At 39.1% G+C, this 144179-nt stretch overlaps 2 protein-coding genes across 4 annotated transcripts; both read right to left on the bottom strand.

Moving 5' to 3' along the window:
- Positions 1-59302: 59302 nt before the first annotated feature.
- Positions 59303-105969, bottom strand: LOC126076828 (rho GTPase-activating protein 20-like). The gene is made up of 15 exons (XM_049885453.1): positions 105916-105969; positions 98871-99038; positions 94698-94829; positions 91521-91562; positions 90806-90890; positions 86123-86199; positions 83496-83563; positions 80994-81182; positions 78136-78314; positions 75977-76090; positions 65629-65910; positions 65046-65155; positions 62809-62998; positions 61381-61504; positions 59303-60202 (listed from the first exon to the last, which is right to left on the bottom strand). Exons 3-11 carry the CDS (start codon positions 94781-94783, stop codon positions 65797-65799), a joined length of 954 nt encoding a protein of 317 aa, XP_049741410.1. The 5' UTR covers positions 94784-94829; positions 98871-99038; positions 105916-105969; the 3' UTR covers positions 59303-60202; positions 61381-61504; positions 62809-62998; positions 65046-65155; positions 65629-65796.
- Positions 105970-110277: 4308 nt separating this feature from the next.
- LOC126076820 (mitotic spindle assembly checkpoint protein MAD2A-like) lies at positions 110278-132710 on the bottom strand. 3 transcript variants are annotated; one of them, XM_049885442.1, is made up of 7 exons: positions 132524-132710; positions 128268-128414; positions 124816-124936; positions 123713-123816; positions 122893-123023; positions 112131-112248; positions 110278-111519 (listed from the first exon to the last, which is right to left on the bottom strand). In XM_049885442.1, the coding sequence occupies exons 1-6, from the start codon at positions 132594-132596 to the stop codon at positions 112135-112137; spliced, it is 690 nt and encodes a 229-aa protein (XP_049741399.1). In that variant the 5' UTR covers positions 132597-132710; the 3' UTR covers positions 110278-111519; positions 112131-112134. The 3 variants fall into 3 exon arrangements, with proteins under 3 accessions (XP_049741399.1, XP_049741402.1, XP_049741401.1); XM_049885445.1 differs by lacking the exons at positions 110278-111519; positions 112131-112248 and adding an exon at positions 119255-119613; XM_049885444.1 differs by lacking the exons at positions 110278-111519; positions 112131-112248 and having other exon boundaries at positions 121517-123023.
- Positions 132711-144179: the final 11469 nt, after the last annotated feature.

The following is a 144179-nucleotide window of genomic DNA, read 5'->3' as shown; positions in this document are numbered from 1 at the left end:
AGTTATTCCATTTTCTTGAGAGGAGAAAAGAATGAAGAAGAGAGCGAACATTTATTGAGAATCTCTCGTGACCAAAATGCTGGGTGCGTTAACTGAGTTATCTCATTTAATTCTCAAAGCAGACCAAGATTTAGATGGAATTATCCTGTTTTACAGTAGAAGAACCTTTGCTCATAGTCACAAAGCCTGAGACTCAGATATAGGACAGACGCCATGTGATTGTGGAGGCAGGTGAATCTATAAGCAGCAAAGAGACACCATGCGTTGTTGTCAGTCACCAGAAACTAGGAGAGAGGCCCACAGAAGGAATAGGGATGGATGAAACCCTAATTTAAACTTTTTAGCCTCCAGAGCTATGAGAAAATAAATTTCTATTCTTCAAAGCCACCCATTTTATGTTATATTGTTATGGTAGCCTTAGGAAACTAAGACATTTGGAAATTAGGATAAAATTTGTGTAACAGAAAATTGATAGCTTCCCATTTAAAAAAGAAAAGGTTTTGTAACAGAAAGTAAAACATAAAAAACATAAATGTTCCTTGAAAATTTGGAAAACTACATCAGTAACCATCAAGTCCTGAATTTTTTTTTGTTAACTATTTTCTGTATTTTTCTATTATTATTGTAGGTCTCTTTTTCCTTCTTTATTTTTTAAGTTAAATTTTAATTTCTTTTTTGAAATTAAAAAAATTAACTTTTCAGACTCAAAAGGCTGCAAAAATAGTATGAAGGATTGGATTCCTATATACCTTTTACCCACCTTTCCCAAATATTAGCATTTTATATAATTATAGTACAATGATCAAAACCAGGAAATTAACAATAATACAATAATTTTAATTAATCTACAGCATTTATTCAAATTTTGTCAATTGTCCCACCAATATATATCTTTTTTATGAGCCAGGATCTAGTCCCGTATCACACATTGTATTTATCTCCTCCAATATAAGAAACTATCGATAACATTACAAATAATGGGAATTCCAGAACACTTAATTGTATTCATGTGGAACTTGTACATAGACCAAAAGGCAGTCATTTGAACAGAACAAGGGGATACTGTGAGGTCTAAAATCAGAAAAGTTGTGCATCAAGCTTGTATCCTTTCACCATACTTATTTTATGTGTATGCGGAGAAAATAATCTGAGAAGCTGGACTATATGAAGAAGGATAGAGCTTCAGGATTTGAGGAAGACTCATTAACAACTTGAGATATGCAGATGACACAACCTTGCTTGCTGAAAGTGAAAAGGACTTGAAGTACTTACTGATGAAGACCACAGACTACAGCCTTCAATATGGATTACACCCGAACATAAGAAAGTAAAAATCCTCACAACTGGATCAATAAGCAACATCATGGTAACTGGAGAGAATATTGAAGTTGCAAGGATTTATTTTTATTTGGATCCACAATCAGCACCCATGGAAGCAACAGTCAAAAAATCAAAGGACGTATTGCATTGGGCAATCTGCTGCAAAAGACCTCTTTAAAGTGTTAAAAAGCAATGATGTCACTTTGAGGACTAAGGTGTACCTGACCCAAGTCATGGTATTTTCAATCACCTAATATGCATGTGAAAGCCAGACAATGAATAAGGAAGATGGAAGAAAAATTGATGCCTTTGAATTATGATGTTGGCAAAGAATCTTTACTATACCATGGACTTCCAGAAGAATGACAAATCTGCCTTGGAAAAAGTATAGTCACAATGCTCCCTAGAAGTGAGAATGGCAAGACTTCATCTCACTTACTTTGGACATGTCATCAGGAGGAACCAGTTCCTGGCGAAGGACATCAGGCTTAGTAGAGAAGAGAGTCAGCGAAAAAAAAAAAAGACCGTCAAAGAGATGGACTGACGCAGTGGCTGCAGCAATGGTCTTAAACACAGCAGTGCTTGTGAGGGCGGCACATGACTAGACAGCATTTTGTTCTGTTGTACGTAGGGTCACTATGAGTTGGAACTAACTCAAAGGCACCTAAGAACAATAACAATCTAACACAGTGTGTCTTTCACAGCTTTAACACTTTTGAAAAGTACTAACCAGTTACTTTACACAATGTCTCTTGGTTTGTGCTTAACTGATTATTATGGATTGAATAGTATCCACCCAAAATATATTTTGAAGTCCTTACCCCTGTATTGGTGAATATGATCTTGTCTGGATAGAGATTCTTTTTTTGAAGATGTTATCAGTTAAGTTAATGAGGTCATACCTGAGTAGGGTGGGTTCTAATCCCTTCTGAATGGTGTTTTGTAAAAAGGGAGAGCAGACATGGAGACAGTCACGTAGGAGGAGATGTTATGCAAAGAAATGTTTAAAAGCCAAAGAATTCCAAGAAATGTGTGTGGTTACCAGAAGCTGGGAGATACAAGGAAATCTTCAGCTAGAACAGAGAGAGAGAAAATGGTCTTGCAGATGCCTGAACTTCTAACTCCTAGCCTCCAAAACTGTGAGACAGTAAATTCATATTCTTTAAAACCACCTGCTTTGTGGTATTTTGCTAAGGCAGCCTAGGAAACTAAGACAGAGTTTGATACCAAAAAGTAGGGTGCTGCTCTAACAAATACATAAATGCAGAAGTGGCTTTGGTATTGGGTATTACAGTCACTTGATAGTAATCAAGCTAAGATTGCTTTGAAGATACCGTTAGTAGAATTATGGGCTTAACAGGCAATTCTGCTAAGAGCTCGGAAAGCTTATATGATCATAAACAGAATGTTGCTAAAGATGTGGACCTCAAATGTGCTTCTGGTAAGACCTTAAATGGAAATAATGAGTATGTTATTGAACTCTGGAGGAGAGACTAGCCTTGTTTTAAGGTGGCATAGAATTTAGCTGAGTTATGTTCAAGTGTTTTGTGTAGAGCTTGCAAGAGACGCACTTGGATTTTGGCTGAGGATATTTCTAAGCAAAATCTTGAAGATGCAGCCTAGTTCCTCCTTGCTACTTATAGTAAAATGCAGGAGGAAAGAGCTAGATTAAGAAAAGAACTGTGCAAAAAGGAGGCATAACTTGAAGATTTAGAGAATTACCACCCTATTCATATTGTAAAAATTAAGAAGGCATGCTCTGGAAAGAACACCATGTATTTGGCTAGATACCTGTTTGCTAAAGAGATCAGGCACGTGACTTAAGAATCCATGCAACTATCTCAGCAGAAACCCTACCAGCTTATACTGAAGGGGTTAGAGATGGGACCAAATGAAGGAAAGAGGTGTAATGCCTGAAATTTCACAGGCAGGAAACAAGCTGATGTAGCTACTGGGGGGCAAACATCTATTGTCCTTCAAGAAAAGAAAAGGATCATCAAGCAATTCAGAGGCCACAAGGGCTTTTGTCATGGTTCTGGTGGGGCAGGGCTGCCACTTCTTCCATTCCATAGGGCTGGGCCACTGCCTCAGTCCAAGGGGCTGGGCTCCCTTCCTAGTGGTCCAGGACAGGCTCCACAGGGTTTGGAGGTTAGGGCCACTGCCCAGGTGTTTTTAGAGAGAGAATTATTTTCAAGTCTTGAAGTTTGGCTTGCTGAATTTCAAATTTTGGGGCAACTGTGACCCCTTTTTTCCCTCCAATTTCTCGTTTTGTAATGGGAGTGTTGACACTTTGCCTGTTCCACCACTGTGCTTTGGAAGCAAGGTTCACAGATAGGAATTTTGCCCCAGGATGGAACATACCCAGAGTCTTCCATGCCTAAACCTATAGCCATCAAGTCAATTTTGACTCCTAGTGACCCTATACAACAGAGTAGAAGTGCCCTATACAGTTTCTAAGGCTGTTAATGTTTACAGAAGCAGATTGCCACATCATTCTCTTGCAGAGTGGCTGGTGGGTTCAGACTGCCTACCTTTTGGTTTGCAGCTGAGTGCTTAACCACTGCACCACCAGGGCTTCTTGCCAGAGTCTTACTCATGTCTAATATTGTGTTTAGTCCTTCTGTTCTACCTCCTAGCTCATTGCATAGTGTCTGCGGTCTTAAAAGCTTACAAGCAGCCATCCAAGATACAACAATTGGTCTCTATTGTCCTGGAGCAACAGAGGAAGAAGGACAGTCAGGAAGGGGAGGTGGAAATGGAATGTGTGGCTAATTGCCTCCATGAACAACTGCCATCTCTGCCATGGGACCAGAACTGGATAGTGCCTGGCTACCATTACTGAACATTTTCATCAAAGATTTTATAAGAGAATCCTGATCAAAAGAAGGAAAATGCAGACCAGAATTTCAAATTCTCATGGAATACAGATCTTGTGGAGTCATGGATACTGGATAAACCCCTGAAACTATCGCCCTGAGATAATCTTTAAACCTTAAAACATAAACCAAAAATATCCCCTGAAGTCCTCTTAAAACCAAACAATAGTTTAGCCCAACTAGTAAAGAATGTCTGTCTTGAGCATTGTGCTCTTTTATTGCAGGATCATTTTGTGCTTTCTGTGCCCCGGCTGTGGAATCTGTTATTTCTCGAGATGCTCTGGCTCCTTTTTTTGGAGAACGGCATTTAGAAGCTAAGACACGGACACGGGGTGCACTCACAGCTGCTGAACTGTAATTACTCTCAGGTTATGCTGATTTCCTAGCACGAAGCTAGGAAATGCGTGTGTGTAAATGCACAGGTACATACCCATCCGTATCTTTTTCTATATTGATAATATATACACACATATGCATATATACACTTGTGCGTACACATACATAAACATATGTATATAACACATACTAAAAAGTCATGAATTTGTACTTATACCTCCAATTCTAACTACACTGTAGAGTTTATTTTAGCCTTCCCCTTTTTTTTTTTTTACCTTATCTCTTAACTCTGGAAAGTGAGAAACCTGGCTATTACTGTCCACACTGCATTTACTTTTTGCTTAATCCTAGAATATATGTAAAGTACTTACAGAATTCCTAACCTATGAAAAACAGATTGGCTAACCACAGGCAATATGTAAGTTCTTTCCTTCCCTATCCCTTTCAGTGTACGGCATTTTTATGCAAATAATACAGTGTTATATGTATTTTTGCCAACTGCACAACACCTCCCACCCTTATTTTTATGAGTGAGCTATGCCATGTGTTATATGTGTGGGTGCATTATTTTTAAAAATATGGTAATTACTCATTTATAATAGCATTGGGGTGATTTTTACTATTTGTGTTCCAGTCTGGATTTCCCCCATACCCTGGTTAATTCTAATTAATTATTTGATTTTTCAAGTGTTGCAAGCATCAACCTGATTCTAAAAATCAGAACAAAAAAAAAGCTATAAAAAAGATCTGCAAGAAGTGACACAGCTACCTTATTTCTTCTTTGTTTTCAATCCCCCATTCTTTTCATAATCACTCCCTGAGGGTAATCAATCCAATTAGTCTCTGATTTACTCTTTCTTTGTTTCTTTTTTCAAAACTGTGCAGATCGCAGATATATGTTTTTCCCATTCCCTCTCACATGTAAGGTAGCATATTATCTAGTCTCTTACTTTTTTTTTCTCTTAAAAATATACAAAAATAAAAAATTGGAGATAATGCCATGGTCCATAGAGATCTTCCTCCTCCATTTTGACAGCTTCATAGTAGTCCATCATGTGGATGTACCATGGTTTATTCAACCGTGCTCCTATAGGCATTTAGGCTGTGTCCAGTATTTTGCAAATATAACCCAAGCTCTAGTGAATAAACTTGTACATGTATGTATTTTTTCTCATTGTTGGTTGGAGGTATATCTTCAGGATAAATTCCTGGAAGTGAGATTACTGACTCAAAAGGTAAGTACATATGTGGTTTTGTTAGACATTGCCAAATTCCCCTCCAAAAGACTTGTACCAATTTACATTCACATCAGCAGTGTATGAAAGTTCCTCTCCCCACCGCCCCCCAGCCATTGCTATAGAATATGCTGTAACACTTTTTTATTTAATCTCCTAATCTGAGGCTAGGGATTCAAGCCCAAGAATCTCATTTTCTCCAGATTTTGCTGAAGTGTCTATATATATGACTGAATTTCTTTCTTTCTGAGTTTCCCAATATCTGCCGAAGTTCTTGGCCTGCCAGGAAGTGACCTTCCTTACTACCTGTAAGGCAGGACTGTATAAACTGTAGAGCAGATATCAGCTCAGTATTCCTAGGAGGACTTTGTATACCTCAGTTCACATATGAAATATAAATACTTGCTTTTTAATAGTGGGCTTATTGTCAAACATTATACCCAGGCATGGTTTTAGTTACACAATTGATTTGTTTAATTACATCCTGATAACAAGTAGGACAGGTTCTTGTTGAACCTCTGCATATAATTACATTATCAAAAAGAGTAAAGGCATTTATTAAAAATATTTTTCCCTGGATCCTAAGGTGTAGTGATACCAACAGTATTTCTAACTAATATGCTTAATTCAGCCCCATGTAATCAGTTCTTGTTTTTCTGGGTGCTGGCTCAGCAGTCTGCTCTCATGAAGTTATCTGCTCCTGGACTAAAAGGAATCCTGGAAATTCTGACTCATTCCTCTAATACAGACTGACAGTTCTAAGCGATCCTTCCTTAAGCTCCAAAGTTATGAACCTATTTCTTGAAGCATCAGTAGATAGGAGGAAAAAAAAAAAGATAGGAGGACATGGTATAATTCTTTTCACAAGACTCTGAAACTTTTCTATTTTGTAGAAGACTCAGTGTTTGGTGTCTACCTCATAGCAGAACTTTCAGGCAGGCAAGAGAGGAAAGCAGAATTTTCTGTTGATGATAAGGCTGAATTTTGTCAGTAACCAACAACATCAGAATGGTGGAGAGTTAAATCCTCTGCTGGCATATAATTCATAACTGGTCTATTAGGATTAGATCAATATTTCCCTTTCAGGTGGGAACATAGTATCAACAGTGAGAGCCTTCTTGTATATAGTTTCTGAAATATATATATAGATTAATAACATTTTTAAGGATTCCTAGTGGTGCAAACGGTTAAGCGCTTGGCTGCTAACTGAAAGGCCGATGGTTTGAAACCACCCCGTGTCTCTGTGGGAGAAAGACATTGAGATCTCCTTCTGTAAATATTAAAGCCAAGAAAACCCTGTGGGGCAGTTCTTATCTGTCACTCGTGGTCACCATGAGTTGAAATCCACTCAATGGCAGCTAACCATAACAACAATCACATGTTTATCTGTAGGAAATTCACTCAGCAAAAGGGAGCTTCTCTGATTTCACAACTCTTTCCTTGCAGCTTTTACAATGTTGTTGTTAGTGGCTGTTGAGATGGCTCCGACTTGTGGCAACCTCATGTATAACAGAGCAAAACCTTGGTAGGTCCTATGCCATCTTCATGATCCTTCCTATGTTGTAGCCCATTGTTGTGACTATCGTGTCAATCATCTCATTGAAAGTTTCCCTGGTTTTTGCCAGTCCTCCCTTTTACCAAATGTTTAGTTCTTTTCTAGTGAATGGTCTTTCCTGATGATGTGTGCAACGTAAGCAAGCCACCAAGTCTCACCATCCTTGCTTCTAAAAGGCATTCTCGTTGTATTTCTTCTAAACCTGATTTGTTCACTTTTTTGGCAATCCACTGTATATTCAATATTTAGTATTGAGCTTATTAAGAAATATGAAGCATACAAAAAATTCTCTAATTATTTCTAGTATTCTAACTTTTATAAGGTAGGAAAATAAATCATTTCATTTAAAAGGATATCTCTCATTCATTCATTCATTCCTTTATTCATCTGAATTTTGTGTCTGACCTTGAGAAAACAAACTCTAAAGCATTAACAGAAGTGAAAGGTCATTTGATTAAGATGGAGCATAGGTGCCTGAGAACAATGAACGGTTGTAGCTTGATCTCCTACTAGTCAAAATTACAACATAGTAATTTAAAACAAACATAAGCAGAAAGTAATACAACTCCAAAGAAACTTAGCTCTTTCAGAAGTGAGGAACTTTTGTTTTTCGTTTGTTTTAAGTAATCAAGAACATAAAGTAACATAAATACAGAAAATAAATCTGGTGAGAGAGAATCTGAGCTATCTGGGTAGATTACAAAGAAGTAACAAATAATTTTTACTGCCTCTTGTTAAGAGCAGACTGAATACTCCCACACCAATTAGTCATTTTAACAGAAAGCAAAACAAAACTTAGCCTTCTGTTAAGTAATGTTTGGCATTAAAGAATTCATAGAGGTATTTTTTTTCTTTTTATATTATAAATAAACGCATAAAAACTGAGTTAACTTTGCCAAATTTTAATAGCTTTCATTGCTTCTCTTCAGACTCATTATTTGCAATTATTATAAACTAAGACAGATAAAGTTTATTTGCTGCAAACCGTCTCCAATTTTCTCTATCTATACGGGCTTTTTGTTTCACTATCCTCTAGCCTTTTGACAACCAGATTCTGCTTTAAGACAAAACTACTCCCTTTCCCCTTTGATAAGTAAAACTACACACCATTGCTTTACATAGACATTTAGTATTTTCTGAGGCCATTGTTTCTAAGATAACTTCACTCAACTTTACCCAAAATATCTAACTTCTCTTTCGCAGAGAAAATTGGGAGGTAAGTAATTGAGAACTGTTTATCATACACGAGCATGTTAGCATATCAGCAGAGGTCATGAGCACATAAAGTGATACCTATAGCAACACAGATCATTTTTATACTTCCTTAAAGTGGCAATAATAAACATGTTCAACAACACAATGCAAAGGGGTTGCATTTTATAACATATAAAAATAGCAAGCAAACATTGGAGATCAATATTTCAGTATTCTATCTTGCAAGGAAATTATTCAAGTACTCAAATTTTATCCATCAATAATCCAATTTAATATTAGTCTAAGGTCCTAAGGTTAACGTAAAAACTTGAAAAAATTAAGCAGACACACCAATGAACATAAAAACTGTTGATATAAAAAGTTTATGAAAATTATATTTTGATTTAGTTGAATACAATTTTATGTCTTTTTTTTTTATAACCTCGAATGTTATGTGGAAGGATTAGTAAACTAGGGTGAAAAGTTGGGGAGTTCAGATTAACCAGTATCTTCATAAGAAAATAAACTTACATTTTGAAATTATATCTTTGTATTATATTCTACACTGATAAAATCAGGGGAAAGACATGTAGAAATTCTTAAACCAAAATTACCAATACCATTTAATTTATTTAAGAACTCACTTTGATTACATGAATTTATTTTTTATAGAAAATTTTTGGTAAGCAAAGATTTTTTTCTTAACCAGTCGGTACATTTTAAGTATCAGAAATTAGTTTCTTTAATTGTAGGAATTCTAGGAATAATATATTTATGCAAACACAATTTTCAATGAATCAATCTGAATTGATCTTTATTTTACAAGACATTATATTTAATTTATTAATGCTTATGGAAGTAGGAAACTATTTCTTGCTTACAATGAGAATTAAGGACCATTCTCAATTACAGATACACAAGAGAGCTTGTATGTTCAGTTGTTCACTTTGAGCATCAGCTCAAAGATAAACACAGAAACACAATACTTTCCAATGGAATTGAGGCATATCTCTGCACAAAAAAAAAAGATTAACAAACTAGGCTTCTCATCAACAGAGATCAACAAATCCTCAGACCATAAAACCGGATTTTCAAACTTTGCTGCCATTTGTGGGGAATAACTTAATGTCTGTGTATAAATTAGAAACATAACAAACATTTGCCAATAATCAGAAACAAAAATAAAAACCTTGAGTCTAGCAATACCAGCAGCTCTGTTTCTTAAGAAGAGAACATTTCTATTCTTAACATCACCTCTGCTCAGAGATTCCTGTTGACTTATCATGCTTACTAAGTAGGACACCCAGAATAAGACTAACATTCAGGATGAGACTTCAACTAATTTACATACCTATGGATATTCTAATTTATAATAATGACCACCTTTATTTACAGTAATGGCCATTTAGAAAGAGAATGTTCAATTTCAAAGCAAAAAGGGAAAATTAAAATAAAACTTGCTCAATCCAATAGAATGTGGTGGTGGGTTTGGAACAAATGACCAAAATGTGTCAGGTATAGAAATTATAAAGTAACACATAGAAATAAATCCAAATATGTCAATGTTTCGATAAATGTAAATGGGATAAATTACCCAGTTAAAAGACAAAGATTGGGGGCCAAGGTGGCTGACTAGGTAGAAGCTACCTCAGATCCCTCTTGCAACAAAGACTCGGAAAAACAAGTGAATCGATCACATAACTGACAATCTACAAACCCTGATCATCAAACACAGATCTAAAGAGTTGACCTGGGTGACAGAGACTGAGAACGAACAACCACGGGGAAGCAAGGACTGTTTTCAGAGCCTGGAGCCAGTGTCCCAGTCAGAACACCTTGGCACCGGGCTTTGAACTGGGTGTAGGGGAGCTGAGCACGGCATCCTGAGATGGCACAAACACTGGATGCAGCCCTAGCCCCAAGAAGTGACCTCGGAAGAAGCCCAGCCAGTGCAAGCAGGCAGTGCAGCGACACGGCTGACAGGAGGAGAAGTCACCAGGAGGCAGAGACTGGTTTTGGAACCTGGCGTGTGGCATCCCAGCTAGGGGACCTTGGCGCTGGGCTTTGGACTGGGAGCGGAGGAACTGACCATGGCTTCTGAGACAGCACAAGCACAGGACACAGGCCTGACCCTCGGGGGCAATCTCGACCCAGCCAGCACACACAGGCTACACACCCCTCGGGAATCTCAGATAAAACAGTTATCACCAAGCAAGATAAGTAACTTTGTCTATATTCTGGGGTACTACTCTCTCCTATCTATCTGATCCCTCCCCTCCCCTTCCCAGGCTGCTTCATTAACATTGAATTTCCTGTGCCAGAGAGTGAAGTGATCTGTGGTTTTTTTTTTTTGGTCTTTTCCTAACCCATTCTCCTGGCCTGAGAGAAGCAGCTACAAAAAACCCAGGTACTAAAAATCCTTCCCTGACTTCCCGAAATTGGACTAAAAATGCAGAACCAGCTCCAGCCAAGCATATGAGATCCACAGTCTTGGGCTTTCATCCCTACAGGGAACAAGGTGGCTATTATAATGCAAAGGCAATTCTGATAGAGATCTGACTGTAATTGTTTCAGCGAATTACTGGAAAGACAAGTTTCCCAGGTCGGATATCTCTGCATATTCAACAGAGCCCTTACTGACCCACAATGGGGAACTGAGGGCTGAAGCTCCCCCCAGACCACCTAGCCTCCTGCCTTAGGGGTCTAAGGATGGTGACACCTACCAATCTGTAGAGGTATATGCATTGGGTGCCTAAGGTACAGCTGCAGAGCCCACCCACCAAAGTGCTCCAGGAATAGAGACACACCTACCTCACTGGCACGTGGGGGAAGCCTGTCAGCATCCTGCCCCCCCAGAGTGTGACCCCCTGCTGCTACTAGAAGCTGGTGCACACAACTCACACCACTACTCCTCTAGGTGGATAGGTGACAGTCTGCACCACACACTTGATGACCCACAATCAGATTCTACTCAAGAATAGTGAATGGACCCTTAGGCTAATATATATCTGGTAACAGCCCAAACCAGCTGGTAATAGGACATAAGTGATTCAAGGGCTACAACAATCAAGACAGCGCAATCTAGTAGCCCATCTACGTAAACTGAAAGAAAACAGAACAAGATAAGACTCAGTGAGCAAATGTATAATAAATCATTGCAATATCTTATAGATGGCCCATAGACAGCAGTCGATATCAAACCACATAAAGAAGCAGACCATGATTGCTTCTATAACTCCCCAAATTAAAGAATCAAAATCTTTCCCAAATGAAGATACAATCCTGGAATTGCCAGATGCAGAATATAAAAAACTAACTTACAGAATGCTTCAAGACATCAGGGATGACCTCAGAAATGAAATAAGGCAATCTACAGAAAAAGCCAAGGAACACACTGATAAAGCAGTTGAAGAACTCAAAAAGAATATTCAAGAACGTAGTGGAAAAATTAATAAGTTCCAAGAATCCATAGAGAGACAGCATTCAGAAATCCAAAAGATTAACAGTAAAATTACAGAATTAGACAACTCAGTAGGAAGTCACAGGAGCAGATTTGAGCAATTGGAATGCAGAGTGGGGAATCTGGAGGACAAGGGAATTGACACCAATATAGCTGAAAAAAATCAGATAAAAGAATTAAAAAAAAATGAAGAAACCCTAAGAATCATGTGGGACTCTATCAAGAAGAATAACTTGCGTGTGATTGGAGTTCCAGAACAGGGAGGGATAACAGAAAATACAGAGAGAATAGTTGAAGATCTGTTGGCAGAAAACTTCCCTGACATCATGAAAGATGAAAGGATATCTATCCAAGATGCTCATCGAACCCCATATAAGATTGATCCAAAAAGAAAATCACCAAGACATATTATCATCAAACTTGCCAAAATGAAAGATAAAGAGAAAATTTTAAAAGCAGCCAGGGATAAAAGAAAGCTCTCCTACAAAGGAGAATCAATAAGAATAAATTCAGACTACTCAGCAGAAACCATGCAGTCAAGAAGGCAATGGGATGACATATACAGAGCACTGAAGGAGAAAAACTGCCAGCCAAGGATCATATATCCAGCAAAACTGTCTTGCAAATATGAAGGCAAAATTAAAACATTTACAGATAAACACAAGCTTAGAGAATTTACAAAAACCAAAGCTACAAGAAATATTAAAGGAAATTGTTTGGTCAGAAAATCAATAATATCAGATAGTAGCAAAACACAAGGTCACAGAACAGAACATCCTGATATCAACTCAAATAGGGAAATCACAAAAACAAATTAAGATTAATTGAAAAAGAAAAAATGCTCAAAACAGGGAATCATTGAAGTCATTATATAAAAGATCACAATAATCAAAAAGAGGGACTAAATACAGGAGGCATAGAACTGCCATACGGAGAGGAACACAAGGCGATATAGGACAATACAAGTTAGGTTTTTACTTAGAAAAATAGGGGTAAATATTAAGGTAACCACAAATAGGTGTAACAATTCCATAACTCAAAATAAAAGCCAAGAAAAACATAACAACTCAGCAAACATAAAGTCAAATACTATGAAAATGAGGAACATACAATTTACAAAGAAAAACTACTCAGCACAAAAAAGTAAGTGGAAAAATGAAATTGTCAACAACACACACAAAAGGGCATCAAAATGACAGCACTAAACACATACTTATCTATAATTACGCTGAATGTAACTGGACTAAATGCACCAATAAAGAGACAGAGAGCCTCAGACTGGATGAGGAAACACGATCCGTCTATATGCTGCCTACAAGAGAAACACCTTAGACTTAGAGACACAAACAAAAACTCAAAGGATGGAAAAAAATATATCAAGCAAAAAAGAGCGGGAGTGGCAATATTAATTTCTGACAAAATAGACTTTAAAGTTCAATCTACCACCAAGGATAAAGAAGGACACTACATAATGATTAAAGGGACAATTGACCAGGAAGACATAACCATATCAAATATTTACGCACCCAAAGACAGGGCTGCAAGATACATAAAACAAACTTTAACAGAACTGAAAAGTGAGATAGACACCTCCACAATTATAGTAGGAGACTTCAACACACCACTTTCGGAGAAGGACAGGACATCCAGTAAGAAGCTCAGTAGAGACACGGAAGACCTAATTGCTACAATCAACCAACTTGACCTCATAGACTTATACAGAACACTCCACCCAACAGCTGCAAAGTATACTTTTTTTTCTAGCGCACATGGAACATTCTTTAGAATAGACCACATATTAGATCATAAAACAAACCTTTGCAGAATCCCAAACATCGAAATATTACAAAGCATCTTCTCAGACCACAAGGCCATAAAAGTGGAAATCAATAACAGAAAAATTAGGGAAAAGAAATCAAATACTTGGAAAAAAGACTGGGTTATAGAAGACATTAAGGAAGGAATAAAGAAATTCATAGAATGCAACAAGAATGAAAACACTTCCTGTCAAAACCTCTGGGACACAACAAGAGCAGCACTCAGAGTTCAATTTATACCGATGAATGCACACGTACATGAAGAAGAAAGAATCAAAATCAGAGAACTGTCCCTACAACTTGAACAAATAGAAAGCGAGCAACAAAAGAATCCATCAGGCACCAGAAGAAAACAAATAATAAAAATTAGAGCTGAACTGAATGAATTAGAGAAGAGAAAAACAATCGAAAGAATTAACAAAGCCAAAAGTTGGTTCTTTGAAACAATTAACAAAATTGATAAACCATTGGCCAGACTGACTAAAGAAATACAGGAAAGGAAACAAATAACCCGAATAAGAAACAAGATGGGCCATATCACAAGAGACCCAACTGAAATTAAAAGAATCATATCAGATTATTACGAAAAATTGTACTCTAACAAATTTGCAAACCTAGAAGAAATGGATAAATTCCTAGAAAAACACTACCTGCCTAAACTAACACAATCAGAAGTAGAACAACTAAATAGACCCATAACAGAAAAACGAGATTGAAAAGGTAATCAAAAAACTCCCAAGAAAAAAAGCCCTGGCCCAGACGGCTTCACTGCAGAGTTCTACCAAACTTTCAGAGAAGAGTTAACACCGCTACTACTAAAGGTATTTCAAAGCATAGAAATTGATAGAATACTACCTAACTCATTCTAGGAAGCCACCATATCCCTGATACCAAAACCAGGTAAACACATCACAAAAAAAGAAAATTGCAGACCTATATCCCTCATGAACATAGATGCAAAAATCCTCAACAAAATTCTAGCCAATAGAATTCAACAAAAAACATATCAAAAAAATAATCCACCACGACCAAGTGGGATTTATACCAGGTATGTTTTTTTATGCAAGGCTGGTTTAATATTAGAAAAACCATTAATGCAATCCACCATGTAAATAAAACAAAAGACAAAAACCACATGATCTTATCAATTGATGCAGAAAAGGCATTTGACAAAGTCCAACACCCACTCATCTAAGCTGGATGTAGAATGTTTTCTAAATATATTTTGTTATGCCAATTGACCTAGATGTACCCTGAAACCATGGAACCCAGACCCCCACCCCTGCTACTCTGGCCTTTGAAGTGTTCGGTTTATTCAGGAAGCTTCTTTGCTTTTGGTTTAGTCCAGTTGTGCTGACTTCTCCTGTATTGTGTGCTGCTTTTTCCCTTCACCTAAAATAGTTCTTGTATACTATCTAATTAGTGAATACTCCTCTCCCTCCCTCCCTCCCCACCCTCGTAACCATTACAGAATATTTCCTTCTCTGTTTAAACTATTTCTTGAGTTCTTATAATAGTGGTCTCATACAATATTTGTCCTTTTGCAACTGACTAATTTCACTCAGCATAATGCCTTCCAGATTCCTCCATGTTATGAAATATTTCATAGATTCATCATTGTTCTTTACCCATATATAGTATTCCATTGAGTGAACATACCATAATGTATTTATTCATTAATCCGTTGATGGGCACCTTGGTTGCTTTCACCTTTTTGCTATTGTAAACAGTGCTGCAATGAATGTGGGTGTGCATATATCTGCCCTTGTAAAGGCTGTTATTGCTCTAGGATATATTCCAATGAGTAAGATTGTTGGATGGTACCTTAGTTCTATTTCTAGCTTTTTAAGGAAGCACCAAATTGATTTCCAAAGTAGTTGTACCATTTTACATTCCCACCAGCAGTGTATAAGTGTTCCAGTCTCTTCACAACCTCTCAAACACTTATTATTTTTTGTGCTTTGTATTAATGCCAGCCTTGTTGGAGTGAGATGGAATCTCATTGTACATTTGATTTGCATTTGACTAATGGCTAATGATCCTGAGCATTTCCTCATGCATCTGTTAGCTACCTGAATGTCTTCTTTAGTGAAGCTCCTGTTCATCTCCTTTGCCCATTTCTTAATTGGGTTATTTGTCTTTTTCTTGTTGAGTTTTTGTAATATAAATTGTAGAGATCAGACCCTGATCAGAAATGTCACAGCTAAAACTTTTTCCCAATCTGTAGGTAATCTTTTTACTCTTTTGGTGAAGTCTTTGGACGAGCATAGGTTTTTGATTTTTAGGAGCTCCCAGTTATCTAGTTTCTCTTCTGGTGTTTGTGCATTGTTAGTACTGTTTTGTGTTCTGTTTATGCCATGTATTAGGGCTCCTAGCATTGACTATATTTTTCCTTCCATGACCTTTATCATTTTAGATTTTATATTTAGGTCTTTGATCCATTTTTAGTTAACTTTTGTGCATGGTGTGAGGTATGGGTCTTGTTTAATTTTTTTTCAGATGGAGATCCAGTCATGCCAGCACCATTTGTTAAACAGACTGTCTTTTCCCCATTTCAGACTTCAGGCCTTTGTCAAATATCAGCTGCTCATATGTGGATGGATTTATGTCTGAATTTTCAATCCTATTCCATTGGTCTATGTATCTGTTGCTGAACCAGTACCAGGCTGTTTTGACCACTCTGGCAGTATAATAGGTTCTAAAGTCAGGTAGTGTGAAGCCTCCCACTTTGTTCTTCTTTTTCACTAATTCTTTACTTATCTGGGGCCTCTTACCCTTCCATATGAAGTTGGCGATTTGTTCCTCCATCTCACCAAAAAATGTCATTGGAATTTAGATTGGTATTACATTGTATCTATAGATCACTTTCCATAGAATAGAAATTGTTACAAAGTTGAGTCTTCCTATCCATAAACAAGGTAGTTTTTCCACTTATGTAGGGCTCTTTTGGTTTCCTGCAGTAGTGTCTTATACTTTTCCTTGTATGGGTCTTTTACGTCTCTGGTTAGATTTATTCCTAAGTAAGAACTGAAGAAAAATTCAAGCCTCGAGTTGCAAGTGTGAAGGATTCTATAGGGAAAATACTAAATGAAGCAGGAAGTATCAAAAGAAGATGGAAGAAATACACAGAGTCATTATACCAAAAAGAATTAGTTGATGTTCAACCATTTCAAGAGGTAGCATATGATCAGGAACTGATGGTATTAAAGGAAGAAGTCCAAGCTGCTCTGAAGGTATTGGCAAAAAACAAGGCTCCAGGAATTGAGGGAATATCAGTTGAGGTGTTTCAGCAAATGAATGCAGTGCTGGGGTGCTCACTCGTCTAGGCCAAGAAATATAGAAGACAGCTTCCTGGCCAATTGACTGGAAGAGATCCATATTTATGCCTATTCCCAAGAAAGGTGATCCAACTGAATGTGGAAATTATAGAACAATATCATTAATATCACACTCAAGCAAAATTTTGCTGAAGATCATTCAAAAACTTCTGCAGCAGTATATCGATAAGGAACTGACAGAAATTCAGGCAGGTTTCAGAAGAGGACATGGAACCAGGAACATCGTTACTGATGTCAGATGGATCCTAGCTGAAAGCAGAGAATACAAGAAGGATGTTTACCTGTGTTTTATGGAATATGCAAAAACATTCGACTTCGTGGACCATAGCAAATTATGGATAGTATTGAAAAAATGGGAATTCCGTTGAAGGAAAATTCCTCAACATAATAAAGGGCACCTATACAAAGCCAACAGCCAACATCACCCTAAATGGAGAGAGCCTAAAAGCATTTCCATTGAGAACAGGGACCAGACAAGGATGCCTTTTATCACCGCTCTTATTCAACATTGTGCTAGAGGTCCTAGCCAGAGCAATTAGGCTAGACAAAGAAATAAAGGGTATCCGGATTGGCAAGGAGGAAGTAAAATTATCTCTATTTGCAGATGGCATGATCTTTATACACAGAAAACCCTAAGAAATCCTCCAGAAAACTACTGAAACTAATAGAAGAGTTCAGCAGAGTCTCAGGTTATAAGATAAACACACAAAAATCACTTGGATTCGTCTACATCAACGAAAAAAGCATCGAAGAGGAAATCACCAAATCAATACCATTCACAGTAGCCCCCAAGAAGATAAAATACTTAGGAATAAATCTTACCAAAGATGTAAAAGACCTATACAAAGAAAACTACAAAGTACTACTGCAAGAAACTAAAAAGGACCTACTTAAGTGGAAAAACATACCTTACTCATGAATAGGAAGACTTAACATAGTAAAAATGTCTATTCTACCAAAAGCCATCTATACATACATTGCACTTCCAATCCAAATTCCAATGACATTTTTTAATGTGATGGAGAAACAAATCACCAACTTCATATGGAAGGGAAAGAAGCCCCAGATAAGTAAAGCATTACTGAAAAAGAAGAAGAAAGTGGGAGGCCTCACTCTACCTGATTTTAGAACATATTATACAGCCACAGTAGTCAAAACAGCCTGGTACTGGTAGAACAACAGACGCATAGACCAATGGAACAGAATTGAGAACCCAGATATAAATCCATCCACATATGAGCAGCTGATATTTGACAAAGGCTCAGTGTCAGTTAATCGGGGAAAAGATAGTCTTTTTAACAAATGGTGCTGGCATAACTGGATATCCATTTGCAAAAAAATGAAACAGGACCCATACCTCACACCATGCACAAAAACTAACTCCAAGTGGATCAAAGACCTAAACATAAAGACTAAAACGATAAAGATCATGGAAGAAAAAATAGGGACAACCCTAGGAGCCCTAATACAAGGCATAAACAGAATACAAAACATTACCAAAAATGATGAAGAGAAACCAGATAACTGGGAGCTCCTAAAAATCAAACACCTATGCTCATCTAAAGACTTCACCAAAAGAGTAAAAAGACCACCTACAGATTGAGAAAGAATTTTCAGCTATGACATCTCCGACCAGCACCTGATCTCTAAAATCTATATGATTCTGATAAAACTCAACCACAAAAAGACAAACAACCCAATCAAGAAGTGGGCAAAGGATATGAACACACACTTCACTAAAGAAGATATTCAGGCAGCTAACAGATACATGAGAAAATGCTCTCGATCATTAGCCATTAGAGAAATGCAAATTAAAACTACGGTGAGATTCCATCTCACTCCAACAAGGCTGGCATTAATCCAAAAAACACAAAATAATAAATGTTGGAGAGGCTGCAGAGAGATTGGAACTCTTATACACTGCTGGTGGGAATGTAAAATGGTACAACCACTTTGGAAATCTATCTGGCGTTTTCTTAAAAAGTTAGAAATAAAACTACCATACAACCCAAAAATCCCACTCCTTGCAATATACCCTAGAGAAATAAGAGCCTTCACACAAACAGATATATGCACACCCATGTTCATTGCAGCTCTGTTTACAATAGCAAAAAGCTGGAAGCAACCAAGGTGTCCATCAACGGATGAATGGTTAAATAAATTGTGGTATATTCACACAATGGAATACTATGCATCGATAAAGAACAGTGACGAATCTATGAAACATTTCATAACATGGAGGAACCTGGAAGGCATTATGCTGAGTGAAATTAGTCAGAGGCAAAAGGACAAATATTGTATAAGACCACTATTATAAGATCTTGAGAAATAATATAAACTGAGAAGAACACATACTTTTGTGGTTACGAGGTGAGGAGGGAGGTAGGGTGGGAGAGGGTTATTTACTGATTAGTTGGTAGATAAGAACTACTTTAGGTGAAGGGAAGGACAATACTCAATACACAGAAGGTCAGCTCAACTGGAGTGGACCAAAAGGAAAGAAGTTTCCGGGATAAACTGAGTGCTTCGAAGGTCAGCGGAGCAAGGGCCGGGGTTTGGGGACTATGGCTTAAGGGGACTTCTAAGTCAATTAGCAAAATAATTCTATTATGAAAACATTCTGCATCCCACTTTGAAGTGTGGCATCTGGGGTCTTAAATGCTAACAAGCAGCCATCTAAGATGCATCAATTAGTCTCAACCCACCTGGATCAAAGGAGAATGAAGAACACCAAGGTCACATGATAACTATGAGCCCAAGAGACAGAAAGGGCCACATGAACCAGAGACTTACATCATCCTGAGACCAGAAGAACTAGATGGTGCCCGGCCACAACCGATGACTGCCCTGACAGGGAGTACAACAGAGAACCCCTGAGGGAGCAGGAGAACAGTGGGATGCAGACCCCAAATTCTCATAAACAGACCAGACTTAATGGTCTGACTGAGACTAGAGGAATCCCTGTGGTCATGGTCCCCAAACCTTCTGTTGGCCCAGGACAGGAACCATTCCCGAAGACAACTCATCAGACATGGAAGGGACTGGACAATGGGTTGGAGAGAGATGCTGATGAAGAGTGAGCTACTTGTATCAGGTGGACACTTAAGACTGTGTTGACGTCTCCTGTCTGGAGGGAAGATGGGAGGGTAGAGAGGGTTAGAAACTGGCAAAACCGTCACGAAAGGAGAGACTGGAAGGAGGGAGCGGGCTGACTCATTAGGGGGAGAGTAACTGGGAGTACGGAGTAAGGTGTATATAAGCTTATATGTGACAGACTGACTTGACTTGTAAACTTTCACTTAAAGCACAATAAAAATTATTTAAAAAAAAAAAGGGAATTCCAGAACACTTAATTGTGCTCATGAGGAACCTTTACATAGATCAAGAGGCAGTTATTCAGACAAAACAAGGTGACACTGATTGGTATAAAGTCATGAAAGGTGTGCGTCAGGGATGTATCCATTCACCATACCTATTCAATCTGTATGCTGAGCAAATAATCTGAGAAGTGGGCTATATGAAGAAGAATGGGGCACCATGATTGGAGGAAGACTCATTAAAAATCTGAGTTATGCAAATGACACGACCTTCCTTGCTGAAAGTGAAAAGTTGTTGAAGTACTTACTAATGAAGATTAAAGACCACAGCCCTCAATATGGATTTGCACCTCAACATAAGGAAAACAAAAACCCTCACAACTGGACCAATGAGCAACATCATGATAAACAGAGAAAAGATTGAATTTCTCAAGGATTTCATTTTACTTGCATCCACAATCAACAGCTATGGAAGCGGCAGTCAAGAAATCAAACGACCCATTACAGTGGGTAAATCTGATGCAAAGGACCTCTTTAAAGTGTTGAAAAGCAAAGATGTCACCTTGAAGTCTAAGGTGCACCTGACCCAAGCCATGGTATTTTCAATTGCATCATATGCATGTGAAAGCTGGACAATGAATAAGGAAGACCGAAGAAGAATTCACGCCTTTGAATTTTGGCGTTGGTGAAGAATATAGAATATACCATGGACTGCCAAAAGAATGAACAAATCTGTCTTGGAAGAAGTACAACCAGAATGCTCCTTAGAAGCAAGGATGGCGAGATTGTGTCTTACATACTTTGGACATGTTTTCAGGACAGATCAGTCTCTGGAGAAGGACACCATGCTTGGCAGAGTACAGGGTCAGTGGAAAAGAAGAAGATCCTCAAAGAGGTGGATTGACACAGTGGCTGCAACAATGAGCTCAAGTATAATAATGATTTTAAAGATGGCGCAGGACCGGGCAGTGTTTCGTTCTGTTCTGCATAGGATTGCTATGGGTCGGAGCCAACTCGACGGCACCTAACAACAACAACAACAACATTTTATCTTCTTGGGGGCTACTGCAAATGGTATTGATTTGATGATTTCCTCTTCGACATTCTCTTTGTTGGTGTAGAGGAATCCAACTGATTTTTGTATGCTTTTATTGTATTCTGATATGCTGATGAACTCTTCCATTAGTTTCAGTAGTTTCCTTGAGGATTCTTTAGGGTTTTCTGTGTATGAGATCAGGTCATCTGCAAACAGAGATACTTTTATTTCTTCCTTACCAATTTGGATGCTCTTTATTTCCTTGTCTAGTCTAATTGTTCTGCTTAGGACCTCCAGCACAATGTTCAATAAAGTGGTGAGAAAGTGCATCTTTGTCTGGTTCCCAGTCTCAAGGGGAATGCTTACAGTCTCTCTCCATTTAGGATGATGTTGGCTGTTGGCTTTGTATAAATGCCCTTTATTATGTTGAGGAATTTTCCTTCTATTCCTGTTTTGCTGAGAGTTTTTATCATGAATGGGTGTTGGACTTTGTCAAATGCCTTTTCTGCATCAATTGGTAAGATCATGTGGTTCTTGTCTTTTATTTTATTCATATGATGGATTACATGGATTGTTTTTCTAATGTTGAACCATCCCTGAATACCTGGTATGAATCCCACTTGGTTATGGTGAATTATGGTTTTGATATGTTGTTGAATTCTATTGGCCGGAATTTTGTCGAGGATTTTTGCATCTACGTTCATGAGGTATATAGGTCCATACTTTTATATTTTTTGTGATGTGTTTACCTGGTTTTGGTATCAGGGATATGCTGGCTTCATAGAATGAGTTTGGAAGTGTTCCATCCTTTTCTATGCTCTGAAATACCTTTAGTAGTATTGGTGTTAACTCTTCTCTGAAAGTTTGGGAGAACTCTCCAGTGAAGCTGTCTGGGCCAGGGCCTTTTTTTGTTGGAAGTTTCCAAATTACCTTTTCAATCTCTTCTTTTGTTATGGGTTTATTTAGTTGCTCTACCTCTGTGTGAGTTTTGGTAGGTAGTGTGTTTCTAGAAATTCATCCATTTCTTCTAGGTTTTCAAATTTGTTGGAGTACAATTTTTCATAGTAGTCTGATATGATTTTTTTAACTTCAGTTGGGTCCGTTGTGATATCGCCCATCTCATTTCTTATTTGGGTTATTTACATTCTCTCCTGATTTTCTTTTGTCAGTTTGGCCAGTGGTTTATCTATTTTGTCAATTTTTTTCAAAGAGCCAGATTTTGGTCTTGTTAACTCTTTCAATTGTTTTTTTCTGTTCTCTATTTCATTTACTTCTCCTCTAATTTTTATTGTTTGCTTTCTTCTTGTGCCTGAGGGTTTCTTTTATTGCTCTCTTTCTATTTGGTCAATTTGTAGAAATAATTCTTTGATTTTGAACCTTTCTTCTTTATGGATGTGTGCATTTATTGCTATAAATTGACCTCTGAGCTCTGTTTTAGCTGTGTCCCCAAGGTTCTGATAGGAAGTGTTTTCATTCCCATTGGAATCTATGAATTTCTTTATTCCATCCTTAATGTCTTCTACAATCCAGTTATTTTTGAGCAAGATGTTGTTCTGTTTCCAAGTGTTTGATTTCTTTTCCCTGCTTTTTCTATTACTGATTTCTACTTTTATGGCTTTATGGTCAGAGAACATGATTTGTAATATTCCAATGTTTTGGATTCTGTTAAGGCTTGCTTTATGACCTAATATGTGGTCTATTCTAGAGAATATTCCAGGTACGTTGGAAAAGAAAGTATACTTGGTTGCTGCTGGGTGGAGTGTTCTGTATATGTCTATGAGGTCGGGTGGGTTGATTGTGGCCTTTAGATTTTCTGAGTCTGTATTGAGTTCCTTTCTGGACATTCTGTCCTTCAACGAAAGTGGTGTGTAGAAGTCTCCTACTATTTTTGTGGAGCTGTCTATCTCACTTTTCAATGCTGTTAGAGTTTGTTTTATGTATCTTGAAGCTCTGTCATTGGGTGCATAAATATTTAATATGGTATATCCTCCTGGTATAGTGTCCTTTTAATCTGTATATAGTGTCCTTCCTTATCCTTTGTTGCTGATTTAACTTTAAATTCTATCTTATCAGAAATTAATATTGTCACTCCTGCTCTTTTTTGATTGTTGTTTGCTTGATATATTTTTTTCCATCCTTTGAGTTTTAGTTTGTGTCTTTAAGTCTAAGGTGTGTCTCTTATAGGCAGCATATAGACAGATTGTGTGTTTTTATCCATTCTCTCATCTCTGTCTCTTTTTTGGTACATTTAGTCCATGTACATTCAGCATAATTATGGATAGATTTGAGTTTTGTGCTGTCATTTTGATGTCTTCTTTTTATATTGTTGACAGTTTCTTTTTTCCACTTAATTCTTTGTGCTGAGTAATTTATCTTTATATATTGTCTTTTCCTCTTATTCTCTGTTGTTGATTTTGTTTTTGCTGAGTCTTTATGTTTTTCTTGTATTTTATTTTTATGTGTAGGATTGTTAGTCTCCTTTTGTGGTTATCTTAATATGTACCTCTATTTTTCTAAGTTTAAACCTCACCTTTATTTCTTTGTATCACCTTGACTTCTTCTCCAGATGAAAGATCAATGACTACATTTCTTAGTCCCTCTTTATTGTTTTAATGTCATCTTTTATATAATGACCTCGTCATTTCCCTGTTTTTAGTGTTTTTATATCTTGAATTATTTTTGAGATTTCCCTATTTGGGTTGATATCTGGTTGCTCTGTCTGTGTTCTAGTCTTGGACTGATACCTGATGTTATTGATTTTCTAACCCCAAAACTCCCTTTAGTATTTCTTATAAGTTTGGTTTGGATTTTACAAATTCCCTAAACTTCTGTTTATCTGGAAATGTCCTAATTTCACCTTCATAATTGAGAGACAGCTTTGCTGGATATATGATTCTTGGCTGGCAATTTTTTTCCTTCAGTGCTTTGTATAAGTCATCCCATTGCCCTCTGGCCTGCATGGTTTCTGCCAAGCAGTCGGAGCTTATTCTTATGGACTCTCCTTTGGAGATGACTTTTCGTTTATCCCTAGCCACTCTCAAAATTCTCTCTTTATCTTTGGTTTTGGAAAATTTGATTATAATACGACTTGGTGACTTTCTTTTGAGATAAACCTTATGTGGAGTTCGATGAGCATCTTTCGCTATATCAGGGAAGTTTTCTGCTAACAAACCTTCAACAATTCTCCCTGTATTTTCTGTTATCCTTCCCTGTTCTGATACTCCAATCACTTTTAGATTATTTCTATTGATAGAGCCCCACATGATTCTTAGGGTTTCTTCAATTATTTTTTTAATTATTTTGTCTGATTTTTCTGTGAATATATTGTTGTCAAGTGTTTTATCTTCGATATTACTAATTCAGCCTTCCAGTTCCTTAATTCTGCTCTTTCTATTGAGTTGTCTAATTCTGTAATTTTATTGTGTATCTTCTGAATTTCTGACTGCTCTCTATGGATTCTTGCAGCCTATTAAATTTTTCTGTATGTTCTTGAATAACCTTTTTCTTTCTTCAGCTGTTTTATCTGTGTGTTCTTTGGCTTGTGTGTTTTGCCTGATCACCTCCCTGATCTCTTGAAGAGTTCTGTATGTTAATCTTCTGTATTCTACATTTGGTGATTCCAGGAATCCATCTTTATCTGGGAGATTCCTTGATTCTTTGTTTTGAGAGTTTGTTGAAGCGATCATTGTCTGCTTCTTTATGTGATTTGGCATTGACTGTTGTCTCTGAGCCATCTATGATTTCTTTTATTAACTTATTTTATGTTTGCTTACCGTATCCTAGCTACTTGCTTTCTTTCATTTTGATATGCTCAAATAGGCTGCTTGAGTGAGCTAGCTTGATTATTTGCCCCTTTGAAGCTCTAACATCCTGTTACCAGATGGCTAGAGCTGTTACCAGGTATATGAGCCTAGGAGCCCATTTGCTTTTCTTCTATGGATTCAGCTCAGGTGGTAAGGTAGTTGGTCATCAAGTGTGTGGTACAGGCTTTGTCCTACAGTCTTAGAGGGGTGGGGTGATTGGTGTAGGCACAGGTATCTGGTTGCAGCAGGTGGTTATGCTCTGAACAAGACAGGAAGATGACAACCATCCCCCAAGTGTCTGTAAACAAAGTACTTCCCTGTTCCCTAGAGTGCACAGGTAGGTGGGCTCTGCAGCTGGAACATGGGCACCCAATGCTTTTGGTTATAAGGACTGGGAGGTACCACTTATCTTTGGACCCCTGTTGTGGGTGGCTAGGTGATATGTATGGAGCCACCAGTCCCCAGGCCCTTGATATGAGAAGGTGAGGACCTGTTTAATAGGCAAAGCAGTGTCAAAGGTCAAAAACCCAACTCCACCACACAGCTGAAACAGTTGAAGTCAGCTATCAAGCACCTACACCATTGCAGTCTGACAACCAAGACGTAATCTCCTGAAATGGGCCCACACAGGTGTGAAAGGTATTTGAAGTTCACGGACCATTTGTTCCTGCACAGGAGCCACTTCTGTCCTGAGCTCCCCAGGTTAATGGAGCTGGCAGATTATCTTTTCCCCTAATTGTTAATTTATTCCTTCTCCAAGGCTGGGCGAATGACTCAGGGTGCACAGCAGAACCTATCTCAGACCTGGGGAAATCGACAGCCAGTGAAGCCAGCTTGGGGGCTAGGGGCAGGGTAAAATAAATACAAGTGCTTAGCTTTTGCTGAGAGCACTGTTATTCTCTGGTTTCGGAGGTCTGAGTAGGCTGTGTGGCTCACTATCTCTCCCTGAGGAAACCTCATTACAAACACTACAGTCAGCCGCACCTAGGTCGCTCTAGGGGATTGTGCCTGAGGGGTGCTAGTTCCTGCCGAGTCAGGTCCAGTAACCCTTGATGCTTCTGAACTGTCTCTCCCTCCTTCTGCCACTCAGTCCAATTTTCTAACTTTGCCTTTGATGTTCAGGGCTCCTAGCTTGTCATATGTATAATCATTTCACTTGTTTTGGGGTCTTTGTTGTAAGAGGGATTGCCAGAAGCATCTGACTACTCTGCCATCTTGGCTCTCCCCCCGGCATGCTATATTTTTTAATGCATCATTGCATTTGGGAAATTCACTGAAATAGATTGCATTTCTTTACTGACTTTTTTTTTGTGCTTTAAGTGAAAGTTTACCACTCAGATCAGTTTCTCATACAAAAATTATACACACCTTTTTGCTATATGCTCCCAGATGCTCTCCCCCAATGGACAGCACACTCCTTCTCTCCACCCTGTATTCCTGTGTCCATTCAGCCAGCTTCTGTTGCCCTCTGCCTTCTCATCTCTCTGCCAGACAGGAGCTGCCCAAATAGTCTCATGTATCTACTTGAAGCTCACTCCTCACCAGTATCATTTTCTACCTTATAGTCCAGTCCAATCCTGGTCTTTATTGGCATTTTTTTTAATAATTTTTATTGAGCTTTAAGTGAACGTTTACAAATCAAGTCAGTCTGTCACATATAAGCTTATATACACCTTACTCCATACTCCCACTTACTCTCCCCCTAATGAGTCAGCCCTTCCAGTCTCTCCTTTTGTGAAAATTTTGCCAGTTTCTAACCCTCTCTACCCTCCTATCTCCCCGCCAGACAGGAAATGCCAACACAGTCTCAAGTGTCCACCTGATACAAGTAGCTCACTCTTCATCAGCTTCTCTCTCCTACCCATTGTCCAGTCCCTTTCATGTCTGATGAGTTGTCTTCGGGAATGGTTCCTGTCCTGGGCCAACAGAAGGTTTGGGGACCATTACCACAGGGATTCCTCTAGTCTCAGTCAGACCATTAAGTCTGGTCTTTTTATGAGAATTTGGGGTCTGCATCCCACTGTTCTCCTGCTCCCTCAGGGGTTCTCTGTTGTACTCCCTGTCAGGGCAGTCATCGGTTGTGGCCGGGCACCATCTAGTTCTTCTGGTCTCAGGGTGATGTAAGTCTCTGGTTCATGTGGCCCTTTCTGTCTCTTGGGCTCATAGTTATCATGTGACCTTGGTGTTCTTCATTCTCCTTTGATCCAGGTGTTTACTGGCATTTTTAAAGAGGTTGTTAACCCTACTTGTTGGCTGTGGCAAGTAGCATGGATTTCATAATGAAAAGAAAGTTTACTATCTTTCTAATCCTGTGTTAAATATGCTTAGAGATATACAGAAGCCTAATATAATGCTGACAAGATTTATATATTTAGAAGTTTAAAAAAAATTTGAAACATATATTAGCGTTCTTTGGGTTACACACAACAGATATCAATTTGTGCTTGCTTAAATGTAAAGAAAGAATTTATAATAAGGATACAGACATTGAAAATCCAAGAAAGGTTTGAGTGAAACCTCAGGATGAGTGACCTCAAAAATCAGGGTTCTGTGGTCTTTCAGTTCCAGTGGGCTCTCAACAGTCCAATTGGCTGCTGGATCAACCAGCTACAACCAGCCTGGCAGTGCCACAGAACACAGCAGTCAGAGTGGTAGGACCTACCCAACACTTGATCAATACACAAAAATAAAAGTATAAACCAGGCAGGTCCAAATGCTGTCAAGTTGATTCTGGGTCACGGGACTGCCACATATGTCAGAGTGGAACTGTTCTCCCCGGGGTTTTCATGGCTGTGACTTTTCAAAAGCAGATCACAAAGTTTTTCTTCCGAGGTCCCTCTGAGTGGGTTCAAACTGTTAACATTTTCATTAGTAGCCCAGTGCTTAACCATTTGGATCACTCAAGGAATCCAAAAAAATATATAAAACTTAGTGGTAATTCTTCTTCCAAATAGATATTCCAAACAATTAAAATGTTCCTATCAATAGCATTTTGTTTTATAACATGGCAATGTGTCTAAGGGTCTTATACTCATTATAGCTCACTGACCTTATAAATCTTCCTTATCCTAATACTTGGCTATAAAGATTTTTAAGAGGTATGTAAAATAATACAGACTGAATTCAAACATTTCCTTTATTATGTGTTGACACAGTGTTTGTCAGAGGCAAAATGTAAACGTTGCCAGGGAGTTACAGTTAGTGGCTATAAAAAGATTAGGATGAGCAGTGTGTTAATGTTACCTTTAGCCTGCAGATCTGGCTAAAACAAAGAATGGCAAACGAGAGCAATAAGTTCCATACTTACCTCTACAAAGATATGGTTAAAAGCCACTATTCGCAGTTTTGAGAATCCAAACATTTCTTTTGAGTTTTAATGCAGTCTTTCTCTTTGGTTATACTCTAAGAGGGAGGTGGATTTTGAGTCTCAAAGGGAGGTATATGCTTTGAGCTTCATTCCCTGATCAGGAATGCTAAAAAAGGAGATCAAAGGATATCCTTGTAAGTAACTCTGAAAACATAGGCTGGCTAAGAGACCGTGTATTAGCTTCGTAGGGCTACTGTAATAAAAAAAAAGTACCATAAACTGGGTGGCTTAACACAACAAAGATTTAGTGTCTCAGAGTTTTGGAGGCTAGAAGTCCGAAATGAAGGTGTTAGCAGGGCCACCCTCTCTGAATGCTCCAGGAAAAGATTTGTCCTTATCTCTTCCTAGCTTCTGGTGGTCCCTGACAGTCCTTGGTGATCCTTAGCTTGTAGATGCATCACTCCAATCTCCGCCTCTGTCTTCACATGGCCGTCTTCCCTCTTAACCTGTGTGTCTTCTCTTTGTATAAGGACACAAGTCACATTGGAGTACGGCTCACCGTACTAGTTTGACCTCATGCTATTGCATCTGCAGAGACCCTATTTCCAAATAAGTTCATATTCACAGGTACTGCAGGTTAGGACGTCAATATCATATCTTTTGGAGGCAGAATTACATAACAGAGGGAGAGAGAGAGAATTCTTTTTTGAAACTGAGGAAACATCTCCGGCATGTGTATGGTGCTGGCCTGCAGCATTAGAGTAGGCACCAGCCCAAGAGGCTAAGATTAAAAAGGCATGTTACCTGAGGTCTCTGGAAAAGACCAGCTGAGGGAATGTTGTGCTTCAGAACACAGGCTAATAGCAGCTAATCCGAACTGAGGGCTGCCTATGTGCCAGATGCCTCACTAAGCATTTCTCTTACTTTCTTTCACTTAATCCTCAAAATAACCTAATCAGGTCAGTGCTATTCTTTCCCTCAGTTCACTGTTGAAGAAATTTGAGACTTAGAGAAATTAAGCAACTTACTTAAGTCAGTAAGAGAGTCAGAATTTGAACGCAAGGGCTGTGCTCAGAGAGTAGACGCTCTTGTGACACTGAACAGCCTCTGCTTAATGAGAAAGCAGCAAATGTCTTTTCAAATTTATGTCTTTAAAAGCTGCCGACAAGTGACCCCCACATAAAGCCCAAGCTTTTGAACCCTGTGAATTTACTACTCCATAGAAACAGATGTCAGCATAAAGAATTTAAGAGGAAAACCAGCCCCTTCCTTGTTCCAAGTTTGCCCTGAAGCATATTAAGTGTTGACAGTTTTTCAGGCAGCACCGTGCCTTCGTGAGGCCCCGACTTTGTACCACATTAAAGACATGTAAGCTTTACTGGGGATGTGAATTAGTTTTTTTTTTTTTTTTTTTTTTAACTCCTGGCAATTTACCAGGTCATGTTTGCCAAACCTCTTGAGACTCTTCTTGCAGCTATAAAAAAGGGTATCCCTTATACTTTTGCAAGTATAACTATTTCTCTATTTGCATACATATCCCAAACAGGGTTACAGCTATATGTTTTCATTTCTATATCTAGACATTAGAACTAAGGTCCCTGGGTGGCCCAAATGGTTTGTGCTAGATTACTTACCTAAGGTTCGTGGTTTGAACCCACCCAGCATCACTATGGAAGAAAGTCCTCATGATCTGCTTACATAAAGATTTTTTTAAAAAAAACCCACTGCTGTCGAGTCAATTCCTACTCATAGCCACCCTATAGGACAGAGTAGAACTGTCCCATAGAGTTTCCAAGGAGCACCTGGTGGATTCGAACTGCCGGCCTTTTGGTTAGCAGCTGTAGCTCTTAACCACTACACCGCCGGGGTTTCCTCATACAGATTACAGCTGAAAAAATCCTGTGGAGCAGTTCCACTCTCTAATGAGTCAAAATCCACTTGATGGTAACGGGTATATTAGAATTAGCAAGGTAATTTATTATTGTGCTGAGTGTGCGTGATAACGTTATTAATTATAATGAACTAAGTTAATGATGTTGTTGGGTGTCATCAAGTTGATTCCAACTCATAGTGACCCCATATGACAGAGTAGAACTGCTTCATAGGCTTTTCTTGGCTATAGTAACTGTGGAAGCAGATCACCGGGTCTCTCTCCTGCAGACTGCTGGGTGGTTTAAACTGTTAACCTTTGGGTTAGCAGCTGAGTGCTCAACCGTTGCACCACCAGGAATCCTTAAAGCCAATGATAACAAAAGGTAATTAATACTTTGTAGAGTTATTAATTCCCATATCATGTGTGTGTGTTTTTCCTCCTTTAGGACATCTTTTTGTTTCCTAATTTCTATTCTAATGATTTATATACCACCCTCAGTATGTTTTAAGCACCAATGGGCAGAGATTTAACTCAAACATGTTGTATTCCCACCATTTGTACATCAAGGTAGTATTTTCCCCAGTTATGCCAATTGTTAATAACCTTCCATTTCTGTACCTCAAATACAGCACTTATAATGTTGTTTTAGAATTATTATTTTACGTATCTGAGCTTCTCTATCATAGCCAATGCCTGCTTTTATTTCTTTCCATTTCAGAACCTTGTAAATTGCTTAGAGCAGGATTTCTGAACTTAAACATTGCGTAACACCTCCACAATTTCTGCCAAACATGCCATCTTCATAATTTTTTGCTGTAATGCATACCACCTGCAATTAATATATTTTTTTTAATAAACTCAGGATTTATATATACAAGTTTACCTATAAGTGGAGTATATACTATTGCAAATGGAAAACCAGAATTTCCTGCTTTATTAGGTTGTGAAAAGTACTGATACACTGGCTCTGTGTTCTTATCTGCCCTTAAGCATCAGCTACATACTGGCACTAATCTAAGACTTTATTCTTGATGTAGTAAGATTAATTAAGAAGGATTTTTAAAAGGAATAACTTTCTTATTATTTAATGCTGTATTCCTTAATGTCACTTTGTTACTACTTACAATCATCTGGCTTACAACCCATGACATACTGTGGGAGACACAAGCATGGCCCACAAACAGAACACATGTCAACCTGGGTTCAAATCCTCTTTTTCTTACTGTTTACGCTTTGGCAAGCTAGTTAACTCCTTTAAGCCTTAATTCCTCATTGTAAAAGAAGGACAATAATATTTACATTTCAAGAGCACTTTGAAGATTATATGAGGTCGTGATCAGAATTAGCTCTGCGCTGGAGTTCATTTAGCAATCTGAATACCTGCTATGTGCCACACGCACTCCTTGGTCCTGAGAATACAGAAAATCTCCCAGTAGGGAAGATCTCTGCTCTCGTGGAACTTTTATTTTAGTGAGGGAAAATCAACCACAACCAACCAACCAGAGGAGTATGTTCATTTCAGACTGTGCTAAGAGCTCTGCAGACAACACAGGGATATGAAAGAAAGTGACTAGTATTCAAGGAATGCTAATTTCCTTCCTGACTCTCACCCCATATGGTTGGTATTTAAGGACAAAAATGAAGACTGTCTTGAGAATATGCTTGTCAACTGAGGTAAGCAAGGTGCAAAAAACTGAATACAAGTAATAATTGTAGTTTAAGACATAAGTAAATACATGGCCCAAATTTTAAATTTCTGTTCTCCTCTAAGATCTGCCTTCTTAAGTTACTTTCTACAGAACATGTTATAACTGAACGAGGGTTCTTTTCCTGTCTTACGAGCTGATCAAAGTAAGATGGACCCCACACCACCAGTTGCAAGGGAAAGTGGAAATTTACTGTTTGAGCAAACTAGGAGCAACCTGGGGCCTATTGGCTGAAAGACCACACCCTTCTAGGTCTAGGGGAGCTCCGAGCTTTTATGCCCTCCAGTCCCTAGGGGGCAGGATTGGTGCCCAAAATCTGACAGCCAGGTCCCTCCCACGTCCATATTTCCAGATCCAGGTGCTGAGTCATTTGTAAAGAAAGGAAATTTTTACTTTCTAAATGGCCATTGGTGCAGCTGTGCGCTGGAGAACATCTTCCTCTCCAGCTAAGTTCAGGTCCCGGGTCAAGTTCTGGGCCAGTCCTCTTCAGGTTTTGCGCATGCGCAAAGATGTCAGTTTGCGCATGTGCGGAATTTGGGTGCCAAATTCAAACAGCAGTTAGGGCCCAGGGCATGGTGGGGCCTAGCTGCAGTTAGAAACCCCGGCTTGGCGGGTTGCCAGGGGGGAAACTGCAGTGGAGCAGGGGAAACCTCCGTGGGGGCTTCAATGTGAACTTCTCTTCCACACAGAGAACATTTCATTGTTCATATTAGATTAAACAGTGTAGAAACTTTATCACCTAACTTTCATCATGATTATGCTTTTCTTTTTTACTCTCTAGAAGATATTTTCGTAAGCTCGATGGGTTTAATTCGGAAGAGTTGAGAACTTTTTGTGTTAGTGAAAATTTTTTAATAATTTTGTTGAAATTACTCGGATTATATTTCTACACAGATCAAATTCACTAGGTAATTTTTCAGAACAAATTTTTTTTGACAAAATATAAACAAACTTGCAACAAAAAATAGTAAGCTACTCATCTTAAACTGACCTAAATTATGAACATTTTGCAGACTGTCTAAAAACAGGAACTTATTGCTAAATTCAACCATCATCAGAGATTCTGAGTGGAGACGGCCTTGGAGGTAAGTGTGTTGCTCATGACTCAATGGGAAACCAATATGCAATCGTTTGATTTTGTACCTGAAACAAAGGATGGATTAATATAAAGAAAAACAAGGTCTGAGATTTCTAAGACATTATTTGGCCTGTGAAAGATAAATTAAATTGTCTGAGGCATTCCAGATTAATGTTTGAGGGGGAAAAAAAATCAGGAAAAAAATGATTCTTCTTTTCAAATTCCTTTGTCATTTAGGCACTCCACTCCTTTGCAGTCATTTGCATTCTGTCGCTCTTGCTGGACTGTTAACATCCTTCCCATGTCTAAATGGCATAATTATCGGGATCAAGATCTCCAACAATTAATTAAAAGAGTACAGAGTTGGAGATTGGACATGCAATTAAGAAGTACTGAAAAGGCAACTACTCTGCTCCCCCTGTCTTTCATCTCAGGCTTAATTGAATCCTACTTTTCTTTCTCAAATAACAATGAGCCTTTTGATCTTTGTGAAACAAGGGAAGATCAAGCTGATTCTCTGAATCTACACATGAATGTCTTTCCTCCTCCCACTTCTTCAAAGATCCAATTAAATTTGGGTTACAGTAATGTTTCCAATGTAATTATCAGGCACAAAAGAAAATTACTTCCTTTTGTTATCATAACTGCAAAATATTTTTTCCTTCTCTGTCTTTTTATGTTACATTTCAAAATTTTGTAAGTATATTTTAAATCCATGAGATTCATTTAAATTTTACTTTTTCTCTGGCAACTCATAATAAGAGGTTTTCATAACAATGCCACAATAGGTTTTTCTTCTCGGTCAGAATACCTACCTGTAAAACAAGTAGTTCAGTGCCATTGGCCCATAATTTGCTTTAGAACCATAATGATTTTTATTCCTCAAAGCAGCAACTAGGAATGTTTAACACACTAGATGATGTAGTGGAAATAGCTGTGATCTACTTCTGACCCCAGTATTTATTATTTTATACTTTACCAACTGAGTCACTGAATTCGGAATTCGCACTGTTGTATCTATAAAACAACAGTACTTTGTCCATAGTGTTATTGGGAGAATCAAATGAGCAAATGCATATATGCTGCTTTTTAATAAGCAATAATGAACTCTGCAATGGAAGCTTTTGTATGTGTTTGTTTATGTGTATAAAAACACACAGCCATACACATTTCAACAATTTCTACTAGTATAGCTCAGTGACACTACAGTCTTCAAGTATGGAAGAATTCTCACCATCCTTCTCCAAATTTTTCCATCACCATTGAATTAATCTCACTGCCCCCCAAGCTTCTCATCTGTCCATTGGAGTTGCTGTTGTCAACTTGATCTCACATAGGTAATTCTTCAACAGAGCGCAGTGCTGAAAGCAGACATACTTATTAAGATAAACTATTTTTTATTTCAAAGAAGACTTCAGGAGATAATTTTAGTTGAAGATTTAAAGTTCAGTGATTTTCTCATGGAAACAGTTTGGGGGTTTCATCCAGCCTCAATGGTGCCAGAAAGTCTGGATTTGCAAAGGAAGATTTTGCTATTACCATGGCACTAGAAGAAAACCTCAAGCAACAAGCAAAGGCTCATAAAGCATTCCTAGGTTTAGCCTGATTTTTTCGTGCTCACTCTATGCAACCAGTTGCATTCATCTGAGCTTATGTTGCTTTAAAAGCTTGACATATGGGATCCAATGTCTCAATTCTTGTCTGAACACACCAGTGGAGGTGACCACTCAGATTCCAGTTGTAGGATGAAAGACCATTCCAGCTATTCTCTTATCCATACACTATCATGCTTTTCATATGTCAATGAATTTTCAGGTCAATGAATTGCCTCTGAGTTTTCATGAAAATTTACTTATAGCAATAATGATACAGTGACACTTCATCCATAAAAATACTACCTCAATGACAATCTGTATTAATATTCTGGGTTCAACTTGCCTCACATAATCTGCTTCTCTCGCTAATTGCCACTCTCCCAAACCTACCCAGCAGGAAAGCCTGTGACACAGAAAGCTACCCTAGGTCAGGTCAAAGGTCTGGATGGATCTGTCATATCTAGAAAGTTCTCTGAAGTCCAGATCAGTGCAGGGATTTCAGGTTTGTAACAAATTGGAGATCCATAATAGGCGAGATCATGCTGCATTTAATTTTTGGACTAAGGTGAAAACGAGAGCTGCCTGAGGAAAAGATATCAGAAAGTGGAGCCTGACAGGTAATATGGTGCATTACGATCATCGGAAAAAGAGGCGCTTTTCTTCCCCTATCTTGGCCATACAACGGAATAAAGAGGGGAACGAGGACAAAAGTTGAGGTAAAGTGTAAATTCACTCAGTGAATAAGCTATTTAAATCTTACCTACTTGTAGGTTTTTAAAATTTTACTTCTTGCGTTCTAACTAAATGACTAACTTGAAATTCTGCAGCAGCAAAATTCTATCTTCAACAAGCCCAGTTTCTAAATAAAAGTTGTTTTTTTTTTTTTTTTTTTTCCTGGAAAATACTAATCTTATCTCAAGGATAATACCTTGTGATCTTAAATTATAGCCATTTACAAATCTCCTTAAAATCCATCTGTGTGTGTTGGAAAGAAACTTAAAGCTTGCTCTCTGTAAAGACATAATGGAGCTGTAATTCATATTCACTCTGGGAGGCCCCTGACATCATTTTTTGAGAAAATGAGAACCCAGAAAGGAACTGACATTTAGGAGGCTGGCAGAGTTGTCTGAAAAGATTGAGAGAAATGATTGCTGGGGGTGTTGTCTGCAAGTTTGCACATAAACCAATTAGGAGCAAGGTGACAAAATTATCTAGCCTGAACTGTGCCAGTTCCAGTGGGTGAAGAACCTGTGATCAAATGAGAGAGACAAAGATGGAACATATTAAGTATTACTATTTTCAAAGATTCACAAAACCTTTTGTTGAGGTCTACACATAAAATAATACAACAAAAATTACCAAAACATGTTGGTCTGCTTGTTCAAGTTTGTAGGTGTGACCAGGGCAAGGACTTACTGGTTTACCTCCTTTTTCCACTGCTCCAAGGAGCCCTGGTGGTGTAGTGGTTAAGTGCTTGGCTGCTAACCGAAAGGTTGGTAGTTTGAACCAGCCAGCCTCTCTGTGGGAGAAAGCTGTGGCAGTCTGCTTCCTTAAAGGTTACAACCTTGGAAACCCCATGGGGCAGCTCTATTCTGTCCTGTAGGGTTGCTATGAGTTGATACCGGCTCGATGTCAACAGGTTTCCTACTACTCCAACCTGGCTCCCTGTGGCTCCCAGAGATGCCATGGAGGACCATCTGAAAACCATTGAAATGTCAAGGTTCCTTATTTCTTGAATTCCTAGAGCCCATGGACTTTAGGTGTGTTGTCCATTTAAAAACAATGCGGCGGGGGGGAATCACTGAAAGAAAATAAATATATGTACATACATGTATGTATACGTATGAGGAATCCTGGTTTTGCAACAGTTAATGGTTAAGCACTTGCTGCTAATTGAAAGGTTCGTGGTTCGAACCCACCCAGAGACTCCATGGGAGAAAGACCTGGTGATTTGCTTCCATAAAGATTTAAAAAAAAAAAATTTTTTTTTTTTAACAGCTTAGAAAATCCTGTGAGATAGTTCTACTCTGCCACATAGGGTCACTATGAGTCGAAAATCGACTCGATTGCACCTAGTAACAACACTTATACGCATATGTGTGTGTGTGTGTATATAAATATGTAGTCCAATTTCAGAAATGTTAAAATGTGAAAAAAAAAAAAGTGCCTTAGAGTGCAGACTACATTTGACAAAAATTGTGTGAAAAAGATTACAAGGCTACAGAAATTAAAAAAAAAAAAAGGAGTAGCCACTGTGGCTGAACCAATCAAGACAGACTTCACTGGGGAGATGACACTTGTTGGGTCAGATCTGGACAGCGGAAAAGAAAAAGAAGGGAAACGTTCAGGAGCGGCAAACACATGGGCAAAAGTTCTCCGAGCACGAATGACTGGAATGTTTTGTGGGCGACTGACCAGTGTGGAATGAAGAGCCTGGGTTATGAATGGTCGAAGTAAATTTGGTTGGATTGAAAAGGATTATTGTGGGCAGACTATCAGAAAGGTTGATCACCTCTGTACCTACCAGTTTCAGCATTTACAACTGTCCCTGACACCTACTGGGTGTTTAAAGTGAAATATAAATTGAGGAAGTTTTTCTTAATACAGGAGGTATTGCAAGAGCACTTTTGAGCTTCTTTTTTTAATCAGAAAATGTCTTGTGCCATTTTCTTGCATGGGGCTCATATTTAAAATATACATTATTAAGTTAATTACATTTATTAGGTAATAATCCAATACTGATCCCCAGGCCAGGTGGTGCAGTGGTTAAAAATTCAGCCGCGAACTAAAAGATTGGCAGTTGGAACCCATTAGCTGCTACTTGGAAACCATATGGGGTAGTTCCACTCTGTCCTATAGGGTCCCTAGGGGATGGAATACACTCAACGGCAACCTTTTCTTTTGTTGTTGTTAATCCAGTACTGGTTTATACTATTGAGTTCACAATACTATAAAGTCACACACCCTCAAAAACTCCAACATTTTATAACAATTATTATGTTAAATGGACTAGAGTTAAACAAGCACAGAGACACCTGTTTTTCACCACTACAAGTCACTTTATTTTGCTGTTATTCAAGTTGTACATCATGTAATACCTCAAATATGCAATTTAGGAGCTGAGACTACCTGGCAGATAGCTCTGGTCTATTAACTATAGCCCAGAAAATCCTAAGATGTTAGAAACAAGCAATAGTCATGAATTTCAAACCAATATAAAGAAGAACAGAAACATGTTTTACACAAATTCGTGTAATCCTAGCTCAATGCAAAGAAAGTTTATGTTTTAGTTTTAGTTCTTAAACCCAAAAACCCACTGCAGTGGAGTCCATTCCGACAACTAACAGGACAGAGTAGAACTGTCCCATAGAGTTTTCAAGGCCTTAAGTCATTATGGAAGCAGACTGCCGCATGTTTCTAGTGCTAGTGAGTTCGAACTGCTGTGGACTTCCTCTCGGTTAGCAGCCAGTGCTTAACCACTGTGCCACCAGGGCTCCTACAATGGGCAAAAGTATGTTTGTCTTTAAATTTTTTTTTAATGAAAATAGTGTGATGGTGGTCTGATGTGGATCCCCATTATTTGTTTGGAGAGGGATGCTTCTTCCCCATTCTTGGCATATCCGTGCACACGGAGGGATCTCCATTAAAGCAATGTTCTGTTCTCTATTCTGCCCAAAGTAAGAAACAAACAAACAAACAAAAAAAAAACTCTTGCTTTGGAGTCTATTCCAGCTCACGGTGATTCTACAGGACAGAGTAGAACTGTCTGATACTAGCGGCTAATGGATTTGAACTGCACACCTTTTGGTCAGCAGCCCTAATGAGACAGCCTGCTCTCTCCCTCCAATCTCTCTTTTCGTGTCCATTTTGCCAGTTTCAAACCCCCTCTACCTTCTCATCTCCCCTCCAGGCAGGAGATGCCAACATAGTCTCAAGTGTCCACCTGATCCAAGAAGCTCACTCCTCACCAGCATCCCTCTCCAAACCATTGTCTAGTCCAATCCATGTCTGATGAGTTGGCTTCGGGAATGGTTCCTGTACTGGGCCAACAGAAGGCCTGGGGGCCATGACAACCAGGGTCCTTCTAGTCTCACTCAGACCATTAAGTCTGGTCTTTTTATGAGAATTTGGGGTCTGCATCCACTGTTCTCCTGCTCCCTCAGGGGTTCTCTATTGAGTTCCCTGTCAGGGCAATAATTGGTTGTGGCCAGGCACCATCCAGTTCTTCTGGTCTCAGGATGATGTAGACTCTGGATCATGTGGCCCTTTCTGTCTCTTGGGCTTGTAATTACCTTGTGTCCTTGGTGTTCTTCATTCTGCTTTGATCCAGGTGGGCTGAGACTCATTGATGGATCTTCGATGGTCTCTTGCTAGCATTTAGGACCCCAGATACCACTCTTCAAAGTGGGATGCAGAATGTTTTTTTAATAGATTTTATTATGCCCATTGACTTAGAAGTCTCCTGAAACCATGGTCCCCAAACCCCTGTCGCTGCTATGCTGGGCTTCAAAGCATTCAGTTTATTCAGGAAACGTCTTTGCTTTTGGTTTAGTCCAGTTGTGCTGACCTTCCCTGTATTGAATGTTGTCTTTCCCTTCACCTAAAGTAGTTCTTATCTACTGTCTAATTAGTAAATGCCCCTCTCCCACCTTTTCACCCTCCCCCCTCTCATAACCACAAAAGAATGTGTTATCAGTTTAAGCTGTTTCTCAAGTTTTTATAATAGTGGTCTTATACAATATTTGTCCTTTTACAACTGACTAATTTCATTAGTTAATTTCACTCAGCATAATGCCTTCCAGATTCCTCCATGTTATGAAATGTTTCACAGATTCCTCAGTGTTCTTTTTCAATGTGTAGTATTCCATTGTGTGAATATACCATATTTTATTTATCCATTCATCCATTGATGGGCACCTTGGTTCCCTCCATCTTTTTGCTACTGTAAACAGTGCTGCAATGAATATGGGTGTGAATATATCTGTTAGTGTAATGGCTCTTATCTCTCTAGGATATATTCCAAGGAGTGGGATTGCTAGATTATATGGTAGTTCTATTTCTAGCTTTTTAAGGAAGTGCCAAATCGATTTCCAAAGTGGTTTTACTATTTGACATTCTCACCAGCAGTGTATAAGTGTTCCAGTCTCTCCACAGCCTCTCCAACATTTATTATTTTGTGTTTTTTGGATTAATGCCAGCCTCGTTGGAGTGAGATGGAATCTCATTGTAGTTTTGATTTGCATTTCTCTAATGATTAATGATCGAGAGCATTTCCTCATGCATCTGTTAGCCACCTGAATATCTTCTTTAGTGAAGCACCTGTTCATATCCTTTGTCCATTTTTTTTTTCTTTCCACATGCTCTTTTTTTTTTTAATAACTTTTATTAAGCTTCAAGTGAACGTTTACAAATCCAATCAGTCTGTCACATATAAGTTTACATACATCTCACTCCCTACTCCCACTTGCTCTCCCCCTCTTGAGTCAGCCCTTTCAGTCTCTCCTTTCTTGACACTTTTGCCGGCTTCCCTCTCTCTCTATCCTCACATCCCCCCTTCAGACAAGAGTTGCAAACACAATCTCAAGTGTCCACCTGATGTAATTAGCTCACTCTTCATCAGCGTCTCTCTCCCACCCGCTGACCAGTCCCTTTCATTTCTGATGAGTTGTCTTCGGGGATGGTTCCTGTCCTGTGTCAACTGAAGGTCTGGGGAGCATGGCCGCCGGGGTTCCTCCAGTCTCAGTCAGACCATTAAGTTTGGTCTTTTTATGAGAATTTGGGGTCTGCATCCCACTGATCTCCTGCTCCCTCAGGGGTCCTCTGCTGTGCTCCCTGTCAGGGCAGTCATCGATTGTGGCCGGGCACCAACTAGTTCTTCTGGTCTCAGGATGATGTAGATCTCTGGTTCATGTGGCCCTTTCTGTCTCTTGGGCTCTTAGTTGTCGTGTGGCCTTGGTGTTCTTCATTTTCCTTTGCTCCAGGTGGGTTGAGACCAATTGCTGCATCTTAGATGGCCGCTTGTTAGCATTTAAGACCCCAGACGCCACATTTCAAAGTGGGATGCAGAATGATTTCATAATAGAATTATTTTGCCAATTGACTTAGAAGTCCCCGCAAACCATGTTCCCCAGACCCCCGCCCTTGCTCCGCTGACCTTTGAAGCATTCATTTTATCCCGGAAACTTCCTTGCTTTTGGTCCAGTCCAATTGAGCTGACCTTCCATGTATTGAGTGTTGTCTTTCCCTTCACCTAAAGCAGTTCTTATCTACTGATTAATCAATAAGAAACCCTCTCCCACCCTCCCTCCCTCCCCCCCTCGTAACCACAAAAGTATGTGTTCTTCTCAGGTTTACTATTTCTCAAGATCTTATAATAGTGGTCTTATACAATATTTGTCCTTTTGCCTCTGACTCATTTCGCTCAGAATAATGCCTTCCAGGTTCCTCCATGTTATGAAATGTTTCACAGATTCGTCACTGTTCTTTATCGATGCATAGTATTCCATTGTGTGAATATACCACAATTTATTTACCCACTCATCCGTTGATGGACACCTTGGTTGCTTCCAACTTTTTGCTATTGTAAACAGAGCTGCAATAAACATGGGTGTGCATGTATCTGTTTGTATGAAGGCTCTTGTATCTCTAGGGTATATTCCTAGGAGTGGGATTTCTGGGTTGTATGGTAGTTCTATTTCTAACTGTTTAAGATAACGCCAGATAGATTTCCAAAGTGGTTGTACCATTTTACATTCCCACCAGCAGTGTATAAGAGTTCCAATCTCTCCACAGCCTCTCCAACATTTATTATTTTGTGTTTTTTGGATTAATGCCAGCCTTGCTGGTGTGAGATGGAATCTAATCGCATTTTTAATTTGCATTTCTCTAATGGCTAATGATCGAGAGCATTTTCTCATGTATCTGTTGGCTGCCTGAATATCTTCTTTAGTGAAATGTGTGTTCATATCCTTTGCCCACTTCTTGATTGGGTTGTTTGTCTTTTTGTGGTTGAGTTTTGACAGAATCATATAGATTTTAGAGATCAGGCGCTGGTCGGAGATGTCATAGCTGAAAATTCTTTCCCAGTCTGTAGGTGGTCTTTTTACTCTTTTGGTGAAGTCTTTAGATGAGCATAGGTGTTTGATTTTTAGGAGCTCCCAGTTATCGGGTTTCTCTTCATCATTTTTGGTAATGTTTTGTATTCTGTTTATACCTTGTATTAGGGCTCCTAGGGTTGTCCCAATTTTTTCTTCCATGATCTTTATCGTTTTAGTCTTTATGTTTAGGTCTTTGATCCACTTGGAGTTAGTTTTTGTGCATGGTGTGAGGTATGGGTCCTGTTTCATTTTTTTGCAAATGGATATCCAGTTATGCCAGCACCATTTGTTAAAAAGGCTATCTTTTCCCCAGTTAATTGACACTGGTCCTTTGTCAAATATCAGCTGCTCATACACGGATGGATCTATGTCTGGGTTCTCAATTCTGTTCCATTGGTCTATGTGTCTGTTGTTGTACCAATACCAGGCTGTTTTGACTACTGTGGCTGTATAATAGGTTCTGAAGTCAGGCAGAGTGAGGCCTCCCACTTTCTTCTTCTTTTTCAGTAGTGCTTTGCTTATCCGGGGCTTCTTTCCCTTCCATATGAAATTGGTGATTTGTTTCTCTATCCCCTTAAAATATGACATTGGAATTTGGATCGGAAGTGCGTTGAATGTATAGATGGCTTTTGGTAGAATAGACATTTTTACTATGTTAAGTCTTCCTATCCATGAGCAGGGTATGTTTTTCCACTTAAGTATGTCCTTTTGAATTTCTTGTAGTAGAGCTTTGTAGTTTTCTTTGTATAGGTCTTTTACATCCTTGGTAAGATTCATTCCTAAGTATCTTATCTTCTTGGGGGCTACTGTGAATGGTATTGATTTGGTTATTTGCTCTTCGGTGTTCTTTTTGTTGATGTAGAGGAATCCAAGTGATTTTTGTATGTTTATTTTATAACCTGAGACTCTGCCAAACTCTTCTATTAGTTTCAGTACTTTTCTGGAGGATTCCTTAGGGTTTTCTGTGTATATAATCATGTCATCTGCAAATAGAGATAATTTTACTTCTTCCTTGCCAATCCGGATACCTTTTATTTCTTTGTCTAGCCTAATAGCCCTGGCTAAGACTTCCAACACAATGTTGAATAAGAGCCATGATAAAGGGCATCCTTGTCTGGTTCCCGTTCTCAAGGGAAATGCTTTCAGGTTCTCTCCATTTAGAGTGATATTGGCTGTTGGCTTTGCATAGATGCCCTTTATTATGTTGAGGAGTTTTCCTTCAATTCCTGGTTTGGTAAGAGTTTTTATCATAAATGGGTGTTGGACTTTGTCAAATGCCTTTTCTGCATCAATTGATAAGATCATGTGGTTTTTGTCTTTTGTTTTATTTATGTGATGGATTACATTAATGGTTTTTCTGATATTAAACCAGCCTTGCATACCTGGTATAAATCCCACTTGATCAGGGTGAATTATTTTTTTGATGTGTTGTTGGATTCTATTGGCTAGAATTTTGTTGAGGATTTTTGCATCTATGTTCATGAGGGATATAGGTCTATAATTTTCTTTTTTTGTAATGTCTTTAGCTGGTTTTGGTATCAGGGAGATGGTGGCTTCATAGAATGAGTTGGGTAGTATTCCGTCATTTTCTATGCTTTGGAATACCTTTAGTAGTAGTGGTGTTAACTCTTCTCTGAAAGTTTGGTAGAACTCTGCAGTGAAGCCGTCCGGGCCAGGGCTTTTTTTTGTTGGGAGTTTTTTGATTACCTTTTCAATCTCTTTTTTTGTTATGGGTCTATTTAGTTGTTCTACTTCTGAATGTGTTAGTTTAGGTAGGTAGTGTTTTTCCAGGAATTCATCCATTTCTTCTAGGTTTTCAAATTTGTTAGAGTACAATTTTTCATAATAATCTGAAATGATTCTTTTAATTTCATTTGGTTCTGTTGTGATGTGGTCCTTCTCGTTTCTTATTCAGGTTATTTGTTTCCTTTCCTGTATTTCTTTAGTCAGTCTAGCCAATGGTTTATCAATTTTGTTAATTTTTTCAAAGAACCAGCTTTTGGCTTGGTTAATTCTTTCAATTGTTTTTCTGTTCTCTAATTCATTTAGTTCAGCTCTAATTTTTATTATTTGTTTTCTTCTGGTGCCTGATGGATTCTTTTGTTGCTCAGTTTCTATTTGTTCAAGTTGTAGGGACAGTTCTCTGATTTTGGCTCTTTCTTCTTTTTGTATGTGTGCATTTATCGATATAAATTGGCCTCTGAGCACTGCTTTTGCTGTGTCCCAGAGGTTTTGATATGAAGTATTTTCATTCTTGTTGCTTTCTATGAATTTCCTTATTCCCTCCTTGATGTCTTCTATAACCCAGTCTTTTTTCAGAAGGGTGTTGTTCATTTTCCAAGTATTTGATTTCTTTTCCCTAGTTTTTCTGTTATTGATCTCTAGTTTTATTGCCTTGTGATCTGAGAAGATGCTTTGTAATATTTCGATGTTTTGGACTCTGCAAAGGTTTGTTTTATGACCTAATATGTGGTCTATTCTAGAGAATGTTCCATGTGCGCTAGAAAAAAAAGTATACTTTGCAGCAGTTGGGTGGAGAGTTCTGTATAAGTCAATGAGGTCAAGTTGGTTGATTGTTGTAATTAGATCTTCCGTGTCTCTGTTGAGCTTCTTACTGGATGTCCTGTCCTTCTCCGAAAGTGGTGTGTTGAAGTCTCCTACTATAATTGTGGAGGTATCTATCTCGCTTTTCAATTCTGTTAAAATTTGATTTATGTATCTTGCCGCCCTGTCATTGGGTGCATAAATATTTAATATGGTTATGTCTTCCTGATCAATTGTCCCTTTTATCATTATATAGTGTCCTTCTTTATCCTTTGTGGTGGATTTAAGTCTAAAGTCTATTTTGTCAGAAATTAATATTGCTACTCCTCTTCTTTTTTGCTTATTGTTTGCTTGATATATTTTTTTCCATCCTTTGAGTTTTAGTTTGTTTGTGTCTCTAAGTCTAAGGTGTGTCTCTTGTAGGCAGCATATAGATGGATCGTGTTTCTTTATCCAGTCTGTGACTCTCTGTCTCTTTATTGGTGCATTTAGTCCATTTACATTCAGCGTAATTATAGATAAATAAGTTTTTAGTGCTGTCATTTTGATGCCTTTTTATGTGTGTTGTTGACAATTTCATTTTTCCACATACTTTTTTGTGCTGAGGCGTTTTTCTTAGTAAATTGTGAGATCCTCATTTTCATAGTGCTTGACTTTATGTTAGTTGAGTTGTTACATTTTTCTTGGTTTTTATCTTGAGTTATAGAGTTGTTATACCTTTTTGTGGTTACCTTATTATTTACCCCTATTTTTCTAAGTAAAAACCTAACTTGTATTGTTCTATATCGCCTTGTGTCACTCTCCATATGGCAGTTCAATGCCTCCTGTATTTAGTCCCTCTTTTTGATTATTGTGATCTTTTACCTATTGACTTCCATGATTCCCTGTTATGTGTATTTTTTTTTTAATTAATCTTAATTTGTTTTTGTGATTTCCCTATTTGAGTTGATATCAGGACGTTCTGTTTTGTGACCTTGTGTTGTGCTGATATCTGATATTATTGTCATCTGACCAAACAATATCCTTTAGTATTTCTTGTAGCTTTGGTTTGGTTTTTGCAAATTCTCTAAACTTGTGTTTGTCTGTAAATATCTTAATTTCGCCTTCATATTTCAGAGAGAGTTTTGCTGGATATATGATCCTTGGCTGGCAGTTTTTCTCCTTCAGTGTTCTGTATATGTGGTCCCATTCCCTTCTTGCCTGCATGGTTTCTGCTGAGTAATCAGAACATATTCTTACTGATTCTCCCTTGAAGGAAACCTTTCTTTTCTCCCTGGCTGCTTTTAAAATTTTCTCTTTATCTTTGCTTTTGGCGAGTTTGATGATAATATGTCTTGGTGTTTTTCTTTTTGGATCAATCTTAAATGGGGTTCAATGAGCATCTTGGATAGATATCCTTTCGTCTTTCATGATGTCAGGGAAGTTTTCTGTCAGGAGTTCTTCAACTATTTTCTCTGTGTTTTCTGTCCCCCATCCCTGTTCTGGGACTCCAATCACCCACAGGTTATCCTTCTTGATAGAGTCCCACATAATTCTTAGGGTTTCTTCATTTTTTTTAATTCTTTTATCTGATTTTTTTTCAGCTATGTTGGTGTCGATTCCCTGGTCCTCCAGATGTCCCAGTCTGCATTCCAATTGCTCGAGTCTGCTCCTCTGAGTTCCTAGTGCGTTGTCTAATTCTGTTATTTTATTGTTAATCTTTTGGATTTCTACATGTTGTCTCTCTATGGATTCTTGCAACTTATTAATTTTTCCAGTATGTTCTTGAATAATCTTTTTGAGTTCTTCTACTGTTTTATCAGTGTGTTCCTTGGCTTTTTCTGCAGTTATCCTAATTTCATTTGTGATATCATTAAGCATTCTGTAAATTAGTTTTTTATATTCTGTATCTGATAATTCCAAGATTGTATCTTCATTTGGGAAAGATTTTGATTCTTTTGTTTGGGGGGTTGGAGAAGCTGTCATGGTCTGCTTCTTTAAGTGGTTTGATATGGATTGTTGTCTCCGAGCCATCGCTGGGAAACTAGTTTTTCCAGAAAATCCGCTAAAAAAAAATGCAGTCAGATCCCTATCAGAGTTCTCCCTCTGGCTCAGGCTATTCAGATGTTAATGAAGCCGCCTGGGGAGGGTGGGGGAGGGAACAGAGAGATAGGAGAGTAGCACCTCAGAATATAGCCAGAGTTGCTTGTCTTGCTTGGAATGACTATTATATTTGAGACTCCCGCGGGGCGTGTCGCCTATGTGTGCTGGCTGTGTGGAGATTGCCCGGGGGGGGGGGTCTGGCCCGCTGGAGTCACGGTCAGATCCTCCGCTTCCAGCCCCACGCCCAGCATCAAGGCTCCCCTACTGGGATGGTGCACTCTCGACTCCAAAATCAGTCGCTGCCTCCCGGGGACTTCTCGTCCCTCCAGCCACGTGGTCGTGCCGCCCCCGAGAACCAGTTGGGCCTCCTCCCAGGGTTAGTTCAGATGGGTGGAGCAGGTCCCCGTGCTTGTGCCGTGACCGAGTGTTCCGGCTGGGACACTGTTCTCCCCGCTCCAATACCAGTCGCTGCCTCCCAGGGACTTCTCCTACCGGCTGCGTTCCACGCCGCCCGCGCGACCCGGCTGGTCCCCTTCCCGGGGTTAGTTCAGGGGGGTGGAGCAACTCTCCGTGTTTATGCCGTACCTGCGTCCAGTCCAAATCCCTGCGGGACGGTTCCCCGGCTCGGACGCTGCTCTTTCTGCTCCAAGACCAGTCACTGCCTCCCGGGGACTTCTCCTACCGGCTGCGTCCCACGCCGCCCGTGGAACCGGCTGGTCCCCCTCCCGGGGTAAGTTCAGGGGGGTGGAGCCGCTCTCTGTGCTTGTGCCGTACCTGACTGGTACGCTGGCTCCAGGCTCTGGAAACAATCGCTGCTTCCCCGTATTAGTTCGTTCTCCGTCTCTAAATCTGTGTTTGTTGTTCAGGGTTCGTAGATTGTTATGTATGTGATCGATTCACTTCTTTTTCCGTGTCTTTGTTGTAAGAGGGATCCGAGGTAGCGTCTGCCTAGTCCGCCATCTTGGCTCCGCCTCCTTTGTCCATTTTTTAATTGGGTTGTTTGTCTTTTTGTGGTTGAGTTTTAGCAGAATCATGTAGAGATCAGGCACTGGTCGGAGATGTGATAGCTGAAAACTTTTTCCCAGTCTGTAGGTACGCTTTTGGTGAAGTCTTTAGATGAGCATAGGTGTTTGATTTTTAGGAGCTCCCAGTTATCTGGTTTTTCTTCTGCATTTTTAGTAATGTTTTGTATACAGTTTATGCTATGTATTAGGGCTCCTAACGTCCCTATTTTTTCTTCCATGATCTTTATCGTTTTAGACTTTATTTTTAGGTCTTTGATCCATTTTGAGTTAGTTTTTGTGCATGGTGTGAGGTATGGCTCTTGTTTCATTTTTTTTGCAGATGGTTATCCTGTTATGCCAGTACCATTTGTTAAAAAGACCATCTTTTCCCCAATTAACTGACACTGGGCCTTTGTCAAATACCAGCTGCTCATACGTGGATGGATTTATATATGGATTCTTGATTCTGTTCCATTGGTCTATGTGTCTGTTGTTCTACCAGTACCACGCTGTTTTGACTACTGTGGTGGTATAATAGGTCCACTAAATAGATTTACTAAAATCAGGTAGAGTGAGGCCTCCCACTTTCTTCTTGTTTTTCAGTAAGGCTTTACTTATCTGGGCTTCTTTCCCTTCCATAGGAAGTTGGTGATTTGTTTCTCCATTTCATTAAAAAATGTCATTGGAATTTGTATCAGAATTGCATTGTATATATAGATGGCTTTTGGTACAACAGACATTTTTACAATGTTAAGTCTTCCTATCCATGAGCAAGGTATGTTTTTCCACTTATGTAGGTCCCTTTTGGTTTCTTGCAGTAGTGCCTTGTAGTTTTCTTTGTATAGGTTTTTATGTCTGGTTAGATTTATTCCTAAGTATTTTATCTTCTTGGGGGCTACTGTAAATGGCATTGATTTGGTGATTTCTTCTTCGATGTTCATTTTGTTTGTGTAGAGGAATCCAACTGATTTTTGTGTGTTTATCTTGTAACCTGATACTCTGCTGAACTCTTCTACTACTTTCAGTAGTTTTTTTGAGGATTCTTTAGGGTTTTCTGTGTAAAAGATCATGTCATCTGCAAACAGAGATACTTTTACTTCTTTCATACCATCTGGATGCCCTTTATTTATCTAGCCTAATTGCTCTGGCTAGGACCGCCAGCGCAATGTTGAATAAGAGTGGTGATAAGGGGTATCCTTGTCTGGTTCCTGTTCTCAAGGGGAATGCTTTCAGCATCTCTCCATTTAGGATGATGTTGGCTGTTGGATTTGTATAAATGCCCTTTATTATGTTGAGGAATTTTCCTTCTATTCCTATTTTGCTGAGTTTTTATCATGAATGGGTGTTGAATTTTGTCAAATGTGTTTTCTGCATCAATTGATAAAATCATGAGATTCTTGTCTTTTGTTTTATTTATGTAATGGATTACATTAATTGTTTTTCTAATATTGAACCATCCTTGCATACCTGGTATAAATCTCACCTGGTCATGGTGGAGTATTTTTTTGATATGTTGTTGAATTCTAGAATTTTGTTGAGGATTTTTGCATCTATGTTGATGAGAGATATAGATCTGTAATTTTCTTTTTTTTCTCGTGTCTTTAGCTGGATTAGCGGTTTTAGTATCAGGGATATGCTGGCATCATAGATGAGTCGGGGAGCATTCCATCCTTTTCTATTCTTTGAAATACCTTTAGTAGTAGTGGTGTTAACTCTTGTCTGAAAGTTTGGTAGAACTCTGCAGTGTGAAGCCGTCCGGACCAGGGTTTTTTTTTTTGTTGGGAGTTTTTTCATTACCTTTTCAACCTCTTTATTTGTTTTGGGTCTAGTCAGTTGTTTTACTTCTGTTTGTGTCAGTTTAGGTAGGTAGTGTGTTTCTAGGAATTCATCCATTTCTTCTAGGTTTTCAAATTTGTTAGAGTACAATATTTCGTAGTAATCTGATATAATTCTTCTAATTTCATTTGGGTCTGTTGAAATGTGGCCCATCTTGTTTCTTATTTGGGTTTTTTTTTTTTTCCTTTCCTGTATTTCTTTAGTCAGTCAGGCCAATGATTTATCAATTTTGTTAATTTTTTCAAAGAACCAGCTTTTGGCCTTGTTAATTCTTCCAATTGTTTTTCTGTTCTCTAATTCATTTAATTCTGCTCTAATTTTTATTATTTGTTTTCTTCTGGTGCCTGATGGATTCTTTTGTTGCTCTCTTTCTATTTGTTCAAGTTGTAGGGACAGTTCTTTGATTTTGCCTCTTTCTTCTTTTTTATGTGTACATTTATTGATATAAATTGGCCTCTGAGCACTACTTTCGCTGTGTCCCAAAGGTTCTCATAGGAAGTGTTTTCAGTCTCATTGCATTCTATGAATTTCTTTATTCCCTCCTTAATGTCTTCTATAACCCAGTCTTTTTTGAGCAGGGTATTGTTCAGTTTCCGAGTATTTGATTTCTTTTCCCTGGTTTTTCTGTTTTGATTTCTACTTTTATGGCCTTATGGTCTGAGAAGATGCTTTGTAATATTTCGATGTTTTGGATTCTGCAAAGGTTTGCTTTATGACCTAATGTGTGATCTATTCTAGAGAATGTTCCCTGTGCACTGTTGGGTAGAGTGTTCTGTATAAGTCTATGAGGACAAGTTGGTTGATTGTAGCATTTAGATCTTCTGTGTCTCTATTGAGCTTCTTACTGGATGTCCTGTCCTTCACCGAAAGTGGTGTGTTGAAGTCTCCTACTATAATTGTGGAGGTGTCTATCTCACTTTTTAATGCTTTTAGAGTTTGTTTTATGTATCTTGCAGCCCTGTCATTGGGTGCATAAATATTTAACATGGTTATATCTTCCTGGTAAATTGTCCCTTTAATCATTACATAGTGTCCTTCTTTATCCCTTGTGGTAGATTTAACTTTAAAGCCACTCCTGCTCTTTTTTGATTGTTGTTTGCTTGATATATTTTCTTCCATCCTTTGAGTTTTAGTTTGTTTGTGTCTCTACGTCTAAGGTGTGTCTCTTGCAGGCAGGATATGGACGGATCATGTTTTTTTATCCAATCTTCAACTCTCTGTCTCATTATTGGTGCATTTTGTCCATTTACATTCAGTGTAATTATAGATAAGTATGAATTTAGTGCTGTCATTTTGATGCCTTATTTTGTGTGTTGTTGACAATTTCATTTTTCCACTTACTTTTTTGTGTTGAGTAGTTTTTCTTTGTAAATTGTGTGTTCCTCATTTTCATAGTAGTTGAATTTATTTTTGCTGAGGCATTATGGTCATCTTGGTTTTTATTTTGAAGTATGGAATTGTTAGACCTCTTTGTGGCTGCCTTAATATTTACCCCTATTTTTCTAAGTAAAAACCTAACTTGTATCACCCTATATCACCTCGGTTTCCCTTCCATATGGAAGATCTATGCCTCCTGTATTTAGTCCCTCTTTTTTGATTATTGTAACCTTTTACATAATGACATCAATGATTCAGTGTTCTGAGCATTTTTTTTTTAATTAATCTTATTTTGTTTTTGTGATTTCCCTATTTGAGTTGATATCATGATGTTCTGTTCTGTGACCCTGTGTTGTGCTGGTATCTGATATTATTGGTTTTCTGACCAAAGAATTTCCTTTAGTAATTCTTATAGCTTTGGTTTGTTTTTTGCAAATTCTCTAAGTTTGTGTTTATCGTAAATATCTTAATTTCACCTTCATATTTGAGAGAGAGTTTTGCTGGATATATGATCCTTGGCTGGCAGTTTTTCTCCTTCAGTGCTCTATATATGTCATCCCATTGCCTTCTTGCCTGCATGGTTTCTGCTGAGTAGTCTGAACTTATTGATTTTCGTTCGTATGTGACTTTTCATTTATCCCTGGCTGCTTTAAAAATTTTCTCTTTATCTTTGGTTTTGGCAAGTTTGATGATAATATGTCTTGGTGATTTTCTTTTGGGATCTATCTTGTATGGGGTTCGATGAGCATCTTGGATAGATATCCTTTCATCTCTCACAATGCCAGGGAAGTTTTCTGCCAACAGGTCTTCAACTATCCTCTCTGTATTTCCTGTTATCCCTCCCTGTTCTGGAACTCCAATCACACTCAAGTTATTCTTCTTCATAGAGTCCCACATGATTCTTAGGGTTTCTTCATTTTTTTTAATTCTTTTATCTGATTTTTTTTCCAGCTAAATATTGGTGCCAATTGCCTTGTCCTCCATCTCCCCAACTCTGCATTCCAATTCCTCAATTCTGCTCCTCAGACTTCGGATTGAGTTAATTCTGTAATTTTATTGTTAATCTTTTGAATTTCTGAATGCTGTCTCTCTATGGGTTCTTGCAGTTTATTAAATTTTTCACTATGTTCTTGAGTAATCTTTTTAATTTCTTCAACTGCTTTATCAGTGTGTTCCTCGGCTTTTTCTGTAGATTGTCTTATTTCTTTTCTGAGGTTATCCCTGATGTCTTGAAACATTCCATATATTAGTTTTTTATATTCTACATCTGGCAATTCCAGAAATGTTTCTTTCTCTGGGAAAGATTTTGATTCTTTGCTTTGGAGGCTTGTAGAAGCAATCATGGCCTGCTTCTTTATGTGATATGATATCGACTGCTGCGTCTGAACCATCTATAAGATATCATAATGATTTACTTTTATGTGCTCACTCAGTCTTAATCTTCTTGTTTTGTTTCAATACACCCAGATGGGCTAGTAGAGTGTGCTGACTTGATTGTTGTAGCCTTTGAATCACTTATGTGCTGTTAGAAGCTGGTTTGATCTGTTACCAGGTATATAAGCCTAAGAGTCCATTCACTATTTTTTAATAGAATCAGCTCAGGTGTCCTGATAGTGGGTCACCTAGTGTGTAGTGTAGGCTTTTATCTATTATCTCAGAGGAGTAGTGGTGATGGTTGTACACACCGGATTCTAGTAGTGGCAGGGGGTCACACTCTGAGGAGAACAGGATGCTGACAGCCTTCCCCCAAGTGTCAGTGAGGTAGGAGTGTCTCTATTCTCCAGAGCTCCCTGGTGGGTGGGCTCTGCAGCTGTACCTTAGGCACCCAGTGCTTGTACCTGTAAAGATTGGTAGGCATCACTATCCTCAGTCCCCTTTAGCTGGTGGCTAGGTGATGTGGATGTAGCCTCAGCCCTCAGTTCCCTGCTGTAGATCAGTGAGGGCTCTGTTTAATAGGTAGAGAGATATCAGACCTCTAAAATTTGCCTTTCCACTGCTCAGCTAAAAGTATTACAGTCACATCTCTATCAGAATTGCCTTTGCGTTATAATAGCCACCTGGTTCCCTGTAGGGGTGAAAGGCAAAGACTGTGGATCTCTTATGCTTGGATGGAACTGGTTCTGTATTGTTATTCCTGTTTAGGAAAGTCAGGAAATGATTTTTCCCAATTGTTAATTGCTGGTTTTCTCAGGCCAGGAGAATGGGTTAGGGAAAAAAAAAAAAAAAAACAGCAGAGCACTTCACTCCCTGGCCCAGGGAATTCCAATGTTAATGAAGCTGGCTGGGGCAGGGAGAGGAGGGGTCAGATAGATAGGAGAGAATAACATGGCAAAATAGACAGAGTTACTTGTCTTGTTTGGTGAGAACTATTTTATCTGAGATTCCAGAAGGGTATGTAGCCTGTCTGCCCTGGCTGGGTCCCCATCGAGATTGCCCCAGAGGGTTAGGGCTGTGTCCCATGCTTGCCTTGTCTCAGGAAGCCACTGTCATTCTCATGGCACTCCAAGGCCCAGCACCAAGGGATCAGGGCTTGGTGTCTGCTTGTGTGCGGACTCTTGGTCCCCTGTCACTCAGGTTGGTTTGTAGCCTGTGTGTGCTGACTGTGTCCCCGTGGTGTTTACCCCTGGGGGTTAGGGCTGCGTCCCAAAATTTCCCAGTCTTGGAAGGCCACTATCAGCCCCACCACACTTAGTCCCAAGCCCAGCACCGAAGTGTCCTGGATGAGACGCTGCACTCCAGGCTCCGAAACCAGTCACTGCTTCCCCGTGGTTTCTCGTTCCCCTGTCAGCTGTGTCAGTGTGCAGCCTGTGTGTGCTGGCTGGGTCCCCATCACGATTGCTCCAGGGGGTTAGGGCTGCACCCTGAGCTTGCCTTGTCTCAGGAAGCCGCGATCAGCCCCACCACCCTGGCACCAAGGAACTGCAAGGGCTCAGGGCCGAGGCGTGACACACTGGCTCTGGAAGTGGTCACTGCTTCAGCGCCAGCTTTTCACTACCCTGTCACTCAGGTCAACTCTGTAGTTCTGAGTTTGATGGTCATGGTTCATTGGTTGTCATGTATGTAATCGATTCACTTATTTTTTTGAGTCTTTGTTGCAAGAGGGATCAGTGGAAGCTTCTGCCTAGTTGGCCATCTTGGTCTCGCCCCTCTATCTGAAACTCTTGAATCACCATCACGGTAACTGTCTGTAGAGTTGCTAGATTTAGCAAATAAAATTTAACTGGACAGGAAGTCAAGTTAACTTTGAACTTCAGGTAAACAACAAATAATTTTTTAGGATGAGCTTGTCTCATGCAATATCTAGGACATAAATATACTAAATATTTATTCATTAGTTATCTGAAATTTAAATTTAACTGGGCATCCTCTATTTAATCTGTCAACCCTAGGGACAGGTGACATCATGGCATCAGCCCATGTACCAGGGCATAGCAACAGAATTAGGATAGACTACCAAGGAAGTCTAGAGAGAGGAGCACAAGAAGGGTCAATGTGAGCTAAAGTCTTTCAGGGAAGTAAATTTAGTGGTAGAATTCCCGCCTTCAATGCCGGAGACCTGGGTTCAGTTCCTGGCCAATGCATCTCAGCCACCACGTCTTTGTCAGTGGAGGCTTCTGTGTTGCTATGATGCTGAACAGATTTCAGCAGAGCTTCCAGACTAAAACAGATTAGGAAGAAAGGCCTGGTGATCTACTTCCAAAAATCAGCCAGTGAAAACCCTGTGGATCATAGCAGTCTGATCTGCATCTGGTCCTGGGGGATGACACAGGACCAGGTAGCATTTTATTATGTTTTAAATGGGGTCACCGTGAATCACGGGATGACTTGGTAGAAGTGAAACAACAATAGTGTTGTCAAAATGTGAGAGATATATTTGTAACTCTTTATTTTTATATTTTATTTATCATCACTACAAATATTTAGTCAAGAAAGCAAGGACAGACTTTCAAGTGGGAGACCCCATGAACTGAACATCAGTGGAATATATAACTGGAAGAGTGGCAGATTGAGAATAAGGGAAGAGAGCTTTGAATGATTGCTAGGAAATGCATGGAGTATCCTCATTTGTTGATTTGTTGCCTTTGGTGACCAACAAGTGGAGCAAAGAAGATACAGCTGTATACAAGACAGATGAGCACCTCCTTGGATTGGAAACAGCAGAAACACGAAGTGGCGAGAAGAGCTGAGACCATGGGTCTGACTGCCCTGAATTTAGGAACAGGCAGAGACAGCCTGGAACCAATGCCTGTGGATAACAGGGGCCCAGCAGAGTCAAGGGAAAGAGCCAGCTCAATGCTGAAAACCAAGGCTAGTGTAAGTCCCCATCCTACTCCATGAATGGAAGCCAAAAAGAACAAAACACTGCCCAGGGAGCCTTTTAGAAGGCAGGAAGCAGACTTAAACTCAAAGTACTGTGAATCAATCTGTGATATGGCCAGTATTCATGCTGAATAAAAGCTTGGCGAGCGCTGCTATGCTATGCTGTGGACAAGAAAAACATTTAATAAAAATGGAAAATACGGTCCCCATCTATAACAGCTCTTCAGAGTACTGCCTTGTTTGGTTGGTGGGAAAGCTTTGTAGAAAAGCATGAAAGTCATTGTCAAATGCTTTTTCAATGGTGTTTTTTTGTACTCATATATGCTCCTTTCCCTGTATACTTATGGGTTGCTTTTGTCAAATAAAACTTAAGTGTGTGCACCTATATTTCATTCAATATATCGTAGTAATTAATCCCCACCATCAAGGAGAACTAATTTTCTGATCTAGATAGACTATGAGTAGCTTTCTTTTTAGAGTAAAATAAGATGTTCATCCTAAGAACCTATACTTTGCTTTTTGAAATGTTTAATCTTAATTACAACACTAACTGCAGACTGATTAATGGTTACATGAGTCTGACTCACAGCTATGCTCGCTAAAGGCCAACATCAGAAAGTCTAATTGCCTTTTATTCATTCTAGAGTAGACAATTGGGATCTTTTAGGAGTTTATCAGTCCCTAGATCTTTCCTCAAAATTAATAAATTGCCTTTCTCAAGAAGATATTGTTCTTGAGTATCCAAAGGGAAAAACTGACATTTACTATTTCCCCACGGCCAGAATCTGCTCTGTGAGTTGCAATTGATAAATCAGTTAAGTCTTAGTTTTTCTTTCCCTCCTGTTATTTCTGTCTCCTCTTATATTGAAATTAGAGGAACTTTTGTGTATTTTCTTTCCTGGCTCAAAAATTCACAGGTGCATTGCCCAGCCACATTTGTTTTGACCACTTTTATTTGCAATTGTTGATAAGATACTTTAGAAGAAATTTCACACAATCATTCCCAAATATAGTACACGAATATCTTATTTTTTGCATAATGAATAAAAATAGTATCGCCCAGGATCTATGATAAGAAAGGCTGTGAAGTCATATATAAAAAATTCATTGAGCTCACCAAACTGATTTCATATGTGCTGTTTTCTGTCAGTTTTAAAACTTACAGACATTACCAATCCATGCAAAATCACTAAATTTTTAGAAAAATGCACACATTCACTCATTCCTCTGTGTGTGTGTATGTCTTTGTGTATGTGTGTGTGTGTGTTTTGAGTAGACATTTAGCAAAGCATTGAAAGTAATATAAAAGCAACACAGGATATAGTCTTTTACCACAGAAATTTTAATTGGTCAGACAACTTATAAACATAGCAGCATAATTCCCTGGTGGTGCAAGTGCTTATGTGTCATAAAGGAATGACCATTTTGAGCTGGGATGGTCAGGGGAGGCTTTGAGGAATTGCTGCGAGAGGAGAACCCACACAGCTACATAGTGTTTGGATACACAGAGGCGAAGGGGAGCTGAAGGTCATAGTTAGAAAACTGTGTGTCTCGTTCAGGGAAGAGTGAGATGTCTGACCTAGCTAAAGTAAAATATCTACAATGGGAAACACTGAAGATAAAATTACACTACCAGAGCAAAATACATTGTACAAGATCTTTAAAAGGGCACTTTCCTGGAAACAAAAATCTGGAGATCCATTGAAGTCCATTGGTTTTGAGCAGTGAATAAGTGTAAAATCTGTGGTTTAAAAAGATGTATTTAAAGGAATATTTATTAGTATGTTTCCAGGAATATTAATTTATGGGGCTACTCCAAGAGTCTCCTTGATCAAATAAGTGTGGGAAGCACTGAGTTTTCTTTTCTTTCCTTTTTTTTTTTTTTTTTTACTGCAGGTCTACTTTAATACTTTAATAGACACCCTGACTCTCCAAGAAGGAAATACAGCATTTGACAAAACTATCCGGCCAGAGAACCCTTTACAAAAAAAGAGTGCATAGATCAAGTATTCCATGATATTGGTATCAAGTCTACAATCTGAGATAAAAAGAAATGTACTTAATAACTCAATTTAATTTCTATTTTGATCCCCTATTCCCTGACGGGAATTCTGGATTTCTCTATTTTCCCCATGAATATGTTTATGTTCTGTGGTCTTAAAGTGCCAAGAATTTAGGGTTGTGGAGGATAAGTGTTATGGATTGAAATGTGTCCCTCAAAAATGTGTCGTAAATCCTAACCCCTGTGCGTGTGGTTATAATCCCATTTGGGAATGGATTTTCTTTGTTATGTCAATGAGGAGATATTCGTATCGGGTATGTATTTTAAATAAATTTCTTTTGAAATACAAAAGAGCAGAGTAAGCAAGGAAGCAGAGATGGGGGTAGATGCTACACCACATGAAGGTCACCAAGGAACCAAGGAACAGGAACTGAGAAGAGACAAGCATCTTTCCTCAGAGCCAACAAAGAAAGTCTTCCCCTAAAGCCAGTGCCCTGAATTTGAACTTCTAGACTCCTAAAATTGTGAGAAAATAAATTTGTTTGTTAAAGCCACCCACTTGCGGTTTTTCTGTTACAGCAGCAAAAGATAACTAGGACAGTCAGGTAACGTGATCATCCGTGATATCTATTTATAGTGGCATCTGCTGAGATGTTTTAATTGCCATTTGGTCCTGGGGAATTGATCTGTACAACTGGTGCTGAGACATGTCTCATTTAAATCCAGTGGCTCCCTTTGCTACTTCCATACTATTCATGGGTTGATGGGAATAATTTTCCTGATTGCTCCCATGGCAAAGTACAAGAATGTTCAGGGCTTCATTTTCTTAAACACATCATTTAGCTATTCATTGAGGGCTTCCTACTTCCTTTGGTTTCTACCCAGAAAATGGAGCATATGTACTATATAAACTTAATGACCTTGGGCTTTTCCCATGGAATAGGCTAAATGGCCCCTCTCTCTAAGGGCATCAGAAATACGGAAGCTTATACCGCTTCTCCTTTGACTTTCTGCCTAGGAAATGCTAGTTGGGGAATAATGAGGAAGAAGCCTTGCTCTTAATCATGAGGTCTCCCCCCAAATCTTAATTCTATACCACGAACCCTTTTTTTTCCCTAGGGGACTGAATTTTTAAAACTCATAAGCTACAAAGAACTTCCTTTTCCTCATATTTCTGTCTCTTCCCTGAGGCAATGCCCTAGCTGTCTGGAAAGAAGGATGGAGGAAAGGACTATCTGAGAAAAAAGTTAGTTACTGTTTCAAAAGTATTTCCCACCACAATTGAAATACCCTCTGGGAAATTGATTTAAAGAACGAAGGGTTAAAAGCTGATGAACAAGATGAGTGTTGTAGTGGGGCTGTCTTGAGTTTTGATTATCATCTGTGGTGGATTATAGTAACAAACCAAAAAATCCGTTGCTGTTGAGTCATTTCTGACTTATAGTGACCCCAAAGGACAGAGTAGAACTGCCCTGTAGGGTTTCCAAGCCTGTAATCTTTATGCAAGCAGACTGCCACATCTTCTCCCTGTGGAGTGGCTGGTGGGTTTGAACCACAGACCTTTCAATTAGCCACCGAGTTCTCAACTGTACCACTAGGGCTCCTCAGGTTACAGCAATAGTCCTCAATAAATGAGTGGCCCCTTGTTCATAACTCATTGTGTTTGTAGATGCTTCTGCAGTCCCCTCCTATGCTGATTCTAGGACTTGCTTTGACCAAGGCAACATTAACAAACATGAAACAGGCAGAGGTTTGAAAAGTGTTTACCTCCCTTGCTAGTGGGAACAATTCTTTTACCATATTAAGAAGCCTAGGTAGGGTAGCTCATTGGAGACATGTGGACAAACTGTGGACCAGCATCAATCAATGGACACAAAAACTAGCCCTAGTCAAGCTTTCAGCTCACTGTAGGTGCTTGAGAGTTGCCAGGTGAGAACAGAACTGCTGAGCTGAGCTTAGACCAAAGTGCTTATAACAGGAACATGACACAAGTAAAATGGTGGTCTGAGCCACTAAATTTTGGAGTTGCTTTTATTGCAAGGATACATAAATTATGATGAATCTATAATAATATCTAAATAACAATAATATCTAAATAATATAAATACCAATATAGTAGGAATGGAAAGATGGAATAGAGATTTTGTAGAAAGATTTTTCTCGAATATGAGTATGTGGGATCAAGGAAAAGAAAGCTCAAAGATACCTATGAAGAGATACAGAGCTCATTTTTCATTCAGTGTTCCAATTAAAAACAAATGATGTAAAGATACCATAGTTTAGGATGATTTCTGTTCACTTTTCTAGGGCTTCAAACTGGTTTGAAACAGTTCAGTTATAGTGATGGAGACAAGGCAGGGCTTTGAAACGATTTGATAGGCGTCAGTCATGGACAACAGAAACAAGGAAAGCTTATGGTTGCACAGCAATCAGATCTTGCTGTGGGATTTTGTCCTGAGTAGGAAACAGGTGACAATGCCCCCCTCAAAGATGGCTGTTGATGGCACTGCTTTGAATGTGTGTTGTTCTCCACAGTCCTGCCAATAATCCAATCTCCTGCATCAGGAAACTCTCACATCAGGAAACCAGGAGCCTGGATTCCTGGCAGGACTGTGGAGAGTGACACACATTCAAAGCAGCGCCACAGGCTGCCATTTTTGAGCGGGGCACCGCTGCCTGTTTCCTACTAGGGTCAAAACCTCATGGGCAAGAGATTTGGTTGTGGTGCAACACAGAGGGCTTTCCTTGTTTCCGTGTCCCTGACTGAAGCATTTCAAATCAGTTCGAATTCCTGGTTCATTCCTGTGCCAAGAAATTTGCTTATTTCTGGACAGCATCTCAGGATTTAATCCAAATTCAGCAAAGCCCTGTAAACATTTTGGAAAACACAACAGCTCTCAGTGGTGTCTTATAGATAGGAGTGATACGGAAGAGTCCAATATGATTATGGATGTTCTAATCTTCAGGGACTCAGAAAATGGTGACAGGTAGTTGGTCCACGTCAGAAAGGGCCTGGGCAGAATCCCGCAGTTGTCTATTTCTGTAAATCAGTATGTTATTGGCTTGGATTCAAGAGGCTGCTCCATTGTTATTTCTGAATGAAAAACAAAAAGCCATCTTGGCATAAACACATTCTCAGATACTGGACTCATCTCAGTTCCTGATAAAATGGATTTTCTTAAAGATTTCCTCAAAGCACTGAGATAAATATCATACAGCCAAGAAATAGCAAAAACATGAACGGACACATGATACATGATACAGGTTCTGAATCTAAATTCCGCCTTGTAAAATGGGCTGTTGGCAGTTAGCTATGATGTCCAGGTGTTATTGAGACAATTCTGACTCACGGTGACCCCATGTGTTGCAGAACAGAACTGTGCTCCATAGGATTTTCATGACGGTGACCTTTTGGAAGGAGATCACCAGGCCTTTCTTCCAAGGCAACTCTGAGCAGGTTTGAACTGCCAACTTTTCAGTTGGTAGCAGGGCGCTTAATTGTTTGCACCACCCAGGGACTTCTTAGTATGATTAGCTAGGCTAAAATAATACTAACTACTGACTCTGGCCTCAGAGAAATCTCTACTAGCCCACTGTTGTCTTTTTTACAAATTTACTTGACATCATTATCTTATTTAATCCTCACAAATATCCTAAGATTTAGATACCATTTTTATCTGAATTTTAGAGGTTAAGAATTTGAGGCTGAGATGGAAAAACTGGCCACGGATGACAGAACTGCTAACAGTGGGGCAGGGGTTCACACTCTGGAAAGGCTGTTTGACATCAAGTCCTTTTTTCTCAATGATGCTGGTTCTTTTCAAACTGTTTCAAAGAGCACTGGATCCCTGAGGTACCTCAGGGACACGGAGCAAGAAAAGGGGGAGAAATAAAATAGGCAGTGCTCTTGGCCCCTCACTTTGGTTTCAACCAGAGCGCATCTGTTAGATATATCAGGGTTCCATTTAAAGTTTTGTTTGAAAAAGTCTCCAAACCACTGTATCCTACCATGCTCTGTCCTGATGCTGTTACAAGCTGCACTAGCAACTTCTTGACATCGTGGACTTGGTCTTTTCTCTGATCTCACAACAGCGTGCTATCTCCCCCTATCCATGAGCCACCCTTCTGAAGAAGCAGTGAGAAGACCCCGAGGCCCAGCTTCATTGTCCTGGGTCGTGCTGTGGGCTCCAGGGCAGTTGCTGTCTCGGCGTTACCCATGACTCCTACCAGGCTCACTCTTTCTTAGAAAAGCCATTAAATTATTCACAGTACCTGAAGCCTTCTCTGAACAATCACAACTCATTGTTGTGATCATTGAGCTTTCCTCCAAGAGGGAAGTGATGTCTTTTCCAAATATGTTCAAGCAATTTTTGATAGCAAATTGTACAAGAGAAATCTGGAACACAGAATGGCAAAAATATTTTTTTTTCCATAGGACAAAGTAATAAATCACATTTCATATGTACGTCCTCAATCAAACAAAAATGTGAAAGAATTCTGAGAAAAATTCAGCATTGATATGAAAACATATAAACTAGTTTTCTCTAAGAAACTGCAATACTTTCAAGAGTAGTTTGGGCAAAGACTTTAAAATACCCATAAGCAGTGAAATAAATATGAAACTTGTGTCCTTGGCTTAATGGCTAATATTTTATATCGATGGCTACACAGTTAACATTCAGATAATTTTTAAATTACCCACATAAGGTGTTGGAGGTGAAGATGTTATTCAATTTATAAAGAATCCAATACATGAAAACTCATGAAATTCACTTCTTAAGTGAAGAAGTATCTTAAACATGAGAAGTGGAATTTCTCTGTGGGCTGACTGTGAAGGAATGAGGCAGCTGGGGAGAAAATCTGTCTGTCTGTCGAACTGCTGTCCTTCCCCAACCATTGTCTTGCCTTAGGCTTGCTCTGTGGGGGTGCTAGGGGGAACACTGTGATCTCATGAGGCACCCTGAGGCTCCCTTAGGATGTTCTGGAATCTTTTACTAGTTTCTTCACTCTGGTAGCCAAGTATTTCTCTAAGCAGGCCAGTGTTGGCAGAAGCCCAATGTACGTGGAACCAAGGGTGCTCATATTGCCCAGCCCCCTGGGATGTGCAAGGGCACAACTGCAGCAATGTCTAGACGAGCTGGGTGCTGTCAGCACTGCCGCTGCTCAGATGAGGAGGCTGGCTTGGAAACTCTGCCCAGCAATGTTAAGGTTTAGAGTTGAAGCTTGGCTTAACTAACTCCAAAGCCCAGGTTTTTCTATCATATCACTCTACTTTTTTATCTACGGTTTGGTCGGAGGCCTGGTGGCACAGTGGTTAAGAGCTCACTGCTAACCAAAAGGTCACAACTTCAAATTCACCAGCCACTCCTTGGAAACCCTATGGGGCAGTTCTACTCTGTCCTATAGGGTTGCTATAAGTCGGAATCCGCTTGATGGCAATGGGTTTTGGTTTATGGTTCAGTCAGTCTAGTATTTAGTCTCCTGAACGGGAAAGAAGAAGTGACTCAGCTGCTCTCAATTTCCCACTTAACGACCCACCTTCCCATACCCCACCATGATAAGACAAATGACTCTGCCATCCCAGAAGAGTAGGATTAAAGTGAACACTTTTAAAAAATGGTCCTTTAGATAACAACCTGATTTTCAAGTTGGAAGTGAGGACTCAGGCCCCAAAGGCATAAAAAGGAGAAATAGGATTACCTTTTTTGTCAATTCATTTTCCAGTCCTGGGCTGCAGGAAGTAGAAGACTAAAGAATGCTTGGGGGGATACAGACTGATAAGTTATATGCTGTCATCTGATTGGATGCAGAATATTGTTCAATGTTGTGTAACGCCCCAAAAAGGTATCGCAGGAGAACAATATTGGCTCTTGGTGGTTGGTCTAAAAGCCTTGAAATACAGGAAAACATACTCTTAAAACAAGTCATTTCATTTAAGAACTTGTAAATAAGGAGAGAGACTTTTTTTTGTCCACCATGTCCACAACCCAATGAAAAATGTAAAAGAAGGTAAAATTCTGTCTCATAAAAACTGCTGCATGGAATATTTCACAGAAACCACTACCATGTGTTTAACTTAAAAAAAAAAAAAAAAACCTGTTGCTGTCGAGTCTATTCCAGCTGATATCAACCCTATAAGATAGAGCAGAACTGCCTCAACATTTCCAAGGAGTGCCTGGTGGATTCGAACTGCCGACCCTTTGGTTAACAGCTATAGCACTCAGCCACTATGCCACAGGGTTTCCACGTTTCACTTGGGCTAACCTTATTAATGTAGAATGTGATATAAATTTATTAAAAACCACATAACATTCCAGAATGTTCTCAATTAAAACTCACAAAAGTTACTGGTGAAATTAAACAGCAATTACATTGAAAATACTCCCTTTATTTCCAAGGTAACAATGAAAAAAAATGCTCTCTGAGAGTGAGAGTTCAAATCTAATCTACTAAGACATATAAGTACATTCCGAGATCTTATGCTCTGCTCAGCAGCATCCAAGGTCAATTTTATTCCAAATCAATCTCAATGGCACCACTTTCTCATACAAGTTTATAATAGTATAATTTTCAATGTTCTAATATTTGTGATTGATATGGGTTTTTTTTTTTTAATCGTGCATTGAAACTGATTCTCAGTTCATATTCAGAGTTTTAATTTTTTGTTTTTTCACAACAAGATGCTGAAACTTGGAGAAAATATGATCATCAGAAATGACACCAGCAACAGGGAGCCCAACTCTCAGTATTACAGACTGATGATGCACCCTTAACACAGTGTTAAATACACAGGTTTTATACTAGAAGAAGCAACAAGCTATGGGATGTGATACTTGATGTACCCGAACGGTCTCCTCTGAAGTGTAATAGGAGTGCAGTTGGTAACACGCACAACAGAGAGCTACAGGACTTGGTGCTCACTGTACTCAAACGGTCTTCTCTAAACTATAATGGGGACAGAGGTGGTATTTTGTTCCATAGCCTTGTTTTCTGGTGTCTTTCACAGCTGTTCCTTAGTCTCTAACTCTTCAATGCAAATACAATGTTCTGTTGCTAAAAAGGGGTTTACCAATAGTATTGTGAAGGTGATAATTCGTACATTTGGGAGTCGCTAAAAAAGATTTGTGTTCAACAGACATATATAAATAGTAGATACTCTTGGAATTCTCAGGTTTTTCACAGAAGGAAAGCTTAGGAAATTGAATTACTGGATACTTTTTTCCTATTCTGCTATGTTGTACATAACATTCATGATGAGTCCTGCCAGAAATTTCTACTTGCATGGGCATAGACCTGGAATTCTTTGTGATCATGTCTTGACTTTGCAATTTGAGCTTCTGTTTTCTCTGGGTCTTAAAAAAAAAAGAGTTAATTATCACTCCACCATGTTCCCCCAGTACCTGTGAGTGTCCCTTTTAGAGCACTGATGACACTTCAGTTTATCTACTTCTTTCCTCCACCAGCTTCTGAGTTTCTTGAGGTGAGGGATTACGTCCTTCACCTCTGTGTGTCTAGAGACTAGCAGAGTTGCAGGCGTGAACCCATACAGAAATGCTTCATTAAATTTAACTCCTGAGCATGATGAGACTTTCTGGTTAGTTATATATTTGAGAAATTTAAATAACAACACTGTAAGAGTTGGCCTCTACCACCTCTCTTGGACTAACGGATTTCACCTCCTATTAATTTCAAATATTCAGAAGGTGGACAATGGTCAAGGATCCCCTATTAGTAAGGTTAGGAGAAAAACAGTAATTTGATGACACCAGTAAGGTAGACAACTATTTTTAAAATGGCCTCCACGGGTGTGACCACACGAAACCCTTTCGTCCTTATTTAGTAGGCAAAGCTGTACAATAGAAGCTATTTTTTTTCTGAGAGTGTGTTGGTTATATTTCTGAGGCATGGACAGAGTTGGGTAATGACTGCATCATTACCTCTGGATTCCAGCTATTTTCTCCTCTTCATTCCCTTCATCAATAACAGCAAGCCATTGACCATACAAATCACATAAAAACACATTTTCTTGGAGATTTCTAAAAAAATCCTAAAATAGATGAAAAATAATATTATTCTTAGGGCAAACATGTATTAGACAAATGATAGAAATCACATTTAGTTGAAAAATTCAGTTTGGTCCCCACTTCCTTCACAGCCACCCACACTGTGACACCCACAGAGCTCGGCTCCACCTCTTTGCTGACTTGCACACCCATAAGCAGGTGCTTGGATTTTCTCCAACCAAAACTAGTGGCATCAAAGCAGAGTCTGGGCTGTGATGGGAATAAAGGTAAAGCCCCTTTCTATCTTCTGAAATCTTCTTATGTACAGTTTAGCCAACTGGTCCAAACTACAAGGCCTGGTGATAAACACCCTAAAACCTATTATTCTCTTTAAAAGAGATACACATACACATTTTGATTATGCATTTTAGCCATGGTATTCTTAATTCCTGGCCAAGAAAAGTTCTGAAACAAATAGCACACACACACACATAAAAACAGGAGTAGGTCTTCTTACTTGAGGTTGTGTGCTTCTTGGGAAAAACCTCCTCTCATAAAATCTTCATTTTTCATCTCTTTAAGGGTTTTTGTTGTTTCTGTGCACCCCTGAGTGGATTCTGACTCATCATAATGACCCCATGTGACAGAGGAGAACTGCCTCATAGGGTTTCCTAGGCTGTAATCTTTATGGGAGCAGATCGCCGGGTCTTCTCTCCTGAGGAGCAGCTGATGGGTTCAAACTGCTGACCTTTCTGTTAGCAGCCGAGCGCTTAATCATTGCACCACCAGGGCTCCTTACCTAAATTTGAAAGGTAGGATATCACATTTTCTGGAGTTTCAGTTTCTTTGAGAAGTAAAATGTTCCAAAACAGAAAGAAATAATCAAAATTTAGAGACAGCAAAACTTCAGGCCTCTGAGAACCAGAGCTACAGGCATGCACAGGCCAGCTTCCTAAGTGCTGACCTGGAATATCTGTTTTAACATCATACAGTTGGGCCTATTAAAATTTATTAAGCTTAATTTCAGAGTGATAAAGAGGGCAAAATGTCACATCATCTTGCTAGCTTCAAAGTGACATCTTTCTGCCAGTGGTCTCACTAAATAAATAGCTCAAACACGCCCCCAACATGCCCCCCAAGAAAAAAAAAAAACCTTTGTCTTTGAGTCCATTCTGACCCACAGTGACTCTATAGGACAGAGTAGAACTGCACCATAGGGTTTCCAAGAAGCAGCTGGTGGATTCAAACTGCCAACATTTTTGGTTCGCAGTCATAGCATGCCTTAGCTCTTAACCACTGCGCCACATAGACCTCTATTAATAGCAGCTACTACAGGAAATGCCTCAGGGCAACTATCATGATCACAATCTGGAAATCATTCACTCTTTCTTATATTTACTGAGGTCCTGTGTGTGTCAGGCTCTGTTTTATGTTCTGAGGACTTAGCTGTGAAGGAAACGGACAAAGTCAGTTTCCCAAGTCCCTCCCACCCTCCACTCATTAGAGCAATGGTGACCTTGCTTCCTCTGCATCCTTCCAACAGGGCACTGCCTGAACAGAAGCATGCCCCTTCTTCCATTACCAGTGCCCTGTAAGGATTCCAAGGAGACCAAACACCGAGCTCACAAAATAATAGGGGGCGGGGCCAAGATGGCGGACTAAGTAGACGCTACCTCGGATCCCTCTTGCAACAAAGACTCGGAAAAACAAGTGAATCAATCACATACATAACAATCTACGAACCCTGAACAACAAACACAGATTTAGAGACGCAAAACGAACAAATATGGGGAAGCAGCGATTGCTTTCGGAGCCTGGAGCCAGCGTCCCAGTCAGGTAACCTTTGGCGCCCGATTTAGGGCAGGGCCCAGGGGAGCTGACGGTGCAAACAAGGGGTGCAACCCTGCCCCCCTGAACTCACCCCGGGAGGGGGCCCAGCCGTCTGCGTTGGCGGCGTGGTGACGCAGCCGGTGGGAGAAGTCCCCGGGAGGAAGTGACTGGTCTTGGAGCTGGGAGAGCAGCGTCCCAGCCAGGGAATCTTGCCACCGGGCTTTTGACGGGGTGCTGTCACGGCACAAGCACAGAAAGCTGCTCTACTCCCCTGAACTAACCCCGGGAGGGGGCCCAGCCGGTCGGCGAGAGTGGCGCAACGACGCGGCGGGCTGAATGAGAAGTCCCCGGGAGGCAGCGACTGATTCTGGAGCCGAGAGGGCAACGTCCCAGCCGGGGAATCTTGCCGCCGGGCATTTGACTGGGCGCTGTCGCGACGCAAGCACAGACAGCTGCCCCACTCCCCTGAACTAACCCCAGAAGGGGGTCCAGCCAGTTCGCGGAGGCGGCGCGGCGACGCGGCTGGTGGGACGAGGAGTCCCTGGGAGGCAGCGACTGATTTTGGAGTCGGGGGAGTGCCGTCCCAGTGGGGGAGCCTTGACATTGGGCGTGGGGCTGGCAGCGGAGGATCTGACCGCGGCTTCAGTGGGCCAGATCCCCGGGGGCAATCTCCACACATCCAGCACACATAGGCGACACGCCCCTCGGGAATCTCAGATAAAATAGTCATTCCAAGCAAGACAAGCAACTCTGGCTATATTCTGAGGTGCTATTCTCCAATCTCTCTGATCCCTCCCCCACCCTCCCCAGGCAGCTTCATTAACATTGGAATTTCCTGAGCCAGAGGGAGAACGGCTCCAGCTCCACAACGGCTTTGCTTTTCCCTCCTATTTTTTTTTTCTTTTGGTCTTTTCCTAACACACTCATCCGGCCTGAGAGAAGGAAATACAAAAAACCCAGGGACCAAAAATCCACCCCTAATTGGACTAAAAACACAGAACCAGCTACAGCCAAGCATATATGATCCAAATCTCAGACTTTCATCCTTACAGGGAACAAGGTGGCGGTTATAATCCAAAGGCAGTTCTGGTAGGGATCTGACAGCAATTTTTTTTTTTAGCGGATTTTCTGGAAAAACTAGTTTCCCAGTGATGGCTCGGAGACAGCAGTCCATATCAAACCACATAAAGAAGCAGACGATGACAGCTTCTACAACCCCCCAAACAAAAGAATCAAAATCTTTCCCAAAGGAAGATACAATTCTGGAATTATCAGATACAGAATATAAAAAACTAATTTACAGAATGCTTCAAGACATCAAAAAGGAAATAAGGCAAACTGCAGAAAAAGCCAAGGAACACACTGATAAAACAGTAGAAGAACTCAAAAAGATTATTCAAGAACATAGTGGAAAAATTAATAAGTTGCAAGAATCCATAGAGAGATAGCATGTAGAAATCCAAAAGATTAACAATAAAATTACAGAATTAGGCAACGCAACAGGAAGTCAGAGGAGCAGACTCGAGCAATTAGAATGCAGACTGGGACATCTGGAGGACCAGGGAATTAACACCAACATAGCTGAAAAAAAATCAGATAAAAGAATTAAAAAAAATGAAGAAACCCTAAGAATCATGTGGGACTCTATCAAGAAGGATAACTTGTGTGTGATTGGAGTCCCAGAACAGGGAGGGAGGACAGAAAACACAGAGAAAATAGTTGAAGATCTCCTGACAGAAAACTTCCCTGACATCATGAAAGACGAAAGGATATCTATCCAAGATGCTCATCGAACCCCATTTAAGATTGATCCAAAAAGAAAAACACCAAGACATATTATCATCAAACTCGCCAAAAGCAAAGATAAAGAGAAAATTTTAAAAGCAGCCAGGGAGAAAAGAAAGGTTTCCTTCAAGGGAGAATCAATAAGAATAAGTTCAGACTACTCAGCAGAAACCATGCAGGCAAGAAGGGAATGGGACGACATATACAGAGCACTGAAGGAGAAAAACTGCCAGCCAAGGATCATATATCCAGCAAAACTCTCTCTGAAATATGAAGGCGAAATTAAGATATTTACAGACAAACACAAGTTTAGAGAATTTGCAAAAACCAAACCAAAGCTACAAGAAATACTAAAGGATATTGTTTGGTCAGATGACAATAATATCAGATATCAGCACAACACAAGGTCACAAAACAGAACATCCTGATATCAACTCAAATAGGGAAATCACAAAAACGAATTAAGATTAATTAAAAAAAAAAAAGCTCATAACAGGGAATCACTGAAATCAATATGTAAAAGATCACAATAATCAAAAAGAGGGATTAAATATAGGTGGCATAGAAATGCCATATGGAGAGTGATACAAGGCGACATAGAACAATACAAGTTAGGTTTTTACTTAGAAAAATAGGGGTAAATAATAAGGTAACCACAAAGAGGTGTAACAACTCCATAACAAGATAAAAGCCAAGAAAAACGTAACGACTCAACAAACATAAAGTCAAACACTACGAAAATGAGGATCTCACAATTTACTAACAAAAACGTCTCAGCACAAAAAAGTATGTGGAAAAATGAAATTGTCAACAACACACATAAAAAGGCATCAAAATGACAACACTAAACACTTATTTATCTATAATTACGCTGAATGTAAATGGACTAAATGCACCAATAAAGAGACAGAGAGTCTCAGACTGGATAAAGAAACACGATCCGTCTATATGCTGCCTACAAGAGACACACCTTAGACTTACAGACACAAACAAACTAAAACTCAAAGGATGGAAAAAAATATATCAAGCAAAAAAGAAGACGAGTAGCAATATTAATTTCTGACAAAATAGACTTTAAACTTAAATCCACCACAAAGGAGAAAGAAGGACACTACATAATGATAAAAGGGACAATTGATCAGGAAGACATAACCATATTAAATATTTATGCACCCAATGACAGGGCTGCAAGATACATAAATTTTAACAGAACTGAAAAGTGAGATAGACAACTCCACAATTATAGTAGGAGACTTCAACACACCACTTTCGGTGAAGGACAGGACATCCAGTAAGAAGCTCAATAGAGACACAGAAGACCTAATTACAACAATCAACCAACTTGACCTCATTGACTTATACAGAACCCTCCACCCAACTGCTGCAAAGTATACTTTTTTTTCTAGCGCACATGGAACATTCTCTAGAATAGACCACATATTAGGTCATAAAACAAACCTTTGCAGAATCCAAAACATCGAAATATTACAAAGCATCTTCTCAGACCACAAGGCAATAAAACTAGAAATCAATAACAGAAAAACTAGGGAAAAGAAATCAAATACTTGGAAACTGAACAATACCTTCCTGAAAAAAGACTGAGTTATAGAAGACATCAAGGAGGGAATAAGGAAATTCATAGAATGCAACGGGAATGAAAATACTTCATATCAAAACCTCTGGGACACAGCAAAAGCAGTGCTCAGAGGCCAATTTATATCGATAAATGCACATATACAAAAAGAAGAAAGAAACAAAATCAGAGAACTGTCCCTACAACTTGAACAAATAGAAAGTGAGCAACAAAAGAATCCATCAGACACCAGAAGAAAACAAATAATAAAAATTAGAGCTGAACTAAATGAATTAGAGAACAGAAAAACAATTGAAAGAATTAAGAAAGCCAAAAGCTGGTTCTTTGAAAAAATTAACAAAATTGATAAACCATTGGCTAGACTGACTAAAGAAATACAGGAAAGGAAACAAATAACCTGAATAAGAAACGAGAAGGACCACATCACAACAGACCCAACTGAAATTAAAAGAATCATATCAGATTATTACGAAAAATTGTACTCTAACAAATTTGCAAACCTAGAAGAAATGGATGAATTCCTGGAAAAACACTACCTACCTAAACTAACACATTCAGAAGTAGAACAACTAAATAGACCCATAACAAAAAAAGAGATTGAAAAGGTAATCAAAAAACTCCCAACAAAAAAAAGCCCTGGTCCGGACGGCTTCACTGCAGAGTTCTACCAAACTTTCAGAGAAGAGTTAACACCACTACTACTAAAGGTATTTCAAAGCATAGAAAAAGACGGAATACTACCCAACTCATTCTAGGAAGCCACCATATCCCTGATACCAAAACCAGGTAAAGACATTACAAAAAAAGAAAACTACAGACCTATATCCCTCATGAACATAGATGCAAAAATCCTCAACAAAATTCTAGCCAATAGAATTCAACAACATATCAAAAAAATAATTCACCATGATCAAGTGGGATTTATACCAGGTATGCAAGACTGGTTTAATATCAGAAAAACCATTAATGTAATCCACCACATAAATAAAACAAAAGACAAAAACCACATGATCTTATCAATTGATGCAGAAAAGGCATTTGACAAAGTCCAACACCCATTTATGATAAAAACTCTCAGCAAAATAGGAATTGAAGGAAAATTCCTCAACATAATAAAGGGCATCTATGCAAAGCCAACAGCCAACATCACTCTAAATGGAGAGAACCTGAAAGCATTTCCCTTGAGAACGGGAACCAGACAAGGATGCCCTTTATCACTGCTCTTATTCAACATCGTGCTAGAAGTCCTAGCCAGGGCAATTAGGCTAGACAAGGAAATAAAAGGCAACCGGATTGGCAAGGAGGAAGTAAAATTATCTCTATTTGCAGATGACATGATCTTATACACAGAAAACCCTAAGGAATCCTCCAGAAAACTACTGAAACTAATAGAAGAGTTTGGCAGAGTCTCAGGTTATAAGATAAACATACAAAAATCACTTGGATTCCTCTACATCAACAAAAAGAACATCGAAGAGGAAATCACCAAATCAATACCATTCACAGTAGCCCCCAAGAAGATAAAATACTTAGAAATAAATCTTACCAAGGATGTAAAAGACCTATACAAAGAAAACTACAAAGCTCTACTACAAGAAATTCAAGAGGACTTACTTAGGTGGAAAAACATACCTTGCTCATGGATAGGAAGACTTAACATAGTAAAAATGTCTACTCTACCAAAAGCCATCTATACATACAATGCACTTCCGATCCAAGTTCCAATGTCATTTTTTAAGGTGATAGAGAAACAAATCACCAATTTCATATGGAAGGGAAAGAAGCCTTGGATAAGCAAAGCATTACTGAAAAAGAAGAAGAAACTGGGAGGCCTCACTCTACCTGATTTCAGAAGCTATTATACAGCCACAGTAGTTAAAACAGCCTGGTACTGGTACAACAACAGGCACATAGACCAATGGAACAGAATTGAGAACCCAGATATAAATCCATCCACGTAGGAGCAGCTGATATTTGACAAAGGGCCAGTGTCAGTTAATTGGGGAAAAGATAGTCTTTTTAACAAATGGTGCTGGCATAACTGGATATCCATTTGCAAAAAAATGAAACAGGACCCATACCTCACACCATGCACAAAAACTAACTCCAAGTGGATCAAAGACCTAAGCATAAAGACTAAAACGATAAAGATCATGGAAGAAAAAATAGGGACAACCCTAGGAGCCCTAATACAAGGCATAAACAGAATACAAAACATTACTAACAATGACAAAGAGAAACCCGATAACTGGGAGCTCCTAAAAATCAAACACCTATGCTCATCTAAAGACTTCACCAAAAGAGTAAAAAGACCACCTACAGACTGGGAAAGAATTTTCAGCTATGACATCTCCGACCAGCACCTGATCTCTAAAATCTACATGATTCTGTCAAAACTCAACCACAAAAAGACAAACGAACCAATCAAGAAGTGGGCAAAGGATATGAACACACACTTCACTAAAGAAGATATTCAGGCGGCTAACAGATACATGAGAAAATGCTCTCGATCATTAGCCATTAGAGAAATGCAGATTAAAACTACGATGAGATTCCATCTCACTCCAACAAGGCTGGCATTAATCCAAAAAACACAAAATAATAAATGTTGGAGAGGCTGCGGAGAGATTGGAACTCTTATACACTGCTGGTGGGAATGTAAAATGGTACAACCACTTTGGAAATCTATCTGGCGTTATCTTAAACAGTTAGAAATAGAACTACCATACAACCCAGAAATCCCACTCCTCGGAATATACCCTAGAGATCAAGAGCCTTCACACAAACAGATATATGCACACCCATGTTTATTGCAGCTCTGTTTACAATAGCAAAAAGCTGGAAGCAACCAAGGTGTCCATCGACGGATGAATGGGTAAATAAATTGTGGTATATTCACACAATGGAATACTAGGCATCGATAAAGAACAGTGACGAATCTGTGAAACATTTCATAACATGGAGGAACCTGGAAGGCATTATGCTGAGCGAAATCAGTCAGAGGCAAAAGGACAAATATTGTATAAGACCACTATTATAAGATCTTGAGAAATAGTATAAACTGAGAAGAACACATACTTTTGTGGTTACGAGGTGGGGAGGGAGGGAGGGAGGGAGACGGTTTTTTTACTGATTAATTGGCTGAAAAGAACTGCTTTAGGTGCAGGGAAGGACAACACTCAATACATGGAAGGTCAGCTCAACTGGTCTGGACTGGACCAAAAGCAAAGAAGCTTCCGGGATAAACTGAATACTTCAAAGGTCAGCCGAGCAAGGGCGGGGGTTTGGGAACCATGGTTTAAGGGGACTTCTAAGTCAATTGGCAAATAATTCTATTATGAAATCATTCTGCATCCCACTTTGAAATGTGGCGTCTGCAGTCTTAAATGCTAACAAGTGGCCATCTAAGTTGCATCAACTGGTCTCAACCCACCTGGAGCAAAGGAGAATGAAGAACACCAAGGTCACACGACAACTAAGAGCCCAAGAAACAGAGAGGGCCACATGAACCAGAGACCTACATTATCCTGAGACCAGGAGAACTAGTTGGTGCCCGGCCACAATCGATGACTGCCCTGACAGGGAGCACAATAGAGAACCCCTGAGGGAGCAGGAGATAAGTGGGATGCAGACCCCAAATTCTCATAAAAAGACCATACTTCATGGTCTGGATGTGACTAGAGGAATCCCGGCAGTCATGGTCCCCAAACCTTCTGTTGGCACAGGACGGGAACCATCCCCGAGGACAATTCATCAGACATGAAAGGGACTGGACAGTGGGTGGGAGAGAGATGCTGATGAAGAGTGAGCTAATATTAGGTGGACACTTGAGACTGTGTTGGCATCTCCTGTCTGGAGGGGGGATGGGAGGATAGAGAGAGTTGGAGGCTGCCAAAGTTTTCACAAAAGGAGAGACTGGAAGGGCCGACTCATTAGGGGGAGAGCAAGTGGGAGTAAGGAGTAAGATGTATATTAACTTATATGTGACAGACTGACTTGATTTGAAAACGTTCACTTGAAGCTCAATAAAAGTTAATAAAAAAAATAAATCAATAACAATAGGGCAAAAATTCAGCTTAGGCTGTTGGTACATGAAGAATTCTGCATACTGTCTTGGTGGAAGTCTCACAGTAAGGGGCCACTGCCTTTTGATCGGGGAGCTGGCTAATTTATGCTAATCAACTTGTTAAAAGCTAGTGGCAGGAGGGTGATAGAGAAAAGTGGGTACATACCAGTGATAGAATATTTGTTGCTATATATTTTAATATGGACCAAGACACACGTTTGCAAGAAATGGCCGTTTATGCCCCAATTATCTAGACAGGTTTGATTGTATATAAAGTCATGAAATAATATTAAATGGGCACCTGGCCAGTTGACTGGAAAGGGAATGTAGAAAGTTCTTCTTTACTTATGTCTAGGGCAGGCACTTTTGATCTTTGTGCCTCAGCCTGAGTTGGAGGCCCTGGGCCCTGTTTCTACCCTGTCTTCCTTGTATCTCTGCCATGCTGGGGACAGAGCCCTGAAGCAGGCCTGCAGAGGCTGTTCTGGGATCAAGACTTTGTTTAAAGTTGCTCTTGGATGTAGGTTCTATTTTCAAAACATGTGAGGCATCTCTAAGGATGTGAAGAGCAACGCATCTGAGAAGAGCAGGTTACCGCGTGGCAGGTTAAGCATAACATGTATTAACGAAGAATGTCGAAGGTGGTCAAGATGAAAGAAGGCCCGATGGTAGCATCACTCCTATGGCACTTTTAAAGTGAAAGGCATGAAGAGAACGGGAAGGAATGATGATAAAACCAGTGGAGCTGTTGGTGGCCTGACTGAGCATTTATTTATTTATTTATTGTAGTTGAAGTGAAAGTTTACAAATCAAGTCAGTTTCTCATACAAAAACTTATACACACCTTGCTATGTCCTCCTAGCTGCTCTTCCCCTAATGAGAACAGCACACTCCTCCTCTCCACCCTGTATGCCCCATGTCCATTCAACCAGCTCCTGTCCCCCTCTGCCTTCTCATCTCACCTCCAGACAGGAGCTGCCCACATAGTCTCATGTGTCTGCTTGGACCAGGAAGCTCATTTGTCACCAGTATCATTTTCTGTCCCATAATCCAGTCCAGTCCCCTGTCCGAAGAGTTGGCTTGGAGAATGGTTCAGTCTTGGGCTAACAGAGCATCTGGGGACCGTGACCTCCCAGGTCCCTCTAGTCTCATTGACCAAGCATTTTTTGACCCATCATAAGGTAAAAATTTCCTTACTATGGTAAATTTTTGTCACTATTTTCAAAAGTTTAAAAAGAAATTTCTTTTGGAAACTTTGCCATCATTTCCAGGGACGAACTCTTCAAAAGTAGGATGCTTGTGTGTGCATAAGTACATGCTTTGAAATTTTTATTTATTTACGTTTTTGCACATGGTGTTCAGGCAGGGAGGGTGGTGTGCTTTTAACACCCAAGGAAGTTTCCTTATCTTTCTGCTATGTTTTTCAGTTTTTCAAATTCTGAATGTATTATACCTACTATGGTTCTTCGCCAAATATGAAGAAGGAAGCCAACCATATTTCTTTAGAGCTACAATCTGTGAAGACGATGCTAGAACTTTCCTTACATTTAAGACAGACGCTATGACCAAAACCGACTCATCCTCCCAATTTACCTTCTCTCTTGAGTTTAGTTTCTGCTTGAGGGCTCCACATGCTCTGACACTGGCTGATATTCTAAAGATGCCCTCTGTCAGAGGCCCTTTTTGGTTAAGAAAGACAAGCGTATCCTGGGGGGAAGGAAAGGAAAAGACAATATGCAGAATTTTATACACACAGGCCTCAGCACAAGCTTGTCCTTGTCGGCAGCTAGCGCTAGGCTACAAGAGAGCACGGGGCTGAAGCTGGAAGAACTTAAGTAAATTCTTTAGATTTTTTTTTTTTTTTTGGTGTCTCCAGAAATATTTTCTATTCATTGGTCCACTCAACATTCGTACACTGAAACACTTTAAACACTTGGTTTATTCAGATTTTCCTTTTTCAATGAATTTAAGCTTTTAAATCAAACTTCTATGTCTACTTTAAGGTTTCTATTAAACCTCCCCTTCCTACCTCACCGTTCTTTTCTCACTGTAATATGGGTGTTTTTCCCCAAATGTGGAAATCTTGCCCTACTCTTTTCCCATTTGCTTATCCCCCATTAAGCAACTGAATTCCCCATTCCTACTTCTTGTATTTCCTTTCCTTTTTCAAAATCAGGCTCAAAAACCAGATAGCCTTCTCCAATTAAACCCTCTTGGCACTTTTTGGAAATCCTGGTGGCATACTGGTTAAGTGCTACCGCTGCTAACCAAAAGATCAGCAGTTCAAATCCACCAGGTACTCCTTGGAAACTCTATGGGACACTTCTACTCTGTCCTATAGGGACACTATGAGTCAGAATTGACTTGATAGCAATGGTTTAGTTTGGTTTCTCACTTCTTCATTTTCTTATTCTCTATCTTCATGTATCCTGCTTGCAGTCAGGGGCCTATCTAGGGAAAGCAGTGCCTAGGGCAATTAGTGTTAAATCTCTCCTAGCTGGCCACGGAAACTGTGGTGGCCAATAGAACCTGTCCTGGCACCCTGCCTCAAGTGGTGCCCAGGGCACGTAGTCAGAGCACAGGACTGACACCCTACCTGCCCAACTACCCCTACCCCCAGAGAGGCCTCTGCTTGCAATGTAGAAAGATAATAGGTGTTGGAGTCAGGTAATCTGAGGCATTGAAATCTATTATACCACCTATTCACTGTGTGACCTTGGGGAAAGTACAGTACTTACCTATATTAAAACTTTTGTTTTCCCCATTTGTGAAATGGGGTTGATGATAATCACAAACCAAACCAAACCTGTTGCTCTGAGACGGTTCTGACTCACAACAATCCTATAGGATAGAGTAGAACTGCCCCATAGGGTTTCCAAGGAGCAGCTAGTGGATTCAAACTGCCAACCTTGAGGTCAGCAGCCCAGGTCTTAACCACTGTGCATCCAGGGCTCCCTGATGATAATGATAAAAAAAAAAAAAAAACCTGCATCGTGTTGTGATAATGATAACTACCCCAAATTCGCCGTAAAATTTGCAGAGTTTGGGGTGGCACCTAGCATGCACTTAAGATGATGATTTTCTTCACATCAAGCATGTGAAGCACTAGTACAGCCCCTGGAGGGATACTAGATACTCAATAACTGTAAAAACGGATGGTTTAAAACACTACTTTGAGACAACACAAGCCAAACCTTGTGTATTTCATTTGACTCATTCTATCAGGACTTTTTTTTTTATCAGGATTAAGATATTGGTATGTGCCAGAAGGTAGGTCTTGAGTCTTATACTTAAGCACTTGAAATAAAATCAAATGCCACCTGAAATATTTTGAGTTGTAAGATTGAGAAGTCTCAGCTGAAGAAGCAACTAAGGGAAAGCTGAGAGTAGCGTGGAGTTCAAGCAAGGAGCTGAAAGGAGAATGTGAGGGTGAGGTGGAACCTCTGCTTCTGAGACTGGTAAACACAGAGCATGTTCTGACTTATCTGAGCAGGCATATGTGGGTCTTTGATGAAACCAGTGGAGTGGACAAGATTAGCTCTTTCTCTTGTGTCTACCTTAGGATCCCGCAATAACTAAGTCAAATTTTTATTTTTTGAAATAATATAACAAAGCTTCTCAGCAAAAGCCAGGGACTGTCTAGTGCTTTCTCTGCTTAGGAATAGATTTGGATGAGAACACGCACCTTCCAGAGCTCTCCCTTCTTCAATCTCCCTCCTTAGGGGCCCACAGAAGGCCAAAAGGAGACCTACCCGGAGAGGAGTGGGCAGGTCATCACTGGGACAAACATCTTTGAGTGAAACCCCAAAGAGCTTCCCTGGCTCGGGGGATGGTAGAGCCCTGCACACGTTGTCCTGGCAAGTGCCGGGGTTCCGCCGAAAGGCCCAGTTCACCATAGGCCATTTCTTTTCACCTGTCCTCTGGCCTGCATCTAAGGAAGAAGTGAGATTGTTAGAAGTAGTAGATTAATTCACTTAAACTTATTTCCACTGTTTCCATTTGCAGAGCATGTTGTTTCCTAGGGCTAGAAGAGAGAGAAAGGGAGTCATTCAGTGTGTAGAATTTCCCCCGTCCTGGGCAGGTGGATCACATCCTCGTGGTGGTAACTTGTTCTGTTTTCCCTTATTCCATAAATGGATAGTTACATCCAGAGGCTTGATCAGACTCAGGTTCAATTCTTCTGGAGGTGACACTTCCTACAGGTGCTATCTGCTCCTGTTGCAGTGCCTCCTGAGGCACCGAATGCGTGGTGGTACAAGTTCACTGATGTTAAATACGATCCATGAGGAATCAGATCCCATTTGATAAGCTACAAAATGTGGTATCAAAATCAAGTAGAGTTTGATAATCACCTACCTTTACGGTAAGTCTCCCCCCTCTAGATTTCCTCTTTGGCTTTCTGAGTGAGTGCCTGGCTATTGTGAACTCTTTCTTATCAAAAAGATCTGCCCTTCATGACTCAACCTCCCTGACCCCATCTCCTGGGCAGCCTGTAACTCCTTCACTCTGAGGGGCCACAACCCTCAGGCAGTTCCATGGACGATGTGCCTCCCCCTGAGGACAGCGATCTTGGCAAGTCACCTTTAAATGCTGGCTGTGTGATGAGAACTCAGGTGGCCTTCTTTCTTGTAACACCCACCCATGCTACCCAGAGATGATTTTTAGCTATCCAACAGTCCCTGTCAAAGGAATGCTGAACAAGAAGAGCTCTTCTAAGACCAGGTGGTCAGCAATGAAAACCTGAGTTCAAAGAGGTCTTTTCTACTACTCAGCTATGAATGTTTCCTGATAAGGTATCCTAATATTTTCTTAAGCTGCTTAGAACCAGATGCTAAAAGAGTATATAGACGAGCCAAGTTGTGGGAGGATAAACAGATGAACAACATTTCACCAAATATTCTTAAATGCCCATCGACTTGGCTTTTCTAGGATGTGGCAAGTATAACCTTAGGTCCAGTACTTCCGGTGCTGGTTCAGGGGGTTCTGCCAGGTACGGGAACAAATTACTCAATCTCTTTGAACTTCAGGTTCCTCAACTTTAACATGACACCACATGAACTGAGTACTAAAATGGATGAAATGTATAATGTACTCCTCAGCACAAGGCACGGTTCATAGCAACCTTGATGAGAACAATTTTTCTCACTCAGAGGGCCTGAGGCAATCAAGACATCAGTATCTTCCTACTAAAGCAGACCCCATCCCCTTCTCCATTTGGCTTAGCACCCTCCAGAGGGTATGCAGTCATGAAGGATTGGCACCATTCCACCTAACTAAGACTCTTTCTTCCTGCCCTAACATTCACACGCCATCATTTTAAAAGTCTGAAGGAAAACAAACACATTCTTCAATCCAGGAAGGGATTCCTATACATCCAGCAATGTCAACATGTGCAAATGTTGAACGTACAGGTTGATATATAGGTGAAGTAGTTGTACTCGGCCTGGTTTCCCTCCCCTTGACCTGATTTTATTATTTCTAAAACTATCCAAATGTATTCAGTTATTTAGCTTTAATACCTCTTAAGAACATTGCTCTATCCCTTGATTTAAAGCTATATGTAAAGCTACTGCAACATAAACAGAGGGCAAAGTATAAACTGAGTTCTGTACTTTCTCAAAAGGACTTTTGGGCTTGGCTGGACCTTTTGTTTTGTACATTATCTGGTGTGAGAGTTCATGTTGCCTCTGTGACCAGTGAAAATACATGCTATTGTCATGAAAACTATGGGGTAATTCAACAAGCTAACTTCATAGAAACCTAGCCTTTCTTAAAGGGTCCTGGCAAGATTTAAGTAGTGTTACCCCATGCTTGCAAATAGGGTATTAATATTAAAAAATAAAATGTGTGAAACTTCGTGCTTATAGGATAACTATCATAAAAATAAAACACTTTAAGTGGGAATTCTATTCTGGCCACACTATTCCCCAAATTAACAATACATTTTCTTCAGAAAGAGAAATACTGATGGGAGAATACAGGAATGGTAGGAAAAAGAATGGTAAGAAGGAAAGTTAAAAAGCCCCCAACCATAAACACTCAGTCCTGCTCCAGTCTAGACCTCGGTCAGAAGCACACAGGGAAACTGAGCTTCGTCCACGTGGCTCGCTGTGGAGGTAGAATTGAGAGGCCACTTCAGCCCAAGCGTGGAATAGATTCCAATTCTACTCCGAAACTCTTCTACTCCACTCAAAGTTTTCTATTCACTGTGTGTCTAAGCTAAGCAGTCATAAGTCCCCTTCTGCTGTGGCTTAGATCCTGAGGAAAGCCCTGAGATGGGGAAAACATGAGTTTCCAGGCCTTAATAAGCTCATATTCTAATAAGACACACAGATAGGTACACACACAATTAAAATATGCATGAAGGGCTATGGGGATACAGAGAAGGGAACTACTACCTGGAGGAATGCAAATAAGCTTTCTAGGAGTGAGTTGGGTCTTGAGGATAGACCCTTGACATTTCTCTCAGTCTGATTCTTGGTGAAGATTGGATACTTACCTACACTGCCCTTCTCCCTGGCATGCAGAATCAGCTTTGTGTTATGATTTTATTTCTAGGAATGGATACATGAGCTGAGAGAACACACCTGCAGGAGGAGAGGGGACTCACCTTTCTGCTCCTGGCCCCTCAGTGGGTGCCTGGGCTTCAGGACAAAGTAACCTTCCATCTCTGATAATAGCTGCTCCAGTAAGAAGGGCTCCTGGAGGGTGGATGGAGATGTGGAGCTCCTTGGGCGGTGTGGCACAAGTGCAGTGGCTTGAATATGGCTCATTTTTATTCCATCGGGATGTTCATGTCCTATACAGAGAAACATGTACATACAGATTCAGGCCAACTAGTGATGGGTGTGATCAAAGCTACCTTACGGCACCCACGTGCACCACACTGGCCTGCTGTGCTTCTAGATAAAGAAGGCTGTGTCTCCTGTGTGTGCTCCCAAAGGGGAGACCATGCAGAGAGCAGGGGCCCAAGTAAGGTGTTTAAAAAAAAGGAAAGAGAAAATGGTCTTTAAAACATATTTCCCTGATTGGAAAGTATAGATCAGTTTGAGCACTACACCATGTTGACTTTTACTATTTTTCCATCTGAGAATATTTAAAACCTTCTAGTTTCTGCCTAGAAACTAAGTAGGTCTGAGCAGCTTAGGCAAATTACTTGACCAACCTCCAGTCTTAATTCATCATTTAAAACACCATCAGTATTACACAGACTTGTACAGATCAAAGTAAAAAAGTAAATATATTCATGAACATTTGTGGTTAATGTCCTTTAAATAATTGGACGATACGTGTCAAGACTCACTATGATCACTCTTCTCTAACACATATGTCCATTTAAGAGGTATTTCATTACATTTCCTTAATGCTATTTTTTTTTTATAGCCAGAGCAGCAGGTAGAGTTGCTCTTATGCTAAGCCCTCCTTCCCCACCGTGCCCCCCCTCCCCGGCTGGAGTGAGGGTGGCCCTCACAGGCAGAATTAGAGGTAAGGCTGCAGAGTATTGGAAGCCAAGAAACCAACTAAAAAACAGTGTTTACAGAGTGAAAAGGAACCCTCAGTCATTAGGTGTTGACCGCCAAATGATTTCCTTTGCTCTTTCATGCTTCCAATGGCTTTCCCTTCATCGAATACTCAAAGGCCCTGTGCTGTAATGTAGATTGAGCTTTGTAAGGAGAGCAAACACTCCCTTTCTTCTAGTTCTGACTGACAGTAAGGTGGTGAGTTCTTGCCTTTCCTTTTCTCCTGGTATAAATACAATATGAATGCTCTGTTCATAACAAGAACTAAGCCACATAGAAGCTTCCATGAGAGCAAGAAAATAAAGCAAATTCATCAGGGTAACCAGGAGCTAATCCACAACTGAGAAGTGAAAGTACATGAAAATCCGTGTACAGAATGGCTGTTAAAGGACCCTCATAAATGACGGAAGATTGAGACTCCACAGAGTCAGCAGTGGTGCCTGAAGCTGTTCTAAGCTTAGAAGTTATCATCTACATTCACTTCATCTAAATGAACATATTTTATTAAAATAAATATATTTCAAGTATTCATCTGATTTTTATTCCTGTATTTTATTGCAGAATGACTTTTACAAAGATGTTGACATTAATACAAAATATGAAATGGGATTTTGGTCCTCAGCTGTGTACTTGATTTGTTATATTCTGAGACTAAGAACATGCAATCTGTGAATTCTAAAAACCTTGGTTTTTAGGTTATTCAGATCACTTGGAACATCCTGAATTACACAGAAATAGCCTCACAGGACTGTGGAAAGAATTTAAAAAGAACATAGATAAGAGGGAACACTCCACAGGATTTTTAGGGGAAATCAGTTATCACCATCGCCCCATGGCAAGGTCTGCTACAGAGCCTGTCCTTTCCTTTCTTTTGTTTGCTCTATTTCTTTTAACCACACTAAATCAACTTACTAATCCAAGGACATTTTTTTTAGCTAAATGGTTCTGATAACTATTTCAGGAGAAGTGTAATCTATTCACCAATAATTTCAAGAACAAATGCTGCAAAACAGCGTATAAAATATAAAATGGCAAAGTGCAGGTCAGTCAGTCAGAGAAGACTTCAGGAATCTAGATGTGATTATCTCATTTTGCCTATGATGCTGAGAAAAGTTCTGGGCACTGAGCAGGTATTCAGCAAATACTTGTAGTTGGATAGAGAGACCTGGTTGGATTTCAGATGATCCTTACAAAACAGAGGCTACTTTGTAGTTAGAAAATGGAACAGAATAATTCAAGAGTTGAATATAAAATATGATGTACGGGAAAAAGAAATTCCAATTCATGTTGCCTTCATAAAAAATAGAGGTTTATCAAGACAGGGCTGCATGTCAAGTGGAAAAGCAGAGAGGAAAAATTCACATTTTTCTCCCCAGCTTGACCACAAGCTGCTGAATGAAGAGATGTTATTATTTATTGCCTGGGATAGAGTAAAGCGTCATAATTTATTTATCAAATGTATGAATGGATATTGTGAGAGGTTTTTACTCCAAAGGATATTTAAGCTTACAACCAAAGAATCAATACTTTGAGACTTTAGAGTTATAATTTTGAATCCAGTCAACCCCATCTTAGAGTTCCCTGTCACTTACCACTGAGTGGGAATGGGGCCTCTTTCTTGCCAGAACTGACCCACAACTGGTAATCACGCTCAGAGCCCTTGCAGACCGTAAATAAATAAATCACAACAATTCTTTCACAGTAGGTACTTGAAAGAGGGCATATTTCTTTCTCATTTCCATGTTTTTGAAAAGAAAAAGAATTGGGACCAGTGTAAATGCTGTAAGTCCATGGAGGTGGCCACAGTTTTTGAGTTAGCAGTGGTCATTTCAGCAACCTGTCCGTCTCCCAGCACCCAGCAGACTACTCCAGATTCCTGCTATGTCCCTTCTGATAGGCCAGGGATCTACGGGACAACAACTCAATCAGTCCCTCATTTTATGGGTGGCCTGTGTATATGAAATCACATTTAGGCTCCTTCACTAAGAAAGAAAAGTCTAATCTCTTCTTGACAGTCCTGCCTCTGGCTGTCTCTGGACTCCTTGGAGAATGTTAGGCTTTGTCTTCATATGCCTCTCCCCAGATAAGTGTGCCGCTCAGAGAGACACACAGCCTGCTGTGACTATGTCTGAGCAAAGGAACACTTGAAAAACATCTTAAGTTCAGCTGCCTTGAGCAGACAGACAAATGCCCAAAGACCTTGAGGAGATGGGCAGAGGTAAGTAAGTCCACTGGCTTTGCCCAGCAATTCTAGAAAGCCCCCTTGAAGCAACCACATCTCAATCATACACACTCTGCTGAATTATTTTACAGTCCTCCAGAAGAACATAAAGTAAGAATTATATTTCAAATGGAGTTGTTGGTGATAGTTCATATGCCTGCCCTTGACTCCTGGTAAGATATCATGGCCTTGCCTGTATGAAGGAGGGTCTCAGCTATGGAGGCTATCACAAGCACATATATGTGTATGCACGTACACACATACACACACACTCGCATACTCTCTCAGCTAAATATGCTCAAAATTGTATTTCAGATAGGAAGTAAGATCTAACAAAAATCTTTTCTTTTAAGGTAGGGGCTGGGAACAGTATGCTGGAATCCCATAGAACAGGCAGAGCCAAATAACACTGATTTTTTATTAAAGTAGAAATTCTTTCTTGTCTGGTGAAACTGATGACTTCAAGCAAAAGAAAATTACAAATGTGAAATAAAATGAGCTGTATCATTAATCAATCTACTCCATACCTAAAGCTACTCACTCTCTCCAAGATTTAAGTTTTCTTTTTCAGGGCATGTATACATAGGTACAGAGATATCCGATTTACTCAGTGAATATAAATTCAATTTTATTTTAAATGTATTATTAAATTTCACTAGTAAAAAAATCATTGATTTCTTATGCCAAATTCTGGCTTTTAAGGGGCTTTATTATATCACTTATAGGGTCTCTATGAGTCGGAACTGACTTGAAGGAAATGAGTTTGGTTTTTGGTCTGGTATTATATCATTAGGTCAGGCAGAATTTAACTACAAGTCTTATATTCAGTTCACACCACAATAGCAAGGCATTTTCATATTTATACATTATTTATGTAAGGAGCCATGATATACAAGTCCTTCCTTCAGTTTCTATCCACCTGGATGTCACTCTTTAAAACTCTCAACTGCGTGGTTGGTGTTCATATAGCAGGAGAGTCTTGCAATTACTCTTTCCTTTTCCCCAACCTCACCCTCATCCTCAAACATGCCTACTTCTTCCATCAGAAAAATTTCATTAACTTAGGTCAGCCCCATCAAAATAGAAAGGAGCAGACACTCAAAGCAAAACAAGGACAAGAGGGGTGTGCACACAAATGCTCCTAAATTCATAGTCTCGTTGAGAACTTGTCTCCCTCGTTAGCAACTCATTAGAGGCATCAGTCATCTCATCCTCAGGACCTGCAGTCAGGAGCTATGACTTCTGGCCGTGGGTTCTTTACATCAAAATTTACTACAAAACACGTCCTGTAGGATCCATCATACTGAGTTTGAGTCCTAGAGTGACAATTAGGATAAGTGAGGTATGGTAGGGGAGGAACCAGGAAAGGAGGTTCAGAAAGAACAGTAAAACAGAACAGGTAAGGCGGAGGTTACAACTATCTCACTAAAAATCTTATAAAAATTTTGTTGTATACGTATATAATAGAGGCCTCGTGGCTCAGTGGGTAAGAGCTCCGCTGCTAACCAAAACGTCAGCAGTTCAAATCCATCAGCAGCTGTGTGGAAACTCTGTGGGACAGTTCTACTCTGTTCCTATATGATTGCTATGAGTCAGAATCGACTTGACAGCAACGGGTTTTTGGTTTTTTATATACGCAATATATACAATAAAAATATATGCTGTTATTAGCAATCTAAAATTATACTTCAATTTAAATATTCTATAACTTCAAGTTCACATGGAATTTAAAATGAGAGTATAAGAACAACACCTGTGTAGACAGTAACATTAGAGTTTTGCTGCTTTCAAACTCTAAATTCTGGAGGACAAAATAAGCCTTTGGTATTAAAAAAAAAAAAAAAAAAAAATTTTTTTTAATTGTTTTAAAAAAATTTTTTTTTTTTTATCTATAAAAATCAGCTGCCTTATGAAAGGAGTTGTATTTTATACACACGCACATGACTCTCAAAAATCAAAGTTGTTTTTTAACTAAAAATTGTTTGCAGGTAACTTCCAGTTATTCCAAGCATTGGTAGTGACTTGTTGATAATGTCGTTGGTTGTATCTGCTTTTGATACTGTTATAGTTGTAGGCTGTAAAAATGAAATAAAAAATACAGTTGTAAGTAAGGAATTTTAAAACAGCTCTGTAAATAATGATTGCAAATTGTTACCCGTATTCTAAAGGCAAAGCTTGATTTTCAGACACTGACAAAGTAAAGCACATGTACAGCATAGATCCTTAAGTATAATTTTATTTTTCATTCCTTTAGATATGAAGGAAACCCTGGTGGCACAGTGGTTAAGAGCTATGGCTGCTAACCAAAAAGCTCGGCAGTTCAGATCCACCAAGCCTTCCTTGGAAACTCTATGGGGCAGTTCTACTCTGTCCTATAGGGTCGCTATGAGTTGGAATCGACTCGAATGCAGTGGGTTTTGGTTTTTTGTTTTAAATATGAAGGTAGTAGAAAGTATTTCAGTAAAACACATATTTCTTCTAAAATAAAAGATGTGTTGCACACGAACGTAATGACTTAAGAAAGGCTGAGAATTCAGAGAGGGCACACAGACTGGTCCTCGGCCCCTCAAGAATATTTCCATATGGAGGGGACGATTTAAAATGGAGAGATTTGGACCCTTTCTCTCTCTTCCTGAGTTCTGTTTTTATAGTCTGGCTTTATTGGTTTGCATTTCACCAACAGTTATAGTAACATCAGAATAAGAAATGGTTATAAAAAATGTTTTTCAAAAGACTATTCAGTCGCCATTTTCTAAGTCATGCACAGTGGCTACCGACGTTTTTATTGCTGAATACCATTCAAAATACAATGGAATTAGAAAAATAAAATAAAACCAATGGCTTGAAACAAGACTGAAAACTTTAGAAATCTAAGTTCTGTTTCAACTCTGCCAGTGAACGGGGTATCTATAATAGCTCTCAACTACACCTCACATTGACATATTGATCCATAAAAGTAAGGAGACTATTTGCAGAAAACAACCTGAAAGGGACTCTGAGGATTCTGAGATGATATCTGTTCAACTATTGGAATTCTAAGAGACATTTAAAAATGGGATTATGACATGTAACCAAGATACACACATAAGTTTTACAGTATTAGCACATGAATCCACATTGAGGGCTATGTCCTCTGGTAAACAGTCTTAAAGAGGAAAATAAGCAGCCTAAGTGGACACTCACAGGCCTTGAAACAAAAATGATATTAAAAACAAAGCTAAAGGAAATCCCATCATAATTCATCACTTGCCCTTTCTTTTTTTTTACGAGCCAATTTCTTGATATGACAGATGGCCCTAAAAGTTTTTTGTTAATTTGATTTTCAGAAACAAAACCATCTTAAATGCATTGGTTTCAAACTGTGCTATTAGTAGCCCCAAGGATTCTGAAAAATTGTCTAAGAACCCAGAAGTAGAGCTCAGGGGACCCAAAATCAGGGGCATTAGGGTTTCCCATTCCTAAAGTTTACCCTGATATTTATCACTCTAAATAGAAAAAATATTGAAGTTATCGAGGATTCCCCCTTATTTGGATCCACTATCAATGCCCATGGAAGCAACACTCAAGAAACCAAATGATGTATTGCATTGGGCAAATCTGTTGCAAAAGACCTCTTTAAAGTGTGAAAAAGCAAAGATGTCCCTTTAAAGACTAAGGTGTGCCTGATCCAAGCTAAGGGATTTTCAGTTGCCTCATATGCATGCAAAAGTTGGACAATGAATAAGGAATACCAAAGAACTGATGCCTTTGAATTATGGTGTTGGTGAAGAATACTGACTACACCATGGATTGCCAGAAGAATAAACAAATGTGTCCTGGAAGAAGTACAGCCAGACTGATCCTTAGAACCAAGGAAGGTGAGACTTCGTCTAATGTACTGTAGACATGTTATCAGAAGGGACCAGTCCCTGGAGAAGGACATCATGTTTGGTAAAGTAGAAGGTCAGTGAAAAAAGGGGAAGATCCAAACAAGATAGACTGACACAATGTCTGCAACAATAGGCTCAAACATAATGATTGTGAGGATGGCCCAGGACCGGGCAGTGTTTCCTTTTGTTGTACATGGGGTTGCTGTGGCTGGGAACCAACTCAATGGCACCTAACAACAGCAACAATTGTTAAAGCGCCTAGGAGGGTTCACACATCAGGCTTTAGCCCGGTATTTAATTACAAGTAAAGGTTCTGCTGTTTCTTCAAATATCTGAAAACTCTTCCGTCCAATTGAAAGGAATTCTCCCATGAAATCTTTTGTAAAGTAGAAAATCTCTTTTGCAATGCTAATATCCCTCCCTAATTTATTTCGTTTGTGAGATAATGGTTTTTCTTAGCATAAGGAACACACCTGTTCAAAACAATAACTACAGAGATCTGTGTATTTTTCCCTTCTGCTGCTCTTTGTAAACAAATCAGATACATTCTAATAAACACATCTTTGTAAACAAATAATAATTTTTAAAAAACCTATTGTGTAATTTAATTAAAAAATGCAAATATGTCTACTTTGTTTGATGAGCTAAAGTGTTACCTGACATATGAAGGACGAGGAAAATGTGACCAAGTCTGAAGGACTGAGGTAAACTCTCAAATGGCCCAGATGTTCAAATCATGAGCCAAAGAGCAGCTATTATAACTATGTTCTGTGATATAAAGGAAAATATGTTCATATCAAATATAGGAAATCTCAGCATAGAAATAGAAAACATTTTAAAATGAAAAATTTACCTGAAAGATACATGAAAGAAAAAATTTACTGGATATGCTAAACACCATAATAGAGATGACAAATGAAAGAGTCAGTGAATTTGAAAAGAGATCCATAACAATGACTCAAACTGAGGAAGAAAAAGGATTAAAGATAAATAACTAAAAGAGTGTGAGAGACTTGTGGACAATATCAAAGTGTATAATAATCTTTTCTCAGAAGGAGAGAAGAGAGAAAATGGGGAAGAAAAAATGTTTGAAGTAATGATGGCTAAAATTTTCCCAAACTTGGTGACAGACATAAATTTACAGGTTGAAGCAGCTCTGTAAACCTCAAACAGGTTAAATTAAAAGAAAACCATGCTTTGGGACATAATAGTCAAATGGCTGAAATGTAGAGAAAATCAATGATTTGTATTATTACAGACTATTCGTCAGAAAGAACAGAGACCAAAAGACAATGGAACAGCTTTAAAGAGCTATAAGGAAAAAACAATCTTGCAAACAAAATTCTGTATCCGGGAAAAATATCTTCAAGAGCAAAGGAGAAATAAAGACATTTTCAGATAAAAGAAAACTAAGAAAATTTGTTGGCATCAGATGTGTACTATAGACAAATGCTAAGGAAAGTTTCTTAAGAATGAAAGTCAAAGGAAAACTCTGATCTCTGATGAATGTAGAAAATCAATGTAGAACACTACAGATATTATTTTTAAGTTTTTTTTTTTTTTTTTTTAATTCCAATGTGATTTTCCATGAAAATTCTGAATGGAACCAATTAAAAACAAAGCAGGCAGAGACCAGCATGTGCTTCACTACAGGAGAACTCTCTAGTCTCCTCTCCTTCGTGCAGTGGTGTCAGGCACTTGGGAATAGGTCAAAACATCTGCGTGCCTTTTGCTGTTGAACAGGAATAACTGTTTCGAACTACCTCCTTTTCTCACCTACAAACTCTGTTTTGTGGGATCTACAGTTGCTGTAAAGTATGACAGGCCACAATGTCATAAAAATATTCAGAACATGACGTATCCATCTTACTCATCAGTGTGAGCATCTTGCCTACTGCACTGCAATCGCAGAAATCAAATGATACACAATAACTGGGGCTAAATGCTTTTCCTCCATTTGCATAAACAAAAGAGGTACAAACATACTGATCCCTTAGAAAGTCGCACATTCCAGTTCAATTCAATCCCTGACAATCCGCAGAATGAAGAATATTTCAAAACTATTCTGTATTTGACATAACTAAACGCAATACCTGACCTTAGAAAGGGAAAAGGCTATAAAGAATCATGCACACACTACGTCTATGTCTCACCTGACGAGTGAACCTGTATGGCAGTGAAGTAACAGAGTATTCTTACTCTTAGGAAATATATAAATATTTAAGAATAAAGGGCCATGGTGGATGTAATTGACTCTCGAAAATGTATATATGCCCCCATACATATAGAAAGAGACAGACAGAGACAAACAAACAGCAAGGAAGAAAAAATGATAAAAACAAATGTGTTAAAATGTTATCAATACAAAAATCAGGTTAAAGGATACATGAATGTTCTTTACTATTTATATTTGCAAATTTTTCTCTTAGTTTAAGATCATTTCCAAATAAAATGTTAACAAAACCTGCAGAAACAACCAAAACCAATCTATATGTATGTGACAATTGGAAAAACAATGCTGAATTCTGATAGGAAATACCTGCTTGTGGAAATCGCTTTGTTACCACAAGTCACTCTGGTTGCTATTAGACAAATCCAGAGAAACATGAAGGACGTTTAACATGCAAAATTCTTTCAAAGCTAAACAGTGGAACTAACATGGATTCCTCTGGCTTCATATTGCCTAGCACTTGTTTGCGTTTTACAAAGACATATGCTTTTCCACATGGTACTGTCTCCATGCCTTCTCTCTCTCTCTCTCCTGCCTAAGTCAGAGACAAGGAATTTAATTTAAGGGCTTAAAGTCACTTACACAGGCACAGTTCTTGATGTCCTCAGTGAAGATTTTCAGGGGAATGCTCTTCAGGTGGTCTTTCTCTTTGGCTAGATTGATATACCTAGACGAATTCAATAATAAGCCAAAATAGTATTAATTTAGCCAATAGCTTATTTGAAAATCAACCTATGTTGCTAATATTTTCAATATACTGTATGCCATTATAAAAGCAGGTGGGTAGACTCAGCAAGGTCAAGTGATGGGTTAGAAGAAAACACACAAAAATATTTCAGGAAAATAAGACGTGGCCTAGAAAATAAAGGGGTCCCTGTCATGTGAGATTTGGGCAACAGATTAGGTCCTAAAAACTTTCCTGTCTGCACTGGGGGGCCCAGCACCTTCCTAGGTTCAAGGGTAGGCAGCAACAGTTGGTTTGTGAATTTCTCACTACAGTAAACTGTATTTATAAAGATTTAATATATGTTTTGAGAATAAAGTTAGCTCCAACGTATAAGTTGGAGAGAAAGGAAATATAAGACTGGTAACCAGAATATCCTCAAAAATAAGCAAAACACGCATATAAATAGGAGCACATTATTTATAGTAGTAGCCAATGTAAATCTAAATAAGTTATTCAAGGACAGTATGACAATTTCTGCTAAGGAGGGAGGAATAATTGGGGGCACGTCTTTGCAGAGACCTGGATTTTTTAACATCTTTTATCACAGATTATATCTTTTATCACAAATACCTTCGAAGGGAAGAGTGCCATTGTTCCTTTTGTTCTGAAGAACTGCATGAATAAAAATGGAAAAAAAATTAAACTGTATGCAACACTTATACTAACATCGTAATGACTGCCTTTCCAGATAAAATATCAGCAGCCAGTTGCCACTGTTGTGGATGCCCATGTAAGTGGTGCCGTTCACACACCTGGACCCTTGAGTGACCCTGCTCTTTTACTGGCAACGTTATAGCGATGGGAAGTAGATCTGACCGTGGGACAGAAGTTGGTTTGGAATCTAAACACTGGATTGCAACCATATACGCAAGTTATCTGGACATTTAACAGATGTGAGCCTCAGTTGCCACCAGTGGAAAGGAAGTTAATCACGCCTCAACTTATTACAACTTAATACCTACCTACCTGTTGTCATCGAGTCAATTCCGACTCATAGAGATAACTTAAAGTGCTATTCAAGTACAAAACCAAAAAACCAAACCCATTGCCATTGAGTCGATTCTCACTCATAACGAACCTATAGAACAGAGTAGGACTGCTCCACAGGGTTTCCGAGGAGAGGCTAGTGGATTTGAACTGCCGGACTTTTGGTTAACAGCCATAGCACGCCATATAGCTCTTACCCACTGCCCCCCAGAGCCCTGCTCAAATATAAAGTAGGGTACGATTCAGATGAAATCATACCCAGGATATTTGGCATTTGGTTGGAACTATCTTGGCCTAGAAACAAGAATATTTCTTTAAAGAAAAAAAAGAACTCAATATTTAATTAATTTACAGGTAGCAAAATTGTAAAATGTTAAATTATTTCAACTTACACTTAATTAGTAGGATCCTGTTATCAACCTCAATTCACTGACTGCTGAATTACTAATGATTGATATTTTCCCTGCTAAAGTTACTACAGCATCAAATATTCAAGGTTAAAGTATTTTAAACTTCATTTACATGTGGATTTCTCATTTACCAGATTTTATTTGTGGTAAAAGACACATAACATTTACCATAAATGGCATTTAGTACCTTCACAATGTTATACCGACATCACCACTATCTAGTTCCAGAACATTTTCCTCACCTCAAAAAAAAAAAAAACCCTACCAATTAAGCAGTCGCTTCCCATTCTCCCCTCAACCTAGGCCCTGGCAATCCTTAATCTGATTTCTGTCTCTATTTTGGATATTTCACATAAATGGAATCAAAATATGTGGTCCTTTCTGTCTGGCTCCTTTCACTTAACATCATTTTTCAAGGTTCATCCATGTTGTAGCATGGATCAGTACTTCATTCTTCTTTATGGCCTACTAATATCCAGTGTATGGATATTTCACATTTGTTTATCCATTTATCAGTTGATGGAGATCAGGGTTGTTTCCAAATTTTGGCTATTGTGAACAGTGCTGCTGTGCACATTTGTGTGTGTGTTTTTTTTTTTTTTTGAAACACCTGTTTTCAGTTCTTTTGAGTATACACCCAGGAGTGTTTGTGCAATGACTAAGTGTTCCACTGCTAAATGAAAGATTGGTGGTTCGAACCCACCCAGTGGCTCCATGGGAAAAAGATGTAGCAATCTAGTTCCGTAAAGATTACAGCCTAGAAAACTCTATGAGTCGAAATCAACTTGACAGCACCTAACAACAACACGGTAATTCTCCCCAAGTCACCATTTCAGGATCTTCTTCATCAGGACAAGGGGTCTTCCACTTGGCCTCCTAACCTGCATACGCACATGTACACAGCCTCTAATTACTCACACCCATTTGTAGAAGAGTAATAATAGCAAGCACCAGGGCCAGGCACTGTTTTAAATGCCTTATACATAGTCACATAGCTTTAGAACCAATAACACTGTATCAACCTATGTAAATGTATTCTGTTCCCTCATCAAAGACTTCATGAATTCCCAATTTAAACTGCTTCCGTTCATCTGTAACATGAAGGAGGTGTTGGATAATAGCAACTGATAATGTTTAGAGAAATCTGTTATGGAAAAGAAGACATGCAGAGGATGATAGGAACACATGTTTCTTCCTAATAACCTTTGAAAATTTTTATGTCAACAGCTGCATTATAGAGTTTAAGAGATGAACAATTCAGAGACATTTTAGTTGCCTTGACTTGAAGATGATGTGTGGGATTTTGGGGGAGTGAGGTGAGGACAAGAAGTCAGAAAGAAGAGTGTTGAGTGCACTTCATGAACACTCACGATCTATGTAAAACAAGTACAGGACTTGGGGTGCAGTTGTTCAGAAGAGTAGATATAAGCGTTGCCTGGTCACTGTGAACCCCAGACTGTTGACATTTCCCATCCTATCCTAAGCCTAGAAATATGTCTTGGAAAATTAATCGGCACTTCATGAATCATATCTTTGTTTTTGATTGTCACCTTCTAGGATCCTAAATCAGGTAATCACAGTGATTTAAGCAAGCCAGTAATTGACAACATGATCGATTTTATTTATATAACTAATGACTATTTCTTTAAGGAATTAATTTGGGAGCATAAAAGCAATTTTTCCAATTTAATTGGACTACTTAATGATACTTTCTTAAGAAAGGTCTATTCCAGCACAGGCAGTCCCCAACTGACAACGTATTCAGGTAACGACCAACTTCACTTAACTGTCCATTTTTTTGTACATGTTATTGTTAGTGATATGCTGTAGGGCATAATTTGCTGATGTTATTATTCTCAGATGTTCACTTGCAGATTTTCAATTTTATGATTTACTGTTCAAAACACTGCCAGATGTACAAAGATACTGAAAATAAAAGGCAGTACTAATGAAAACTAAAAAAAAATTGAGGTATTTGACTTATGTCAGAACCGACTTAGGACAGAGTCGTCCAAACAGAACCCTGAATACTCACTCCTCAATGTAGCTCTTAGAGCTTTTTAATAACCACTTGGTCAAAACCAAAGGAAATGGCTCTGATAATTCCCATGGTTTACTATCAATTTGCACATATTTGAGTAAAAAAATTTGGGAAAATACAAGGCATGTAAGTGTCTTTATGGGAGGTAAATAGTGAGTCATTGTTTTAAAACAATCAGATTAAAATGTTTTCCTTTTAAAAGACAGAGGAAAAAATTGTGATTATACTTTTCTCTCCATTCTAGAAAAGTTGACTATGCCCTTCACATAGCTAACCCACACAGATACAGAGCCAAGCTGTGCTTCTTACCTAAAGGTGGCTGTGAAGTTCACGGTGGGCCAGCCCAAAATGAGGGACCTCTTGGCACTGGTGTCATCACAGTCTGTCATCCACATGGTGTTCAGTGGTATTTTATCTTTAATTTTGAAGGTTTTTCTATACCTAGGAAGATAACCCAACAGAAACTCTGTTAGATTGTTTCTTAAATGTCAAGGGAGAGCTTTGCTCATGGTAAGATATCAGTTTTCATGGCGCCAGAGCAAAGCATGCCTTCCTCATCTCTATTATCCTTGGTGCACAGCACAGTCAATGGTCAGATGGGGCTTTCCTAAGTGCTGATGGAAGCCTGGCTGAGGAGGGCCCTGAAAATACTTTATTGAAGGAAGCAAGTAACCACAGACTGACTGGTTTATTGTTCTCAATGTTGACTATTGACTTGGAACCAAAACTTCTAATTTTTTCTTTTCTCTTTTTTCTATTGTGTTTTAAGTGAAAGTTTATAAATCAAGTCAGTCTCTCATACAAAAATTTATACATACTTTGCTATGTACTCCTAATGAGACAATACACTCCTCTACACCCTGTATTCCCCATGTCCATTCAGTCAGCTTCTGTGAAACTTCTAATTTTAAAATTGTTGTTGTTGTTAGTTGCCACAAGTCAATTCTAACTCATGGTTATTAAATGCGTGCAGAGTAGAATCCCTCCACAGGGTTTTCAAGGCTGTGACCTTTCAGATGCAGTTAGCCAGAACTGCTCCTGAGGGGCCTCTGGATGGATTCAAACTGGCAAACTTTAGGCTAGCTGTCAAGTGTTTAACCATTTGTCACCAAAATTATTACTTTCTTAGGGAAACATTAATTCATTCATTATTTACGATTTGTTTATGTGAAAGAGTATTTGAGGGATTGAACAAAGATAAAAAGTACATGATTTATGATTTATAAAAATATTCATAAAATATTTTTTAAGAGAGACAAAAAATATAATTGATTTAAAATGCATTTTCAACTTCAGTTTTTGTAAGATTTTGTAGCCCTTTAAGGGTTACACTTTAAGTGCAAGTTATTTCAAATTTCCTCTCTTGAGATGTTGTTCAAATGATTTTTCCTTAGATTCTGGCTAAAATTGTGAAACTATAGTCTAAAGACTGAACCAAACTAAAAAAATATAAAATTCAGACCAGAAGCCAAGAGGTCTTATACATATGTGATGAACACACTTCCGTTTAACTCTGGAGAGTCAGAAGATGACTGATTTTGTCAGCAGTGAAATTGCTTTCTGACAATTTCTGCTTAATCCCCCTTATATCTCTGACATGAAACCACTATATCCCTTGACTCAATTTGCAAATTTAACAGTCAGGTGGGTCTGAGTTTAAATAGTTACAGCCCTCTGAAGAATGCCTAGGGGACCTGGGCACATCGCTCTGGGACTTACGACTATTCAGAACCACTTGTGGAAAAACTAAAGCTAAAATAAGATCAAAGACACCTCATGTGGAAACATCCCTATGACTCCACTGAGTCAAGGACAAGTTAGAGCTAAAGCTCTTGAATGGGATTTATAAAATGAAAAGAATTGTACAGGAGGTTCACCTGAAGGATAATCTAGATTCACAGCTTAGAGCAACTGAATATAAGTATAATGGAAAAGTGCCTTGTGATACAAGGTGGCTTCTTCGTACATTTTATTTCAATAGTGTTACCCTATTTCTGTACCTTTGAAGTTTTTTATGAAACAATTATCAGATAAAATCATTTTTCTGGATAGCAACTCTAAAGTTATTATAAAACTAAAATACATGGCCATTGGAAGGACAACCACATATCTGCTTGTTTTTACAGATTTTGTATTTTTGAGCACAGGCATCTATGTGTAAAGACGAAACCCTGGTGGAATAGTGGTTAAGAGCTACGGCTGCTAACCAAAAGGTTGGCAGTTCGAATCCACGAGGTGCTCCTTGGAAGCTCTATGGGGCAGTTCTACTCTATTCTGTAGGGTCACTATGGGTTGAAATTGACTTGATAGCAATGGGTTTTAAATGTCTAAAGATACTTAAGACACTAAGTCAGGACTTCCAAATATATTGACTTGGAAAGAAGCCATTTCTATAATTCTCTCCTTAGTTCAGTAAAGTTTCAAGATTATCTACTCCACAGTGGAAACCAAACCAAGGAGCCATCTAAAAACCCAGAATGCACTTTCAATTCTACTATAACATTTATTGAGCACTTATCACATGCCAAGCACTAAACATTTTATGAATGTCATTTAATCCTGAAACAACTACATCAGATAGTCTCTATTACCCCCATTTTATAGATGAGGAATCTCACAGGGAGGTTAAGCAACTTGCCAAAACAGCAGTGCTGGGATTTGAACTCAGGCAGCCTAAGTCCTGAGGCTATGGATGTAACTACTTGGAATCTCTAAAAGCCCTTGGGTGTGGACCTCTCTTCAAGCCAAGGCCTGGACACAGTGTCTTTTCCTCTCTGTACTTCTAAAAAAAAAAAAAAACTTCTAAAGAGATCACCAATTCCACAGTTATATCTGTAGGCAATCTCTCTCATTCATAATGCAATCTAAGACATTTATATCTTTATCATTGCCTCTGGGTTTTTTTTTTTGTTGTTGTTGTTAGCTGGACTTTTCATTAACTTTTTAGTTTATTAAGCATTCTGTTCTACTTCTTACTAGATACAAAACAGATGGGAATTAGTCTTTTATTTAAGCCAAAGGAAAGATTGATTTCAATGATGAGAGAGAAACTACATGGTTATGAATGTTCTATGAAATCCAAAAGAATGGAAGAATGGTGACCACAGCACTATAGGGTAAAAGCCGTGCTTTGAAATAGGTCTGTTTCAAAAGAGCATTCCAGTAATTACTAACATGGTGACCTGGGGGAAGCCACTAGACCTCTGAGCATAAAGGCATTCTGTAAAATAATGCAAACAATCTCATCTTCCAGGGTGGTTGTAAGGGTGAGACAAGATTAGGTATATAAAGTCTTTACCATAATACCTGACACATAATAAGCCCTTGATAAATCCCACCTATTATTATTGTCATTCGCATTAAATATAGCATTTTACAAAATTAGTACTTAATCTTGCATGTTTTATCCATGGCAGGGCTTAACTGGGAACCAAGGTAAAGGCAAAGGAAACGAGTTTCATTTTTCTGTAGTGACTAAATAGCTTCCTGATGAGATTTTCTATGCTGAATTATTCTTTCACTCTCATGATATTTCATAATGAAAATGGAGATGAAGCAGGTAAACAGATGATCAGATTAGTCAGTTCCTTCCACCATCACTCACCCTCCTCGCCTTCATATACTTCTTGAGCAATCACCATGTTCTAAGCTGGGCATAAAATGTATTGCTGTAAAAGTGTACCCAGTTGGCTCTGTCTCCAACATATATTCCAAATTTGTCTGCTTCTCTTTCATTTTCATTGCCACTCCCAAGATGCACCCCTCGTTTTCATTCATCAGGACTACTGCCTCCCCTAACTAGCCTCCCTACCCTCCAATCCATTATCTACCAACAGCCAGAGCAATACACTAAAAATATAAGAGATATGGTCACTCTACTAGAATAAATTCCAAACTCCTCACCAAAGGTTACTGAGATCCTGTGTGACCAGATCCTTACCTAATTCTCAAGTGTCATAACTGAGGTCACAACCCCATGTGTCAGACTCCAGTCATATGGGCTTTCCTTGAGCGCTCCCTAAAAGGGGAGAAGGCGCAACCACTGTAGGGTCTGCCATTCCTTCATGCTAGATGGCTTGCTGCCAAATCTAGGAATGGTAACTGCTTCCCATCCCATAGGTAGGGATTTAAATGCTGCCACCAGATACCTTTCCGATGACCCCTTTTCTAACACTGTCCTATCTTCTTCAAATGGCACCCAACATATCTTCTTCTTTCTCTCCTCTGTTATTATTATCTCTCTGTAAGTTTCCAGGAAGAGGGACCTTCCTGTCATATTTTTGACTGTATCCTCTCCAGGGGCACAGTATAGGGCAGGATCTTCACACATACTTGTTGAGTAAAGCAAAGATCAAAACATTTACAAGAGCAAAAAAAAAAAAAAAGCTTTATCTTTGCTTATGGTAAGGACTATTAAAATGCAAATTCTTAGTGAAAATGCAATTCTAACTATAAGCAGAAGAGTCAGTAAAATATACTTACTTGGAATTAGACACAAGCAACAAATCACTGAAGAGGAAGAGGTGTCGCTTCTGCCTTCTCCAGCCTCTTTTGAATTCCACAGGGCCATGAATCAGTAGGGTACAATGGAGGCCCTCAGACAATGTAGCTGTCTCACTGTGGGTGTCCACTTCAGTGGAAGGGCTTTTTCTGCAACACACCACAAACCACAGAACAGCTAGTCAATGGTCAAATGTAGGTTAGAGTTTTATTCCAAAGGTTGAGGATGACACAACTGCTAAAAATTACAATCTCAACCCTAAAACAGGGCTCCCCAATTAAAGTTGAGCAGTCATTGGGTTATAGTTTTTAGAGCTACTAGAAATGATGAGGTCACTTAGGAAGTTGGTGTAGATGGAGAGCATATTTAAGGAAAGAGCTCTGAGGTATGGCAACTCAGAGAGCTGGGAAAAAGGAGAAATATCAATGCAGTTCATGAACCGTCAGTGAAGAGGAAAACGAAGAGGCCAAGAGTAGATACTATTAAAAGAAGTGAGCAATCAGCCATGTCAAATGCTGCAGCAAGACCAAGGCAGATGGTTACTGACAATCGGATTTAGTAACCTGGAGGTCACTGGGGACCCTGACAAGAACAAAGTTGGTGGAATAATGGGAGGAAAGTTTGTTTGTAGGACTGTGGGAGGCAGAATGCCTCTCTCCCCCAAAGGTGCCCAATGCCCTAAACCCTGGAACCTATGAATATGTCACATGGAAAAAGAGACTTTGCAAATGTAATTAAGGTTATGAACTTCAAAATAGGGAGATTATCCTGAAATATCCTGGTGGGTCCAATCTAATCACAAGAATGCTTAAAAACAGAGAGCTTTTTCCAGCTGGATTTAGAGAGATGGCATAGAAAAAAGTTAGACAGATTTGAAGCGTGAGTGAGTTTTGACCCTCCATTGCTGTAACGAACCACATTTGAAACAGGAATGTAGTCAGCCTCTAAGAGCAAAAGCCAGCCCCGGCTGACAGCCAGCAGGAAAAGAGTCACATCAGTATTCTCACCTCAAGGAACTGAACTTGACCAAAAACTTGAATGAGTTTGGAAGCAGAGTTTTCACAAGGGCCTGCAGACACCTTGATCAACCATGTGAGACCCTAAGCAGGGGATCCAGCCAAGTCCACCTGGACTTTCTGACATATAAAACTATGAGGTAATAAATTCCTATTGTTTTAAGCCACTTAGTTTGTGGTCATTTGTTACAGCTACAATAAAAAAAATTCATATAGATTGTGGCACTTGCAAGTGGGTGCTGCTGTAACAAATATTTTAAAATGTGGAGGTAGCTTTGGAATTGGCAGTACATGGAAACTGGGAGAATTTTGAGGAACATGATAGAAAAAGCCTAGATTACCTTAAGTGCACTATTTTAGAAATAAAGATGTTAAAAATTTTGCTGGTGAGAGCTCAGAAAGGGCGAGAAGCACTATAGGGAAAACCTGTGTTGACTTGGAGAACACCTGAATCATTATAAACAGACTATTGGTAGAAATATGGACTTTAAAGACACTGCTGGTGAGGTTCTAGAAAGAATTGAGGAACATGTTATTGAAAACTGGAGGGAGATTCTTGTTATATACTGGAAACAGCTTAATGGAATTCTGCTCTGTAGTTATGTGGAAAGTAGAACTTATAAATGATGAACTTGGATACTTAGGTGAGGGGATTTCCAAGCAAATTGTTGAAGGTCAGGCCTGGTTTCTTCTCTCTGCTTATAGTAAAGTGTGAGAAAAGAAAGATAAACTGAGAAAATTATTCAACAAAAAAGAACCATAACTTGATGATTTGGGAAATTCTCAGCCTATTCAGATGGCAAAAGATGCTAAAATTAAGAAATTGATTTTAGAAGTGTGGCATAGATAAAAAGCTGAGCATGTGATTGTAAGATCTTTTACTAAAACTTAGAAAGATCAAAAGATGAGAGTGTTCAGTAATACAAAAGCCTCTTTGAAGAGATTAAGGGTATGACTCACAGATCTCTTCTAAGGGGCCTCTAAGAAACTTCTGGGCATTGTCCATCAGCCATCTCAGCAGAAGCCAAAACCAGAAAAGGAAGTATCTCAGAAAGATTGGTGGAGTCTAACGAAGTGATTGCCAGTGACATCCGTGGTAGACCTACAAGGTTCTCGAGAATTTTATATTAGCAGAAACAATGTGAGTTTAAAGTGAAAGGGACAGGAAGAGAACAGAATTAAAGAAGGCTGTTAGATCCGCAAAATCCTACTGGCAGAAAGCAGACTGATAAAGTTGCTCAGCTGCCAACATCGCTATATTTCATGAAAAAGGAAGAATCACACAGAAAGCAACACCAGAAGCTCGGGGTTAGATCCAAGTACCCAGAGGTTGGAGCTGAAAGCCACAGAGAACTATTCTTGGTGTATCTTTGGAGATACTCTTTTCAAGTTAATAATATAATACATATTATATCTTGCATACAAAATATATCTCAATGGTCACTTAAAAGTTTCAGATTACCAGGTCTTTATTTAATCTGGCAAATGTCAATAATAGTAATAAAATAGAACATGTAAACTGGAATAAATATTGTCAATTTACAGGAGGATAATGAAAATTACGGGAGTCCTGGTGGTGTACTGGTGAAGTGATACTGCTGCTAACCAAAAGGTTGGAACTTTGAATCCACCATCAGCTCTTTGGAAACCCTATGGGGCAGTTCTACTCTGCCCTGTAGGGTTGCTATGGGTCAGAATGGACTCGAGGGCAACAGGATTAATGAAACTTAAAGGAGCCCTAGTGGTGCAGTGATTAAACTGGTCAACCACTAACCGAAAGGTTGGTGGTTCAAAACCACTAGTGGCTCCGTGGAAGAAAGATGTTGCAGTCTGTTTCCATAGAGATTTACAGCCTTGGAAGCCTTATGCGGTCACTATGAGTCGGAATCGACTCAATGGCAGTGTGATTGGTTTGTGATTAAACTTAATATGAAGTTTAAGATATCAAAAGTATTCTTAAACTGTAAAGTTGTCCACAAATATCTGTTACTAGTTAATCTTGATTATAAAAAAGTAACTGTCAACATGGTCTTAACGGAAAGTATCTACTGTATTTTTTAAGGAAAAAATATAATCATATTTCCCTAATGTTTTTAAACCAACTTATAGCTTTGAAAAGTCTCATTCCATTCTGTAACCTAATATTGAATCTACAGAAGCTCCTCTGCTACACGCTGCAGAGAAGACTGTGACAGATGTGAGAGCTTTTATTCAAACACCACTAAATACCTAGTGAAAAAAAGACAATTTCTAACCCAGCATAGACAAAATAATACGGATATTTGTGAAGAAGAAATTTCAGTTTAGTTTTATGTTAACATGAAAATTTAGATAATTGAGGATTGACTCCCATCTTTTTTAGATCAGTATTTGATCTCTGGGGAAACTGATAAAGAACATCAAATAAAACTGGAAACATTTTTTTAAAAGTTTCTAAACATGAGAAGTATCAATAAAATGGTCTTAGGTTTTATTTGGCTGAGCTATGACCAAATAATATCTAAGAGTATCTCACCTTAAGAGGTAAAACATCTTCTAAGTTGAACAGACCATAAAAGCTTTCATAAATAGGGAAGACATTTTCATAGACCTACAGAAAAGTCTCTCCCATGGAGCCAAGAAATTGTCTCTCCTGAGAATGTAAAGCCTATTCCTTTGTGTTCAGCAGCACTAAATCTAATGAACATGAGTAGCTTTTCATGAAACCAGTGCTGAAGTTGAGAATTAGTTCATGTATTTTAGAGTAAACAAGACCCAACACTTCCTGTTATCCCCAGTCTATCCTGATGATTAAAAACAGTATATTAAAAGACTACCTTGTCCACTTAAGTCTTTAAAGACCACTTAGAAGCTTGGGGTGCTTTTGGACTGACGTAAACATCTTTTTTTTCTTCAACTCCTGGGAGTGAAAACCAGTCCAGTCCTCCAAACAAATCCATGAGACTGAGGATTCTGCAGTTGCCACGGTCACTTGTTATTATGATTTTAAAGTTCTGACGCTCAAACTGTAACTAACTGACATATCTTACCCCCTCAGCTTGATTTAAAAAAAAAAAAAAAAAAAACTGTCTTCACATGCCGCTGTGAGAAATAAATACAGTTTCCATCTATCTTTTACTCAGTTTCCACCAATGGTAATGAGATGGTTAATTTTATGTGTCAGCTTGGGTTAGCTATGGTGTTCAGTTGTTTGGTCAAATGCCAGTCTAGATGTTGCTGTGAAGGTATCTTGTAGATGTGATTAACATTTACAATGAGCAGACTTTAAGTAAAGATCACATAATAATGTGAATGGGCCTCATCCAATCAGTTGAAGGCCTTAAGAGCAAAAAATTGAGGTTTCCTGGAGAAAAGGAATTCTGTCTCAAGGCTGTAACATGGAAATCCTGCCCGAGTTTCCAGCCCACCAGACTGTCCTACAGATTTCAGAGTCAAGACTACAATATCAACTCCTTCCTGAGTTTCCAGCCTTCTGGCCTATCCTACAGATGTTAGACTTGCCAGTCCCCACAACTGTGCAAACCAGTTCCTAAAAATCAATCTCTCTCTTTCTCTTGCCTACTGATTTTCTCTGGAGAACCCTGTAATATCATGTAAAACCATAGTACAATATCATAACCAGGATATTACCATTGATACAGTCAAGATACAGAACATTTCCATCATCGCAAGGATCCCTCATATTGCCCTTTTACATTCACACCAACTTCCTTCCCATGCCACTGCCTCTTTAATCCCTAGCAACTACTAAGCTGTTCTCCATTTCTATAATTTTGTCATTTCAAGAATATTATATAAGTGGAATCATACAGGATGGGACCTTTTTGGAATGTCTTTTTTCACTCATAATTGCCTGGAGATCCATCCAGGTTGTTGCAGTATCAATAATTCATTCCTTTGTATCACTTAGTGGTGCTCAATGGTATGGGTGTATACCATGCATTAACCATTCCTTTGCTGAAGGACATCTGGATTGTTTCCGGTATTTGGCTGTAACAAATAAAGCTGCTATAAACATTTCTGTACAGCTTTTGGTGTGATAAATGCCCAGGTGTGCAATTGCTAGGCCGTACGGTAGCTGCATGTTTAATTTTTTAAGAAACTGTCAAACTATTTTCCAGGGTGGCAATATCATTTCATATTCACCCCCACCCCCAGCAATATCTAAATAATCCAGCGTCTCCACATCCACACCAGCATTTGGTGTTATCACTATTTTTATTTTAGCCATTCTGAGAGGTGTGGAGCACTATCTCATTGTGGGTTTAATTTACATTTCCTTAACGGTTAATGATGTTCAACATCTTTTCATGTGTTCATTTCTATGCGTATCTTCTTCAGTTTGATGAAACTTACAGTATTCTGGTAAAAAACACTTTAAATATAGTGTTCCCTTTCCAAGAGTTAATCAACCATTTCACAGATGCTGCATGGGTAGGCTAAATATCTTGAAGTCAAACAGCCATGATGTTAGGAATTCAAACTCAGCTGACTCTGGAGGCCACATAAGTCTCAGGGCAGTGAGGTACCCGAACCTCTTCTCATATGGTGTCTCCTTTCCTTGAGCCCTTGGTGGACTGGTATATGATCTGACTAATAAAGTTTGTGGTTTTCTTTATAGTCCTATAATAGTTATTTGAATACATATCTTTTAAATACCTTAAGGAAAAAGTCTATATCTGATTTATCATTTAATTCTCACAGGCCTTGGCATATCAGAGGAATGAAAAACCATTTTATTGAAGTAAATGAGTGAGACAGTTTTTTGCCATGGATGGAGAAAAGAAAGGGACAACCTAAAATAGACCCTCTTTCATCTACTTCATTAATTCAAGAAACAGCATCTGAACCTGTACTATGAAACAGGCACTTGTTTAGGTCTGGGCAGCAGAGAACAAAAAGGACCCAGGCCCAACTGACAAAACCTACATCTGAATACAGGAAACAGAAATTAAACAAATAATCACATCAATAACCTTGTACGTAACACCAAACTCGGAAAAATACTGCAAAGAAAAAATAAAGAGGGAGATGAGAGATTAGAAGTGGGACCCGGCACCTGACTTAGATTCTGCAGAGAGGGCAGTCAAGGGAGGCTTATTCGAAGAACTCATTTGAAATTAGCTTTAAAGGATAATTTGGGATTAACTAGATGAAGACACAGAGATAGACACTGAGGTATAGAGAGGTGAAGAAGTAGAGAGACGGAGGGAAAGAAAGAGATCAGTGTGTACTGGGAGAGAATATTCCATGGAAAGGGGATAGAATATGTGAGGATTCAGAGCCATGAGTTTGCTGCATTGGATACCCTAATAGAAGGCACAGGAAAGTCAGATAAACCTGAAGAGCTAAGTAGGGGCCAGGTCCTTTTAGACCTTGTTAAGGCCTCTTGTCCTAAAACCAAACTAGCATACAAGTGCCATGTAGACAGTGGGCTCCAGAGACTTCTAAAATATTTTAAAGCAATAGTGCTAGCCTGGGACATGCTGACTGTATTTAGCACCATGGAAGTTCATTAAGCAACACCTTCTGTCCACTCATCAAACATCATCAGAATTTAGTTAAGGTAAGAAATGTAGGCACAATGAACAGGCACTTCCCCCTATTTGCAGAATATTCACCAGGTGACTCTCACTCTCTGCCTCTCCTTCAGAGAGGTTAGAGGCCAAGAACTTCTTTCCTTCTAGAATATAATCCTTGGTAACCAATTCCGGTCTGCATCAAAACAACATGGGGGAGCTTTTTAGGCATCTGCCCACCCAAGCTCTGATTAATCAGGTCTGGAGAATCTGTATTTTAAAACAGGCTTTGGGTGATACTGGTGTGTAACCAGGATTGCGAATGACTGTCCTTTGGGTGTACATTGAGAAAAACGTGGTGTTCTGATACAATCTCCCCTTGTAGCAAAGGAAACAAGGGAAAGGAAGCCTTTTGTTACATCGAGGGGTCTTTCCTTAGTTTGGTAAAAAAAAAAAAAATTTTTTTTTTTGTAGTTACATGTAAAAGTTACCTTTACAACAGCTGCTTAATTCCTTCCAAAGTACCATTGGTATTTCTTTTAATTTCATGAAAACTTGCAAATAGAATAACAGTGATAGAGTCTGTTTTCATTTAGTTCATTGAACTTTTCACCCTAAATATCAAATAGAAGAGAGGGTATGAGGTGACGCTATGCCAACCGTACCAATATCTAAGCACATCGCAAAAGAAAACTATCTTTTCTTAATTCTATTTTTTTCCTTCAATTTTTTATGTTTTGATTAAATGTTTATATAAGGAAGCAGGTTGTGAAGTGTTAAGTTCTCAAATCAAACTACCTGGTTTTGAATCCCTCCTCATTATTTACTACCTATGTGACACTAAGCAAACCAGTTACAATTTTAAAGCCTCGGTGTTCTCATCTGCAGACTAGACTTATAGGGTGGTTATGAGAATTAAATTAGATAATACTAAAATAAACATAGCATGGCTTTGACATAGCATTATGGATTGAATTGTATCCCGTAAAATATGTGCTGAAATCCTAATCCCTGCCCCTAGGGATATGATCCATTTTGGACATAGGGTTTTTCCTTTGCTGTATCAATGAGGTCATAACAGGAGTTAGGATGGATCCTAAACCTAATCACTTCTGCGTTATAAAAATGGAAGAATAGACATAAAGACACATGCAGGGGAAGAGGGACGCAGACGACAGAGAGAGATCATCTACAAATCCAGGCACGCTGAGGATTGCTGGCAGCTACTTGAGGCTGAAATAGACAAGGAAAGACCTCTCCCTAGAGCCACGCCCTGAATTTGGACTTCCAGCCTTCTGAACTGTGAGAAAATCTATTTGTGCTCTTTAAAGCAACCCATTGTGGTATGTCTTTTGTGGGGGTGCTAGGTATAAGACGCAGTAATGCCTCAATATTTTAGTTATGCTTATATGAGACAGGAAGACTTTATATTCAAAAATAGCAAATTTTCCATGAACCAAAAACAAGGGAGAGAAAACATAGTAAAATTGATCGAGCAAGTTTGTGAGTAGTTCACCCGTGTCATCTCCTTTCCTCACAGCAGCCTTGTGAGGTAAGCATCGTTATCTCCATTTTTACATATGAAAAAACTGAGGCTCATAAAGTTAAGTAACTGAGAGCCATGTACCTAAATAGTGTATTTGTCTGACTATAAAGTCACATAGTGTTTCAACAAAACAGCTCTTGGCACCCTTTCCTTCCTCAGCTGCAGTGACTCTCCTTACACTCAAGGTCACATCCTACTGAGACAGAAGGAGTAAAAGAGGACAACAGAACTGGCTTCTGCCCTGAAGTTAAGGTTTTCTGGGTATTTTTTGTATGTGCTTTTTCTGTCTTTTCTACCGCTGGAATACTAACTTTCGACTAATTTAATTCATGATATCTGGAATCTCCTGAAAGTTTTGCTTAACTTTGGGGTCCTTCTGTTATTCCTTTTTAAAAAATTTTTTATTGTGCATTAAATGAAAGTTTACAATTCAAGTCAGCCTCTCATACAAAAACTTATACACACATTGTTAAATGACCCTACTTGCTCTCCCTACAATGTGACAGCACACTCCTCCTCTCCACTCAGTATTTCCTGTGTCCATTTAACCCGCTCCTGTCCTCCTCTGCTTTCTCATCTCGCCTCCAGACAGGAGCTGCCCACACAGTCTCATGTGCCTACTTGAGCTAAGAAGCACACTCCTCAGCAGTATCATTTTATGTCTTATACTCCAGTCTAATCTTTGTCTGAAGAGTTTGCGTCAGGAATGGTTTTTGTTTTGGGCTAACAGAGAGTCTGGGGGCATGACCTCTAGGGTCCCTCCAGTCTCAGTCAGACCATTAAGTCTGGTCTTTTTACTAGACTTTGGGGTCTGCATCCCACTTTCCTCCTATACCACCAGGGATTCTCTGTTGTGTTCCCTGTCAGGGCAGTCATGGCTGATAGCTGGGCACAATCTAATTCTTCTGGTCCTGGGCTGATGGAGTCTCTGGTTTATATGGCCATTTTTTTACACATTCTGTTATTTCTTGACAAGAGTAGTTCTGACTCATTGTCTCTTACTGTAAGCCTCCTATTTTAATTTTTTCTTTTTTTAATCTTGACTGTGGTCACCTACTGCCCAGCTGGGTCCAACTTTATCTGTCTATGTAGGAATGAAGTCTATGCAAGAGTGATGACAATTACTATTACCAGAATAAATTAAGTATAACACATTATTAGTTAAAAGATAGTGTTGAAGGAGTAGTCCTTACCTCATTCCTCATGGTCACAGTGAAGAGTCGACTTCATTCCATTGTCCTAGAGAGAATACACCTGGAAGAACTTGGAAGTAGAAGTTTTCTCTAAACTGGCCACAATTTTGCATTTAAGTGTCAAAAGCACAAGACACTAGATACAAGGATATGCGGAAACCAGAATATCTAAATTATGCAAGAAGACAATATTGCCTTAAATGCCATTCTCTCAGACAGTAATACATACGAGGAGACCCCCAAAAGCACCACCACCACCAATAACAACAAATACACACCCACACACAGATATTAAACACATGGAAACACAATTAACCTGCTGATGGACAATTTCTGCTCAGTGAACATGGATTCAAAGGCTGTGGACTCTTGACACTGGTGCAGCTGATTTGTCTTCCACAGGAATGAAAGCCAGATGTTCTAATGTTCTTGATTCCTACACTAGATACCACAAATCTTTCTGCCATGCTATTTGGCTGACAATGTTGTTGTTGTTTTTACTTGCTGTCCAGTTGATTCTACCTCATGGCAACCCCATGAGTGCAGAGTAGAACTACTCCATAGAATTTTCCGAAGCAGATCACTAGACCTGTCTTCCAAGGCGCCTCTGGATGGGTTCAAACCACCTACCTTTTGGCTAGTAGTGTTAAAACAGATTATACCATTCACTTAATTCTGGGATTGTAATTTTGCTTGTGATAACTTCTATAGTGGAGTTGTGGTTTTTTTGTATGATTTGTTGACCCCTTGGAGAATTGAACTAATGACAGATTTGAATTAATTTAACTTTGAAGAGGCTAAAGAACCTACATTAATTCCTACGAAAGACAACCCAGGATACAATACAGTTGTAGCTACAGGAACCTGGGAATCTCAGAAAGACTGGCTGACTGAGCCAAATATATAAAATTGGGAATGAAGTAATTTGCACTTTAATTTCTATGGGCTTTCATTTGCAAGAGGATTAAGAAGTTTGATAAAGAGAAAAGTCTCATAGTGCTCATATTTGGGACATTTTTACATTGATACAGTTTTCGCATTCATTTCATAAAATCTGCTGAGCTATTTTGGACAACATGACGACATAATTAGCCATAAGAAATAGGATAGGGAATGCATGTTCAGTTTAGGGTGCTGTATGGCACCCTGTTCTGACTCATGTTGTTAGTCTTTTGTGGACAAAAAGTGAAATTCCCACCAGCAGTTTCCAAAAGGACTTAAGTGTGGAAAGAAACAGGGTTCAGGATAAGAACACAGTAGCCCTGCAAGCATGCATATTTCCCTGCTGAGAAGGACAGCCAATCCTGGCTTCCTTTTGGCTTGCTTGTTAAGTCCAACTGGATAGGACATTCTTTTCAAACTTTCCGTCATATACATGCTGCCTTCACATCAGCCCATCATTCATATGAAGGCTGATCTAATATTTTTCTTTAAATGTTGAGTGTGTATTCTTAAAAGAATCTTTGGCTCATGATAAGCAATGTGTTAAGTGTGTTAGTTATACACACTGATAAAAATACATAATTATGTACTAAAATTTAAAAACAAAAAGCCTGTCAACATACTACCTAAAATAAACTCACATAATGAATACATACTGCAATATACTAAGAGAATAAAAAGCTGGCAAAGGTTGAGAGGGATGCTTGCTACTCCATGCTTCAGGTTTCCATTTCAATCCTGATGAGGGAAACAGGATTCTTTCTCACTCCACCCCAAGCAACAAAGAGAAAACGCCACAGCTCACCTCTTTCCAGGATTTCTAGGCATTGAAGTACATCTGCCCTGGACAGTTCAGCATGCAGGCTTACACCCAGATGCAGGGCGGACAGAGGTGAAGAAGATTAAGGTAATCTGCCTGTTCTACCTGTGACTACACGCGCTGCTCAGTTCACGTCAGAAGAAAGAGCAAATCCTATTTCTGCCTTAGGTATAAACCTCATTCTTCTACCCAGGGAACCCCCTAATTTGGGTAATAACGTAGACATTATATTTCAATCCCCTTTTGTTTCCTGTGTCTATTTCACAAACTGGTTAAAACCTATAGAGTACAAGGTTGGTATTTGTGTTAATTCAAATACATCACTTGCTTACAAAAACAAAAAAATGACAGAAGAAAAAGGTGACAGAGGAAAAGGAATATTTCTGTCCCACAGCAGGATACTAACATTTAATGAGAGCTTATAACGGGAAAAAGAAGTGTTTTTTCAAAAGTAAATGCAAGTCATATTCAAATATTGTGGGGACAGGCTCTCACTTCCCCAACTTAGGGTGCAATTCATGTGATATTCTAGTCTTCTTGAAGCTAAGTCTGGGCATACCGGAGTAAGTGGACCCTTCTGTCTCTTAGTAATGGAAAAGAAATGAGATAATAGTGGAAAGAATATTGGCTTTGGAGTCAGCCTGGGTTGGATTTTGGATGACTGAAGTGGAAAAATTATTTAACCTTCCTGAATCTCAGTTTTCACATCTGTAAAATGGGAATAATAACACTTACAGGGCTGTTGTGAGGATTGAGAACACATGTTTGAAAGAATTTCATGTGTGACTCCCTCCCTGTTCACAAGTTGAATTAAAAATACTTTATAAAGGGTTCTCTCATCCTTAATAGCATTTTCTCATGGTTTTGCTTTATGGCTCTCCACTGGAATTCACTGGGCATCAGCAGTTATAAATCTTCATTGTGGATCCAGTTCTTTTCCTCTCTCTGTACTATTCTTCCTCCATGGGTCTAAACTGAGGCTTTAGGGTGGCGGTTTCTTTCATTTGAGGACTCCTCATTTAGGAATGAGACTTCATCATTTCCTTTGCCTCATGGTTAACCCCATATTTCCAAGACCACAGCCAAGACTATGACCCAAGCACCCCCACACTCTCTCCAACTCCAACCTCCATTCATTTAGAGGCACCGAGCTGAACAGGTGAAAAGCACCTAATTAGTGCCTGGCACACAGTAGATGATCAATACACAGGAATTTCCTTTTTCATCCTTGCAGCTGTGGACTGGACAGACAGTTCTTTACAGGGCTGTACTGGCTATTATGACTGTGAACACAATGATCCAGTAACTGTATGTTAGACATGAAATAGTTTGGACATTGCAGCCTCAATCCTCAAAACCACTAACATCTGCATTTAGCAAAACTGCCATTTCAGAAGGAAACTCACATCCGTGTCTAGGCATCCACTGGCTATGTCCATATCTAGATCGTTTTGAAACACGTTTGAGATCTTTCCCTTGCATGGAAATGGAGTCTGGCTGGTCCAGCTTATGCTCGAAGACCTGTTGTGGCATAGGTAGAATGCCAAGATGATAAAGATCTTTCTCTGATAGAAGTTCTTTTGTGCAAATAACCCTGGGGAGCAAAATGGGGCAGATAAATGCAGATGAAAATGGACTTTGAACAAATAAATGAAACTGTATTACATTTCTCTAGCATAAAAATAGGTCAGATGGTAAGAGTACAAAAATAGGTGAAATGGTAACATAAAATGACTTGTGTAATCAGAGGGCCAATTCTGACATTTTTCTCTCTAGGCCTTTTCTAACAGTCTTGTTGCTAGGGCTACAATGTTTTTGCCAGACTGGAACAGGATTGTCAGCTCTAATAGAGATTAAGTAGCTTGCCCAACTAGATTTTTTTTCTTTTTTTTTTTTAAATAAGCATCAGTGAATACTTCTGGCTTTCAAAGCCATAATAAGAAAAATGGAAAGATTTCTAAAGATCTGTTTTTAGTAAGTACAACTAATAACATTTGAAATCTAGTAGACAAGTTTCATTCTATAGTTATTCCAACACAAACTTTTATCATGGTCACACTGAACAAAATAATGTGAAATAGAATTTCATATATTTAATGAAAAATAAATTGTCAAATTAAGCCAAAAATTAATTCCTCAGAGATTTTAAGTAACTGAGGTTGCTTAATGAACAAATCTTATTAGTCAAAAAATTACATGTCATACCTGTTCACAAATTCATGCCTGATTTACTCTTTAGAGAGCACAAGTAGGGCGTAGGATTAAGTCCTCTGTCTTTTGGTTCCTTACATCCATTTGTCGAGGTCATCTGAAGATGGAATATCTAAAAAAGTAAAGATGGAATATCTAAGGAGAGTGTAAATACAAAGTCATCCAATAAAACAAGTTCAAAATTTGTAAAGCACAGTAAAGGAATACCAATTTGTTCCAGAAACTCAGTTTCTAAAAGGATATAAAAATTAAAAGCCATTGGGAAAAGGTGGGGAAACACTCCTTTTGATAGGCTTGTCAGGGAGTCAGAAGAGGATTCTCCTTGGCTGCGGACCAGTTACTTACCCACTGACCCCACAATTCCGCTTTAGACTAAAGCGTGGCACATGCGCAAAGACATGTTTTTCAGCATTATTTTGGAAAGGCAAGAAAGTTAAAATGACTTAAGTGCCATCAAGAGGAGATTCATTAAATAAATTAATGGAATACTACAGAACAGTTTTAAAAAGACAGATACATGCAAATTTATACTGAAAAAATGTATTCATTGAAAATATCAAGTTGTGAAATAACATCTTTTGTATGAACCTATTTATATATATCTGTAAATATAAAATACATAAATGCTTCCGTGTAGAAGCATGGATAAGAAACTGTTGTTACAGTTTGCTGCTGTGGAATCAACCCCCAAATCATGGCAAACCCACGCACAATGGAAAGAAAGGCTGCCTGGTCTGTGTCATCTCCATGATCAAGTTGACAATTGGACTATCATGTTAATTCAGTGAAGGGGGAAAGGCAGAAGATGAACTTTTACTTTTCACTTTAGACTCCACTATAATGTTTGAATACATTTTATCATAAAAATTAGGAATGTTTATTACAAAAATAGTTATGTAATAAAAAGGTTAAAAAGTACTAAATACTTTGCTGTATAATACTAAAGAGTTCACTATATAGTATTAAATGAAAAAAGAGGCACAAGGAAAATGTATTTAACAAGATCCAGTAAAACATATTTATGTGTGAGTAAATGGGAGTATGAAGTAAGGTGTATAAGTTTATTTGTAAGAGACTGACTTGATTTGTAAACTTTCACTTAAAGCACAATAAAAATTATTTAAAAAAATATACATACATTTATATGTATTTGTGCCCATTCCAAAGAAAGATGATCCAACAGAATGTGAAAATTATCAAACACTATCATGAATAACATGCAAGTAACATTTTGCTGATGACAATCAAAAAATGGTGGCAGCAGTACATCAACAAGGAACTGCCAGAAATTCAAGCCGGATTCAGGAGAGGATGTAGAAAGAGGGATGTCATTGCTGATGTCAGATGGATCTTGGCTGAAAGCAGTGAATGCCAGAAGGATGTTTACTTGTGTATTGTTGACTATTCAAAGGTATTCGACTGTGTGGATCTTAACAAATTATGGATAACATTGCAAAGAATGGAAATCCAGAATAGTTAATTGTGCTCATGAGCAACCTGTACATAGACCAAGAGGTAGTCGTTTGAACAGAACAAGGGGATATCCCATGGTTTAAAATCAGGAAAGTTCTGCCTCAGGGTTGTATGTTTTACCATATTCATTCAATCCGTATGCTGAGAAAATAATCCGAGAAGCTGGACTATATGAAGAACATGGCATCAGGGTTGGAGGAAAACTCATCAACAACCTTTGATATCCAGATGAAGCAAACTTGCCTACAGAAAGCAAAGAGAACTTGAAGTACTTACTTACAAAGATCAAAAACTACAGCCTTCAGTACGGGTTACTCCTTAACATAAATAAAAATCCTCACAACTAGACCAATAAGCAACATCATGATAAAACGACAAAAGATTGACGTTGTTCATTTTACTTGGATCCACAAACAATGCCCATGGAAGCAGAAGTCAAGAAATCAAATGACATATTGCATTGGGCAAATTTGCTGCAAAAGACCTCTTTATGGTGTTAAAGAGCAAAGATGTCATTCTGAGGAATAAGGTGCACCTGACCCAAGCCATGTGCAGAAGCAGCTTGGGGGCAGTGTCTGACCTCCTCAGACCTCACAAGTGGGAAGGGCTACCAAAATCAACAGTGCAAGGCTGATTCCTATGAGGTGGGGGTCAGACATGCCTCCTCTCTCCGCCATCTTTACCAAATTTGACACCAACCATTCCTCCCATAGCACTCTCTACTGGGTTTGATAAATCATTGCAATGGCTGCACAGAACTCACAATTTTCACTATTATGGCATTTATTAGGGAAATAACAGTTACAATTCAGGCTCAGGAAGAGTCAAGATACAGTTCTTCCATCAGGATAGCCTCTTCCTAGCTGTGTTCACAGGCATGTCTCTCCTTGGCCCTCGGTCTCTGCCCAAAGGCACTCAGCGTTCTCATGCCATGGGCCAGAAACCCCACCATGCTGTCTCCTGCTGCTGGGTCTCTGCTGCTGGGTGTCTCCTTCCTTGGTGGTAGGCTCCTCCTCTCTGCTCTGGAATTGGCTCTTTTAAGGCAAACTGACCAGTCCCATTGGCAGACCACAACTACCCTATCACACAATCACCTGGCTGGGAGTCACAAAACCATGGCTAGAAAGGCCATACACAAAAGTAACAACTTGTTCCACACCATGGTACTTTCAGTTGCCTCACATGCATGAGAAAGCTGGACAGTGAATAAAGAAGACCAGAGAAGAATTGATGCCTTCGAATTATAGTGTTGGTGAAGAATATTGAATATACCATGGACTGCCAGAGAATGAATAAATCTGTCTTGGAAGAAGTATGGCCAGAATGCTCCTTAGATGTGAGGATGGTGAGACTTTGTCTTACATAATTTGGACATGTTATCAGGAGGAACTAGTCCCTGGAAAAGGACATCACGCTTGGTAAAATAGCAGGTCAGTGAAAGAGGAACACTCTCAATGAGATGGGCTGACACAGTAGCTACAACAATGGGCTCAAACCTAGCAAACATGTGAGGATGGCGCAGGACCAGGCAGTGTTTTGTTCTGTGGTACACAGGGTCTCTATGAGTCGGAACTGACTGGATGGCACCTAGCAACAACATATACACATATATATGTTGTTCTTGTTGCTATTAGGTGTCGTTGAGTTGGTTCCAATTCATAGCAACCCTGTGTACCACAGAACAAAACACTGCCCGGTCTTGAGCCATCCTCACAATCGTTGTTATGCTTGACCCCATTGTTGCAGCCATTGTCTCAATCCGTCTTGTTGAGGGTCTTCCCCTTTTTCACTAACCCTCTACCAAGCACAATGTCCTTCTCCAAGATTGATCCCTCCTGACAACATGTTCAAAATACTTAAGACACAGTCTCACCATCCTTCCAAGGAGTATTCTGGCTGTACTTCTTCCAAGAGATATATATATATATATATATATATATATATATATATATATATATATATGCATACACATACATATATATATATATTTCTATAGAAAAATGTTTCAAAGACTGTATGCCAACCCATTAAAAGTGATTACTTTTATTTCATTTATACACTACTATCATTTACAATTGTACAGTATTTACTATATATTTAATAAAAGCAATATATATTTGACCATATGTTTTTAAAAAGTCTCAGTTAATAGAAAAGCAAACCTCACTTAAACACAGCCTAAATAATACAAGGCCAGAGACTTCTATCACAAATTAAAGTTCTCTGTTACTCTGGTGGCTGATGTATGATATACATATATGATTAACAATAAAGACCACACACTAACAACAAAAAACAAATGTTTATAATAAAGCACTTTAAAATTAGAATGACTCCAGCAGAAAAATTGCAAGAAAGTAGATATAGACCCATGTCATGAGATAAATAAAAATTTATTTGGATTTAAATACTTTTATTTGGATTAAATTTTCTCTTAAAAAAGCACTTTCTGTAAAATAAGATACTTTTTTTTTAAAACAGAACTACTCTGAATAAACCTAGAAATCAACAATATTTTTAAGTGAAATAAAAATTATCTGGCAATGTGGAATGTATGAAAAACCACTTCAAGTATGAGAGCAACAGTGTGTTTGAGTCTATTTATATTCCAATAACAACAGTGTCAACCTGAAACAGAAAGAGAAAATTCGTAACTGTTGATTGGATATTCTTACATAAATATATTACCTTAGGAAATTTAACTTTATTGGAAATTAGATTTGTCAGAGGAGCAAGGAGTCCTATCACTCAGTTTGTACTACCTGTCCTATTCCCAACTGACTGAACTCATGGATGATTCACCGACTTATCTTTCATTCCAGTGGAAAGGTCTACCAGCTGTAAATCTACCCTCTTTATTAAGACTGTACTTTACGGATTCACAGTGTCATTGAGGTGGGAGGAAACTTACAAGTCATTTAATTCAATCTTCCATCAGAAAAGGAAAGTGTACAACCTCCTTATGATATGTATGAACATTTTCAGGAAGAGAGAGCTCAGAATTAAATATTGCCAATTACCACTGTTGCCCAACACTCATTGCTATAAAATTCTACTTTATAACTGAGCAAATAAATCTTGTATAGTTTCCAATCACTTCTACTTCTGTCCTAGAATGCCAAAGAAAATGAATCCTATCCTTGCCCAACATGACCATCACAACACTTGACAGTAACTACAGTCACCACCCATCTGCCAGTGGAAGACTGCGTGTTACTATGATACTGAACAGTTTTCATTGGAGCTTCCAGACTAAGACCAAGTAGGAAGAAAGGTCTGTGATCTATTTCCAAAAATCAGCCAAGGAGTACCCCATGGATTACAATGATCAGATTCCCATTTGATCGTGAGGAAATGGCACAGACCAGGTGGCATTTCATTCCATCGTGTGCAGGATCACCATGAGTCGGAGGCCAACACAATGAATGGCAGCTAACAACAATAATCACACTGTCCACGCTTACACCTTAAGTCTTCAATTTTACAGATATTACCAGTTAATGTTCTGCATGTGGCAGTTCTTCCAAACTCCTCATCAGCCCTGCTACCTTTTCTGCACGTGTTCTAATATTTAATGTTCTCTCAAAAGGTAGGACCTCCTACACTCAAATGCACAGACTAAAAAACCATATTAACATTACAAAATACAGGATAGCCAAGATTGTCCAAACAACTCCCAGCTATACGGAAAAGTAACAGAGTCTGCTCTGTCTCAACATTGGTGTGGTGTAGTACTCAGTCTTCAGCATTTGTCTCTTCGCTGTCTTTTTCTGCAGGTGAGTTTATGCTCTGATGATTCACAAATCTCCAGCTCCTCAGTTTTTGAGCCCCAGACTTATTAAATATTCAACTGTCCACTTGACATACATCTCCTTTCACCTTTGATCAAAAATTTTATTCAAAACAGAATACGTGTTTCTTCTCCCTCAAAATACCATACCAAGTGTTCTCTGTTGATGACACCACCATTCACCTTATTGCCATGCCAAAAACTTCAGTGGTATCTTTGATTCCACTTTTTCTCTCATACCCACATTCCATCCGTCAGTAAGTGCATCAGCAACCTCTTCTAACCACCTCCACCATTACTACACTCATCCAAACATGCACTGTCTCTCTCCTTGACGGCTTCAATAGCTTCGTAACTAGTCTCCATGTTTCCATAGTTGCCCACACTCGGGGGGATGGAGGGAAGAGGAAGTCGGTAATATAGTCGAATGTGAGTGGGTTTGGAAGACAGGCTTACCTGATTTTGAATCCTGGCACAACCATTTACTGAAAGAAAGGCCTTGGTAAATATCTTGAATTCTCTGAAACTCCATTTCCTAAATGATGAATCAATACTATTAAAAACTAACTCAAATTGTTCTTGTGAGAATTAAATAATTCACATAAAGTGCCTAGCGAATAATAGATGTTAAATGTGTTTTCTCCAATATCTTTATACTTTTATAACTTTCAAATTATCCAAAAGCTAACCTCTAATTTAAAGAGCTGAATATTATAGTCATTAAAGTAAAAAAGAAAATTCATCTTAATCTGAATATCACAACATTAGTGACATCTGGTGGAAAATATAAGAGTTACAATGTAGCATTATTACAGATATTTGAATTTTTCATGTTTAGTAATTAAAATAAATTTTAGATACTAAGCAACTAAACGAAAACCGAAAAAACCCAAACCTGCTGCCGTCGAGTCAATTTCGATTCACAGAGACCCTATAGGACTGAGTAGAACTGCCCTGTAGGGTTCCCAAGGAGCACTTAGTGGATTTGAACTGCCAGTCTTTTGGTTAGCAGCCCAACTCTTAACCACTACACTACCAGGGTTTCCAAACGAAAACATAAAGGTGAAGAAAAAAATGTCTATGAGGATACCTTACTGTGCTATTAAGTTTTGGGGGGTCTGTATTATAAAATACACAGGAGGTTAATACACATAAGAAACTCACGTACATTCTAATAATAAAAAGAATGTTTATCAAGCATTTGACTTTATTTAGTGAAAAGAATGATTGAAAATGTAGATATAGAGCCGTTACGCTGTGCTGAGTCTCTTTTTACACATTGAATGCCATAGAAGTCACTTCCCAAGTTTTCAGACCAAAATTTACTATGGGGTGTTCCTGGGGAATAAATACCTCCGAGAATTGTGTGCTTGATTTGTGCTTCAGAGACTATGGAATTAAGATAAAATAGGGAGACTTGCCATATGATTTGAGATACTGAGGATGGAGACAACAAATGATAGTTTTACATGTGAGCCTTAAATAAATGTCACAAAATCAAATCCTCAGAGGTAGGGAGGGGTTTTAATATTTGTGACCAAAGAGCAAACTATGATCAAATACAGGGCAAACTACAACCATTGGGCCAAATCCTGCCCATCACTTGGTTTTTAGTATTGTAACACAGCCAGGCTCATTTCTTTATGTACTGTCTACATGTGCTTTTGAAATACAGTGGGTAACTTGAGTAGGTACAACAGAAACCAGATGCCTACAAAGCCTGAACTATTTACTATCTGGCCCTTTACAAAAAGTTTGTTAACCCCTGATTTACCAGATTGCTTTTGTTTCCCCTCCCTTATCTCCATGTATCCTCCCCTGCCCACTGATAGTTGGCTTGGCCATGAGTCTTGCTTTCATTAGGCGAATGTGGGAAAAACGTCAGTGTGACAGTTCTGAAGCCAAGCCTTAACAGTCTTACTAGTCACTGCCCCTCTGAAGGCAGAATGAGGTATGTGGAAGAGAACAACTTCAGCTAACCTGTAGACTTGCGTGAGAATAAGAGCTTACTGATACCCCACGGCTCTTTACTATGCACCAAAAGCCAACTAATACATGAGATTGTTATACCTCTGCTTGAACATTCCCATGAAGGCTTGACTTCTCAGACTGAAGACACTAGAAGGATCCTGGAGACCAGGTGTAGCTCAGTCCCTTCTGGGCTCTATTTCAGACTTTGATGGGCTCAACGGGAACATGTTTTCATTCATCTACCTATGGTAAGCAAAACTGAATGAGTCCAGGCCAGGTCTAGAGGCCCAACAGACTCTTGGAATCTTCATGTCTCTGTTGAAAATGGTGTAGAAGCCTGTCACAAATCTTACAGCTGTTTGCTTTAAATGTCTTCCCCTAAGGTATGCCTAAAGGTACAGAAACAGGTTGGGACAAGCCCAATTGGAGTCACAGACCAAAGCTGTTTTCTAATCTCACTTTAACAATAAAGCTCATAGCTTGACTCCTATTCAACTCCAACATGTTTCTTAAGTGATACATAACCTGGTCTTTAGAACCCTATAGCAGTAAACAGTATCACACAAATGTAAAATTGAAAATCTTAACTCTGTTAACAATATTAGCTGAGGTGAAGTGACTAAGTATATGCTCAGCCTTTGAAAATGTGATTTCAGAGTTTTACATTCTTAATTCTCAAATTGAAATGCAAACAAAGCTTTCCATTGACACTTTTCTGGAAACCATCAAGCTAGGTCATTTGGGTAAACACCAGTGGTCTACTTATTACATAAAGATATAGAATCCACAATTTCTGTCACTGAGAACTCTAAAGCTGTCCTACTTCTCAGGTTTTCAGCCTTTTGTTCCTTTTGCAGTTAACAATCTTCCATTACACCTTCCCTAAACCAGCTTTTATTTTCAAAACAAGAGCTTACCAGCTTACCTGATGCAGAATTGGTACTACAGAGTTGCAGCTATAGACCATATGGCAGAAGCTCCTATTATTAAAACTATTTTGAAAGAGAAACATTAAAATCCACAGCATTAATTTCTGGGCATGTCCCTTAAAGAAGTCAGTGCTATACTAAATCACAAATTAAAACAAGACCGTTTAATTCACCAAATAAAGACATGAATGCCTTAAATTTTAGTGTTATCAGTAATATGTGAGCTCCTTTTGGGGAAGAACCACATGTTATTTACCATTTCCAGTGTTTAAAAAAAAAAAAACTACTACTTAGGTATTCATTGTTTCTTTAAGGCTAAGCAGTCATTGCTTTCTTTAAAGATTTTTAAACATATTTCCTAAAAATTGGACCAGAATTTTCATCTCTCCTTATTTATTCCAATGTTCTATTTCTGCTTTCAGTCTCAACCTGTATTTAAAATGTTAGAGGTTATGAACTGTCCAAGAATTCAAAGGAATGCTTTGATTTTAATACTGTCCACTTTGTGTTACACTGTATGTTGTTTGGAAACCTAGAGACTTTTGATTACGCCTAATTCAAAATCACTTCCATTTCTGCACTATTACTTTTCTTACTCAGGAAAACAGACTTGCGGGTAACCCTTTCTAGCCACCTGGGCCTCATTTATAGCTTCGACAGCTCCTTAGGGCATGAGCTTTCTTAACAGCATTCATTACAACCAGCATCAAAGAGTGGCATCTATTTGCCAAGCACTGAGATGAACGAATGTGAGACAATGCAGTTTGTTCTTAAAAAGTATGTAATTGGATCAAGAAGATATGATTCATCAAGTGAACTAATGAAGACAAAGAAATACATAATTAAATGACATATATGGCTACTTTATGGTCCTCTGCAATGTATTTTTCTTTCCCTCCTAAGATTTTAAGCTTCAGAAAGGTCAGAACTTTGTTTCATTCATCCTGGCACTTGCAACACAGTATTTTTGCAAATTAATAGATGTTCAACATGTAATTTTTGAATAAATGAATACAGGCTATGTGTATTCACTTAAAAGTGAAAGTTAAATGAGTTAGTACATAAGAGCTGAGAACAGTGTCGAATGGGCTTTGTAGCTACTTAATAAATTTAATTACTACAAAAGAGATCAGATTTAGAATACAGATTATAAAAGACTTCTTTGACGTTTGCATTAAACTGACCTTGGAAAAACAGGTGGGAACTAGATAGAACACGCCTGATGACGGTATTAATGCAGGCACAGGGATAAGCAAGCTCTATAAGTATACAAAGATAATGAAGCTGACAGTAAAAAAAAAGCCGTACTGAGGATATACTGAGAAATCTTACACTTAAGTCACTAAGAGTGTAGAAAGGCCCTTTGTTGTTATTGTTAGCTGCCCTCGGGTTGATTTTACCTCATGGCAACCCATTGTACACAGAGTAGAACTGCTCCATGGTTTTCAAGGCTGTGAAATTTTGAAAGCAGACTGCCAGGCCTTACTTCCAAGTTGCCTGTAGGTGAGTCTGAACCACCAAACTTTTCGTTACTAGTCCAGGGCTTAATTTTTTGCACCACCCAGGGACTCCTAAAGGTACTACAATCCAACATTCGCTAAACTGAACTCATTCCAAACAGCATATCTCTTTTCATACAATGTTTATTTTAAGTCAATTATTACGAGATTAAAGTGGTATAATCAAAGCACAAAAGATTCCAAGTACTTCAAGATTTACCCGACTTTGTATGCTCTGGATCTATACCCCAGCTGACATAAAAAAATCATTTGCTATACTGAACCCACCCTAGCTAACATTTAACACCAATATCAAAATATTTTAAGACAAATTTAAAACATACAAATTTAACTTTATTTCACCATTGTCATTTAAAGCTTGATTTTATCATTTTCTAAAAGTTCAATCACAGGAAATTAAACAGTAAAAACATTTATAGCTTCACAGGTACAACTTATATAAATTAAAATCAAATAATTGGAAAGTTTTTCAACATGGGAACTCTATATCTAAGTAAATGCTGGAAGGACCTGAACATTTCATTACTTATGGATTGTATTAGTTATTTTCAGGATCTAAACAAAGATTCTGAATATTCAGGTTTCTTTTGCTGTAATTTACAATTAAATATCACCCTACCTATATTCTGACTCAAGCTACTTGACCAAAATGTCTGATTTAGGAAGTTATCTGGCTTTAGAGCAAAAGTTTTTCCAACTACCATTGCCACCTTCAAAAGAACTGACATAACAACACTAATGAAATCTGCTGGTTCCCTGTTCAACAATGTGTAATACACTTGTGTGCTAATCTATTTAGCCAAATACATTAACGAGGGGATAATGCCATAATCTCCACTAATTCATGATGTCAACTCCACGGAACATTAAACAGGTACAAAAAATGGATGACGCACACTTCTGTAGGGTGTAATGTTGATTCCCCATCTAAAAACTGACCAGTGAAATAAAACCTATCAACTTGTAGTTGACTTCCTTTCAGGAAAACACAATTGAGAATTGCAAATACATTATTTTTCTCAGCTCATCCCTCAGTCATTGACAGGAATTTTGTAGGCCACCATGCTATTTACTTTGTGGATTGTAGTAGTGAATGAACGAAGACGGACTTCCTCAGAATTGGTAATGAACTGTGGTCCTGATTCTTCCCATTTCTCAGGTACAACCAAATCTTTATCTGTGTAAATCAGTAGATCAAATGAACCTAAAATGGGGATAAAAATACATTAAAGTACACTATTTTTTCAAATGTAAAACAACCTTCCCTGTCTCTCTCACCTTTTGAACCACCCATAGCGTTAAGATAGGATAGCTTGGCCTCTAATCATTAGTTAGCATCTTTCGCTCAATGAAAATATATTTTAATACAGAAAATATTGCACCCTTCTATCATATCTTATGAAAAATGTAGGGCTTTTTTTTTTTTTTTAAGAGAAAATCATTAAAAATATTGTAATAAGTGTATCATCACATGGGGAAAAAATGAATGTAATCAATGTAGTCCATAGCAGAGACCTAACACCTTGGTTTGTTTACTGGTATGTTCCAGTACCCAGACCACACTGTCTGGCATATAATAGGCATTCAGTAAATATTTGATAAATGAAGGAATAACTAAGTTTGAAGAACAAAAGACAATTTAACAGCTAAAATCTTAATAACGCGTAGAAAATAGCAAAGGGAATTACACCAGAATGGGTATTGCGAAAGTTTTCATTTTTTTCCCTGCAATACCCCAATCTTTACTTTTTGCTTTATAATGCTTTTTCTCCTGTTTATATCACATGATACTGACAATTAACAAAAAACTGAATAAAGGGTGATTCTTGAACAGTAGTTTAGCCTTTTCCCCATTACAACTTTAAATGAATGAGAAGCTGTGTAAATACTCACAGGAAACTTCCAACAGCGGCAGAAATGTTACTGTAGCCGTGATCTGTCTGATCACTGAACGGATCTCATCTTGGATAGCTTTCTGAGACTTTGCTCTGGCTGCACTAGGAAGAAACCAAATCAATCCACGGATTTCAGGTTTCAACAAGTTATTTAAAACTTCTCAGTAACCAAGAGTATGTACCTGCTTAAGTGCTTCTGAAATCAAATGTGTAATGCAATAAGAAGAGTTTAAAAAAATAATGAATAAAAGTATTTTAGGACCTACAGCCTAGGAGGCATAACTTAAATATCCCTATTTATTTCATTTATCCTTTCAACCATCTTCTAGGATCAGCATCATATTTAAGTTTTAAGTTAAAGTTTAAGTTTCCTAACTTTGAAGTTAGGAAAACTTCAGCATCTCCTAAAATAACAGGTAGGATTGAAAATATTGTAATCCGCATTATCAGTTTGGATTTCAGAAATACCTAGAGTCTAACTCCCAAAAGCTTCAAAGAAAATATTAAAGTTGTACGTCAAATTATTTTTATCATCTAAAAATTTCCTTAAGTAAACTAAAGGCTTCAGAAGCAAAGTACATTTCATTATGAGACATAACTATGGTTGTGAGTTGGCAGATAAGCACGTCCCGGACAATGCTAGACATCAGCAGAGAATCATCAGCATTTCCCATCCAGGAGTCTTGAGCCCTCAGTCACTTATGACGTTTATGTCATGAACATGTCTTACCAAGTTCATGATATTAAAGGAAATACAGCAGAGCCACATCTTTAGCTGGGGGTGAGATTTAAGTACATTCCTGAAATGCCCCATCTAGTGTGTCTTGTAGAGTTCTGAATACACCACCATAAACATTAAAGTTTAGAACTCAATGATATAAACTAAGGGCATTAGGTTAGAGAATATTATATACAAAAATCCACGATGTGCTAAACTGAGCACAATTCTTTCCCACAGGAGACTGAAGATTAAACTGACAGTAGAAACAATTTACGCAATTTACCTTACATGAAACTAGTTCAATACATTTAGAACTCATTTAGTAACGAAAACAAGTTTTTGGAAAAGGCTTACCGGAGCGAAAATGATTTCATACTTACCTGTCATCTTTTGCAGTCTTGTCACACTCAATATCAAACTGCCATCTTTCAAGGACCTCACCACTTTCAATATTTGAGATGACTACCACCAGTTTCTGAACAGAACATTTGTATAACCATTCTGTAACATATAACAAGGCATGTTTTTTGGTCCACTGCATTGCAAAGTAACTCTTACCTTCTTAGGTCTCTCTTCCTATCCTCAGCAAATGCCTACCACTGGTATTTTGTACCCCCTCCTTCCCGCTCAGAAAACTTACCACATCAATAATCTAGCTCCTCTTTTCAAATTCTCAGGATTTCTACCAAGTATAGTACTCACTGCTGAGGATATAGTTAGCATGAGATATTTTCATCCTCAGCCAATGTAGGAGTGTAGGAGATGGGCACTGATCCAATCATCACACCAACAAATGTGAAATTACAACTGCAGTGACTGCTGTGAAGGAGAAATGGTACAATGAAGAGCATTTAAATAGGAAAAACTGACTCACTCAGGGAGGACAGGGAAGGCTTCAGCTTAGCTCTGAGGGTCAAACAGTATTAAATATGCAAAAGGAAAGGGAAGAAGGTACAGGCCTTAAGTACTCCAGAACAGCAGATGACCAGAGGACTGAAAGAAAGCCAGTACAACTGCAGGAAAGATAAACAGGAGCCAGACCAAACAAGGCCAGGTGGGCCAAATGAAGAAATTATACCTCAAGAACCAGGGAAGTCATTACTATGTTTGAAGCAGGATATGATATAATTAGATCTGCAATTCAAAACTATAATTCTGAAAATGGGTTACAGGGGATTTAGACATTAGTGTAGATCCCTTACTCCCTTACCAAAAGGTTGTTTAACAAAGGGTTGGCAGTTCGAATTCACCAGGTGCTCCTTGGAAACCTACAGGGCCGTTCTACTCTGTCCTATAGCATCCATGTGAGTTGGAATCGATTCAACGGCAATGGGTCTGGATTTTTGGTTTTTAGACACTAATTAGTTCATTTAGTAGTTTAAGCAAGATGAGATAACTAAAGCATGTAGGAGGATATACTGGTAGAAATGGAGATGTAGACCGATTCAAGGGATTTCATGGTGAAATTTACCAAAACTTACTGGATTAGGTATGGGGGGTGAGGAAGAGAAACAAGTCAGGAATAGCTCCCAAGTTTCTGGCTTGTATCACCAGTTGGATGGTTGAGCCATTCACTGTTAGGGAAGAAAACTGAAAGTGGGGCAATTTTGGACACAATTTTCAGTATAGTTTTCAATATGGTGAATCGGAAGTATCTCTGCGATAGTTACGTAAGAAAGCCACTGGGTATATAGGTTTGGAGTTAGGAGACATCTGGGTTAGATATAAAGAGTCAACTACACAAAGTTTATCAGAACATGTCAGAGATCATCTAGAGAGATTATAAAGTGAGAGGAGGGCCTCAAATTGAGCTCTGAGGTAACCTTGAAAACTGATATAGCATATACAGGAGTCAGCAAAGTTTTCCACAAAGAGACAGAAAATCATTTTAGCAATTAGTAAACATTTTAGATTTTGTGGGCCACCTAGGTTTCTGTTCTGTTTGCAACCAGGACAAAAACAGACCACAACCTGGACCCCTGGCATATATCAACAATTTTCCATCAAAGGTTTTGCTCCGAAAAGAATGGGTGGTCATTTGAAGGAGATTTTGGGTAGGCAGCAATTTTTCTTCTTTAAAAATTGGACAGAGATGATGTCAAAGGGAAGAATCCTAATCAAAACAGAAGTAAAAAAATATGAGAAAAAGTAGTGTAAAGTCCCTGAGAACACTAAAAGCAATGGGATTCAAAACAGATAAACAATTTGCCTCGAAGAATAATTCCTCAATTTTAAGAAAAATGAAAGAGGGAACAAGCTAAATGAGAAAAGTCTAGACACACCTAAGGTGGAATGTCATTTGTGTGGACTCAAAAGAGATAATCTAATGAACCAGTGGATGAAGATACAAATCTATGGACGTTCTGGGCCAATTCACCTGGGTGTAGCCCTATTAATAGCTACAGAAGATTTAGCCCTGACCCTCTGACCCATAACTTTGGATGCAACTTTGGGAGAGGGAGGCTACTCCTAATGACATGCTTCCTGCTTGCACCTGAGACTAGTTATCTACTACCACACCCCCAGCAGTGGTCCAATCTTGGTATTCTGATAGCACTGACCTACTAAAGCATAAGTTCTTTGAGGCTGAGAAACTCTGTACTCCTATCTTCCTTTCCTAGTCTTTTTACCATCCCTTGAGATCGTACCATGCAGACCTGCACAAGTATCAAGGGATTTTACTCATGTAGATATTAATGGCAGAAAAATGTTACTAGCTTATCTAGAGCATAATGTAGCTTCATAGAGATATCAAGCTAACAAAGGTCAGATGGCCATTATCAGAAAGGCATATTAAAACAGAAAAGTTAAAAATATATATATATAATACAAACTAAAAAATGAAGGTACAATTGAACATGAAATAATTCTGAAACAATCATAAAAAAACAATTTCTGAATTTAAAAATTCGAAAGAAAAAGGATGGCCACTGCTGAAAGACAAACTAGTATTTTGGAAGAACAAATGGGGAGAAACAAATTGAGAGAAACATGAAAGGGACACTATCAGAAATTCTAGAAGGAAAAAAATCCCTAGAGAACAAATACTGATACAACAGGTAACAAAGCAACTTCTTGAGCTAAAGAAAAAATTGAGTGTTCAGGTAAAAGAGACTCATTCACAGGCATATTAAAAAGAAAGATAAAGGGAAATAGGTGAAAAATAAGAAAACCCTACTGGGTATTCTGTTGCTTAGCATTTTTTTTTAACTTTAGTATGCAGGTTTAAGACAATATTATTTTCCTTGATGTTTCTCTAATGATAACTTTAAAATCTCAGCAGCTAAACAGAAAGCATCATGTTACGAATTTACAGTGGTTGTTTTCCCAAACACTATCATAATTACGCTAAGTTCTAACTTGTACCATTTGGCCATATGACCTTCTGAATTACTGCAAAAATCATTTCTAGGGGTGTTGATGGACACATTTATCAAGCCATATCATATTCCTAACATCAAAATACTCAGCCAGCTCAGAATGTGGTGGAGAAAATAATTTAATTTATATACTTTATGCTTTCTCCCAATTGAAAAATCACTGTATATTTCAGAAGGCGGTGCGTTTCACACTTCTATATACCAAAATACCCATTGCCGTCAAGTCCATTCCGACTCATAGTGACCCTATCGGACAGAGTTAACACTGCCCCATAGAGTTTACAAGGAGCGCCTGGCAGATTTGAACCGCCGACCTCTAGGTTAGCAGTCACAGCAATTAACCATTACACCACCAGGGTTTCTATATAGGAAGCTGAAAAACGGCCAAGATGACAGAAAATGTAGATCCAAGAAGGGCTGCAAAATTCAAACTGCTTTCAATCACTAAATACCTTTTAGTTGTTCCACCACATTATTTAGGTATTTGATGAGTTCAGGATCAGTAGTCACAAGCAAGGTGAGTCCATATTTTTGTACTCGAGTAAAGGTTTCAGATGGATATATGCCACGCTGATATAAAATGCTGTTAATGCCAAATGCTAAAAGCAAAAGAAATGTCATTATAATTTGTAGCTACAGAAAATAAACCATATTTACATGTGGCTATAGTTTTATTAATGCTATAAAACTGCAATTGCCTAAACACAAGTTTACTTCTGTCTTAATCAAGACAGAGTTGTTGTTAGGTGTCATCAAGTCGGTTGCAACTCATAGTGACCTTTGCACAACAGAACGAAACACTGCCCGGTCCTGCGCCATCCCTAACAATCGTTATGCTTGAGCTCATTCTTGCAGCCACTGTGTCAATCCACCTCGTTGAGGGTCTTCCTCTTTTCTGCTGACCCTGTACTCTGCTAAGTATGATGTCCTTCTCCAGGGACTGATCCCTCCTGACAACGTGTCCAAAGTATGTAAGACGCAATCTCGCCATCCATGCCTCTAAGGAGCATTCTGGCCGCACTTCTTCCTAAGACAGATTTGTTCATTCTTTTGGCAGTCCATGGTAATTCAATATTCTTCGCCAACACCACAATTCAAAGGCGTCAACTTTTCTTCGGTCTTCCTTATTCATTGTCCAGCTTTCACATGCATATGATGCAACTGAAAATACCTTGGCTTGGGTCAGGACCACCTTAGTCTTCAGGGTGATATCTTTGCTCTTCAACATTTTAAAGAGGTTCTTTGCAGCAGATTTGCCCAATGCAATGAGTCTTTTGATTTCTTGACTGCTGCTTCCATGGCTGTTGATTGTGGATCCAAGTAAAATGAAGTCCTTGACAACTTCAATCTTTTCTCCGTTTATCATGATGTTGCTCACCGGTCCAGTTGTGAGGATTGTTTTCTTTATGTTGAGGTGCACTTCATACTGAAGGCTGTGGTCTTTGATCTTCATTAGTAAGTGCTTCAAGTCCTCTTCACTTTCAGCAAGCAAGGTTGTGTCATCTGCATAACGCAGGTTGTTCATGAGTCTTCCTCCAATCCTGATGCCCCGTTCTTCATATAGTCCAGCTTCTCAGACTACTTGTTCAGCATACAGGTTAAATAGGTATGGTGAAAGAATACAACCCTGACACACACCTTTCCTGACTTTAAACCAATCAGTACCCCCTTGTTCTGTCCAAACAACTGCCTCTTGATCTATGTCAAGGTTCCTCGTGAGCACAATTAAGTGTTCTGGAATTCCCGTTCTTCGCAATGTTATCCATAATTTGTTATGATCCACACAGTCGAATGCCTTTGCATAGTCAAGAAAACACAGGTAAACACCCTTCTGGTATTCTCTGCTTTCAGCCAGGATCCATCTGACATCAGCAATGATAACCCTGGGTCCATGTCCTCTTCTGAAACCGGCCTGTATTTCAAGCAGTTCCCTGTCGATATACTGCTGCAGCCATTTTTGAATGATCTTCAGCAAAATTTTGCTTGCGTGTGATATTAATGATATTGTCCTATAATTTCCACATTTGGTTGGATCGCCTTTCTTGGGAATAGGCATAAATATGGATCTCTTCCAGTCAGGTGGCCAGGAAGCTGTCTTCCATATTTCTTGGCATAGACGAGTGAGCACCTCCAGTGCTGCATCTGTTTGTTGAGACATCTCAATTGATATTCCATCAATTCCTGGAGCCTTGTTTTTTGCCAGTGCCTTCAAAGCAGCTTGGACTTCTTCCTTCAGTACCATCGGTTCCTGATCATATGCCACCTCTTGAAATGGCTGAATATCGACTAATTCTTTTTGGTATAATGACTCTCTTTATTCCTCCCATCTTCTTTTAATGCTTCCTGTGTCGTTTAATATTTCCCTCATGGAATCCTTCCCTATTGCAACTCGAGGCTTGAATTTTTTCTTCAGTTCTTTCAGCTTGAGAAACACCAAGCGTGTTCTTCCCTTTTGATTTTCCATCTCCAGCTCTTTGCATACGTCATTATAATACTTTATTTTGTCTTCTCAAGAGGCCCTTTGAAATCTTCTGCTCAGTTCTTTTACTTCAATTCTTCCTGTTGCTTTAGCTACTCGACGCCCAAGAGCGTTTCACAGTCTCCTCTGACATCCATCTTGGTCTTTTCTTTTCTTTCTTTCCTGTCTTTTCAGTGATCTCTTGCTTTCTTCATGTATGATGTCCTTGATGTCATTCCACAAATCATCCGGTCTTCAGTCACTAGTGTTCAATGCGTCAAATCTATTCTTGAGATGGTCTCTAAATTCAGATGGGATATACTTAAGGTCATATTTTGGCTCTTGGGGACTTGCTATCTGTCAGTTTGTCATACTGTGGGGACTTGCTATCTGTCAGTTTGTCATACTGTGGGGACTTGTGTGTTGCTGTGATGCTGGAAGCTATGCCACCAGTATTCAGATACCAGCAGGGTCACCCATGGACGACAGGTTTCAGCTGAGCTTCCAGACTAAGACAGACTAGGAAGAAGGACCCAACAGTCTACTTCTGAAAAGCACTGGCCAGTGAAAACCTGTTGAATAGCAGCATAAAATTGTCTGATATAGTGCTGGAAGATGAGCCCCCCAGGTTGGAAGGCACTCAAAAGATGATTGGGGAAGAGCCGCCTCCTCAAAGTACAGTCAACGTTAATGATGTGGATGGAGTCAAGCTTTCGGAACCTTCATTTGCTGATGTGGCACGACTCAATACGAGAAGAAACAGCCACAAACATCCATTAATAATCGGAACACGGACTGTACGAAGCATGAATCTAGGAAAATCGGAAATCGTCAAAAATGAAATGGAATGCATAAACGTCAATATCCTAGGCATCAGTGAGCTGAAATGGACTGGTATTGGCCATTTTGAATCAGACGATCAGATAGTCTACTTTGCTGGGAATGACAACCCGAAGAGGAATGGTGTTGCATTCATCATCAAAAAGAATGTTTCAAGATCTATCCTGAAGTACAACGCTGTCAGTGATAGGATAATATCCATACGCCTATAAGGAAGCCCAGTTAATACAACTATTATTCAAATTTACGCACCAACCACTAGGGCCAAAGACGAAGAAATAGAAGATTTTTATCAGCTGCTGCAGTCTGAAATTGATCAAACATGCAATCAAGATGCATTGATAATTACTGGTGATTGGAATGTGGAAGTTGGAAACAAAGAAGAAGGATCAGTAGTTGGAAAATTTGGCCTTGGTGACAGAAACAATGCCAGAGATCCCGGAGATCGAATGATAGAATTTTGCAAGACCAACGACTTCTTCATTGCAAATACCTTCTTTCACCAACATAAACGGCGACTATACACATAGGCCTCACCAGATGGAATGCACAGAAATCAAATTGACTACATCTGTGGAAAGAGATGATGGAAAAGCTCAATATCATCAGTCAGAACAAGGCTGTGCAATAGACCATCAATTGCTACTATGCAAGTTCAAGCTGAAACTGAAGAAAATCAAAGCAAGTCCACAAGGCAGAGTAGCTGTGTACAAAATGGCATTAAATATCCAGAAAATCTTGCTTCTAGGTAAAAGAAAGCAATATACGCATTCACGTGGCAATAAAGGACAAATTAAACGCCAAAATGCATTAACCTACCACTGCCACATTTCATTCATTGTAATCCAAGACTAAATTCAGATTACATGGTTAGAAAATACAAAACAGGCTTGGACTGACTGGTCAACTATTCCAGACAAGCTTCTCCTCTTTTTCCTCCTTTTCTCCCCTCATGTCCTGCCAGGCTCTAGTAGAAGTCGTGCACACAGCTGGCCTGGTCGGGGACAATGCTATCCAGACAAAGTCTCATGAACTGTGCCCTGCCTCAGAACCAACGCGGGGCAGGGGCTAGGTCAAAATACACACTGGGTCTCCGCTCAGCCGTACCAGGTCTCAGGGGGCTGCGGAGTCCGACCAAAGAGCCGCTCCAGGTGAAGCCGCTGCACCGCGAGGCGGCCCCCGCAGCGCCCAGCCTTCTCCTCCACCATTAGCAACGCGTCCGGAGCTAGGCGCCGGCATCCGCCTCTCCGCCGATTCCTCGGGGCCGCCAGACCGCGCGGGGCCGCGAGGGCTCGGATTCAGGGCCGCTCCGGCCCATCCCGGCTCCCCGCCTCGGAGGCCGAGCCGCGGGCCTACGGGACGACCTGGGCTCGGTTCTCCCCAACCCTGGCCCGCACCAGGAGGACTTACAGAAGAACTCGGCCACGATTTCGGCGCTTCCGCGGAGGGTAATACCCTGCTCCCGGGTGAGCTGCAGCGCCATGGCTCGGCCCACAGACGAAGGCGCGGCTTACACCGGGCAAACAGCGACGGCCGCGGCTCCCGCAGCGTTTCCCCGCCACTCGTTTGAAACGTAACGTCGCAGCCCGCCGTCCTGCCTTCGCGCAGGCGCGATGAATCTCCTGGTCCCGCCCAGGCAGCGGCGCCCTGCCCTTCCTCTCCGCCCTCCCTCCCTCGCCGTGGCCGGAGCTGGCTAAACGCGCAGGCGCGGTCGGGAGACCTGGCCTTGCTACTCAGGCTTCAGTTCTGTGTGTGGGTTGGTCCTCTTCGGGTGATAGATTTTGTGTGTGGTAGAGTCGATGGGGCAGAGTGGAGAAGATGGGCAATTCCGACTTTTGTGGCCGCTTACTACACCTATGGGCTGAGCAAGCAAGGAGCAGAATTTTGAGTTTTAAAGATATTTTCAAACAGTTGTGAACTGCCTACCAGCTGCAGCTGAAGTGGCCCCACTGATCTTCATACTTGGTCCTGTTGCCCCCTAGCGGGTGGATGGGGGAACTTTATCCAGAAGCAAGTGCATGTTGAGCAGCCAAGCCACTGCCTTCTAGAGCCCGCTGCCCATGTTGTTGTTAGGGTGCCTTCCAGTTGGTTCAGACTCATAGTGACCGTGTGTATGACAGAAGGAAACACTGGCAGGTCTTGCTGTCCCCACGATTGTTGCTATATGTAAGCCCATTATGGAAGCCACAGTGTCAGGCCATCTTGTTAGGAGTCTTCCTCTTCCCTAACCCTGTACTTTGCTAACTATGATGTCCTTCTCTAGGGACTGGTCCCTCCTGATAACATGTCCAAAATACTTAAGACAAGCCTCACCATCCTCGCTTCAAAGGAGCACTCTGGCTATCGTTCTTCCAAGACAGATTTGTTCGTTCTTTTCACAGTCCGTGATATATTCAATATTCTTCACCAACACTTTAATTTAAATACAGCAATTCTTGGGTCTTCCTTATTGTTCAGCATTTCTGTGCATTTTAGGATATTGAAAATACCATGGCTTGGGTCAGGTGCACCTTGGACTTTGCGAAGTTCCCTGAATAAACTGAACGCTTGGAAGGCCAGCGTAGCAAGGGTTGGGGTTTGGGGACCATGGTTTCAGGAGACATCTAAGTCAATTGGCATAATAAAATCTATTAAGAAAACATTCTGCATCCCACTTTGGAGAGTGATGTCTGGGGTCTTAAAAGCTAGCAAGCAGCCATCCAAGATGCAACAGTTAGTCTCAACTCACCTGGAGCAAAGGAGAATGAAGAACACCAAAGATATAAAGTACTTATGAGCCCAAGAGACAAAAAGGGCCACATAAACCAGAGACTACATCAGCCTGAGACCAGAAGAACTAGACGGTGCCCGGCTACAACTGATGACAGCCTTGACAGGGAACACAACAGAGAACCCCTGAGGGATCAGGAGAGCAGGGGGATGCAGACCCCAAATTTTTATAAAAAGACCAGACTTAATGATCTGACTGAGACGAGAAGGACCCCAGAGCTAACCTTCTGTTAGCTCAAAATAGGAACCATTCCCAAAGCCAACTCTTCAGATAGGGATTGGACTGGATTGTGGGATAGAAAATGATACCGGTGATGAGTGAGCATCTTGGATCAAGTAGATGCATGAGACTATATGGGTGTTTCCTGTCTGGAGGGTAGTTGAGAGGGCAGAGGAGGTCAGAAGCTGGACTAATGGACAGGAAAACAGACAGTGGAGGGAGGGAGTATGCTCTCTAATTAGAGGGAGAGCAACTAGGAGTATATAGCAAGGTGTATATAAGTTTTTGTATGAGAGAATGACTTGGTAAACTTTCACTAAAAGCACAATAAAGAAAAAAAGTGGTATCTTTGCTTTTTAACACTTTAAAGAGATCTTTTGCAGCAGATTTGCCCAATGCAGTACAGCATTTGATTTCTTGATTGCTAAGTCTGCTATCATGTTTTTTCCCCCCAAAGAAATTGGATTAGGAATTAAAAGGATGAATCCAAATACACTTTTCTCTCCCATGTCCACATCTGTCTTGAGCTCAGGGCCCCATGAAAAGCAGCGGAGCAGAGCCTGGGGTGACGGGGGGCTGCGTCTCACTGGGCAAACTACTTTTTTCACCCTCCCACCCTTTGGCGGCTTGTAAGAAATAAGGTCACATCTCCAAAAAGGCCCATCGACACTGAAGGTGAATTTGACTCACAAATTCAATGGCTTTTAGTAATTTTGGAAGCCCTGGTGGCACAGTGGTTCAGAGCTCCGCTGCTAACTAAAAGGTCAGCAATTCAAATACACAGGCTGCTCCTTGGAGAAATCCTATGGGACAGTTCCGGTTTGTCCTATAGGGTCACTATGAGTTGGAATCGACTTGATGGCAAAGTTTTTCTTTTTTTTATGTTACACTGAGGAGTATTAAGGAGACATTGGACAACTAATGTTTGTCATTAAGAAGGAAATTATTTGTAAAATGAAGTCTGAAAAACTATCCACTAGACGTGCTATGTTATTTAATTATATGAGAAATGCCTGCGTGTATTAGTTTTTTTATCCATACATAACAAATGACCATAATTTCAATGGCTTAAAACAATACCCATTATCTCAGTTTTGTCACTCAGAAGGCATGGCGTAACTGGTTTCTCTGCTTAGAGTCTCACAAGACTGAAATCAAGATTTCTGCTGATAAAATTTCGTCTGAGATATGGAGTTCTCATCCAGGTTTTCTGGTTATTGGCAGAATTAATTTCCTTTCCCTCGTAGGACTGAGGTCCCTCTTGTCTTGCTAATTGTTTGAGGGAGGCCACCCTTCCATAGGCCTTCTCACTTCCGAGCTCTGTGACTTCAGGAAGGTCCTGCAGTCTTAAGGACTCAAGTCAGATCAGGGCTGGCTTTTAGATCAGATCCATTCACATAATCTCCCTTTTGACCTAATTTTGAAAGTGATATCCCCTCAGAATCACAGGTTCTGCCCCAGTGCTGTCAGGGTGGGGATTGTTTCTACAGGGTGTGCTCTTGTGGGAGAGAAGGGTAGGAATTTTGGGAGCCTTTCACACAGTGATACAGCATATTTCAATCAGTTTGAAGAGCAAACCTCGAGTAGAATGGATAATAGGCTGACTCGACCCAGTAAGATCTTCTTACATCATTTAGTCTCTTTTTATTTTTTTAATCACCAGTTTTGATGTGAAGAACAGTGATGTCAGGGGAAGTGAGTAAGAGGCAAGGAAGTTGGATGTCCTTCACCCCTTCCACTGGGAGCTCCGCTTACAAAACCTGACTCCTAGCCACCCTATAGGACACAGTAGAACTGCCCCATAGAGTTTCCAAGGAGCGCCTGGTGGATTCAAACTGCTGAGATTTTGGTTAGCAGTGGTTAGCACTTAACCACTAGGCAACGAGGGTTTCCAGGGAGTTCAGTTGGGGCCTGCATTCTGACATCATGATGGTAAGGCTTGGTGTCCACCTTTCCCCACAGAAAAATTGCCTGTTTCTAAGGAACTAATTTTATGTTAAAACTCAGCACCTCAGGAAAGACTTCTTTGAGTTTCATGATAATATGATTTTTAAATTATCAGAAAATGCAAATAATTGCTAGTGTAACTTGGAGATTCTAGACATTAAAAGAATTTTCATGCATTGGCTATAGGGTCACGATGAGTTGGAGTCGACTCGAAGCCAGTGGGTTTGGCTTTTTTTTGTTTGTTTCCATGCATTGAGGAAGTATTTATTAAATATTTAATTTGTACTCTAGGAGAAGATATAAGTAAAAAAAAATAACACATAAAAGGGATAGTCTACCTTTTGAGGAGATTTTGTAGTCTAGTTTTATTTAAATATACATGCTTAAAAAAAAAAAGAACAATGGAATTTTCGCCACTTAGGCTTTTTCAGCCTTCTGCCTACCTCCACAGCCTCCTTTCAGATTACTTTCCCAACCTTTCCACTTTGTTATTGTTTCAGCCTCAGGGCTTTTCATAGTGTCTATAAATTTCCTTTTGACAGTCAGATTCCTATTTATACTCACACCCCCTCTTAACTTAAATATTACTATTAGAAAAGTTTTCTTTGACCCCTCAGACTGTATGAAGTCCTCTCTTACATATTCTTACAGCATCTCATAGTACTTGCTTCATCAGGATATGTGTTATGTCTTCCCTATTTTCGTATAGATCCATGGTGGCACTTAGTGCGTGCTCCACAAATATTTGTTGCATAAATGAATGTCTGAATATTTGCCTCATGGTAGCTTCATGGTAGCACCTAATACATTTCCTAGTGGGAGAGTATATTGGGTGTATGAGTTTATGCCACTTTTAGCGAGCTTTGAAAACTCATCTGAGTTGACTGAGCTAGAGATACCAGAGATTTCTAGGGTCTTAGGGGTGGTAGAGTTCTCACCTTCCATACGGGAGACACAGGTTCAATTCCTGGTCAGTGCACCTCAAGTGTAGACACCACCATCTGTCAGCGGAGGCTTGTGTGTTGCTGTGATGCTGAACAGGTTTCAGTAGCGCTTTCCAGACCAAGACAGACCAGGAAGAAAGGCCTTTGTTCCATTTTGCCTGGGGTCACCATGAGTTAGAGGCTGACTGGATTGCCACCAAGCAATTGAGACCAGGAAAGCGACATTTTTTCAAGTCCAGATCAGTAATGTTGGTAGAAAGGACTGTACACAGGACAGCCTAGAATGGTTGTTCTCAAAATTAAGTAGAAGAATCCCCTGGGTATCTTGCTAAATATGCAAATTCCTGGCTTATATTCCCTTCTCCTCCAATTTGATTCAGTCCAGTAGACTAGCCACTAGCCACATGTGGCTCTTGAGCACTTGAAATGTGCTTGTCTGAACTGGGATGTGCTCCCAGTGTAAAATACATCCCTAACATTTCAAAGACATACAGAAAAAAGAATATAAAGTATCATGTATTCGTATGTTTTTTAATGGATTATATATATTAGTGGCATAGTGGTTAAGTGCTATGGCTGCTAACGAAAGGGTCGGCAGTTCGAATCTGCCAGGCGCTCCTTGGAAACTCTGCGGGGCAGTTCTACTCTGTCCTATAAGGTCACTATGAGTCGGAATTGACTTGACAGCACTGGGTTCGTTTGGTTTGTATGTATATTGAAATGAATCTTTGACATAAATTGGATTAAATAAAATGCATTATTAAAATTAATGTTTTCTTTTAAATTTTTAACGTGACTTCAGGAACATTTAAAACTACACGTGCCACTCGTGTTATGTTTCTGCTGAACAGTGGTATTCTACAGGATGGGGCTCAGGAGATAGCATGTTTAACCAGCATCCCAAGTGATGCAAATTCTCAGAGCACCCTTTGAAAAGCAATAGACTACGATGGCTATTTTCATAATGCAGGGCTAGGAAGCTGAGCATCTCGACTAGGTGGATGCCAGAGAGGCTAAAGAAGAAGTGATATATCAGAGAAAGGCATTTTGAAACAAGAGCTGATGACAGATATGAGTGAAAAATGAAAGAGTAATACAGATAAACCCGAGGTGCCGAGTGTGCAATAGGAGATAGTATTGGTCAAAGCATGAGCTGCCCAAACTCTGAGCCCGTAATACTTCTAAGTCATCACCCCAGTAACAGGATGGTAGAGGCTTGGGAGGTGCTTCTTTTCCATTAACTTTTGGATGCTCAGTTTGGCCTTGACCCCAACTTAACCAAAGCGTGCAGACTTATCTTTACAGAATGTTTTTAAAAAATTGTTTTCAGTTACTTGAGTTTACTTTTATTCAGTTCAGTAAAATTTTTCCAATGAGTGTTGTTGAGGCCGGTGGCTATCTGAACAGGGTTAAGATTTTTTTCCTGAAGAAAATTCAAACACAACGTATAACAAAACAAACTCATATTCATAAAAAAAGATAACTACGAAACAGTGTGTCATAAATAGCCCTATATTCCATATTAAAGAAAAAAAAAAACCTACTGGCATTGAGTAGGTTCTGACTCATAGCAACCCTAAAGGACAGAGTAGAACTGTCCCATAGGATTTCCAAGGCTGTAATCTTTACAGAAGCCGACTACCACGTCTTTCTCCTGCAGGGTGGCAGGTGGGCTCAAACTGCCGATTTTTTGGTTAGCACCCGAACACTTAATATTCCATATTAAAAAAAAAAAAATACACCAAACCCGTTGCGGTCGAGTGGATTCTGACTCATAGCAACCCTGTAGGACAGAGTAGAACTGCCCCGTGGGGTTTCCACGGAGCGCCTGGTGGATTGATTCCAATTGCCGACTTTTTTGATTAGCAGCCATGGCTGTTAATCACTATGCCACCGGCGTGTCCATATTCCGTGTAAGAGTGCTAAAAACGTAGATATACTCATAAAAATTTGGAAAAAATTATCTGGAATTTAAGAATAAAAAAAAAATACCTTAATTAATGACCTTGTTGAACTATGTTATAGATGAGAAAACCAAGGTTCAGAGAGGATGTATAGTTTGTCTAAGGTTCACCGTCTAGTCAGTGAAAGACAGAGTAGTAGGACCGAGGGTCCTAACTTCGTCTCCTTTTTAAATTATGTCTATTTGAAACCAGGCTAAATGATGCTCTTGTTTTTTTTAAAGTTTACGTTGAAACAAAAAAAAAAAAACTGATTTTATATTAATACACAAATAGTTCCCATGGCCAGAAGATGGCACTGTTGACATGTGAAATAATGCCTTTAAAAAATCCAGTCAATGTGTACGTGTTTCACCCCCAGGTAAAAAGTTTTTTTTATTTAAAACAGGGCTATGTAAATTAAGTCCTGTGAGCCAAATCTGGCCTATTCGGCCCACAAGCTAAGAATTTTTTTTTCCCCCCCAAGGGCTATAAAACAAACAAAAAAACCCTGAAGAATATCAACAGATCTATGCAGCCTGCAAAGCATAATTCGTGTCTCATCTGGCTCTTTTCAAAAAAGTTTGCCACGCCTGATCAAAAACACTTGTAATGAAGGAAAAATGAACTTAGTAGTTTCCAAGGTATTCATATCTATGGAATACTTCAGAATGGAATGTTGAATCACAGTATAGAACTGTTATCCTTCTTTCGAAGGTCCTGGTGGTACAGGAGCCCTGGTAGCCCAGTGGTTAAGTACTAGGCTGTTCACCAAAAGGTTGTTGGTTTGAGCATAGGAGCTGCTCTATGGGAGAAGGATGTGTCGATCTGCTTCCGTAGAGATTACTACTGTTATCACAAATCACGGGTTCAAGTCGCCTGTGGCGAAGTTAATATTGAGACAGGAGGAGGTAAGCAGTAAGAGAGGGCTTTATTGAATACCGGTATTCAACAGACGGAGAGGTTAAGTTTTTTTCAAATTTTGTCTACCTAAAAGGGTTGATGGGAGGGTTTTATATGGGGAAGATCAAGGTTACCTAATGTTTTGAGCACATAGTCTACAGATGGTCTTATACATCACAAAACAACTAAAAAAAAAATGTTAAACTAAAGATATGTATATGTCAGACATCTGGGCTCTAATAAGTATATTTGTAACAGGCTGAAAAAACTCAAAAAGAAATCTCTCGGCTAGTGGAACTGTTTTGTCAAGTCTACTGTAGCTGAGATAGGGAGTAAGAAAGAAAGTTGTAGATTAAAAATGTCAAGACAGCCTTCTTGTCAGTTTGTAGGCTGAAGGCCATTTCTCAAGAGAACAAAAAAGAAAAAGGAGAGACCAAGGTCACAGAAGCTGAGATAGCTCTGTACCCCTTTGGAAGAGACCGCTGTAGCTAGTGTAATAAAAAAATGTTTAGAGATTACTTAGAGCATCATGTCAAGTAATGTCAAGCTCTCAATCACCCATTCTGAATAGGGGAAAATATGTTGTAAGGTATTAGGGTGTTTGTTATGTTTAAGAGTGGAACAGACCATTCCAGCTGTATTTTGAACAGACCCTATACCATTTTCTAAGGACTAGGGATTAATCACAGTTTATACAGTTATATTAAAACAAATGAGAAAATATATTCTCTAATATTATTCGACTCGATGGCACTGGGTTTAATATTAAAACACTAAAGAAAATGTATTTTTTCTACATCATGACCTTCGAAACCCTATGGGGTAGTTCTACTCTGTCCTATTGGGTCGCTATGAGTCGGAATTGACTTGATGGCAATGGTTTTTTTTTTTTTTAATCCTTCCTTTAAGCATTCAGTATACACACACACATACATAGTCTATCTGTCTGTGTTGTTGTTAGTTGCAAACAGTTTTAAATGGTCAAGTGCTTGACTAGCCAAATGGGTTGGTGGTTGGAACCAGCCCGAAAGGTACCTTGGAAGACATGCCTGGTGATCTGCTTCCAGGTCACAGCCCTGAAAATCTTATGGAACAGATCTACTCTGCACTCATGGGGTTGCCTTGAGACAGAATAGACTCAAGGGCAACAAACAACCTACATATATGTAAATACAAATTACATACATATATATTGTTGTTGTTGTTGTTGTTGTTAGATGCCATCAAGCCAGTTCTGACTCATAGCTACCCCATACACACATATATAACTGAACAAAACACTGCCCAGGCCTGTGCCATCCTCCCACTGTTTGCTATGTTTCAGCCCATTGTTACAGCCACTGTGTCAGTCCATCACATTGAGGATCTTCCTATTTTTTGCTGACCCTCTACTTTACCAAGCATGATGTCTTTCTCCAGGGACTGGTCCCTCCTGATAACATGTCCAAAGTACATGAGACAAAGTCTCACCATCTTCACTTCTAAGGAGCATTCTGGCTGTACTTCTTCCAAGACAGATTTGCTTGTTCTTCAGGCAATCCTTGGTATATTCAATATTCTTCACCAACACCATAATCAAAATGCATCAGTTCTTCTTCGGTCTTCCTTATTCATTGTACAGCTTTCATATGCCTATGAGGCTATTGAAAATACCATGGCTTGGGTCAGGCATACCTTAGTCCTCAAAGTGACATCTTTGCATTTTAACTCTTTAAAGAAGTCTTTTGGAGCAGAGTTGCCCAATGTAATATGTTGTTTGATTTCTTAACTGGGCGTTGCTTGTGGATCCAAGTCAAATGAAATCCTTGACAACTTCTATCTTTTCTCCGTTTATCATGATGTTGCTTATTGGTCCAGTTGTGAGGATAATTGTTTTCTTTATGTTGAGACGTAATCTATACTAAAGGCTTTAAGTCTTTGATCTTCATCAATAAGTGTTTCAAGTCCTCTTCATTTTCCAGAAGCAAGGTGTGTCATCTGGGTATCACAGGTTGTTATTGAGTCTTCCTCAATCCTGTTGCCTCATTCTTCTTCATATAATTTAGCTTCTTGGATTATTTCCTCAGCATACAGATTGAATAAGCATGGTGAAAGGATGATTGTAAACCACTGATTTTAAGCCACTTACTATCTCCTTGTTGTGTTCGAACAACAGCCTCTTGGTCTATGTACGGGATCTCCTGCATGACCACGATTAAATGTTCTGGAATTCCCATTCTCTGCAATGTTATTCATAAATTGTTGTGATCCACCCAGTCAAATACCTTTGCATAGACAATAAAACACAGGTGAACATCTTTCTGGTATTCTCTGCTTTCAACCAGGACCAACCTGACATCAGCAGCGATATCCCTTTTTCCATGTCCTCTTCTGAATCCTGATTGAATTTCTTGGAGTTCCCTGTTGATATATTGCTGCAATGGTTTTTGAATTATCTTCAGCATAATTTTACTTATGTGTGATATTAAGGATACTGTTCGATAATTTCTGCATTCTGTTGGATCTCCTTTCTTTGGAATGGGCATGAATATGGCTCTCTTCCAATTGGTTGGCTAGGTAGCCATCTTCCAAATTTCTTGGCATGAACAAATCAGTCCTCCTAGTGTTGCATTCATTTGTTGAAACATTTCAGTTCGTTTTCCGTCAATTCCTGGAGTCTTGTTTATCGCCAGTGGCTTTGGTGCAGCTTGGACTTCTTCCTTCAGTGTTTCATCCATTTATTTGTATATATATATATCTGTATATCCTTTTATATATATATATATATACATACACACACATAAGTTTATATTTAATTTGCATATTAATTTGTTCTGTGGACAAAGAAAACATTTTAGATAATTGAATCATTATTCTCATAGACTTACGATAGTTTTTCATCAAATCACCAGGTATTTATTTATTACTGAGGCCAACATCCTGGAATAGAGAAGTTTGTTCCAAAACTGATAGAACAGTGGGGGATACTTATCTTTATGATAATTTTAATAAGACATTCACCTTCTACCAAATTAAAAAAAAATCTTTGTGCACCTTAGGTGTTTGATTACATCAGTTTATAGAATTACTTTTAAAAAAAAAGATTTTAACATAAATTTTAGAGTTATTCTATCTATCAGATATATATCTCATTTGATGTGAAGGGCAGAAATTAAAATAAATCAGTAATTTTCTACTCTATGATTACTTGAGGTTTATTCTGTAGATCTAAACGAAGGTGTATTTTTTTTTTTTTGTGGGTTTAAGGATTAAGTTGCAGAATATAAACCTCTTAAAGGCCCATGCCCCTCCCCCCCAAACTTTTCTCCTAAAGGACCCTGATTGTTGGTTTGCATGTTCAAAAGATAGCACAACAAATTTGCATTATGACATTTTGTTACTAAGCAATGGCTTAATAAAATCAACAAATATATCTTCATACTTTTAGAATTCATAATTTCTTTTGTTGTTATTGAGACTATACACAGCAAAATATACACCAATTCAACAGTTTGTACATGTACAATTTAGTGACATTGATTACATTCTTCGAGTTGTGCAATCATCCTCACCCTCCTTTTCTGAGTTGTTCTTTCTCCATTAACATAAGCTTACTGCTCTGTAAGGTTCCTATCTAATCTTTCTAGCTGCTGTTGTTACTTTGATCCCATATAGTTCTTAAATAGCATAGTGCTCATGGCAGACTAGTTAAGCTAAATTATTGTTTGATTTTAAGGTATTTTTAAGAGATATTTTTGGTTTCAGGTTTAAACATTATCTAAGGGCAAAAGTTTCAGGGGTTCTTTCACCTTCCATGGCTCCAGAAATTTGGAGTCCATGAGAATTTGAATTCTGTTCTGTATTCCCCCCCACCCCGAACCTTGGGTCAGTATTTTTCTCTAGAATCGTTCATGAAAATGTTCAGTAATGATAGCCAGGCACCATCCAGTTCTACTGGTCTCGTGGCAAAGAAGGCGGTTATTATTTATTTTATTTATTAGTTATTTTATTTATTTTCAATTTAAGGTGACCACAGATATTTAAAACAGAGAAAAATGAACAAAGAAGCTACAAAATATTCTATTTTTTCCATTCTATCAGTTTTCTATACCCACCTGGGTGATTCTGGTGCTACTGACTGAAAATGGGCAAACCAGGAATAGGAATTTGTTCTCTCAATGTCCGTCTTAGTCATCCAGTACTGCTATGACAGAAATACTGCAAGGGAGAGGCTTAACAAAGAGAAATTTATTTTCTCACAGTCTAATAGGTTACAGAGTCCAAAGTCAGGGCATTGGCTCCAGAGGAAGGCTTTCTCTCTCTGTCGGCTCTGGAGGAAGTTCCTTGTCCTCAATCTTCCCCCT

Source organism: Elephas maximus, chromosome 5 (genome assembly GCF_024166365.1).
Source record: "Elephas maximus indicus isolate mEleMax1 chromosome 5, mEleMax1 primary haplotype, whole genome shotgun sequence".
In the NCBI taxonomy this organism is placed as follows: domain Eukaryota; kingdom Metazoa; phylum Chordata; class Mammalia; order Proboscidea; family Elephantidae; genus Elephas; species Elephas maximus.
This window is presented reverse-complemented; position numbering and strand designations above follow the sequence as displayed.

Bases quoted from the DNA above. Each gene is read 5' to 3' on its own strand.
- LOC126076828 (XM_049885453.1), bottom strand. From the start codon at position 94,783: ATGTGGATGACAGACTGTGATGACACCAGTGCCAAGAGGTCCCTCATT. The intron at 86,200-90,805 runs GTAAGTGACTTT...TCATTTTTACAG, and splicing joins ACATCAAGAACTGTGCCTGT to CCTACAACTATAACAGTATC. The intron at 83,564-86,122 runs TGGAAGTTACCT...TACGGTCTGCAA, and splicing joins CTACCAATGCTTGGAATAAC to GGGCTCTGAGCGTGATTACC.
- LOC126076820 (XM_049885442.1), bottom strand. From the start codon at position 132,596: ATGGCGCTGCAGCTCACCCGGGAGCAGGGTATTACCCTCCGCGGAAGC. The intron at 124,937-128,267 runs GTATTTAGTGAT...TATATGTTACAG, and splicing joins TGTGGTGGAACAACTAAAAG to AATGGTTATACAAATGTTCT. The intron at 123,817-124,815 runs GTAAGTATGAAA...GTTTCTTCCTAG, and splicing joins AAGACTGCAAAAGATGACAG to TGCAGCCAGAGCAAAGTCTC.